Source organism: Sinohyriopsis cumingii, chromosome 15, assembly GCF_028554795.1.
Source record: "Sinohyriopsis cumingii isolate HCF-2022 chromosome 15, ASM2855479v2, whole genome shotgun sequence".
Classification (NCBI taxonomy): Eukaryota; Metazoa; Mollusca; class Bivalvia; order Unionida; family Unionidae; genus Sinohyriopsis; species Sinohyriopsis cumingii.
In genome coordinates this window covers 140,936,787-141,042,311 of record NC_142975.1, presented here as the reverse complement: position 1 = coordinate 141,042,311, position 105,525 = coordinate 140,936,787, and the positions used below count along the sequence as shown (strand labels likewise).

The window sequence follows — 105,525 nt, the reverse complement described above, 5'->3', positions numbered from 1 at the left end:
AGCGGTAGGCAAACACCGATGGCATGCATACGTATCAAGAATACAAAAAGAAACGAATCCACCTCTTGACAGCGATTTACATTTTTCTTTTCACATTCCCCTGTAGTGAAAACAGAAAACAGAAATAGGATATGACATAATCGGTAGAAACGATATATTTTCATTAGGGAAAAATGTTTTACAACAACAAAATCCAAGGATTTGTTGGACAATGAAGCTTCTTCAGCATACAAGTACAAAAAAAGCATCTGGGGATGGACATGTTTAGCAGAACTTGGAGTATTCGAATGCAGAAAAATTTCACTCAAAACAGAAGCAGAAAAGTTGACGATCACTACAGGCTGTGGAACGATATAAACAATGTCATAGCTGGAAAAATTTGGGATTCTCCTCAAGTGACGCTCTGCAATTCCCAAAGTCCCAAATATTTTGCGATAGTATCAGAACTTCCAGAGTACGCACAGGAATACAGCAATGGGAAATGGAACATACGAAGATATAGTATGTACAAGGTTTACCGAGAACGAGTTAGAAAACATTGATGAGAAAATAGTAACAAGAATATATACGAAGTATTCGTCAGTGACGAAGATGCAAAAATATCCAAATCAGTTTTTCGATGTTGCAATTTATAATGTGACATCATCCATAAGCAAAGTTTTCTGCCAATTGATAATTTGTACATTTTACAAAGTGGACCGAAATAATTCTACATGGCATTCAGTGGAGTAGATATTTCACCAGATATTTTAACATTCAAGCAAGGATTCCCTATGTCTGCACTGACTGTTAACTATTAAGCATGTAAATGTCAACAAACAACATAAGGCAAGGTGGTAATAAGAACTGGTGATACATGGTTAACAGTTATAATGTGTACTGGCTCCTTTTGTTGTTCATAAATTTGTCCCTTTAACCATGTTTGTTACAATAGTTGCCATTATAGGTGTAACTGTTTGTTATTAAGTGAAGTTATAAGGAAACACAGATTTGACAACACTGCTCAGGTCTTATAAACAATGAAATTGGCCAGCTAGAATCATTCAACGTTTTTGTTGTAATCTCCATCTACTAGTTATATCGCATTTTAGCATGTGTTTCCTTGTATGTTAATGTTTGTCATAATATATCTCGTAATTGTCCAGTGGAAATATTGTTTTCTGCATTCAAGATCAGAGAGATAAATCTAGATATGACATGCTCCACGTCTAGTTCATCTTCACTGACATTTTCAAGCTTTGTAGAGTTTAGATAATGTAAAAGTCAGCTGATGGAACATACGGTATCTTTAATGTCGTACTTCATTTGAGTACTCATATATTTCATCTTTGATTTTGTTTTGTTGCTTTTTTTCCCCATTTTTTTATCATCTGAATTTTTTTATCGTAGTACCTTTGTTTCATGTGATTTTGCGTTCCTTGCTGTCGTCTCTTTTTCGTTCTATACAATATACTTGAAGTATATTTTGTGTGCTCTAATTTTTTTCTATCCCGGTTTGTTCTTTTAGTCTTTTTGATAACTCTTGTAAATATGGAAACGCTTCGTTAAATGTTGTCATGTCTTTCACTTCAGCACATCTTTCACAACTCTTTAAATCAATTTTTTAGATACCCAGCTACATTTTGAATCAGTTTATTGCACATTGAAAAACGTTGTCAATTCAGCTATTACTTACTCTAGCTTTCTCTTTGAAATCAAATAACTTTCTAATTATAACTGCAATAACTATTACTATTATAGTATCATTAATTGTAGACATAATAGTAATAATAGTAATAATATTATATAACAATCTAAATGCTGTTAAACATTCAGAGAAAGAAACGAGTCGCTAAAATATGTTTTCGACGAAGTCTACAACATATCTGGTGCAAAGCTCTGCGATGATATAGCTGAACATCTTGAAAGTTTGTACTTTTTACTGTGCTCTTTTATATTCTCGTGTTTCCAATTTTAGATATATTTTCATTGGATTGTATGTGTTTTGTATTTGACCAGTGAAAACATTTTCGATATTGATTTGATAAGTCAAAGGATGAACATGGAATACAATGATTTATGTCGAGTACATCTAATATATCCAGATTGTGTAAAGTCTGACCATTTCATGAAAATGTCCAAAGATGGCACATCGAATATTTTTAAAGTCGTATCTGATTTTTATTTTGCTTCATTGCCTTTAAAATTGTAACTTAAATGATTAAGTCTGAAATGTTTGCGTTTAAAAAGTTTGTTTTATATATTCATTGTTGTATTGTTTATTTAACATTTGTCTTTTACATACCATATTTTAGATTGCTTTCCACAGTATGCCTTTTAGCAACGTTTTGCACTTTGTACACTTTTAGATTTTTTAAACAAAACATCATATATAATACTAGCGTCATTTAGCAATATAGATCCATATTAGGTTTAAATGAGTCCAAAAAAAGGTTTAGTCTAAACATGCCGTTGAATAATTTCAATTTAACCAACAAGCCATGTTTATGTGAACTTTTTGTTTTATTGCAAAATAAAATATGGGGTTGAAAGAAAACATTAAGATATTTGTTCAGATTAACAAATCACCAGAGAATGCTACTGTACAAATAACTTCACATAAGAAGAAAGAACCACTTAGATTTTAAATAGGAAAACAATATATAAGAAGCCAAAGTTGGAAGTCTGAAACAGAAGAAGGATAAATTAGCGTTGTCAGATGGTCATGCTGAATGTCAAGGTAACAGAAGTTGAAGTAATATTATTTTGTTGGTGAGATTTTTCATATATGTGTTGCGCTGACATACAACACATTTGTCCTTGTTATAAACTCGGTTAAATTTGTAATTGTTCTATAATAAGAACCAAATCTTATTCAAGAAATGCTCTAGAATTTCACAGCAACTTTCCACATCAATAATATTGAAGTAAGCAACATAATTCACAGTATTTACCAATGCAGCTCTTAATTCAATATTTGCAGTCGCTATACAACCAATGAAAAGATGCGAACGTTACGATCAGGAGTGGCAATTGCCAAAAATATCACTGGAGCACCAATCGGTTTATGGTAGACAGAAAGACTGTACGACTCCTGTAGATGCACATGTGCTAACATAACAGTGTACTTTATCCCTTTATATCCTCCCATATGATTCAAGATTCACAATTACATGGGGTAAAGATAAAGATGTAATATGTAAAAGGTGCTTACCCGGATTGAGAATTAGAACATATTTGCATAGAGTAGAATAATATTATTTCTGAATAAATCACTCAATCAGGCAATGACAAATAAAGAAAAGTAACACTTTAAAAAAAATTAAAACAATTATGTTAGAGAGTGAGAAAATCATCGACAATGCAGCTAATACAACTATATGTTCGCTTTATACTCTATAACTATATGTAATTGACTCACATAAAATGAGTCTGAGAAAGACTCTTTGAACAGTTTAAAATCATGTAGACGAAAGCAGAGAATCAATTTCACCTCCATCTAACATAAAACAATATTCTTCTTTGTTAAAGAAAACAGAAACGGGGTTCCAGATAATTGTAATGACCACAGGATGGAATATAACGGTACAAGTAACAACTGAGTTTGACGTATCATATGTCTGACAGTTTAGTCTAAGTAATCTTTAAGGAACTGAATTGTCGGATTTTTTATCATGTTCAAATATGGTTCTATGTTATGGAAAAGTTCATAAATTTTTTGATGTTTTCATCATCAAATCTTTAATCAGTCAAAAACTGGTGTTATTAATAGTACTCCGTAAGTGTGATATTGGATAGTGATCTAAAAGTGGGGTAATGGACAGTATTCAATAGGAAATCGATGAAAGGGGAGCTTCGGTGTGTTTCGTTTCAAAGATGTCAGTAGAGATAAGGAATGGTCACTATAATTTTTATATCATTCTTTAAAAATCTTTCCTTCCGATATGAGAGTTCATGCGTCTTCCAGTTAATTTTCCAACTTTTCTTCTTCATTCATCATCAGACATTTGTTATGTGGCCTCTGACTAGGATGATCAATTTGACAGCCTTAAAAATGTTCTATGGTTATGCGTCTGACTGTTTCAACCTGGTGACGAATAAAACAAGTGACTAAGTATTATTTTAACTGAGGCAATCTTGACCTCTGGACTGGCTCTTTTTTTTTCCATCACATGTAGTCTATGACTGTTCTTGTTACGAATAGAAACATTCTCATCGCCTATCTCATCTTTATATTGCATAGTATCACCTCTCTCAGACTGTTGTTTTCCAGAGTATTATCGAAGTCTGCATACAAGATTAAGTTCACTGTGTTCGCCAGAGCTAGAGCAAGCTAAATTCCACACGACGTTGGCCTGATTTTATAGGGCGGACATATCTTTTGTCACTACATTGGTCTGGAGAGAAATCAAAGTCACCTAAAGCATATCATTCTTCATAATCGTCATACTAAATGCCGTGACTAATGTGATTCCTAATTGTCCTTTGGCTTCAAACAGAGTAAAGTATGATCTCAAATTTGGTGGTGGTGGGGGTCAAAGTTAGGTTCAAATGATCTGGAAGCCATCTGAGTGAATTATATTTTGGACACACTGAAGTGTTGGAAATCGAAAGGATCGATAGCTCGGTTGAGGGCTGCATTGCTGACGATATCGATGAACAATTGGTTTGGCAGTTGACCTTGGAAAACATGATCTTTGGTTTTGAATAGTAGACCAGAGCAAAATGTTCTCTTTATACTCTATAACAGTGGTCATCAAATGGAACACGGTACTACTTCCTTCGATTCGGTCTCAAGAGCACAAGCACCACATTCAACAAATACTTTGTCTTGCAACTACAAGTCTAAATGCAAACGATCCAATATTTCTAAACTACGCCCTTGCTTGATTTTCTTTTGGCGTTCGTTAAATCAACCATTGTCAGGATTGTTATCTGCAATCAACTCTTTGTCGTTAAACTTGTTCTACATATCAGGTTTCCACACCTGTGAAGCATCCAGACGTGTGTTCTTGGCATCTTTTACGTATGTCAAAAGAGTTTCCATATAAGGGTACGTGTCCTTGTTATTGCTGTTAAACAGTATGTTATTAAAGTACAAATCCACTTTGCTGAACAGTGAATTCTTTAAATTGTTGCAAATGCTGCATCGGCTCATGGGTTGGTGTTGTACATTATAAGAACGTTGACTTTGAGGTACGAGTAACTGTTCCTCAGATCGATATAAACTTCCGCTTGTCCTTTGATTTCAAAATCAATAGGTAATGAGGTGGTCAAAGACGACATGTGATAAAGTATATCCATTTGGATTCTTACATCATCATCATCGTCGTCGTCGTCAGTGGCATGGCAAACATATCAAATTCTGACTTTCAACGTTGACAAAAATCTTGGTGCATCACTTTTCTTTTATTTCTTTAATAACAAAAACTGTCATATTATTTTACTGCTATATATCTCTCCTTCTTTTCTGGACAGCTTCGTTCAAACAACATTCACACACAGTATCTATGATTTCGTCAAGTGTTTTTTTTTTCAAATATTTTTCTGCATCCGGGCATTGTACTTGATATGTACTGACGATGCATTTAATGTTTGTTTAAACGAAGAAGGAGTTCCTTTTATTCCTTTTTCTTTTCTTCCGAATGTCTCTTTTTTGACAGAGACGTTGGTGGCGTGAACTTTGTGGCATTACATCATTCTTTCAGGAAAGGAAAACTGAAGTAAATCTTATTAAACACTTCTTTTTATACTGGAATGTGTCTACACTGACAGTCTGGACGTCATTATGTTTTCGACGGAACTAATCTTTTTAGTTCTTGTTTTGACAAATCTTTGTAACACACCTGCTCCACTTTGCATTTTATTTTAGAAGATGCCACTTTGGTCGCTGAAGAGCAGCGACTAGAGCAGAAGACATTAAAGAGGGGCTTTTTACCAATAAATTTAAATTTTTCCATCAAATGAGGAAACAAAATGTCTTCAATTATGTTCGGCGGGAATTATGATCACCGGAGAATATTAAGAGATCATAGTGTCATGGAATTGTGTGTACTTTAAGGCGTACAATATTGACCGAGGGTGGTTTATTTTCGTCGTTAGTTTTGTTTCAAAATACTGAGTTAAGTTCACCCATTGCTGCACGAGCAATGTGCCCACAGTGAGAAGCCCGACTAACTGATGTTCACTGGCAATGTATTTCACGACAACCAGTCTAAGCTGTCGTCGTTTTATCATAATACAGCTAGTTTGTCAGGAACGTGTCCACTCTAAGGATGGATTCTTAATCAAAACAAAAAGCATGTAAAAATAATATCTTACAGCGGTCCCATTGATTGTTTTGAAAAATACAAACACCAATAACCGTTTTTTCTATCCGTATTATGTTTACTGGATGCTTCAGAACTGATTCGAAATTGTACAGATATTTAGACCTATATCTCATAACGTCATGCCATCGTGTGTGTATGTATATGTATATGTATATATATATATATATATATATATATATATATATATATATATATATATATATATATATATATATATATATATAATAGTCTATTTCAAGGTAGCCATTTTTATAACTGGATAGACAACATGAATTCATTGATACTTTGCATGTATTAAGGGTTGAGTAATGTTGGAGTTCCTATTATTTAGTCGAGTAATTCTTGTCGGGTACAGATTCCTGTGCGAAACTGGCTATTGTAATACTAACTGGGTACATTAGCTCTAATGAAATGATTTAATAGGTAACGAAGCAAATTCATGTCTGCTCATGCGTAATGTATATAATTGTTTTCATACTTAACCTTGTTTAGTGTACTACATGGATATACGTCATTATATTTTTAGCTGATTTTGGATGGGGAGTCGTAGAATTATGTGGGTTTTCATGTAACTCGTACGATGATGTCGACGGTGACGTTGGCTTGGAGGATGGTATTAGCTGACTTACAGTGAGGGACCAAAACTTCGGGACACAAAGGGTCGGCAGGGAAAACGAAGTCTCTCGATGGATACTTCGGCAGGCTAGGAGCGACAGGCCATGACGATTCGAACAAAGCGGAAATAAGTTGTGATCGTTAACTGGACGCCATGATAATCGTGTTATATATACATATACATATATATATATATATATATATATATATATATATATATATATATATATATATATATATATATATATATATATATATATATATATATATATATATATATATATAATAAAATAAACTAGAGACAAACAGTCATACATATAATTATATTGTTTTAAAGGATATACAATATATCAATGTAAATTATACAATTTTATATAGTGCATTAGCATTAAGTCCATTAGGATACAGAGTATCTAACTTATGAATCCAATAAGTTTCTTTTATGAGTCTATTCATGTCACCATGCACAATATCTATTGGCATGAAAGAAAAATCAAGTAGAGAGTGATTATTGGTGTTAAAGTGTGTTGAAACATTAGAGGTAAACTGAGGATCTCTATAATTTTTTATATGAAAGCGATGATTATTCATTGTCTTAGAGACTTGTTGTAGTGTTTGTCCAACATATTGCATGCTACATTTTTTACAGGTTATTAAATAAATCACATCAGTTAATATGCAGTTAGTGTTATCGCGTAGAGAAAATACCTCTTTTGTATTAGCACTACTGAAAGAAGTACTTTCTCTTATGTTTGCACATTGAGAACACCGGTGTCTGTTACATTTAGATGACGAAAAGTGTATTTTTTTTATTTTCTGTCTGTTTAGTTCTGATTAAAAAATCTTGCACATTCTTGGGTCTTCTATAAGCGAGAACTGGTTTAATTTTGAAAAGTGATTTGACGCTAGTTTTATTGGATAAATTTAGGAGACTATAATAATTATTAATTATACGACCTGTATTAGGTAATGAAGGATTATATTGTATTGTGAAAGGAATTACATCTCTCTCTATTTTACATTCTGCTGTGTTTAAAGCCTCATGTTGAATAAGATTAAGGGCTTTGTTCAGTGCAGAATCAATTACGTATGTAGGATAATTTCTATTTTGGAAATAAGTTCGTAATTTATTCAAAGAATTTTGTAATTGACAATCATCTGAAATAATGCGTCGGTATCTTTTGGCCTGGCTATATGGTATGCCGTTTTTACATGACATGGGATGACATGAAGAATATTCTACATATTGGTGGATATTAGTTTCTTTGATATGAATATTTGTAGAGATAGTGTTATCAATATTTTTATTACATTTACATCTAAAAATGAAACTTGCGTACTTGATGCAGTATAAGTAAATTTAATTGTCGGATGAAAATGATTCAGGCGATCAATAAATATTTTTAGTTCTTCAGTTGAATGGTTCCAGATCATAAATATGTCATCTAAAAATCTAAACCAAACAGATGGATTAAACTTTTCGTTTTGACGAAAATCTTTTTCTAATTTACCCATGAAAAGGGAAGCGTATGAAGGAGCCATGGGACTACCCATTGCTGTACCCGTTATTTGTATGTAATTCATATTATTGAATTGAAAATAATTGTTTTCCAAGATAAGTTTTATTATTTTACATATCTTGACTAGATAGTGTGTTATTATTAAGATTGTTATCAATAAAATATTTACATGCTTCAATACCATCTGCATGCGGAATGTTGGTATATAGTGATGTTAAAATAAAAGACGTCATCCGTTATTTTCAAAACATTTCGTGCCTGAAGAAGCATACATTAAATGCGAAACTAGTTGCACAGAATTTTCGGCGTTTGTGTTGTTTTGTTATCACAATATATATATATATATATATATATATATATATATATATATATATATATATATATATATATATATATATATATATATATATATAATCATATTCAATATCACTATACGAGTAAAAATCAGTGATTCAGAAAGTTAATAATACATGTATCCTACTTTGAATGAAATATTATTTATATTTTTTTTACAAATTCTATACTTTGATACCTTAATGGTAGATGCAAGATTATTCACATTTTTATATAAATTTTATACTTTGAAACCCTTGGTGATAGATATATTATAATATCATTCATATTTGTGTACAAATTATATACTTTATACCCTTGGTGATATAACATTATTAATATTTTTGCACAAATTATATACTTGATCCCCTTTGCGATATAACATTATTCATATTTTCTTTTACATATTATGTACTTGAGCCCCTTCGTGATATAACATGTTTCATTTTTTTAAACGAATTATATCCTTTATACCCTTTGTGTCATAATATGAATATTTTATACAAATTTGTACTCGATCCTCTTCGTGATATAACACTATGAATATTTTATACAAATTTATACTCGATCCCCTTCGTGATATAACACTATGAATATTTTATACAAATTTATACTCGATCCCCTTCGTGATATAACACTATGAATATTTTATACAAATTTATACTCGATCCCCTTCGTGATATAACACTATGAATATTTTATACAAATTTATACTCGATCCCCTTCGTGATATAACACTATTAATATTTCTGTACAAATTCTTTACTTTGATCCCCTTCGTAATAGAACATTCTTCATATATATTTTACAAATTATATACTTGATACCACTGGTGATAGATGAAAAAATGGTCATATCTGTGTTTAAATTCTAAACACCTATCATCCATATTGATAGAGCCATATATAAATCATCTTTGTTTATAAGTTCTGTGCGTTAGTTCTTGTTTGATTACTAGTGGAAGTCACTTGATCTGATTAGTTCCAAGTAGGAAAGATTACATTTCCTTCTGAACGGTTTAACTTGGTGTGCTTCATTCTTTTAACGCCATCGTTGGACTTAATGTATGGTGTCAGATTTATTCATCGTTCAATCACATTATAAATAAAGATCTCACTCGCGATAGTGCTTTCAGTGTCTTTGCTAAGTCCAATCCCTTTCCGGCTTCATCTTGTTACAGAGTAATGTTTTCCTGAGTACGTGCGCGTTCTAGCGCCTCTTTCTTGAAGGAATTGTTTGCTTTGGGGTTTTCTTCTACTTCTTAGATCGTGAACGTGCCGTCCCTCTCGTTTTTATCTTTCAGGTTGTGCCTTTTTAGATTTAACATTGGGGTCTACCTTAAAACTGAACGAATAATGACACCCATGGAGATTCACGTCCACCTCGGTTCAAACTGATCTTTTTGGAGGTGTGACTATTAATTCTTGGAGCCAATTTTGACAAAGATACTTTGTTTTGTTTGGGTTTGTTTTCTGTGTGTGTGTTTTTTTTTTTTTAAGACACCACTTTTTTGAGACTTGCTTCTAACAAATGTGAACGTACTTGTGCATTCGTTTTTTTTTCTTTTAGTTACTGACAGCATATAGTTTGGTTGGAAGATAAGACCGAAAGGAAGTCTCGTGGAATATTGTTCATAAGAAAAGCGAATGGTATTTTTACTTATTTCTGTAATACAGACGAAAACGAGAAAGAGCACAGTAAATAACCTAACATTCTCCTTGACACCCAATCGTGAAAAATTCGCACGAAATCTCGTATAATCTGGAGTGGTAGGTTTGAACTCGATGAGTACAAGGGCACATGGCAATTTTGTGGTATCAGCATAATTTAGCCAAAGTGTTCCTAATTGTTTGGCTAACACCTGCACCGTAAATTAATCTCGAGCTATTAAACAACACCCCATAATGGACATTAAGCAGAGACGTCATTTCAACTTTTTTCGCGGGGTGGGTGGGTCAAAACTTGATGGGGGGAACTTGATGGGCTTATTAATTTTCGTATATAGGATACAACAATTTTAAAGCACATGCAAATTCGGGGGGGGGGGGGCATGACATCCCTGACATTAAGATTTAGGGTGTAATTGGGCTTTACTCTGTTGAAATGGATATTGAATAATATAAATAATACTAGCATGCATTACGATGTCTTTTTCTGTAAACCAAAGTTTAATTTCTTTTTTGTCTACTCATAACATGTCATCGAAGACGACCATATTTGACTAAAAGTCAAATGCTTCTATAACAAAAATTATTTTCTTGACTTTCAATCAGTAACGTGTAAGTCGATTCCTAATGTATATATCACCTCGCGGAATGTTGTGATAGACGATGTATGTTTTAATTCGTGTTCGGTTTTGCCTGAACCACTGGATCCAGCAACTAAGAAGTTAAAGAGAAGGCGAAGATAAAGTGCTTCACAACTTTGGGGGGGGGGGGAGGGGGCACCAGACAGATGTCCCCACCCCACTTATCCCAAAAAATAATAAGTGTTTTATGTGTAGGTGTTTTCCCCCAGATATGTTGTTTTTCTTATATATAAAAAAATAGAATTCCGATCAAAAATTTATTTATATTTAATTTTTGACGGGGTATTTATTTAAATCCCTAGTGTTATCTAAGGGTAGTTCTTCCAAGTTGGTTTCTATCACCTAACTCGAAATCCCATCCCTGGTTATTTAGTTGACCTTGGCTAGAAGTCGCCTAAATCCCATGTGTGCTATATGTGTGTAGTTGCTATATTGTATGTATGCTATATATAGTTTCTATGTAGTGATGGCCAGTTATTCCAAATCTTGCCCAGTTATCTTACGATCCACTTTATAAATCATTTATTTATTTAAATTTTGAATTTTGGCGAAGTAATAACGGTGTAATACTGATCGTTTGATATTTAAAAAAAAGACATTCCTATTGTTTTATGTGTGTGATAATCTGTGTCGTTCTTCGTATAATTGATTTATATAGATTAGGTCGGCTGGGCTCGACTTGGGGTCCACACTTTCTTTATTCACTGTATTTCTCCCCGCTCGAGTTAGGTCGCCTCTATTTATTTATGATGATACTGCCTAAGAATCCAAAAGTATTTACTTCCCACTAAGTGGGGAGAGGTGTATTATTTACTTCCCACTAAGTGGGGAGTGGTGTATTGTACAGGAGCTGTACAAAAGAAGCAAAAGGAGACAGACAAGAAGGATATACTATAATTTTGTTTTTATGTTTTGTATGCCAAATTTTTCCACCTGGGGTGATTTTCCAATACTCTTTCACAGGCCTGTTCACTTCGCGTAGCACCGTGTGACATAGCCCCATGACATCATTATCTCGTACTTCCCCCGTTAGGGATCCCTGTTTTTACATAAGTATTTAAAACCCATTTAGAACGAGGAGAGAAGGAACAAAAGAAAGAAAAAAGGAAGAAACGTAAAGATTTTACAAATATTTCCATTTCTTAAGATATTTTCCTTATAAAATTAATTTACACAATTCTAATTTCTACCTGATTTACATTCACATATTTCATTCTTTATTTGCATATATATATTTTTTATTTGGGTTAATATAATGATTGAATTTAGATTTCAAGCTGGGGGGTGAGTATAGACTGAACCAGTTGAAGAAAACTGCATGTCGTTTGTATCTATGGATATTGTATGTAGCTGGCTCATGCTAGATGTTGGGGCCCCGAGTGGCCGAGTGGTCTAAAGCGCTCTCCGTTACGGATCACTGCCATCTCACCTCTGTCTGCGTGGGTTCGAGTCTCGGATTCGGCTAATGTGGGTATGCCAGTAGCTTCTCGTGGGTCGGTGGTTCTTTCTGGGGTTTTCCCGGGTTCTTCGTCCACCATTAATACTGCCCGCCATGTATAGCCTATCTTGTGCTGAAAAATGGCGTTAAACCCTACAACAACAACAACAACAGCCTTCCAATAACGGACCTCGTTCCAATCACGTACATCCTTCCGGTCCCGTACCTCCGTCCAGTGGTAAATTGTTGATTTCTTCTATTTGAAATACGCACTTCTTGGTAAGTATGAAAAGTTCATCAAGTGCGACGAAAGTTTTCTTCACACGGTGATTTACAACTCATATTCATAACAATTTGCAACACTTTTAACACTGAGCGTTTCGTGTACACACAAATTAGAAATATCAGTACCAGTCTCGTGTGAACATTCTGTCAAAAGAGAAAGAAAAAAAAAATCCACACATTTCCTTTTATACCTATTCTGATCGTCATTTAATAGGTGCTCAAGTTCATTGTTATAACTGGGCGGCCTAAGTGGTTAGAGCGTTCTAGGGTTCGAAATCCGGCCGAGTCATATCAAAGACTTATAAAAAATGGTACCAACAATCGCCTTGCTTGCCGCTCAGCATTAACAGTTAGTGTCAGGACTAGTCGGCCTGGGGTCAGGATAATGTGACTGGGTGGAACACGATGCTACATGTCTGTGGCATTATGCCCCAGTGCTAGACATCAATATACACTGTCACACTGCAAACATTGTAGCGATATGATTGACATTCTTAAAGCTACTTAACAATTAACTACAAAACAAATCACAAACACACATTGTCAGAGCTTTAAATATAGTACTGAAGTTTGAAGTCGACGGCTTGGCTACAAAAGAATGACATCTTTTCTTTCCTGGACCAGCGTGGAACTCCACAAACTGTATCTTTAGAAATGACAGCTTTCTGCTAAAGACTTTCTGCTTCATTTTGTTGTTGGGGTTTCTAATGCTCATCCATGCTAACCTCTATTCTGCTCTATCGTTTCTCTCGGCATACGGCTACAACGATAGTGCGGGGCTAAAGCCATCTGCTGGTCTTCATGGATGTTGATCTAGACGATGCTTGTTGGTACTGCGAAGCTTATCCATGGATTAAATTTTGCTTTTCCTGCTATCACATAGAGGTCATACGTGGGTCATGTAAAAAAAAAAAAAAAACGTTGCATTTCTATCCGTAATGTTAAACTCGCCACTGGATTGTTGGACATGTTGAATTTTGTACAAGATTTTGGAAGAAGTTAATTCTGCAGGTGTACTAGATTCGATCCACACAGGATACTTCAAACAGTAGCGAGTGTTAAATAGACTCCAACGATCTTGAAGTTGAGCTTGGCATTGTTGTTTCAATTCATCTAACAATGACTCAAATAAATCCGTAATGAAGAGGGATCTCTAATGGAACTTGAGAATGGGGCTCTTTAAATTTGATCGTTTATGTGTAACCCGTAGTTCTAGATTTTCAGCAAGTCATTTTTTGTAGATTGAATTTAACAAAATCAACGACTCAATTTCTTGGCTGGTTTTGATTCTATCGGTTTTGTAGTGGAGGTAAGTGGTGATGGCTCAGGATCACTCATGTCTTCTTCAAATTCGTCAGTATGAACTAGTGTTATACTTCTGTCAGCTTAAGAGGCAACCCAGAACGCCGTCATCTCTCAGCTTTTGTTTTCTCGTTGTAAAGATTGCATCTTTTCAATATGATTAAAAATTTTACTCGATTTTGGTTCACTTTCTCTTCCAACATATAGAAAAACACTCATTCAGTTTCGATCTGCGAAGATGGAAAAGTCAGAGATTTACAGAAAGTCATTCGAAAGTACATTTCCAACAAGACGTCTGGCTACGCATCTCAGACAAAAGTCAAGACAACTGATATATCTGCAAAGAAAAATGACACTGGGTTCCAGAATGTCCACATCGCCAAAGTAAAGGAACCTCTAAGACAGAAGAAATGAGAGACATGAGCAAATATACCAATTAGCGGTGTCAAGGAAAATAACATTGATCTTCCGAGTCTCAAGAAAAATGAAAACAACTTGAGGATGCGTTCAGAAGCAAAAGAACAATAAAAATAACACATACCAGTAAAGAAATTCAAAAAGGTGAGTCCAGTAAAAGAAACAACAGAAGAGGAACACGTACCGGTGAAGAATTAAATAAAGACAGTAAAGGAATATATTTTTAAAAAAATGACTTCGTGATGTGTTTTGAAATTTCATTGCGATTCTGTTTTAGAGAGCATACCAACAACATAAACGTAAGTGTATCTCTGTCCTGATTTGTCTTTAGTATGGACAAGTAACACGCACACACACACACACACATACACACACACACACTGGATTGGTCTGAGTTTCGTTTTATTTGGTAATCACTGAGTAGTATCTCTGTCCTAACGTATGTGGGTGGCCGTATTTATACACACCGATGTGGACGCCCATGGTGCCACCTATGTTAACTCTCTTTGGTTAGCTACCCAAAACGACCCTTTTGAGGTCAACACAGAAACTGTGGTCTTGAATAGTATGTTAAAATTATGCATTAATCAATTGAACCATGGCCATTTTTATCATTAGCATTCCTGTGGTCTTGAATAGTATGTTAAAATTATGCATTAATCAATTGAACCATGGCCATTTTTATCATTAGCATTCCTATATGGCTCTAAAACGGCCTCATTGTAAACATAAGGCATAATGTTAATTCCCGTTTGTTTCACAAGTATTGAAACAAACAACGTTTCCCATCGTAACATTGCATTAAATAGTAACTGTACAGCGTAAGTGTTAAATTTTCAATGGGCTATATTTCGTCCCCCTGTATAAACATACCGCGTAACGTTAATTCCGCATGGCTCTAGAGTCTAGAGCACCCATTATTACAGCACATAAAACTTGGTACGTGCACATTGCGACAAAATTTTTGTAAGAATTGTGTGATTATCTCCCCTTCAAGACTTGTGAAATGTATTTTCGATCCTCCATGTGACGATTGAGGATAAAACAATTTTAAAAAAAGAAACGTGTATATCCGTTAACTTGTGAATATTCAAAAAATGGGAAAGAAAAATAAGAAAGATAAGAAAGGGAAGGGGATAGAGAAAACCATTGCTAAAACAGAGAAGAAAGCCGAGAAAAAGGCAATGAAGGAATTGGCAGAGAAAGGAGAGGTATACTTGTCACCTCCTAATTTCGATGCTGTATTTTCCAAGACGAAAACTTTACTATCTATAAGCCATTTGGTTCTTATTATACAGTAATTTATGATACAATCATATATTTTTAAAATAAAATAAATGCCATCTCTTCCTTTCGATAATATCATATCATCAATGAAATAAAGCTCTTGTGTACACTTATGCTATGGAATAATCAATGGGTCTCAACATTCCAAACCATGGGTTGTTTGTTTGTTTTTGTCGTTGGATGGGGTGTTTTTTAAAAAAAAAACTATCCATAAAAATGAGATGCAGATGTCATTTTTAAAAAAAATTATGTCCAATCTGAAAATTATAAACTATCTGCCCCCACTGTATATCAATATTTACACTAAGTGAGCATGCACTAAAATTTGCCCCTGCATCTGTTCTTTTCCACATGGACTTGGTGTTAGTGGCACATACTTTGGATATTGGTGTGACAAGGCGAGGAAGAGCTAGCACAAGTATTTTACAAATACTTTAGTTACAAATAATTTATTTTATCAAAGTGATTTAAAATTTTGAAAATGAAAAGAAAAAGAAACACTGATCTTAATCAAAAAGACTGAATAATTCCAAGGAGAATCAACTGTGTACTTTAAATTAATGAAGTAGAATCATAAAGTTTATGATCTTTGCACAACTGTGATTTAAGTCAACTGTCCATCACAAAAACTGAGTTCTATCATGACAAGTTTTCACCAGCAGTGACCATTTCTCTGTGTGTGTATGTGTGTGATTTGGAATTTTAATGTAGCTTTAACAATTTTGCAGTCATATCACTATGATGCCTGCAGTGTGGCAGTTTATAGTTATGTCTAGCACAGGGGCATCATGCAGCAGACATGTAGCATGATGTTCCACCCAGTCACATTATCCTGACACCAGGCCAACCAGTCCTAACATTAAACTCTTAATGCTGTGTGCCTAGAGAGGCAGTTGTTGGTACCATTTTTATAAGTCTTTGGTATGACTGGGTTTGAACCCTGACCTCCTGCACCCAAGGTGGACGATCCAACCACTAGGCCACCAGAGCAGTTGACCATTCCTCCTTACTCTGTTATTCAACCTGGAATCATGGGATTTTTTAAATAAATATTTGATAAAAATCTATTCAAAATCTGACAAAGTGGTGGAACATGCCTCCTGTTCTGTAGCAGCCATGAATAAGTTTAAATTTTACTGGGTAATGAAGAATTGTTTTACTTGCTTAAAACTGAATATGAAGGTAAGGATTTTTTTTTTACATGCTTGTTAAATATCATGAAAATTTTATTCTGAATCCTATTTATGTGACTATATAGCAACTTTTTTTCCCCCACAGTTCTGAAGCATATTTATATGACCATACAGCAACATTTCTAATTAGTATGAAATCAGAATTTATTCAAGTGCATCACATGTGAGTAATATTGACCTGAATTGTTGGTTTCAGTACTGGCCAGCTTCCAGTGCCATTTACTTAGAACAAGTGTGGCTATGATATTTGGATGCTTACAAGCCATAATATATCAACAAGTGTGGCTATGATATTTGGATGCTTACAAACCATAATATATCAACAAGTGTGGCTATGATATTTGGATGCTTACAAGCCATAATATATCAACAGGTGTGGCTATGATATTTGGATGCTTACAAGCCATAATATATCAACAGGTGTGGCTATGATATTTGGATGCTTACAAGCCATAATATATCAACAGATGTGGCTATGAAACGTAGGTATTTTTGTGCCCAATATATAAAAAATTAAAAAAGAAAAGTAGTACAATCATTTATGTCATTATTGTATCTTTTGCAGGAAGATATAGAGAAGCTTTTAGCAGAATTTCAAGAAAGTGACAGGAAGAAGACAGAGATAATAGAGGAAAAGTGCCCACCACCATCACCAAGGTTGGCTTTTTGGTGCCATTTGTTGCAAAATTTAATCTTATTTAATACATATGATATTTAATCTAGGCAGTGGCATACTGCATAATAGACTTCCAACACATAGATACTATAATGTATAATAGACTTCCAGCTCATAGAGCTGCAAAATAATGCACAGTGATTATGAAGCCTGATTATCTTCCCGGTCAGAAATGTTGCTGAATTCTAAGATATGGAGAAATCAGAACTTAGGAGTTTTACCAGACTTTGGGTATCAAGGATGGTTAAATCAGTGATCAGTACATTAGTATGCATGCAGAGCTTACCATGATGTAAAAGGCATGCACCCAGAACTTTTATCAAATAATGTACTGATCAGAGTTTACATTAATTTGTTGTGTTTGATTTGAAGATAACGTAATAAACTCAGATGTGTGTATGCTTATGCCTCATCAGTATGGTTGTAAACTTAGCAGCAGTCTATGTGAATACTCAACAACAGCCTAAGTGTATGCACAATGGTCTTAGTGTATGCTCAACAGAAGCCTGAGTGTGTGCTCAGCAGTGTGGGTATATGCTCAGCAGTCTGAGTGAATGCTTAATATAAGCCTGGATGTATGATTAGCAGTCTGAATGTATGCTCAACACAATTCAGGGTGTATGATCAGCAGTCTGAATGTATACTCAACACAATCCAGGGTGTATGATCAGCAGTCTGAATGTATACTCAACACAATCCAAGATGTATGATCAGCAGTCTGAATGTATGCTCAACACAATCCAGGGTGTATGATCAGCAGTCTGGGTGTACACTCAGTAAGAGCCTGTGTGTATGATCAGCAGTCTTTGTGTATGCTCAGCAGAAGCCTGGGTGTCTCAGGAGGCTGGATTTATGCTCAACATCAATCTATGTTGATGCTAATATCATTCTGGGTCTATATTTGACTCATTGTAGTTGGATATGCATGGGTAAACATGTTATATACCATCTCTTTTGCTGTAGGAACGAAGAAATAAACTTTGATAAAAAAGCAGAAAGAAGTGGAGATAGAATGAAAAGGGTCTGTGATGATTCATTTAAGCTACACTTTGCATGGATTTCATCATATTCAGGTGTCTGTGTTGTCTTTTGTGCTGAGTATCACTTATGTTTTTACACGGAGCTTCAACATTTTGCTAAATCTTACTGACTTATGTACATTTTTACACTGAGTAGTACATGTATTTATTTATACAATATGATTCAGGTGCAATATGACACTGACTGCTCACCCAGACAAAGAGGAACTAATTATGTTTGGAGGAGAATACTTCACTGGTAAAAAGGTAATCTTCTCTAAATGAAGTCTACGAGTTTGTTTTTGCAGTCACCGGCTTTCTAAACATTTAAAGAGTCAGCAAATTTTGATTGTTGCATCAATTCACATATACATCAGGTTCTCTTTTTTTAAAATTAGTCCTCCATCATGCAGCATCATCAATTTGATATCTAAACCATTTCATATTTTTTTATATTTAATGATGCCACACATAGTTTTAAAGAAAAAAAAATATTAAAATCAGTTAAATGTTATAGTTTGACATCATTGAGGGTGTGTTACATAATTCTGCTGCAGTAAATAAATTAAAGTGTAACACTAAATAGAGCTGTTTTTAGGTCCATGCACTTGGAACATAAAACCTCATTTTATGGCTCAAGATAATTTAATGCATTTTACAACCATGTGAGAAGCAAGTAGATGGCAATATCTCCAAGTTATAAGCCAGGGCTACATCTGTTGCAGTAGGGATGGGCCTGAGGGACAATGTGTCCAAGTTATAACCCAGGGCTATGTCCAGTACTATAGGGATGGACCTGAGGGACAATGTCTGTTGTATTTCTACATTTTTAACTTATGCCTAGTAAATATAATTTACAACCAGGGATCTAAGTTCCCAGTAGTAAGAATGATCCCTAGGGTCAACGTCAGTTGTATGTACAAATTTGTCTGATCATGTCTAGTTAGTTTGTATATCGTTTGAAAGCAGAGCTCCCAATAGTTTATATGTTAGGACCTAGGGGCTAAGGTTTTGAGGATAGGGTAAGACCCTGGGGACATAAACCATCCAATATGTGTTGATACATGGGCCATTGCTACAGATATTGATTGCAAGGCATGTAAGGTACAGAATTCGAGGGTTAATTGAATTTATGTAAAAATCACCACCAATTGGGGCCCCGAGTGGCCGAGTGGTCTAAAGCGCTCTTCGTTACGGATCACTGCCATCTCACCTCTGTCTGCGGCGGTTCGAGTCTAAGATTCAGCCAATGTGGGCATGTGAGAAAGCTTGCCAGTAGCTTCTCGTGGGTCGGTGGTTCTTTCCGCGGTTTTTTGGGTTCTTCCTCCACCATTAATACTGGCCGCCATGTATAGCCTATCGTGTGCTGAAAAATGGCGTTAAACCCCACAACAACAACAACAACAACAACACCACCAATTGCATGATGAAAATTCCAAAAGTGTTGACACAGTCTATGCTCATAAAGCTATCACTGACCCAAGTTTCATAAATGTTAGCACAGTCTGTGCTAATAGAGGTATCACTGACCCAAGTTAATAAATGTTGGCACAGTCTGTGCTGATAAAGGTAATATGTCTAGTTCAAATTGTGATGGTGGAGTTCAAGGACATTACATGTACGTAATGTACATCCATACACATGGACTGTATCATAATATATCCCCCCTCCCATTTCTTTAAAGTGCAAGGATGATAAGAAACATAAAATTGAATTTCCAACATTAACTGTGCCATATTTAATAGGTTTTTATTTGTATTATAAGTAGAATTTTTTTAATAGTGTTTCATTCATATGAAATATTTGTGCTTTGTTGATTCGTTCTAATTCTTTGCTTGCATATTCTCTCAAAAAAAAGAAATTATTTAACTTCTTTCATCCATTTCATATTATTATTAGAACATTTTTGTAAGATCCTTTGGTGGTGCCAATTTAAATTTTGTTCTGAGAATGGTATCTCAAGCACAATTCTTTATATCACAAAATTTTAGAAAAGCATAATTCTTTTCATAAATTTATAAAATACCAGTTCAGCTAACTTTACTGCTTGAAGATCATAACATTTCTACTTTTCTAAAATCAGTCCTTACTGTGCAGCCCCAACTGACATGATCATTACATTCTGATCTCACCAATATGACATCGCTTTTTAGCTAGGTGTATCATAGTGATATGAACTCTGGGAAGGATTAAATGCAACATGACTTGGATGTGACTTCGTTCTCTTATTAAATAGGGACAACAAAAAATATTTATTCAGTTTTACTAATCACAATAACAGCCCTTTTGAGAAAAAAAAATGATAAAAGTTAGTATAAGGTATATGGGATCTTGGAAAATATGTACCCATTTACATCCTGCCTTAATTGAGCCAGGCAGAGTTGCAGTTACATAAATACAGTTTTGCACTGCAGCTGGTTCCCTTAGAACCTGACCAACAACCTTGTCCATGAGTGTGCTGAGTGAGTCGATTAGACAGTTTGGAATTGACTAGCTTTTCCATTGCTTCTCTCTCTTCCTCAAATGCTAATGTGAGGCTTTACTCTGTAGCCTTGGTATCTAACTTCCTGTGGCTAGGTCCTGTAATCTGATGACTCCCAAGACATGCTAAAAGATCTGTTTTGCGAAGCCATGACATCCTATTTTTGCTGGTAGATTCCAGGTCTTCCTTCCAGCCTGCTGGCACTCAGAGCCATGAATGAGTGGCTTATACTTATAAAATGGTATGATTTACAACTACAACACACTGCTCCCCCTTCTTTTGAAGTTTTGTTGAAAAGATGATTTCCTGTTAGAAGGGATGACCAGAGTGGACAAAGTGGACGAAAAAGTACAAATTGACCAAAGTGCAAGATGTTGTGAAAGTTAAATTCATCACAATAAACTTTGTCAGACAGTTTTTACTACATATTGCTGTTGATTAATCAGAGGAGTAGAAAGAAGGAATAAACAATAACAGACAAAGGAACTATAAATAGATTAAATGTTGGACTAATCACTTAATAAGGAATATAATAAACATTAATAGAGGGCTTTTAACAGTTATAGAGGGTATTAGACATATTTCATTTGGCTTTCTTTAACTCAGATACATACATTTATATTTTGATACAAGAATACAGACTGGCTGTGTGTATTTATTTTTTATACATAATTATTCATGCCACAGAAATACAGAATGCCTATGTGCACTTATTTTTCATACATACGTATTCATGTCACAGAAATACAGAATGCCTATGTGCACTTATTTTCACACATATGTATTCATGTCACAGAAATACAGAATGCCTATGTGCACTTATTTTCATACATACGTATTCATGTCACAGAAATACAGAATGCCTATGTGCACTTATTTTCATACATATGTATTCATGTCACAGAAATACAGACTGCCTATGTGCACTTATTTTCATACATATGTATTCATGCCATAGAAATACAGAATGTCCAAGTGCACTTATTTTCATACATATGTATTCATGTCACAGAAATACAGAATGCCTATGTACACTTATTTTCATACATATGTATTCATGTCACAGAAATACAGACTGCCTATGTGCACTTATTTTTCATACATACGTATTCATGTCATGGAAATACAGACTGCCTATGTGCACTTATTTTCCATGCATATGTATTCATGTCATGGAAATACAGACTGCCTATGTGCACTTATTTTTCATGCATATGTATTCATGTCACAGAAATACAGAATTTCCATGTGCATTTATTTTTCATGCATACATATTCATGCCAGAGAAATACAAAATGTCCCTGTGCACTTATTTTTCATGCATACATATTCATGCCATAGAAATACAGAATGTCCATGTGCACTTATTTTTCATACATATGTATACATGTCACAGAAATACAGAATGTCCATGTGCACTTATTTTTCATACATACGTATTCATGTCACAGAAATACAGAATGCCTATGTGCACTTATTTTTCATACATATGTATTCATGCCATAGAAATACAGAATGTCCATGTGCACTTATTTTTCAAACATATGTATACATGCCATAGAAATACAGAATGCCTATGTGCACTTATTTTTCATACATACGTATTCATGCCATAGAAATACAGAATGTCCATATGTACTTATTTTTCATACATATGTATTCATGCCATAGAAATACAGAATGTCCATGTGCACTTATTGTTCATACATGCGTATTCATGCCACAGAAATACAGAATTTCCATGTGCATTTATTTTTCTTACATACGTATTCATGCCATAGAAATACAGAATGTCCATGTGCACTTATTTTTCATCCATACATATTCATGCCATAGAAATACAGAATGTCCATGTGCATTTATTTTTCATACATACGTATTCATGCCACAGAAATACAGAATTTCCATGTGCATTTATTTTTCATACATACATATTCATTCCATAGAAATACAGACTGCCTATGTGCACTTATTTTTCATACATACGTATTCATGCCATAGAAATACAGAATGTCCATGTGCACTTATTTTTCATGCATTCGTATTCATGCCATAGAAATACAGAATATCCATGTGTACTTGTTTTTCATACATATGTATTCATGTCACAGAAATACAGAATGTCCATGTGTACTTATTTTTCATACATATGTATACATGCCATAGAAATACAGAATGTCCATGTGCACTTATTTTTCATGCATTCGTATTCATGCCATAGAAATACAGAATGTCCATGTGCACTTATTTTTCATACATATGTATACATGCCATAGAAATACAGAATGTCCATGTGTACTTATTTTTCATACATATGTATTCATGCCACAGAAATACAGAATGTCCATGTGTACTTATTTTTCATACATACATATTCATGCCACAGAAATACAGAATGTCCATGTGTACTTGTTTTTCATACATATGTATTCATGTCACAGAAATACAGAATGTCCATGTGTACTTATTTTTCATACATATGTATTCATATATATTCAAGCGCCCCAATCCTCCAAAATGCCCCATACGGCCTGCGTCTCTTACTGCCTCTGTCAACTAAAATCCAGCTCCTGGCCTTCACGAGTGGCTTAGATTTGAAGCCCGGCAGACCATGTTTTCTACTAACAGGAGAAGGGGTGAAGGCGGCCCACTGGCGCCTTAAAACCAGTTGCTTCGGGTAGATGGGACTCATAAACCTTGGATGGTAGCTCATCTAGGAGAAGGAAAACTCCGATTCCAAACCTCTGCTGCCTTGTGGCTATACCCACTCATGGGAAAGGCTAAGGGAGTAAACCCCGACAGAAAATCCAGAGATGGAGTCCCTAAGGCGGTATGACATTGACTTCAACGTCATTCCGGCAACTCCTGCGACGCCGTTGGTGCCAAGCTGTATCGGCATTCGTCGTTCCCTTGGGCACACCAGCTGCGTGGAGAGGGGGGATCTGCTGCATGGGCAACAGCTGATTCTCCATACCACCCTGCCCAGGCTTCATAGCTCCACTGGAGAGGACACTCCAGCGTCGTCATACGGCGTCGGCACAACACGAGAAGTAGCAGTTTACCGGTTCTAAGTCAAAGCTCGATTGGTGTAGAGCTTGGCGCCAGGGGTTACTTCTAACAGTGGGAGAGATCATCAGGTCTCACTGGACAGCTACCGCCCGCCTCAAGCTGGGCAGCCCCCAGTCAGTAAGGTGCTGCCCGCCATGGCCTGCCTGCTTCACTGGGTGCGTGGAGCTTAGAGAACCATCTCGACAAGTGGGCCACAAAACTCTGCACCAGGAAAGACTAAAAGAAGAAACAAAAAGACTCCAACTCTTCGTTTTGCAACCTGGAACATCAGGACCATGTGTCCTGGATTGACCACTGACCTACAGCAGATCGACGATGCACGGAAGACTGCCGTCATTGACAGAGAACTCTCCCGACTGAACATCGACATTGCCTGCCTCCAGGAGACCCGACTGGCTGACAGCGGCACCATCAGGGAAGCCAATTACACATTCTTTTGGCAGGGGAAGCCCTTGGATGAACCTAGGCAGCATGGTGTAGGCTTTGCCGTCAAGAACACGCTAATCACCTTCATTGAACCTCCATCATCAGGTACTGAGAGAATCCTTGCCCTCCGGCTGTCAACATCCTTAGGCCCGGTCAACATCTTCAGTGTGTACGCCCCAACCCTCAACTCCACCTGCTAGGAGAAAGACAAGTTTTATGAGGCTCTGGATCAGGCAATATCCAGTATCCCCAACAATGAAAGCCTTTACTTACTAGGAGACTTCAATGCTAGAGTGGGAGCTGACCATGAGGCCTGGTCCACCTGTCTCGGCTTTTACGGAAGGGGCAAGATCAACGAGAATGGTCAGCGACTGCTGGAGATGTGCTGCTCCCACAGCCTATGTGTGACAAACACTTTCTTCAAATGCAAGGAGATCCACCAGGTGTCATGGAGACACCCACGTTCACGCCACTGGCACCAGCTAGACCTCGTCATCACCAGGCGTGCAGAACTGGCCAGTGTCCTCCTTACCCGCAGCTACCACAGTGCCGATTGTGACACGGACCATTCCCTCGTGGCCAGCAAGGTGCGAATATTACCCAAGAAGCTGCACCACGCCAAGAAGAAGGGTCACCCATGTATCAACACCTGCTGTGCAAGCAACCCAGAGAAAACACAGCAGTTCATCAGCAAACTGAAGGAAGCCCTCACCAAAGTGACACCTGATGACACCATTGATTCCAAGTGGTCCCATATCCGTGACTCTGTGTACAATTCAGCCATCACAGCTTATGGGAAGAGGGAGCGAAAGAATGTCGACTGGTATGAGGCAAACTGGGAGGAGATGGAGCCCGTGACTGAGGCAAAGAGGAAAGCCCTCCTGGCATACAAGGCTGCACCTAGCCCCAGAACACTACAAGCCCTCAGGGTTGCAAGGAATAACGCCCAGAAGACCGCCCGCCGCTGTGCCAACACCTACTGGCTGAACCTTTGCAACAGTATACAGACAGCTGCTGACACCGGGGATACAAGAGGAATGTATGAGGGTATCAAAAAGGCGACAGGCCCCCCCAGCTACAAGACCGCCCCCCTCAAGTCCAAGACGGGCGAAGTCATCACAGACCAGGGGAAACAACTGCAGTGATGGGTTGAGCACTATCTCGAGCTATATGCAACCCAAAACAATATCACTGGAACTGCCCTGGACGCCATTCCAGACCTGCCTGTCATGGAGGAGCTAGACACACAGCCCACCCTGGAAGAGCTCGGAAAAGCCATCGATTGCCTTGCCTGTGGGAAGGCTCCTGGAAGTAACGGCATTCCGCCTGAAGTCCTCAAGAGCGGAAAACCAGCACTGCTCCAGACCCTACACACACTCCTCTGCCTTTGCTGGGAACAGGGATACATCCCACAGGACATGCGTGACGCCAACATCGTCACTTTGTACAAAAACAAAGGAGACCATAGCGACTGCAACAACTATCGGGGCATCTCCCTCCTCAGCATCGTCGGAAAGGCCTTTGCCCGTGTTGCCTTGGCACGCTTGCAGATCCTAGCCTCCCGCGTTTACCCAGAATCCCAGTGTGGATTTCGAGCCGGCAGGTCAACTGTAGACATGATCTTCTCACTACGTCAGCTGCAGGAGAAGTGTCGCGAGCAGCAGATGCCCCTCTACATTGCCTTCATAGACCTGACCAAGGCGTTTGACATGGTTAGTCAGAGTGGACTCTTCAGACTCCTGCAGAAGATCGGCTGCCCCCCACGTCTGCTTGCTGTCATTATGTCGTTCCACGAGAACATGCACAGCACAGTGTGCTTCAATGGTGCAACATCTGAAGCATTCCCAGTCGTTAGCGGAGTCAAACAAGGCTGTGTCCTTGCACCGATGCTCTTTGCCATCTTCTTCTCCATGCTTCTCCAGTACGCATTCAAGGACTGCAGCGAGGGAGTGTACATCCATACCAGGGCTGACGGCAAGCTGTTCAACATCGCCCGTCTCCGTGCTAAGACTAAAGTCACAGAGGTACTCATCCGTGAATTGCTCTTTGCCGATGATGCAGCCTTGACATCACACACGGAAGATGGACTTCAGCAGCTGGTATGCTGCCTCTCCCATGCATGTAAGGAATTTGGACTGACCATCAGTTTGAAGAAAACAAATGTCATGGCACAGGACACAGACTCCCCTCCCTCTGTCTCCATCGATGGGTACAATTTGGAAGTTGTCGAGAACTTCACATACCTCGGGTCTAACATCTCCAGCTCACTCTCCATTGATTCTGAGGTGGGCGGCAGGATTGCCAAGGCAGCAGCAGTGATGGCCAGACTTAACCAGAGGGTCTGGAACAACCCCAACCTCACAGAGAAGACCAAACTGCGTGTCTACCAAGCGTGCGTACTCAGCTCACTTCTCTACAGCAGCGAAACATGGACCACCTATGCAAGACACGAGAGGAAACTCAACAGCTTCCACCTGAGATGTCTGCGGCGCATTCTGCACATCCAGTGGCAGGACAAAGTACCCAACACAGAGGTTCTAGAACGCGCCAACATGAACAGCATGTTCTCCATACTCAGCGAGAGGCGCCTTCGCTGGCTCGGCCATGTCAAGAGAATGGACCCAGGTCGCATTCCCAAGGACCTGTTATATGGGGAGTTAGCAGAAGGTGCACGACCAACTGGACGACCACATCTGCGCTACAAAGATGTTTGCAAGAAGGATATGAAGACAGCAAACATCAATGTCAACAACTGGGAGAGCTGTGCAAACAACCGTTCCAGCTGGCGTCTAGCTGTCAGGCAGGGAGTTCAAAACGCAGAGGAAAAGAGAAGAATAAAGCAAGCTGAAAAGAGAGCTAAAAAGAAGGATAAGCAAAAGCGTACTTTGGAGCTATGCCATCGTCTCTCGTAGACGGACGGATGCCAAGAGATGTATTCATGCCATAGAAATACAGAATGTCCATGTGCACTTATTTTTCATACATACGTATTCATGCCATAGAAATACAGAATGTCCATGTGCACTTATTTTTCATACATACGTATTCATGTCACAGAAATACAGAATGTCCATGTGTACTTATTTTTCATGCATATGTATTCATGCCATAGAAATACAGAATGTCCATGTGTACTTATTTTTCATACATATGTATTCATGCCATAGAAATACAGAATGTCCATGTGCACTTATTTTTCATACATATGTATACATGCCACAGAAATACAGAATGTCCATGTGTACTTATTTTTCATACATATGTATACATGCCATAGAAATACAGAATGTCCATGTGCACTTATTTTTCATACATATGTATTCATGCCACAGAAATACAGAATGTCCATGTGCACTTATTTTTCATACATATGTATACATGCCATAGAAATACAGAATGTCCATTTGTACTTATTTTTCATACATATGTATTCATGCCATAGAAATACAGAATGTCCATGTGCACTTATTTTTCATGCATATGTATTCATGCCACAGAAATACAGAATGTCCATGTGTACTTATTTTTCATACATATGTATTCATGCCACAGAAATACAGAATGTCCATGTGTACTTATTTTTCATACATACATATTCATGCCATAGAAATACAGAATGTCCATGTGCACTTATTTTTCATACATACGTATTCATGTCACAGAAATACAGAATGTCCATGTGCACTTATTTTTCATACATATGTATTCATGCCACAGAAATACAGAATGTCCATGTGCACTTATTTTTCATACATATGTATTCATGTCACAGAAATACAGAATGTCCATGTGTACTTATTTTTCATACATATGTATACATGCCATAGAAATACAGAATGTCCATGTGTACTTATTTTTCATACATATGTATACATGCCATAGAAATACAGAATGTCCATGTGTACTTATTTTTCATACATATGTATTCATGTCACAGAAATACAGAATGCCTATGTGCACTTATTTTCATACATATGTATTCATGTCACAGAAATACAGAATGTCCATGTGTACTTATTTTTCATACATACATATTCATGCCACAGAAATACAGAATGTCCATGTGTACTTATTTTCATACATACGTATTCGTGCCACAGAAATACAGAATGTCCATGTGTACTTATTTTTCATACATACGTATTCGTGCCACAGACATACAGACTGTCTGTGTCACTTTAAAGATGCTCATTAAGAATTTGTTAAGACATTCTTTCCTAGATTGTTTCCAATAGATTGTTGTTTGCTGTTCATGTGTGGTATATGAGATGTATTTAAAAAAGCTGGCATCCACCATCTGATGCGATTTTGACTTGTGAGCATTTTGTGTTAACACAATTTCACATGAATTTTTCTTAATTTAATTTTTATGCAGACAAAAAAATATACAGTAATTAAATTGTCTACAACAAAAATGGATTTGTCAACAGCTAAAATGAATGGTATTAACATTAAATGAATGACATATTTTTCAAGTTATGTGATTTTGAGTTCCACAAACACTGTTGGGAACAACTTTTGTGTAGGTCAGGGGTTAGCTATATGTTTGCACACAGTACTGGGTACGTTCGTGTTGAAGATTTAGGAAAAAATGTAAAGTTAGCAGCGAATCACAGTAAATTTCATTGTAAGTCATCTTCCGCTATAGAAGTATTTGTATGTTGAATTCTTGTTTCCAATAGTTTTTGTAATTCTGACCTTACTGTGTTTAGTTCTTATTACTTTCAGGACTTAGGGAATTGTGTAGTCAAAGGTTCTCACCTTTACAGATCACTCACATATCACCATAGTCTGGGTTTGAGTCCTAGCTTGACCAGCGAGAATTTTGAAGATCTGAGATGAATTTATATAGGTACCCTAAATCTGTACACAAAAAACACATTTGCAATTGTATCTACTACAGTTTAAGCCAGATGGTTCGGAACCAAACCAAACAAAGCCATTTTGTCAAGTAATCCCCATCTTCATATCAATAATGTTTTTACAGTGACTATTGAAGGTCTTCCAAAATGATCAACACACCTGGAAATTATTTAAGTATAGTGACTTGAAATTTCTGTCAGAATTATGAAGCTTTATATGTGTGAAGACCTAGTAGGACTGCCTTGGCTGTTTCTGCAAAACAAAAATATGCCTCGTATGTATGTTGCTGTAGTAATTTGCAGAAATATCATACATTGTGTTTGACAAAAAATGTATTGCTCAGAATGAAAAAGCAATTTAATTGGATCACCTTGGCTATTTCTGTGATTGGATTAACCATAGGATTAACTGAGGAACTGAAGGAATAATTAAAATGCATTGTTGTTGGTTGTTGTGAGTTTAACACCATTTTTCAGCACATGATCGGCTATCAATGGTGGACAGTATATTTGGTGGAGAAGGAACCTGGGAAAAATCACAAACTAATGGGAAGCTACTTGGAAGCTTTCTCACATGTTTCTCACATGTCTGTGTTGGTAAAGCCTGAGACTTGAACCCATGTGGACAGATGTGAGATGTCAGTGCACTGTAGAGGCAAACACATTAGACAACTCGCCTAGCTAGGGCCCCCTAGTTTGATGCATTTGCAATACTTCAGTCAGTCTTTGTTTTGTGTAAATTGATCCAGATGGCAGCTATCAGCATACATATGAGGTATCATCCATATGACTTGACTGAGGAGGTGCAAATAGGTAAAAATCAAGTAATTTACTGCATTGAATGAGGCAACCCTGGAAGGTGCATATAGGTAGAAATGAAGTCATTTACTGCATTGAATGAGGCAGTCCATGGAGGAGGTGCAAATACGTAAAGACCAAGTCATTTACTGCATTTAATGGGGCAGTCCTAGGAGGTGCAAATAGGTAAAGACCTAAGTCACTTGCTGCATTGAATGGGGCAGTCCTAGGAGTTGCAAATAGGTAAAGACCAAGTCATATACTGCATTTAATGAGGCAGTCCTAGGAGGTGCAAATAGGTAAAGACCAAGTCATGTACTGCATTTAATGAGGCAGTCCTAGGAGGTGGAAATAGGTAAAGACCCAAGTCACTTGCTGCATTTAATGAGGCAGTCCAAGGAGGTGCAGATAGGTAAAGACCCAAGTCACTTGCTGCATTGAATGGGGCAGTCCTAGGAGGTGCAAATAGGTAAAGACCAAGTCATGTACTGCATTTAATGAGGCAGTCCAAGGAGGTGCAAATAGGTAAAGACCCAAGTCACTTGCTGCATTTAATGAGGCAGTACTAGGAGGTGCAAATAGGTAAAGACCCAAGTCACTTGCTGCATTGAATGGGGCAGTCCTAGGAGGTGCTAAAGGGTAACGACCCAAGTCACTTGTTGCATTTAATGAGGCAGTCCTAGGAGGTGCAGATAGGTAAAGACCCAAGTCATGTACTGCATTTAATGAGGCTGTCTTGGAAAGGGAGACAACAAACAATTACTCCTGATGTCATGAAGACACACTTACAGCAGTTTGTGTAAAATGGGATATTCCACTAGCATCATGATTAATATCCAGAAAGATATATAGGCTTAACCTGTGTACCATTAGAGTTACATGTATTATTAAACTTTATTTCCATTAACACACACATCTACAATGTACAACAGTTAACTTTACTATTTATAGGTAATTTGGCATTGCAATGACAAAAACATATTCTTTTGGTGACTCTGCCATGCAAGAACTTGATAATTTTCATCTAATTTGGTACTGGGATGACAAAAAGATATTCTTGTGGCTATGCCACCAACCAAGGACAACATGTGTACAAGACTAGTAGGTATATTTTATTTGTTACTTTGTTATCAAGATTATGGGAGATGCAGTATGATTTAATAACTTAACTAATTATTACATCAAATAACAATTCCAATGTGGATTTTCAAATTAGTCCTGTTTGCTCTCAGTTAATGGGATAGCCAGAGTATCCTTGTTAATAAAAATAGAATGTTACACATCATCACACAGGACAATAATTATGTTAGAGATGTTTGAAATATTGGCCTGAATATATGATTTTTAGAGCACATCAGCAGTTGAGAACTATTGTACTATATCCACTGTCCGTATTTGCATCAACATAGATTAAAGGATATACATAATAGATTAAAAGATATACATATTAGATTAAGTCATATACATTAGATTAAAGGATATACATATTAGATTAAAAGATATACATACAAGATTAAAGGATATACATATTAGATTAAAACATATACATATTAGATTAAGTCATATACATTAGATTAAAGGATATACATATTAGATTAAAGGATATACTTATTAGATTAAGGCATATACATATTAGATTAAAGCACGTACATATTAGATTAAAGCATGTACATATTAGATTAAAGGATATACATATTAGAATAAAGGATATACATATTAGATTAAAGGATATACATATTAGATTAAGGCATGTGCATATTAGATTAAAGCATGTACATGTTAGATTAAAGGATATACATATTAGATTAAAGGATATACATATTAGATTAAGGCATATACATATTAGATTAAAGAATATACATATTAGATTAAGGCATATACATATTAGATAAAAGGATATACATATTAGATTAAAGCATATACATATGTACAGCCTCACTATTTTTTTAAAATCCCAAGTCCTAGACAACAATATTTAGTGGGTTTTATAGCATCTATCACCCTGGGGAGGGGCTTGTTTGCAGACATCTGTACATTCATGTACATTAGTTGTACATTCTTTGTTATGTTTCTACATAAAGGTCATACTTTTTTTTGTACACTAACTCTGGTTATATTCTCTTTTTAAGTATTTTTTTTCCAGCTTCATGTTAGAACCCTTAAACTAGATGCTTGTATGTTGTTGTTGTTGTAGGGTTTAACACCATTTTTCAGCACAAGATAGGCAATACATGGTGGCCATTATAAAAGATGGAGGAAGAACCTGGGAAAACCTCAGAAAGAACCATTGACCCACGAGAAGCTACTGGCATGCTTTTTCACATACCCATATTGGCCGAATGGAGACTCAGACCCAGACAGACAGGCGTGAGATGACAATGATCCATAACGGTGAGTGCTTTAGACCACTCAGCCACATGGGGCTCCAGATGTATTGTTGTAAGCACCCCACCAAAAACAACTAAATAAAATTAACTCGACCAAGATTTCACATTTTATTGGCATCGGTCAAGTTGTATAAATATCAAATGACCAAATAGTTTTTGGTGAGATGGTGTCTTTTATGAATGTTACACCTGTATCACAAAATTAAGTTGCCATGACCCACACTTCACTGACTTTGGTTGTTAGAAGCACTTTTCATGTCAGAGTTATCCAGTTAGATAAATAGATTCATCTCAGTTAATACCAAACCATTAGAACAAAAGGTCACTGTGACATAAGTTTCATGTTTCATTGGCAGTGTTCATATTAGATACTACATATTTTTCTGCATGTTGTGTACATACTAGACACCACTTATATTTTTCTGCATGTCGTGTACATACTAGACACCACTTATATTTTTCTGCATGTTATGTACATGCTAGATACCACATAGATTTTTCTGCATGCTGTGTACATACTAGACACCACATAGATTTTTCTGCATGTTGTGCACATACTAGACACCACATAGATTTTTCTATATGTTGTGTACATACTTGATACCACATAGATTTTTCTGTATGTTGTGTACATACTAGACACCACATATATTTTTCTGTATGTTATGTACATAATAGACACTACATATATTTTTCTGTATGTTATGTACATGCTAGATACCACATATATTTTTCTGCATGTTGTGTACATATTAGACACCACATTGAATTTTCTGCATGTTATGGACATGCTAGATACCACATAGATTTTTCTGCATGTTGTGTACATACTAGACACCACATATATTTTTCTGCATGTTATGCACATGCTAGATACCACATATATTTTTCTGCATGTTATGTACATACTAGACACCACATAGATTTTTCTGTATGTTGTGTACATACTAGACACCACATATATTTTTCTGCATGTTATGTACATGCTAGATACCACATATATTTTTCTGCATGTTGTGTACATACTAGACACCACATATATTTTTCTGCATGGTATGTACATGCTAGATACCACATAGATTTTTCTTCATGTTAGGTATATACTAGATACCACATAGATTTTTCTGCATGTTATGTACATACTGGACACCACATATATTTTTCTGCATGTTATATACATGCTAGATACCACATAGATTTTTCTGCATGTTAGGTATATACCAGATACCAGATAGATTTTTCTGCATGTTAGGTATATACTAGATACCAGATAGATTTTTCTGCATGTTGTGTACATACTAGACACCACATATATTTTTCTGCATCGTATGTACATGCTAGATACCACATAGATTTTTCTGCATGTTAGGTATATACTAGATACCAGATAGATTTTTCTGCATGTTATGTACATACTAGATACCACATAGATTTTTCTGCATGTTATGTACATATTAGATACCACATATATTTTTCTGCATGTTATGTACATCCTAGACACCACATAGATTTTTCTGTATGTTGTGTACATGCTAGATACCACATATATGCATGTTGTGTAGATACTAGACACCACATAGATTTTTCTGTATGTTGTGTACATGCTAGATACCACATATATGCATGTTGTGTAGATACTAGACACCACATAGATTTTTCTGTATGTTGTGTACATGCTAGATACCACATATATGCATGTTGTGTAGATACTAGACACCACATAGATTTTTCTGTATGTTGTGTACATGCTAGATACCACATATATGCATGTTGTGTAGATACTAGACACCACATAGATTTTTCTGTATGTTGTGTACATGCTAGATACCACATATATGCATGTTGTGTAGATACTAGACACCACATAGATTTTTCTGTATGTTGTGTACATGCTAGATACCACATATATGCATGTTGTGTAGATACTAGACACCACATAGATTTTTCTGTATGTTGTGTACATGCTAGATACCACATATATGCATGTTGTGTAGATACTAGACACCACATAGATTCTTCTGCTTGTTATGCACATATTATTCTACCTAGAAACATCAAACTAAAACTTTGTGAGGGGATAAATCTTGATAAGCACTACTCCATCATTTCACTAGCAAGTCATTATGGCCTCTGATTTACTTGGGTTAAATTTTCTGTTTTGTGTTCATTTTATTTTTCAGGCAGCACTCTTTGAAGGCATTTCTTTAAAGTAGAAATAAAAATGTTTATTCATTGGTAAACTATCCCTATTAATGACTTTGGGTTACATAGTAAGTAAACTCTGTATTGTAAATGTTTTGGGGAATTATATGTGAACCACATGCTGCATGCTTTTCTTGTGAGACCATGTTTGCAGTGGTTTTTCAAGATAGTTATTGATGCATAGACTTGGTCCCTAATGCTGGTTGTCACTCAACTGTACCCCATTTGCAGTGGCTATTCAAGATAGTTATTGATGCATAGACTTGGTCCCTAATGCTGGTTGTCACTCAACTGTACCCCATTTGCAGTGGCTACTCAGATAGCTATTGATGCATAGACTTGGTCCCTAATGCTGGCTGTCACTCAGCTGTACTCCATTTGCAGTGGCTATTCGAGATAGTTATTGATGCATGGACTTAGTCTCTAATGCTGGCTGTCACTCAACTGTATTCCATTTGCAGTGGCTATTCAAGATAGTTATTGATGCATAGACTTGGTCCCTAATGCTGGTTGTCACTCAACTGTACCCCATTTGCAGTGGCTACTCAGCTATTGATGCATAGACTTGGTCCCTAATGCTGGCTGTCACTCAGCTGTACCCCATTTGCAGTGGCTATTCAAGATAGTTATTGATGCATAGACTTGGTCCCTAATGCTGGCTGTCACTCAACTGTATCCCATTTGCAGTGGCTATTCAAGATAGTTATTGATGCATAGACTTGGTCCCTAATGCTGGTTGTCACTCAACTGTACCCCATTTGCAGTGGCTATTCAAGATAGTTATTGATGCATAGATTTGGTCCCTAATGCTGGTTGTCACTCAACTGTACCCCATTTGCAGTAGTTATTGATGCATAGACTTGGTCCCTAATGCTGGTTGTCACTCAACTGTACCCCATTTGCAGTGGCTACTCAGATTGCTATTGATGCATAGACTTGGTCCCTAATGCTGGTTGTCACTCAACTGTACCCCATTTGCAGTGGCTATTCAAGATAGCTATTGATGCATAGACTTGGTCCATAATGCTGGCTGTCACTCAACTGTACCCCATTTGCAGTGGCTACTCATATAGCTATTGATGCATGGGCTTGGTCCCTAATGCTGGCTGTCACTCAACTGTATCTCATTTGCAGTGGCTATTCAAGATAGTTGTTGATGTATAGACTTGGTCCCTAATGCTGACTTCACTCAACTGTATCCCATTTGCAGTGACTATTCAAGATAGCAATTGATGCATGGACTTGGTCCCTAATGCTGGCTGTCACTCAACTGTACCCTATTTGCAGTGGCTATTCAAGATAGCTGTTGATGCATAGACTTGGTCCCTAATGTTGGCTGTCACTCAACTATATCTCATTTGCAGTGGCTACTCAGATAGCTATTGATGCATATACTTGGTCCCTAATGCTGGCTGTCACTCAACTGTATCTCATTAGCAGTGGCTATTCAAGATAGTTGTTGATGCATAGACTTGGTCCCTAATGCTGGCTGTCACCCAACTGTATCCCATTTGCAGTGGCTACTCAAGATAGTTGTTGATGCATGGACTTGGTCCCTAATGCTGGCTGTCACTCAACTGTACCCCATTTACAGTGGCTATTCAAGATAGTTATTGAAGCATGGACTTGGTTCCTAATGCTGGCTGTCACTCAACTGTATCTCATTTGCAGTGGCTATTCAAGATAGTTATTGATGCATAGACTTGGTCACTAATGCTGGCTGTCACTCAACTTTACCCCATTTGCAGTGGCTATTCAAGATAGTTATTGATGCATGGACTTGGTCCCTAATGCTGGCTGTCACTCAACTGTATCCCATTTGCAGTGGCTACTCAAGATAGTTGTTGATGCATGGACTTGGTCCCTAATGCTGGCTGTCACTCAACTGTATCTCATTTGCAGTGGCTATTCAAGATAGTTATTCATGAATGAACTTGGTCCCTAATGCTGGCTGTCACTCAACTGTATCCCATTTGCAGTGGCTATTCAAGATAGCAATTGATGCATAGACTTGGTCCCTAATGCTGGCTGTCACTCAACAGCATCCCATTTGCAGTGGCTATTCAAGATAGCAATTGATGCATGGACTTGGTCCCTAATCCTGGCTGTCACTCAGTTGTACCCCATTTGCAGTGGCTATTCAAGATAGTTGTTGATGCATAGACTTGGTCCCTAATGCTGGCTGTCACTCAACTGTATCCCATTTGCAGTGGCTATTCAAGATAGCAATTGATGCATAGACTTGGTCCCTAATGCTGGCTGTCACTCAACTGTATCTCATTTGCAGTGGCTATTCATGATAGTTATTGATGCATAGACTTGGTCCCTAATGCAGGCTGTCACTCAGCTGTACCCTATTTGCAGTGGCTATTCAAGATAGCAATTGATGCATAGACTTGGTCCCTAATGCTGGCTGTCACTCAACTGTATCTCATTTGCAGTGGCTATTCAAGATAGTTATTGATGCATAGACTTGGTCCCTAATGCTGGCTGTCACTCAACTGTATCTCATTTGCAGTGGCTATTCATGATAGTTATTGATGCATAGACTTGGTCCCTAATGCAGGCTGTCACTCAGCTGTACCCTATTTGCAGTGGCTATTCAAGATAGCAATTGATGCATAGACTTGGTCCCTAATGCTGGCTGTCACTCAACTGTGCCCCATTTGCAGTGTCTATTCAAGATAGTTATTGATGCATAGACTTGGTCCCTAATGCTGGCTGTCACTCAACTGTATCCCATTTGCAGTGGCTATTCAGGATAGCAATTGATGCATAGACTTGGTCCCTAATGCTGGCTGTCACTCAACTGTACCCCATTTGCAGTAGTTATTGATGCATAGACTTGGTCCCTAATGCTGGTTGTCACTCAACTGTACCCCATTTGCAGTGGCTACTCAGATTGCTATTGATGCATAGACTTGGTCCCTAATGCTGGTTGTCACTCAACTGTACCCCATTTGCAGTGGCTATTCAAGATAGCTATTGATGCATAGACTTGGTCCATAATGCTGGCTGTCACTCAACTGTACCCCATTTGCAGTGGCTACTCATATAGCTATTGATGCATGGGCTTGGTCCCTAATGCTGGCTGTCACTCAACTGTATCTCATTTGCAGTGGCTATTCAAGATAGTTGTTGATGTATAGACTTGGTCCCTAATGCTGACTTCACTCAACTGTATCCCATTTGCAGTGACTATTCAAGATAGCAATTGATGCATGGACTTGGTCCCTAATGCTGGCTGTCACTCAACTGTACCCTATTTGCAGTGGCTATTCAAGATAGCTGTTGATGCATAGACTTGGTCCCTAATGTTGGCTGTCACTCAACTATATCTCATTTGCAGTGGCTACTCAGATAGCTATTGATGCATATACTTGGTCCCTAATGCTGGCTGTCACTCAACTGTATCTCATTAGCAGTGGCTATTCAAGATAGTTGTTGATGCATAGACTTGGTCCCTAATGCTGGCTGTCACCCAACTGTATCCCATTTGCAGTGGCTACTCAAGATAGTTGTTGATGCATGGACTTGGTCCCTAATGCTGGCTGTCACTCAACTGTACCCCATTTACAGTGGCTATTCAAGATAGTTATTGAAGCATGGACTTGGTTCCTAATGCTGGCTGTCACTCAACTGTATCTCATTTGCAGTGGCTATTCAAGATAGTTATTGATGCATAGACTTGGTCACTAATGCTGGCTGTCACTCAACTTTACCCCATTTGCAGTGGCTATTCAAGATAGTTATTGATGCATGGACTTGGTCCCTAATGCTGGCTGTCACTCAACTGTATCCCATTTGCAGTGGCTACTCAAGATAGTTGTTGATGCATGGACTTGGTCCCTAATGCTGGCTGTCACTCAACTGTATCTCATTTGCAGTGGCTATTCAAGATAGTTATTCATGAATGAACTTGGTCCCTAATGCTGGCTGTCACTCAACTGTATCCCATTTGCAGTGGCTATTCAAGATAGCAATTGATGCATAGACTTGGTCCCTAATGCTGGCTGTCACTCAACAGCATCCCATTTGCAGTGGCTATTCAAGATAGCAATTGATGCATGGACTTGGTCCCTAATCCTGGCTGTCACTCAGTTGTACCCCATTTGCAGTGGCTATTCAAGATAGTTGTTGATGCATAGACTTGGTCCCTAATGCTGGCTGTCACTCAACTGTATCCCATTTGCAGTGGCTATTCAAGATAGCAATTGATGCATAGACTTGGTCCCTAATGCTGGCTGTCACTCAACTGTATCTCATTTGCAGTGGCTATTCATGATAGTTATTGATGCATAGACTTGGTCCCTAATGCAGGCTGTCACTCAGCTGTACCCTATTTGCAGTGGCTATTCAAGATAGCAATTGATGCATAGACTTGGTCCCTAATGCTGGCTGTCACTCAACTGTATCTCATTTGCAGTGGCTATTCAAGATAGTTATTGATGCATAGACTTGGTCCCTAATGCTGGCTGTCACTCAACTGTATCTCATTTGCAGTGGCTATTCATGATAGTTATTGATGCATAGACTTGGTCCCTAATGCAGGCTGTCACTCAGCTGTACCCTATTTGCAGTGGCTATTCAAGATAGCAATTGATGCATAGACTTGGTCCCTAATGCTGGCTGTCACTCAACTGTGCCCCATTTGCAGTGTCTATTCAAGATAGTTATTGATGCATAGACTTGGTCCCTAATGCTGGCTGTCACTCAACTGTATCCCATTTGCAGTGGCTATTCAGGATAGCAATTGATGCATAGACTTGGTCCCTAATGCTGGCTGTCACTCAACTGTATCTCATAGCCTGAGAGTTTCACCCAATAAAATTGGACTTCAGGGGGTGATAAAGCAAATTTGAATTAGAGTGAAGATAAAATACAATATAAATAAAACAAAAACATCATTAATCTCTGGTTGTATCGGCTTGTTATTTTACATGTACCTTGATCTCAATGAAGAGAATGTTCCTTTTTTGATGTTTTTGTATTTATGCCCTGTTGGTAGGTAGGTACTGCTAGGTAGGTAGTTACTTTATAGTGTGGATTTAAAGTAAACAAGCTACAGTAATACCTTGTACATTCGTGTTTCTGGATTCGCAAATTCACGGAGTCGCAAAATTTTCATTGGTACCCTCTGCGTACATGTTTTCTTTATTTTATTGAATTGTACCTTCGTTATATGACTTCTGTGACATATGAAGTTTACCTAGTTTACCTTCCTGACAATAACAAAGAAAACGTCAGTCATTAAGTTTACAGTCCCATTCGTTACTTGGTTTTACCTTACTGTGAGTGCAAAAGAAAACGGCAGCCAATGAATTAGTATAGGGGTAATATTAGTATACATGTACCGTACTGTAAATGTGCTAGTGTGGCAAATACCCATTAGGCGATACTGTACTCTATTTTTATGTCAACCATTTATTTCTCTTTTTAAGGGTAATGTATTAAGCTAACTTTTAAATGAAATTAAAGTGCTTTGGGAGCATGATTTGGGTCATATTTAGGGTTTAAACCTAGAAATAAGCATTTATTAGCATTTTTAGTGACTCGTACCAAACATTCCTGATTCCTCCTGATCCGCGACTGGTTCTGGAACCTAACCTCGCGAATGTTCGAGGTATTACTGTATACAATTTTTAAAAAAAATCCCAAACAAATTTGCAAATAGAACCACTCTAGAAAGTAGTCAGCATTTCATTGGCACGATCATTTCAGTCATCGTATTTTCCGTTTAATAATAAATGTTTACATTGCTTACTGAAGACTACTTTAGGCTTTGTAGAGGTGAGATTTCTAATCATTGATTACACTGGTTGTCTCAAGAACTGAGCAGATAGGCATGCAACTATCGAACTTGATTTTTTGTTTGCATATAACATCCCACACTATGCAGAAAATCTCACTGAAAATTTTGCTATTTCACAGTCTCAATTCATGACTTCAATTTCTCAGAAAAATAACAAATTTCTTAAGCCAATATTTTTTGTGTCATATTTTTTCTTTGTTCTTTTCATCCCAGTGATTCCCTTGACCTCAGTTCACATCATATCATGGAGAACCCTGAAATCCCTGTGATTCCCTTGATCTCTGGTCACATCATATCATGGAAAACCCTGAAATCCCTGTGATTCCCTTATCTCAGTTCACATCATATCATGAAGAACCCTGAAATCCATGTGATTCTCTTGATCTCTGGTCACATGATATCATGGAAAACCCTGAAATCCCTGTGATTCCCTTGATCTCAGGTCACATCATATCATGGAAAACCCTGAAATCCCTGTGATTCCCTTGATCTCAGGTCACATCATATCATGGAAAACCCTGAAATCCCTGTGATTCCCTTGATCTCAGGTCACGTCATATCATGAAAAACTCTGATTATATTGTATCCCTGAAAATCCAGAAATCCCTGTGATTCCTTTGGTCTCCGGTAATATGTCTCCACATCTGTATATCAAAAGGGATAATATTTTGGTGACAAGTCCCCACATCAAAGGGAATGAATAATATTTGGTGGGGTACGAATTTCCAGTCCCATTGTGTGTTAGTATTTAATAGTACATGCAGTTTAGATGAAAAACAATTTTTTGATTAAATGTAATAAGGATTTTTTTAAATAGCCTACCTTTTGATATCTGATATCTGATAGCAGAAAATTATTTTATTCAGTTTTCACTCAGACAGTAGAAAAATTGTTTTATTATATTTGTTGTCACTCAGACAGTAGAAAAAGTATTGTATTACATCAGTTTCCACTCAGACAGTAGAAAAATTGTTTTTATGACCTTTATTTTCACAGTGTTCAGATTAAGAAAAGAAGTTTTTAATTAGGCTAAACTTATTTCTGCCATCAGAAACCCTTATTACCTTTTACAAGTTGTTGAGATATTCTTTGTACTATTTCCAGGTTAACATAATAGCTTTATAAATGAGTAAATCAATTAGCCATTTTGAATTACAACCAATTGTCATTTGTGGAAGAAAACAAATATCATTTATTGATTGCTGCTTGTTATTGTTCTCACTATTTTTAATTACTAACTCTTTTGGTGATACATGTAGCAGTTTTGTGAGTAGTTTTAAATGTCACAGTTGTGTGCATACAGTTAATGAAGTATATTATGCCATATAAGGGTTGTCTTCTATAAACTGATGGGTTAGTTCACCTGTTATTGTAATATTTTTGTGTTTATGTGTGTCCATGTATGTTGTCTAGTAAAAGTTTCCTGTTAATATTAACATTATTGTAATGGATACTATTTGTAATTTTATGGATGTCCTTTTAATTGTTGTTTCATTTCGAGAAGACATACGTTGTATGTTACTATGTGTTGTACAGTTCTGTTGTATTATATACTCTTTAATGCACTTAATGTTATATATATTTTTTGTCTTAATCTGTGATATTTAATTAAAAAGTAACAGAAAAGCAAAAACAAAAAGTTGTGTACATTTCAGCAAATAATTTATTTCTCGAAAATATAAAGTGAACGTTTAAAAGGAATTTACAGCATAAATTAAATTCAAAATGATCCTAAAATTTTATGTCACAAGCCCAAAGGTATAGAGTGTTCAGAACAAATTCCTTTGTAGAATGTGCTGATGTGCCAATAGCCTTTGACAAGTGGATGTGCCAGCAGTCTTCTTGTATCACAATGATATAACCCAGAATGTCCTTGAATGAATTCTCAATAATCCCAAAATAGTGCTTTAATTCTAAATGTCAGTGAGCACTTTGTAATTTCAATGAATATTTTTTTTATATATAAATAATTGATGCCTCACAAATTATATCTCTACACAACTAACCGTGATTGCAGAGCTGAACTTAAAGTAGGAATGAAGAATTTTGTTTACTTCAGAACTATATATAAAAACCTGAGGCACAATAAGTTGACCAGCATGTGGGTAATTTTCATATCAAATGTGTAAACAAGTTCTGTTCTGGAACATTCTAAGGCTAGGCCTTGAACTCAAATATCAGTAAACATCTTACTTATAACTTACAAAAAAGACATGAAGCAGGCATGCCTTCTAGAACCTTCTAAGGTCAGAAGGGCATGTCAACATGTTTAAATCATCGTAAAGTGCAATCTGCAATCATGGAAAAAGTTAGCTATGCAATATGTTGATTACAAATGAGCCTTACTATCTACAGTCATTAACTAAAGTGAAAACACACGATATGTACATAACACTTGATATGACTGACAACATAAATTGAATTGTTGTGTTCATTTTCTAGTTTGTTAATGTATAGTGAAATTGAACCTGCAGGACAGTTTTTCACATCTGTACACATCGGTGACCTCAGGAAAATCTGATTTCACATAATTTACTTAAATCTCATGGAATATTCTCATTTAAAATAGATTGGATTTAAACTAAATGTTCGATCCGTGAGGAAAAAGAAAATTCTTAAAATGTAATTTCGTTATCATAAGAAAAGAAGCTTTTAGTCAAACAGGGTGTTAAACAACCATAACTGTATACCAGAGAGTATCTCCTTTCTGACACAAATAATCTTACCAATTAGGTGCCAAGAAAACAGTTATTAAACATTTTGGTTGACATAATGAATCATGAAATATTGTGTAATAAATTAGAGTTAGATTCATTGAATGGCTTGAACCAAATGGACAACAGACTGTTTGTATTAACAATACAGAATCCAGACCTTCAGCAATATCATGTGTACTTCAAAGTAGTTTTTTTAGGACCTATCTTGTTTATGTTATATGAATGATATGATAACTAGCACAGGCACGAGTTGTAGGCTTTTATTATGTGCAGATGACAGTGATATCTTGTTTTCACGTCAGGATCCTGATTGCATATAGTAAAAGCTAGAATTCAGCAAACTTTGAATACTTACAACAAACTATCATTTGATTTTGGTAAGAGAGAATGCATCCTATTTGGCTTGAAATGAAGCCATTTTTTAAAAAAAATATCAGAATTAAAGATAACCAGTAATGGCCAATCAATTCTTTCAAGTATATTAAATAGGTTACTCTGTAGAGAACTAAATTTCGGGTTAATGTATTAAAAAGAAGTTACATTTTCTGTTGTGATAAAGTCAATGTTTATCACTGAAAAAGAAAAACATTATGCTTTGTTCTAAAACATGTAATTTAGACTATTCCTGTTCTTCATAGTATGGCATAAAACTAAGATTTATAAGTAACCTTGATTCCAGGTCAAGCATGAGACTCTGAAAGTGTAGGTATGCAAAAAGTGTATGACAGAGTATAAAAGTAAGACTAAATTTGAGAATATTCCATATTAAATTATCTCAAGATTTGTAAGAATTATTAATTGTCACCATTTTGCCACTAAGTGCAGTAAATTTAATTATGTTAGACCATGTGTTTCTCCATTGATTTCTTCATTGATGCCATAAATGTATGGAACTTATCCCATTATATCAAAAACATAAAATATAGATAATATCAAACCAGCCATGAAGTTATATCTTTTTTACAACAATGCACATCAGTAAAACAAAGTTTAATGAAATTTTACTACAATGAATTTTAAAATCAGATTTACACTTGTGAGATGTAAACGTAATCTCTTACCGACATCCAATACATAATTTTACTTTGGAAAATATACATGCCGCAAAATCTTGATCTTCATCATAATTTAAATTATAGACGTTTTCGCCATGTACGTCTGTAATCTTAATCTGCTACAGGACCTGAATAGAAATGAAATTTTTAAAACTTCTATGGGGTCATCCTGAGTTTTCTTTTGTTAAATGTATGTATTACAACTGTTTATTATGCTTGTATAACAATGTATCATGTCATTTAATTGTTTATTTATTAATGTATTACAATGTACTATTTGATATTTGCTGATCCTATCCAACGAAAGTTATTATTGCAATTTCTGTTAGCAGTGGTGTAAGGGAGGTAATTTTTACAAGGGACATAATAATGGGCTGTATATCATTATTATAATCTTTTAATCAAGTAATTCGTTACTTTTGCTTTATTTTGGTGTTAAGTAATTTATTTAACCAAAATTAAACCTGTTTTACTATATAAGCATTAAATATTGTGATAAAACTTTATAACTTAATTGATTTAAATTACAGTTATTTATATTCATTAGTATTGTAATTTTTTTACAACCGTATTTAACCGTTTTTTTCTTTATAAAAAGGAATACTGACGCACTGTTAATTTGTCAACAGGTAGAGTAATTCTTACCTGTGGCCGTAAGGCCGCAGACAAAATGATGACCGTGGGAGATGATTACTTGATTAAAATCCCACAGGACTCGGAGAACGTGCAACTTTCCGTGTTCCTAGTCTGATTATCTACCTGTTGACGCAGTGTACAAATCGTGTAATGACGAGATGTATATATAACATTATATATCTATCGAAAGAAATAATCGTTGGTTATTGACAAAGTTACGAAGGAGATATGGAAGGTATGATTTGTCATAAGCTTTTCAGTTTGGGAATGGAGAAATGTCAGCTGAAAGTGAAAGGAATAGTTAATAAGTTTGGTAGGTGAAAAGAGAAGATTGTTGCAAGTAATTCTGGAGAAGAAAAGATGGATATACATTAGAGGTGAAAACCTATTAAGAAAAGGAATAGCGGAGAGAATGGATGTAAAGCAGCTAAGAGGGAACCAAGAATTAGGCATCTGGATGACCTCAGAGATGGACAGCATAGGAACTAATGAAGAATAGAGTGAAGTTAAGAGAAAGATGGACACCTCAGACCTGCAGCATTGCAGAAAATTAATTAATGAACTATACAGGGCCAGCTCGACCATATAGGCAGTGGCAAATTAGAAGTGCAGGGGAGGGGGCCTGTCTCAGTGAAAAGTATTAATTTGCCTGTCAAATGCAAAACTTTAAACAGTTCACTTTGAAACTTGGTACACCTATTAAAGTTAACTAATGGTGTTAACATTAGCTGGTCACAAGTTTTCACTTACAGTATTATTTATATTAACAGTGTTGTAGATTAAAGAAGTCAATACATGATGTTTTTCACCTCTCAGTATACTTTGAAATCTTCCACAATTCCTTCTGTCTTTTAACAGGCATTTTGGCAGGATATAGATGTCACAGGCATTTTTATTTTTTACTTTTTGTTTTTAGAAGGGAACTGTTGTAATACCCTTTTCAATCTTTTCAAGCATATAACACATCTTTGTTCAACTATGCTTATCAGGGAGTGAGTGGCCATTTAATTTTGGGGGTGAAAGGGGCCTGGGCTTTTTGTAAGGAAAAGATGTCCAGCCCTTAAATAGCTTGGAAAAAACTTATATCATTAATATTTTTTTTTGAAAAAATATATTGAGGCAAAAGACAAATATATCCAGGTTCAAAAGAAAATCCCAGCATCCCCCCTTCTGTAATTTAATTGTCAACCACAAATCACCTTCAGACATACTGTTGGCTACAGGGTCAGTCATCAGGTTTGTGTGTGGATTCCTCCACCAAACTTCAGGGTTGTATTGTATGTTCAGAACAGTTCTTTCACATTTTTGGAAGAGGAATCGTGCAAACTTTTTGTCCTTGCCTCTTGGTGTTTGCAAGAGCCTTCCATTGGAGTAGATCAGTGAGACTTTTCATGCTTGAAGTCCTTTGGTTAAGTTATGCAAATGAGGGGAGTGGTTTATTTAGAAAATCAGTAGACATGTGGCTTTCCAAAGTGTATGAAAACTTCAATGATGGTTTATTGATTCTTTTGAATATAAAAGCAGGAATTACATGATCTTGTAGGTCCATTAATGAGTAATATTATACAACTCCTACACCATTCAAGATGGAGTCTTCAAACTTTGTGATGTGATTAAGGATTGCGTGTGGATGGTCATGTTAGGCTGTCAGTGCAGCCCACTGGGATGGGTTAGGTTCTCAGTGCAACCCACTGGGATAGAGCTTGGGGATCTGGTTGATATGCACAAATTTGAAAATATTTTCCACAATATGAGACACAAATGTTTCAGAATTGGTGTGTGTGACCACTGACCCAAATGTCAGCACATGTTCCCAAGAAGGGGCTTGAATGAGGCCCCTGGGTCTTGCCTGGGAGGCATACAGTTTTGACCGCAGATTCACAATAAAGAAACTCAAGATCCCTACCCAATATATGGACAAACTGGGAATGCAAAGACAAATTTATAGATGGAAATAGCCCCTGGGTACATCCCAGTCCCCCAGTGACTTGGCTCATGGGTCATAGGTTGGAAACTATTGAGATCCCCACCTTTTTGCATTTTATATATATATATATATATATATATATATATATATATATATATATATATATATATATATATATATATATATATATATATGGGTCAAGCTAGACTTGAACTTTAGGGAGAAGTGACTTCGCCTTTTGGACAGAACAGTGAGAAGTGAGAGCTGGACACGGAGAAATGGGAGCAAAACAAGACACTATATATATATATATAGAGAGAGAGAGAGACAGAGAGAGAGAGAGAGAGAAAAGAGAGTTTATTTTCTGAGTTGTATCTATATTACAGACACAGCTGGTGCATGTTTTTAAACTTATTCTCATTCATATACAATATGGCTTAAAAAGAGAACAACTGAAGCTATACATTGTAATGGATTTGAACTGTGTAAATAGATTACAGTATTTGCAAGTTAGTACAAATGTTTTATCAGCTACTCTTAATAAAGAATTTTTCTTTTTACTTTCTGAAAAATCACTATGAAATGGCAGTTGAAAAGATTTCTAAACTTGTTTGAAACAACCCTGTGCCATGTACATGAGCACAAATGCATACATCTTTCAAATCATACTGTTCGTCCCAAGTTCTTTGTTGCGGATAAAACTTTTCCGTAACTGTTCATAGACAACACATTGAAGAATTAAAGTCAGTTTATGAATGAACTAAACCCTTTTTTTATTCAACCGAATCAACACAGCAATATGCACTAAATTGACTGCCAGTGATACCAATTAACATTCATACAGCAATGTCCATCATTTTTTCTCCATGGCATGTTCACTTAACGGTTCTAAACTGATTTTTATAATGTATATGCAGCAGAAAATGGTTTGCTATTTACGTAAGTTTAAATTTTGAAACACAAGTTAAATGCTTTTATAATCAAAGGATTACTTGTGGGAATCGGGCAGTGATAGTTGCTATAACTTACTTGGGAAAGGGTTAATGGGGAATCAGCTATCAAAACACATGCCTGTGAATGTGAAAGAGTTTTCTTGTTGGCGTAATTGATACCAACACCTAATATATTTGATGGCTTGAAGCCTACATCTTGCCTTGAGCTATATATAATAAAACACTGGAACTTAACTGGCTAAGTCGAGGGAGCATCTCAAAATGGATGGTCATTAAATTTTCCTCTAAATGATCACAGGGCGAAGTCTTTTTCTCTTTCCTAACAAAAGAAGGCAAAGTTTAAATTTTTTAGGCGACTTAGTCGCCCACTTCGCCTGGTAGCATGACCCCTGATATACTTATGTAGTGTCTACATTTTCATTAAAAGTATTTTGGCAGTGAAATCCACATTTGACACCTTTGTTTAAGAATTACATTTAGATTGTATGCTGTAGTGTCAGTAAATTTAATCCACTTGTTTATTTGCAGATGTTTATGTACAATGATTTACTGTTCTACAACATTAGAAAGAATGAGTGGATGAGGGTGACAGGCCCAAGAACACCCCCACCCAGAAGTGGACACCAGGTATTTAGCTTCATGACATAGTATGCATGCACCGTATTCTGCCTAATAGATACATCCAACACATGAAAATAAGTGAGTAGAGTGTATCTGAGACCCAAGACAGCTTATTTTCACTGAGTGGATTTTTAGGTACTTTACAGCTTTCAGCTGCTAATGTGGTCTATTAAAGATAAAAGTAGAAACTTTATTCTGGCTCTGGGAACTAAACACATCTTTGAAATAAGTTTCATTCCCAGTATAAATGTGCATCAAGTGGAATTCCAAAGGCCTAAGTGACATGGAAATTTCAAAGTTATGATTTGTCTTGAAAATGGATGTAAGTGGATGTCACGTGTCTGATATTGAACACTTCACGGGTTTAAATTTCGTGGTTGATTTTCTGTCTTGGAGGTATTTAAATTTGAGTAGGCACTTGCTAACATTTATAAGAAAGTGGGAGTGATGGTGTTTGAGTAGGCACTTGCTAATATTTATAAGAAAGTGGGAGTGATGGTGTTTGAGTAGGCATTTGCTAATATTTATAAGAAAGTGTGAGTGATGGTGTTTGAGCAGGCACTTGCTAATATTTATAAGAAAGTGTGAGTGATGATGTTTGAGTAGGCACTTGCTAATATTTATAAGAAAGTGTGAGTGATGGTGTTTGAGTAGACACTTGCTAATATTTATAAGAAAGTGTGAGTGATGGTGTTTGAGTAGGCACTTGCTAATATTTATAAGAAAATGTGAGTGATGGTGTTTGAGTAGGCACTTGCTAATATTTATAAGAAAGTGTGAGTGATGGTGTTTGAGTAGGCACTTGCTAATATTTATAAGAAAATGTGAGTGATGGTGTTTGAGTAGGCACTTGCTAATATTTATAAGAAAGTGTGAGTGATGGTGTTTGAGTAGGCACTTGCTAATATTTATAAGAAAGTGTGAGTGATGGTGTTTGAGTAGGCACTTGCTAATATTTATAAGAAAATGTGAGTGATGGTGTTTGAGTAGGCACTACACTACATGTATATCATTCCCAAGCACATACTGTTTTCTTTACAGTATGATCTATCTATCTGTCTATCTGTCTGTCTGTCTGTCTGCCTATCTATCTATCTACCTATCTATCTATCTATCTACGGATCACTACTTATGTAACTACTTGTGCATAGATATATAGATATGCATCCATATAGATTTAAAATCAAACAGAAATCAGTGATTACATTAAGGAAACTACTTTATTTCTTATTCAGATACTTACCCAATCATAATACCATATTAGAACTATTACTACTACCTTGCAATTCCAGCCCTCCCAGGCTAACACTTTTTAGCTAAAAAGTTGATATCTGCCACCTAGGTAGCAGTTAGATAAAGTGATCTCCCCTTGATACAGGGATTGGCACCAAATCTTTTGAATCCTTTTGTGCCAAGTAGCATGCTCGTTACAGACAGAGACCTCACAGTTAACATGCAAACATTTTGGAAGTTTTTTACCTTTTAGCAAGTTGGAGGAGTGTTTTCTTCAAAGGGAAGTTTACTAGATCAGTAAATTTCAAAATGTCTGTTCTTTCTCTCTTTGACAACAAAGTTTCAAGCTTTTTGGTGTCATCACTTTGCTGTCCTCACACACTTAGGTGCCCTTGGTACGTACCTGCACAAGTCAAAATGGTGTACCCTCACATTGCTATAGCTGTATTTAAATAGATATGTGATATAGAAAATTTGTGTAATTTTAATGCATCATTTCTGCCACACTCGGACACATACAAGTTAGTTTTCTATATTAACCTAGTCTTAGCATCCATTTCATAGTTATATATGTGATGCTCTACTTATTTTACCTACTGGTATATAGTCCATTATTTGGTCTTTCCTACAGTTATATTGCCTTAAAACTGATATTATAGCATCCAATTTTGTTAGTATCAGTAATGAAGCTTCAGTGCATTTGTTATGTGCATGTATGGTGTGTACTATAGGAAACTCAAATATATTGCTGTATCATTTCTGCCACTCTTGTATACATACAGGTAAGTTTTCAGTACATTGTTTTGTCATAGCATTTAAATCATGCTTACTGTAATTATCACTTCAGAGATTTTACTTGTATAGGTAGTCATTTTGCCTCTCTTGCAGGTAACATTTATTAGAATCGATGTTTTAGCATCCACCTCATAAGTATTAATAGTGATGCTCCAATATTGCATGTGTTCGGACCACATGTGCTCTTTTACAGATAATTGCTATAGTGTGTAGCTCTACACCTGCACCCAGAAATTCATAAAAAACAGAATCTATGCAGTGCTACACCAGTATATATTGTCTGCACTATTTTGTCATACAGATTTAGACCATGGGCAAGACCAGATTGACAGCCACTCTAGATATGTTGCTTACTCGAGTTGTCAATCAGTAAATCAGACTTGCATATTATGGACAGAAGTTGATGGGTAACAATACTTAGGTACTAAATGGGAACGCACCGAAGCACACCTTGAGGGACGAGAACATCATTAGTTTGCATACTAGGGTTTGAAACCATATCACTTGCTTAGGAGAGATACGGTCTCAGTTACCATCTCATAAATCAATTTAACGTACTGGCTATGTGGATCAATATCCCGTACCCTGTCTCATCCTCAAGAACATAACAATGTCATGCCATCCAAGATGCACCTGTTCTGTCATGACCTGACTCTTTCATATACTTCACAATCGGCCATGAACACGATAATACAGTATCAGCCACCAGAAGAACGAGCTTTGTTCAGGTTTGTGAACCCAGTTTATGCATGCACTCTCAAGGATCAGTCTATCCCTCTTCATGCCACTAGACACTTCCTGAATTCAACACTCAATTTGATGCCTCATTATGCATGAACCCAGCTTCATGAACCTAGTTGATACAGGCACTCTTATGGATAAGTCTAACCCACATAGTGCTGCAAATTTTTTTTCTCCATATGTTTCCCATCTTGGTACCTCAGTATCCAAGATGCGTAAATTCACTTGTTTTCAAGCTTTCACCACTCAAAGAGTGCCTGTACTTAGCAACAGCATGGAAGTCACCATATGGAACTCAGGACATGCTGCAAGTATAGTGAGCAACCATCTTCAGAATTCTTCTCCAGCTACTATGCAGGTAGCACAAGAGATGAGAAAACTTGCTTGTAAGTCCCCTTGTCATTGTTAGATCTTATTATGATGTGAAAAGACTCGGCCTTACAGGCCTGGATTGAGCTACTATGATGTGTAAAGACTTGGCCCTACAGGCCTGGATTGAGTTACTATGATGTGTAAAGACTCAGCCCTACAGGCCTGGATTGAGGAAGTTTTCCACTTACTATGATGTGTAAAGACTTGGCCTTACAGGCCTGAATTGAGGAAGTTTTCCACTTACTATGATGTGTAAGGACTTGGCCTTACAGGCCTGGATTAAGGAAGTTTTCCACTTACTATGATGTGTAAAGACTCAGCCCTACAGGCCTGGATTGAGGAAGTTTTCCACTTACTATGATGTGTAAAGACTTGGCCTTACAGGCCTGAATTGAGGAAGTTTTCCACTTACTATGATGTGTAAGGACTTGGCCTTACAGGCCTGGATTAAGGAAGTTTTCCACTTACTATGATGTGTAAAGACTCAGCCCTACAGGCCTGGATTAAGGCAGTTTTCCATTTACTATGATGTGTAAAGACTCAGCCCTACAGGCCTGGATTGAGGAAGTTTTCCACTTACTATGATGTGTAAAGACTTGGCCGTACAGGCTTGAATTGAGGAAGTTTATCACTTCCTATGATGAGTAAAGACTCAGCCTTACAGACCTGGATTGAGTTACTATGATGTGTAAGGACTGAGTCTTACAGGCCTGAATTGAGGAAGTTTTCCACTTACTATGATGCATAAAGGCTCAGCCTTACAGGTCTGGATTGAGGAAGTTTTCCACTTACTATGATGTGTAGAGACTTGGCTTTACAGGCCTGGATTGAGTTAACTACGATGTGTAAGGACTCAGCCCTACAGGCCTGAATTGAGGAAGTTTTCCACTTACTTTAATAGGAGTTCTGTCCTCCTCCACCCTCTACATCAACAGCCTGGTCTACAGGTCAGTTGATTATTGACTGAAGAAGAATCTTTTTTCAATGACTTACACAGTCCAGCAGAGTTACTGACATTCTGGGCTGCTTACATGATCTGTTTGAAGTCCCAGGTATCAACAAGTTCTTTTTTAACTTAGATGCCTTCTCTTAAACTTTGGTCGGCAGTTCTGTAAGTCCCACACACCAGTTTTCTATTTGGATACCCAGGAGTTGATTGAGATACAGCAATTTTGGGGATGACAAAGCAATACTCTGTTTGCATGGATTGGAAAATCTTTTAATGACACACAGCAATTGTTGTGTAGCATTTTGCTGTGGAGTCTATGCTGGATCAAGTGTCTATGGTAATCTTTCAACAGATGGAATACATGTTATCTTCTCCAACCCTGACTCCCACAAGACATGCGTGGGAATCTGTTTCTAGAATGGCCTGCATCTTAAACATGGCATAATAGCTGCAGACTTAATAACTGGTAGAAATAGACGCAGTAATCTATACCTCCATCTTTCTTAATGACCATCATAAGGCAAGTTATGCTCACAACCTCTGTCATCTAATCTCCTCTGTAATGATTAGGTACAAGCCACCAAGGCTACCGAGGCTGCAGTTCTTCAGTGGATAGATTTGGCATGACAAGTAGTTTCTAATGGATTCATTATCGCTTTCAGTACACCTTCTTTGTCCATGGTTCCATCATGTACAGACACAGCACTCTTGGCCCAGTAATCGACCTAAGCACACTCATTTGTGCTCCTGGGTTCACGATGGAACACCATGACAGATGCATAACTTCATGTCCCCATTCACATGGCTTCTGGGAAGTTCCTGCTGTTCACCTACTACATTCTAAAAAAAGAGTAGGTTGGAGGAGCACATGATACTTTGTTTCTCTCCTTCACAACCTCAGTTTCTTTGTCAGTGTGATCATATCCAGTCTTGTACCATCTCAAGATTTTGGTCATCTAATTATGGAGTTAACACTAATGTAGACAGAGACAAGCATTTAAATCAGCACCATGTTGGCTTTCTTGCTTACAGTGATGACTGTATAACTTGGGACACAAAACAATAATTAATTTGTTCTGTGCCCCAAGATTTATAGACATTTTAAAAAATATATCATTTTTGGTGTCCCAACACTTGGAGACACAAAAAATTTCAAGACAAAATTGGCAAGATCAACAAGTATCACACAACAGTGACCAGTTCTTTCAACAAACACATCAAAAAAACTTAAAAACTACAATGATTGTTTTTGTTATTATTTGGCATGTACATATTTTCCAATTTCTCCAACTTTAGTTTACATGGGAGACCATGCTGTACTAAAATGTACAATACTTACAAATTGCAAATTGTGTTTAGAGCCACTTACATCCTTGTTCATTCCCTAAAATATTGGTAGAGTTTGCTTTGTTCAATGTTTTTATCATATCACATTCTTCCAGATTCCACTTCAGCTAGAAGTACATAAATTCTGAATATAGATTGACTAGGATCATCATTGATCATCATGGATATATTTTATATTATACTAGGATCATCATGGATCATCTTTGATCATCATGGATCTATTTTATATTATACTAGGATCATCATGGATATATTTTATATTATACTAGGATCATCATGGATCATCATTGATCATCATGGATCTATTTTATATTATACTATGATCATCATGGATTATCATGGATATATTTTATATTATACTAGGATCATCATGGATATATTTTATATTATACTAGGATCATCGTGGATCATCATGGATATATTTTATATTATACTAGGATCATCATGTATATATTTTATATTATACTAGGATCATCATGGATATATTTTATATTATACTAGGATCATCATTGATCATCATCGATCTATTTTATATTATACTATGATCATCATGGATTATCATGGATCTATTTTATATTATACTAGGATCATCAAGGATTATCATGGATAGGGCTGTCAAAAATCACGAAAAACCAACCCGGGTACCCGTTGCGAAATTTAACGGGTACCCGTTAGCACATGAATGACATGTACAACCGTAGACCAACTAATTGTTATCCCCATTTCTTTAATATTTTATATGGCGATAGAGGCTAACCGTGTAATGCACTACTCGGTCTGATGCGTCCGCACCGATGTAGCTGCGAATGATCTGACCGCACGCTATTAATTAATAAATTTATTTAGAATGACCTTTGTACACAGATGGTAGGTATAATCCAACTTTTAATGATCACTGTGATCAGCCACGTTAAATCCTTTAGAACACTCACCTTTTTTTAAAGCTTAAGTCCTTGTTAGAACAGACCACGTTTATTCATCGGCTTTTGACCGCAGATTTGAATTACCCACGCATGCGTGTAAAGCAGCTTTACCACATGTCAAGAGTAATGCGTTAAAACCGTCTGTGTGTGTGTGTGTGTGTGTGTGTGTGTGTGTGTGTGTGTGTGTGTGTGTGTGTGTGTGTGTACGAAGATTTCAAGGTGTCTAGGTGATAATTGTTCATAATATAAATTGTGGGATTTCTTCGACATGTGTGTTCAGAAATCAAAGGTATCCATCTGGATTTCATTAAAAGAGCACGCAATGTACCGATCATTTAGCACCCACAATCAATAGTCATCGTCTACAAAGAGGTTTATTACCTGTAGAACAATGCTATGTTTTAACGTTGGTATATAATGCCTCGGGGATAACTGTTTGTCCTGTTGCACAATGCCAATGAATTTTATTAATCCAAACAGACTCTCTGATGTATTGTTTATTTATATTAAGCAGGGATCTGGTTTCTAATTAAAGCCATAGCTGTCACACCTGTTTGAAGTGGTTGGTGAGTGTGGCGATTTTTTTTTACGGGTACCCGCGTTTACGTTTCAATACCCGGGTTTTTCAATACGGTCGGGTACCCGGGTACCCGAGTACCCGTTGACAGCCCTAATCATGGATATATTTTATATTATACTAGGATCATCATGGATATATTTTAGTTTTATGTTTTGAATGAACAAAATTAATTTTCCATACACTGGAATTTGGAAAACTGGTTGTTTCAGCACCTCATTCATTTGTTAATTTGCAGATTGGTCTTTTGTTTTGTGACAAATCAAAGCATGTTAATCATTAAACCCTGAAACTGGCTTGGGTTACGATGGAATTTTGTCTGGCGGCTATGCCTATACATTGATGTGTAACTGCCTTTTGCACCATAATATTAGCACAATTAATGTAGCTGTGTAAACAGGATTTAAGATTGTTTTCATCAAAACAAATTACAGCTTAGTTAAGTTTTTATGGTATTACAATTTTTTTGAAGCATTATTTCTGAAACTTTATTGTATTTTGGAGATATCATTTAAGTTGAATGCAGTGGTGTGTATGAATTTAATCCAAGAGATGTACTCAATGTATGTTCAAACCTTCAGTGTACATGCAGTGGTACCATTATGTAAATATGCTCACTAAATGATAGTGTTGAACCAAGCACTATTGTTGTTCATTGTCGTCATACTGGGATCACATTTTGATGAGTTATGTATTGACATTTTCAAGGCAAAATAAAAATGTATTTACTGGTGCATTGATGCAGAATTCTAAAGCATTAGTGCATAATCAAATAGTAACTAACTAGAGTCAAGAGGGAGAGTTTACTGTTACAACAAATAGTAATTAACCAGAGTCAAGAGGGAGAGTTTACTGTTAAAACAAATAGTAATTAACCAGAGTCAAGAGGGAAAGTTTACTGTTACAACAAATAGTAATTAACTAGAGTCAAGAGGGAGAGTTTACTGTTACAACAATCTTTAAATGCTCACTTCTGGTCATCATCTGATCAAATTATATACAAGTCTGAGTTAGGTAAAAATAATAATAAAACAGAAGAAAATTAAATAATTTATTGAATTTTTCAGTGTAATAGTTCATGATGATGGTTCCTTAACAACCATAAAGCATGTTTTTTGGTGTCATTACAGTTGATAAAATACATCGATTAGTCAAAAAAGATATCAGAGGTGTTCCAAGACTTATACTACATGAAACAATTGCTATAATTTTAAATCCCAACATTTATAGGTCATATAAAATTACTTTTGAAAATAATGGAGGGTGTCCCAAGATGTGTAGTGTCCCAATATTTATAGTCATTACATTATATAGGACAATCCACCTACACAGAATTCCTTTGCCTGCTGGGTTTGCTCAAAGCAGCAGTCCCAGGTTGTCTTTTTGTGTGCCAGTTACAGCTGATTCTGTTATCCAAATGGATGCCAATACTTTTCTCATTGGACCAACTTCTCATAATCTGCACAATATGAGGTTCCATTTTAAAGATGGGGAAACCCCACATGCTTCACTTTGGGGATACCTCTGCAAGTACAATGTCTGGAAATCACTGTCTATACTGATCTGGGCACAGAGGAGTAGGAACATGCTTTCTTCCATCATTCCAAGAAGCCACTGGAGTGTGACCCCCTTATGATTATCATTTGCATGTCAACATTTTTTACATGAAATCCATTTTGAAATCATTTTGTTGGTGGAAGGAGAATCTACATGGGAAGGGTGTTCTCATTTTGTCCAACAGCTGTGGTGATTTGTTTAAAATGGCAAGGTGGAACCAAGTCCCCAGACTTTTGCATTTTTGTTTTGATTTTCTAATGTGCTATATTCAGTGACAAATCCATGCCCATGTTCATCATATTCCTGGTGAGCTAAATGTATTAGCAGAATCATTTTAAAAGAATCAATTAATAAAAATGGATTGGTCTCTTCATCCTTCACTTTTCACTTGCATGTGCCTAATGGGATTGACCTATTCATGATAAGGTAGAATGCCAACTCCACATCTTTGTCTCACTGGTCCCAGATGGCCTTGACATATACTCTTACCCTCCAACACCTCTGCATCTAGTCCCAGATGGCCTTGACATATACTCTTACCCTCCAACACATCTGCATCTAGTCCCAGATGGCCTTGACATATACTCTTACCCTCCAACACATCTGCATCTAGTCCCAGATGGCCTTGACATATACTCTTACCCTCCAACACCTCTGCATCTAGTCCCAGATGGTCTGGACATATAATCTTACCCTCCAACACCTCTGCATCTAGTCCCAGATGGTCTGGACATATAATCTTACCCTCCAACACCTCTGCATCTAGTCCCAGATGGCCTGGACTCTTACCCTCCAACATCTCTGCATCTGAGCAGGATACAGAATGCAAGAGAATCAGTGTTTCACCTCATCCTGATTGTTTCACTCAAATGGAGAAAAAAATCTGGATCAACATCCTCAGAGGTCTCCAGGAAAATTGAGTTATTCCCTCAACTACTCAAGCAACCATGACATCTGGTGTTTGATGCCAAGCCAGAGTAGCCGAACCTGCACATAAGGATCTTATTAAACAAGCCTTCAGGAACAAATGGTTATCAGAACCAATGCTGAAGAAATCACTCAAGCGAGAGGACACTTCACTTTAAAGTCATATAAAGGCAAATGGAAAATCTTCACAGTGGTGTGCACAAGAACACATTATATGACAGGCAGCAAGACATCAAATGGCAGGGCCCCGAGTGGCTGAGTGGTCTAAAGCACTCCCCATTACGGATCACTGCCATCTCACCTCTGTCTGTGTGGGTTCGAGTCTCGGATTCGGCCAATGTGGGTATGTGAGAAAGCTTGCCAGTAGCTTCTCGTGGGTCAATGGTTCTTTCCGGGGGTTTTACCGGGTTCTCCCTCCACCATTAATACTGGCCGCTATGTATAGCCTATCATGTGCTGAAAAATGGCGTTAAACCCCACAACAACATAAAATGGCTAACTTCCTGCCATGGTTCTTGGATGACAAATAGTGATCACCATTCATGATTAATTTAGGCTATTGTACCATAATCACTTGATCCCTACATCATGATGGAAAAGAGGATTGATCTTCTGTCCAGTTTTGATTACGCACATTCAATGACAGGTTGGCTGAACAAGACACCATTTAAAACACTCTCAAGGCAAAGACCTGCTTCCACACTGCATCACTGAACAGCAGGCAGAATCAGTGAAACATCAGTGGACTACATTCAGCTCTGACAAGATGGGTTTGTATTGCTCATGACAGCCCATGCTTTCATGGCTAAGGACAGGCTCCAGTTCATGGGGAATCAGACTTTTGTAATGAATTCCTGTATGCCATGGACACTTTATCTCAAAGGACCAAGCCATCACCTTAGGGGGATCATGCCTCTTTCCCCCCCACCACACACACACACACAGGGAAATGATGACATGTCATCACAGGCACTTTCATGCTGGATAAAGTGGATTATTCATTCCACATATCGGATCATAACCCCGGCCAAATGAATTTGCTGTGCATCTTGGCTCACAAAGTTACGGCAGTCACCACAAACATTGCATTTGAGCGAAACTGTGCTCCATGTCATGAAAGGGAGACCTATAGCCAGGGTGCAACAGGTTACCTTCCCTTCTTCATGACTAACACTAAACTTGCAGGACAGAAAAAATATTCTCTCTCAAATATATGGAGTTCTTTCTCCAGTCAGATTATCTAGAAGTTATCTAAGGGACAGGAGATGGTCTCTCCAAGGTGAGGGAATGTGTCTCTGTCCACTTACTACTTGGTTCTCTTAAGGTATTTTGACTGAGCAAAGTATTTGAAGAACAAACCAATTTTTCTTGAATAATACTTACCCAGTCATAATACACATGCACCCTCCCAGCCTCTCCACAAATACATCCATATAAAAAGCATACCTTCCACACCAGCAGTAACTGAAGAATTCACAAGATTTGACACCAAATCATGTATCATGGGGAGATCATTCAGTCTAACTGCCACATAAGTGGGCAGATAACTTTTAGCTTTTTATCTAAAACATTTTAGCATGGGAGACTGGATTTGTGAGATAGTAGCAATTCGCCTAATGTATTATGATCAGGTAAGTATTACTGAACAAACATATTTTACTAGAAAAAAATTTCTTCTCAATATACTTATGTTGGGTTATTCTTACCCCTGTACTTTCAAAGACAAAGTGATGTTTATGTGATCTTGCCCATCTATGTTCATACAACAAATCGATTGATGCCTTTGGCTGGAGCTGGGAAGGGGGCACACTTTGGCATGAGCTGGGTTGTAAATATACAACCCCTGATACACCACTCAAGATACAGACCTGCAACCTTGGGATATAATTTTAGGGTGATCTGTAAATGTCTTCAATGGTCATAGATTTCAGGTTCATCTGTAGGTGATGGGTCAAGAGTCATGAGAATGGGTGTGCAAAAAAATTAATCTTAAGTTTAAATTCTACAAGTCAAAAGATTTGTTATGTATAATCAGTGATCCATCCATCAGTACATTAGACATGATTGTTAATGAGTTGCCTGGGGCTACTGTAGGGGCATACATATGTGTTTTGAATCAGATGCCTGGGGCTACTATAGGGGCATACATATATGTTTTGATTGAGATACCTGGGGCTACTGTAGGGGCATACATATTTGTTTTGAATGAGATGTATGGGGCTACTGTAGGGGCATACATATGTGTTTTGAATGAGATGCCTGGGGCTACTGTGTGGGGCATATGTTTTGAATGAGATGCCTGGGGCTACTGTAGAGGTATAAATATGTGGCTTCAGGGTTATAACTTAGAAACTATACATATCCTTACCCTATAACTATAATACAGTAATGAAAACACAAATTTAGATATGCAACCGACATTGACTCCTGTGTCTGTCCTTACCGCTGAGTGCTAATGATTTAAGGAATTAGGGAAACCAGGTTAGACCATGTATATGTATTATACAAACACTCTCTAGTTTTTTAAATTAATTTCAGGCTGTGGCCCTAAAACAGGAAGGGGGTCAGCTATGGATATTTGGAGGAGAGTTTGCTAGCCCAACCCAGGCCCAGTTCTACCACTACAAGGATCTTTGGGTGTACCACATCAAAACCAGAAAATGGGAAAAGATTGAGTAAGGCAACAAGAAGATTATGACTAAGGTCTGACAAATTTCAGAATGAAATGGTAGCCATGCTGGATACCAGGATAAGACTATGTCTACCTAGTTGGATGCCCAGATATGAATCAGTCAGCCCAGAAGGATGCCATGAAAATGATGTCAGCCCAGACAAATGCCAGAATAATATTCTGCTTGCCCAGCTTAAATTTTATTGTTCAAAGTAGTCACTTTAAATAGAGAATGTTAGATTTGAAACTTTTCTTTATTTTCCTATTATGAGCCCTGAATAATTTGTTAACATATATTCCAATCATACGACTTCCCTGCAAATGCACAATGAAAGATGACAGAATCTAGTTTCCTATTATTGGATGTTGTCAAGCAATTTTTGGGTAATGTTACGAACATGTTGGACTCAGTACCATTGTTTTCTTATTATTAGCCCATGCTGGATGGTAAGCCTTCACTATTTTCAAAATTTTGGCATTTCCTTAGAATACCATTGTCCGATACTAAGTCCACCCCAGATTATTACATTTATTTCAGACTGACTCTCTGGGCCTATCAGGGGAGAAATACTGTAAATTTGTTGCTTTACAACATGATGTCACAGCAGATCTATCAAGACATAACAGTGAGTCATGTTATACCATTTATGTATGACAACATGATGTCACAGCAGATCTATCAAGACATAACAGTGAGTCATGTTATACCATTTATGTATGACAACATGATGTCACAGCAGATCTATCAAGACATAACAGTGAGTCATGTTATACCATTTATGTATGACAACATGATGTCACAGCAGATCTATCAAGACAACAGTGAGTCATGTTATACCATTTATATATGACAACATGATATCACAGCAGATCTATCAAGACATAACAGTGGATCATGTTATACCATTTATGTATGACAACATGATGTCACAGCAGATCTATCAAGACATAACAGTGGGTCATGTTATACCATTTATGTATGACAACATGATGTCACAACAGATCTATCAAGACATAACAGTGGGTCATGTTATACCATTTATGTATGACAACATGATGTCACAGCATATCTGTCAAGACATAACAGTGGGTCATGTTATACCATTTATGTATGACAAATTCTGTCATAAAAATGATTAAATATTAGTTCTTTTCAATAATATTATGGAAAGCAATTTAAATTGAGTTCATTATTTAACAGATTTTGATTTGTTTTTAATCAATAAGATAAATAATGGCATTGGTATTAATGGTGTGATGATTATTCAAAATAACCAAAGACTGGTCAAATAAAGCAAGTGATGAGTAATTAGGTCATGATTTTCCATCATTGAATATAAACATATACAGTTTTCCATTTGTAAACTATTAAAACTTTAAGGATGAATTTTTCCTGGAAAACTAAAATATGTGAATTAGAGTTTCCAGTTATAAACATTACTGTAAGAATCCAATATTTTGTAGAAACCCAACAACATGATGATGATAAATACAGATGTCAACCTTTTAGCTTTCTGGCATACAAACATTCTCCCCCCCCCCCCACCTATCACTGTCTCATTGAAAAGTTTAGAAAGTACCCTCCATATGATTAAGCCAGATGATTGATCCGTTTTGTTGAACCACTCATCAATTTTTAAATTTCAGTCCGTTCACAACACTAGATGGTACTCTTTTATTTTGTTCTGCCTAACACTAGATTGTACCATTTTATTATGTTCTTGCCCAGAGTACATAGGGTTGGCATGCTGCCCCTATTGCCCTGTATTATACCACACTGCTTGCAGCAGGGGCATCTTAATTTTATCCCATCCATCTGTCCATTCCATCCTGTCAGTCTGTCCGTTCAGTACCATTCATCTGTCAATTTCAACCTATTCATCCGTCCATTGAATCCCATTCATCAGTTCATTTGATCCCTTTCATCTCTCCGTTTTATTATATTTATCCATCCATTTGATCCCATTCATCTGTCCATTTGATCCCCATCTATTTGATCCAGTCCATCTATCCATTTGATCCCCATCTATCTGTCCATTTGATCCCATTCATCTCTCCATTTGATTGCATTCATCAGTCCATTTTATCCCCATCTATCTGTCCATTTGATCTCATTCATCTGTCCATTTGATCCCATTCATCAGTCCATTTGATCGCCATCTGTCTGTCCATTTGATCTCATTCATCTGTCCATTTGATCCCATAAATCTGTCTGTTTGATTCCCATCTATCTGTTCATTTGATCCCATTCTTCCATTTTTGATCCCATCAGTCTGTCCATTTGATCCCATTAGTCTATCCTTTAATTGCATTCATCTGTCCACCATTGACCTATATATAATCATTTGTAACAATGACCTGTTGAATGGTCAAAACTGTTCTGATCAAAAGCAAACATAAAAAGAAGCTCAAAAAAAGGAGTCTGGCTTCCAGTTTGTATATAGTGACAGATGGTACAGTCCATAAACCAGGCTAATGTACATGTCATGAATTCCCATTGTAGTACCAAAATTAAGGTAGTGGTCTTGTATATTGTTTTGTCTTTGAGTTGATTCATATTGCCTGGGGAATCATTTGTGGGACTTGATTGATAGTGTTAGAGGCATGCGATGTTTGTTGTTGTTTTTTTCCTGATGTTACAGTGATTACATCCTAATCACCAAGCTGTCGTCTATTCAAGTTGGTGTGACTGGGTTATACACTTTGTTTATAGAGTGACTCCCTGTATGCCTTCTTTGAATTAAGCCATTGACTTTTGTTTCGGAGTAAATGATTCTGTTTCTGGATGAGATAACTGATTAATTTTATTTCAGTAATTGTTAGATGTGCAGTGCACGTCTAGATTTTTCATATTTTCCCAAAGCCTAGTCAAAACTGTCTTTACAGTCAATATTACTACTGAGCTCTTATAATGTTAACAACTAGCACCTTAACAACAATGGAAAAACCTCCAACTAAAAAGAGAAAAAAAATTAATGCTGGAGAAAATAATTATTGTAATTGAAAGAAGTGGAAAAGAGCAGTTTAGACATTGGTAAAACAAAGTTAGGGTGTTATAAAGAAAAAGGAGTAAATCAGAAATGATTTCCTGTGCTGATAATTGTGCATGTGTTCTTTGAATGTAAATGTGATTTGATGTTTAATGATAGAAGTATATTTTTGTTGCTATATAATTTTGTTTTCAGATGAATGCATACAATATTTTAGCAAGGACTATTAATGAAGAATAGAATATATGTACAGTGATTGTGGTTATTTTTGTTTAATTGTTCTGAAACTGGACCTTGGAAACTGGTCTTTTTGTACAAGCCTGTTATGAGAGACTACCTGTCTTGAGAGACCAGTTTTTGTTGGCCAAAGGGGCAGTCTCTCATAACAGGTTTTACTGTACCATTACCTGGGGATTGATTTTAGATTGATAGGATTTGACACTATGTAAAGATATCAATTTATTAAAAGGCTAAAACTCTAACATTTCACAAGCAAGCAAACTTAAGTTGAAGTTGAACAGACCCTGACTGGCCAACACATTATTGAAAGTGACTGGATGGCTATGATGTATGCTGTTGAGTAGGTGTTAACTCATTAACCTCTGATTTTACATTTGTGTGTCAGGAGTTAGTACCATACTTCCGAGCTCTGTAGCATCAAGGTCATTTAAGATATACCAAAATGGGTGGTATTACATAAAAGTAGACAGATGTAGCTCTACAAGGAGACCAACAAATCTGGGCTTTCTACACGCATTACACAATACAGGGGTAAAAACATTTTTTTAGACCTGATTTTTTTACACCAAAAAATTGCTTTTTGGCTTCAGTTTTAAGGCAGACTGGTATGAACTGCACACAGACAGGCAAACCTTTGCAAAAAAGTTGGATAAGCTATAGATTTAAAGTAAAATGTGTCCAGGACATGAAAATGATGGGTCCAATAAACAAAAAAAAGAAAAGGAATTCCAACTTTTACCCTTCTGCACATGCGCAAGCGAAATATCCAATGAAAAACGAAGTTTCTAACTTAACTAGGCATGAGGCCAAACAGAAATGACTTGAACACAGATTTATTTGGATGTATTCAAAAGCAGCCCCCAAAATGTGTTTCCCATCTCGTATTTCAGGCTAAAACGACAAAAAATCTCCAGGTGTTAATGAGTTAAACAAAAACGCAGTACACTTGTTATACCTCAGAAAAAACAAGTATGATTATAGACTTTTGCATGTTATGGAGAGGTAGGTATAGCCATGAAATATATTTGTTTTTTGCAGTGCCCCAGGGGGGCCATCAGCCAGGAGTGGTCACAGAATGGTTAACTGCAAGAAACAGCTGATAGTGTTTGGAGGATTCCATGACAATATCAGGTATGTGTTTCCTTGACAGTAAAGGGTAGGCATGATGATGATAATGATGACAATCATCGTCATTGTCATCATCATCATCATCATTGTGGTTATACCCCTATATTTTAAGGCAGGGTATATAGTAATCTTTGTGTCTGTCTGTCTTGTTAATGCAAATGGACCCCCAATTTTTGATGAATTGCCATCAAAGTTGGTAAATGTTATGGTCATCTGGTACTCACCTGAAGATGTGGATATGGACAATTAATTTTGCTCCTACAATTTTGTTAGTACAACTAGTCGCACAGGTTTTATTTGTTATGAAACTTGGTAAATTTTATGGACATCACCTGAAGATGTACTTTTCAACAAATCACTTGGTACTTACATGTTTTGAGTTATCACTCTTTTTGTCCTACCTGAAAACAGTATAACATAGACTCCTATGAACACAAAGTGTCTTGTGATTTTTTTATGGATTGTTTTGAAACTTGGAACATATCATTATTATCTTTTGAAGATGCACATACCGACAGATTTTGTTGCTCATTTGAGTTTTGTAAGAGTTATTGCCCTTTTTTACTTGTAGCTCTGATTCAGTGTATGATTTTTGTGAATGTAACTACTCTTGCAGGTTTTAGTGGCTTATTGTGAAACTTAGTACATATTAATGAGAAGACATGGATGTTATACTATTTTCACTGTAGTCATGCAATTCATTTGACTATAAAATCATCTTCGTCACAGGGTGGGGGTGGGATGCCTGAGAGGGGGGTGTAATGTCCCGAGCTTTACTTCATCATGAGGCCAGCTTTGACTTGATGTCAACTTTGAATTTTAATCACAAGACAGGAGAACATTTTAAGTTTCAGCAATTTAATAAATGCTAATAATGATAAATATTAACTGTGCAGTGTGCATGAATAAATCAGGAATAAAATTGTAACGTTCCAGTCCAAACTCTATTGTTATGGAATAGATCTAAATGGCTTGATATTTTATGTGTTCTTTCTCTCATAAATCACACCTAAAATGTTTACATAAATGTAGATGATGTGTGTGGCTCAGTGTAAAGTTAAGAAAGTACATAACAAAATAATCACTGAAAATAGAATAATATATTTCTTAGAAAAGAATATAACCAGAAACAAATTGAATTATAAAACACATGAAAAATGATGCCTCTTGTGTTTCCCAATGAATATTGTATTATAGTCTGGAATGTGCTAATATTTTGAAATATTAATTTAGAATTGTTTTGTTTTGTTCTTCTTCATAAGCTAACTAAAGTTCATTTCAATGTAATATGCAGATAATGAATATTCCCTGTACGAAAACTACAATGGATGCTCCCTTCTGTACATGTTTATCTATTTACTGTAGTAATAGTACTGAAACTTTAATATATTTCTCTACTGGAATTTCCGTATGCAGTAATATATAACAATAGAGTAGATTATGGTTTTGTCACTCGAGTCAGTATAGATATATGCAACCAATTCAGTAGCACTACTGTAGTATAGCAAAGTTATTCTATGGGAGCATCAATCTTCAACACTGAAGAATATATTGTAGGTTTATTTTATATCATTTGGAATATTATATAATCTGGAATGCTTTATTTCATTGTACTATATTGTGATCTCTATTGTAAGAATACCAAGGTCGTATTTGCTGTCCTACTTTTTACGATTGATGAGAAAAACCTTGATTGTAAGCATGTGAGGGAAATACGTGAGCAGTTTGAATGATGCTTAACAACTCAATGTAATGCTCAAAAGTATGATGGCGGGTGACTTCGCACTTACATACGTAATTTTGTCAGTGAAATTGCTCTATATTTGGAGACTTGACGTGGAGATATTCACATCAGAACTTAACTCTATATCTCGTAAAATGAATATACTTCACTACATAGTTTATGAGGACTTAAAAGAGGCCAGAACACAACAACCAAAAATACCAATTTGGACCAACATTGACAATGGGCGACAAACCCGTACGTCGTGGGTTATGACTGAAAAATTAAAGCTGCGTTAAAAATCCACATCACACACACACACACAAACCTGTACGAAGTAAGTGCCAATCACAATCACCCAAAATAACAGTATATTGATCATCTAAAATAAGTCAGTGTGATATTAAAATATTTTTAAAGTTATTTATTGTGCCTAGCGACCCTAAAAGTCTTATATCTTCATATATGTAATAAAATATCCCATATTGTTTACCATTAATACAGACATAAAACATTGAAAGTTAATATTTAATGCTGAGACTGAGAATTATTTTTAAATGAACCACACACTATTTATATTTTATAACACCAGAATTTATTACAGGGAGTATATTTATATTAGCAAATTGCTCACTCCTGCCCTCACAGAGAAAAAAATAAAAAGTATAGAAATTTAGAATTGTATGCATATATCATTCCAGCTTGTAGAAGCAAATATATCATTCCAGCTTGTAGAAGCAAGCTTTTCTTTAAAATGTTTGTTAAATATGAGGTTTTGAATTTTATTATTGGAATGATTTGATGTTTGATATTCTTTTATTAAGGATTTATGTAAGACATTTTGTGATTTGGTCGTAGATGTTTTGGACAGGTGTGTACTTTTCTATGATCTGTGTTTTATTCTTCTGAATGCCAGATTTTGATGGCATAAAAAATACTCTATGGATATGTTCTTAAACTTCAAATTAATCAGCAGTTTAATCATATATGTATTATGTTCTAATATATTGATGGGCCTAGAAACAGCAGATGAAATTTTGTTTGTGGTCTCATGGCCATTGAATTTCGTGTTTTTGTTATCAACAGTATAAATATACTTCAAGTGCACTGGTCCCTGAAAACCCCCCACAGTATGCTGGTTATCCCCCCATAATGCGTATATGGTCATAAATCACATTATGTTGGTCCTTGTTTGTTTTCTTATTGTTATTTATTTCAGTTTATTATAGTACATGGCTCATAACCAATCATAATATGATTTCACACAATGATAGACTGTACTCTTGTGTTTTTATGTTCAATCAAGACAATGTTGTTGTAACATCTCTCACTATTAGAAATACATGCACACACACATGTACACACACATATGCACACACACACATGTACACACACTTATAAAACAGGTAACTAATATGGTTCCCATGAACATCATCATAAAAAGTGTGTACTGTAATACTTTCATATTTACCTCGGTATCATGTGAATTGTATAGACTTAGACTTGCCTGGAGATAATATGTCCATAGACTAAGGCCTGGAGATAATGTCCATAGACTGAAGCCTGGACATAAATGTCCATAGACTGAGGCCTGGACATAATATGTCCATAGACTGAGGCCTGGACATAATAGGTCCATAGACTGAGGCCTGGACATAATAGGTCCATAGACTGAGGCCTGGAGATAATATGTCCATAGACTGAGGCCTGGAGATAATAGGTCCATAGACTGAGGCCTGGAGATAATAGGTCCATAGACTGAGGCCTGGACATAATAGGTCCATAGACTGAGGCCTGGAGATGATAGGTCCATAGACTGAGGCCTGGACATAATATGTCCATAGACTGAGGCCTGGAGATAATAGGTCCATAGACTGAGGCCTGGAGATAATAGGTCCATAGACTGAGGCCTGGAGATAATAGGTCCATAGACTGAGGCCTGGAGATAATACATTTTTTGAGTTTAAGCATGGGATTTTGTGTCAACCAGTTACAAAGGACTTTATTTTTAAAATGTCACTTTCTATTGGCTGCAAGAGAAAACTTATTCTCAAGGTCATGTTCAGATCTGTATGATGTCCAGGCTTGAAGTCGTGCATAAAACAGAGTAGTGTATTATCAGATTACAGATCTGTGACTGTTTTTCAGACAAGAATTTAATCAATCAGATATTATATTCCCAGGTTTGGAACTGGTTGCATTTCTGAAACTTTTCAGGATTCATATAGTTTGACAGCAGTACAAAACACAAATTTATGATACCAGACTGAGTCTTAATCATCAAGATGCTAATCATGCTTTTTAGAATGTGTCAAACAGCTTTGTGATAAAAACTAATTCAGTCTGTGTTCAATTATGTCACTTTGTTTTATTGAGTAATCTCAATGACCAACTAGTCATTTCAAACATGCAGGGAACATCTGGAACTTTTCCCAGTGATTTATATTGTGCATATGCACCATTGCAGAACATAGACTTTGCTTTCAGCAGGAGCAGTACAAGAGCAGTTTTTAGGCTAGATACTCAAATTTAAATTATTTTGTGTAATTTTAAGATATTAAAATTATTTTATGGGTTTTTTATTGTCCACTTTATTCGTATAAATATTCAGATATGGTGCTTACCTGAAGTTCCGTTTTCTTGTGCATTATACAAATACTGAACTCATGCTAGTTTTAACTCACCATTTCATGTACTGTATTGGGGCATCTGCGTTTCATGAACACATGTCTACTTTTATTTTTTACTCATCATCACAGGAACTACAAATACTTCAATGATGTTTATGCCTTCAATCTTGAAACATACACATGGACAAAAATTACTCCAAGTGGCAATGGTCCAGCCCCACGGTCAGGCTGTGTCATGGCATGTTTCCAGGATAATCCAAAGATCCTTATTTATGGAGGATACAGCAAGGAGAATGTCAAGCGAGATGTAGAACGGGGAAAAACTCACACAGACATGTTTATTTTGATGCCAGAAGGTAAGTACTACACTATAACACTAGAAATGCACTGAAAAATAAAACTTGCCACTCTGTGTTTATTTTTATTCATCACATTCATATTTAGTTGACTTATATACAGATACAAATTCTTATCAGTTACGCTACTGCTGCAGTCAGATAAATATAGGAGGCAATTGACAACTTTGTCATATGCACCCACAAATATATTCTTAGTTGAAATTTTGTTGTTTTCTTGTATTTTATGTTGAAACAGTCTGCTAGAGCATTCATTGAAATCCTAACCTGGACTTTGTTGGGAAAAGGAATTGAAACACAATTTTTTTCCCCTGTCCCATATCAAGGTTCTGGACATTGTTGGGTGCATTTACAAATGCATATCTTTGACTTAAATGGCCACAAAACCATTGTAGTGGCTGAACATTTACCATGAAATTATTTTTTTATTTACTCGGGTTTGTGTACTGTTGTTCCAGATAAAAAAAAAGATGAATCGATGCCCGAGAAATGGAAATGGCAGCAGATGAAGCAGTCAGGAGTTCAGCCATCCCCAAGAAGTGGAATGCCTATTGCAGTTGCTCCAGGCAACAAGGCCATTTGTTTTGGAGGTGTTTTTGATGAGGTAACATTCACTGCATTAAATTGTGATTTTTGTATTAATTGTAAAATTGTACAGCCCCAGCATATTATATTTTAATGAAATATATTGGAATGTTCTCCATTTTCAGCTCAACTAGTGGAAGATATAGAATGATATTATGTGTTTGACCTGATTTTATATATGGCTTATCAACTATGGGATAAATTAATGTAGTGAGTAGCTCTAACAAAAGAGTATTAGCTCTTTGGGTTTTGCTCATTTTTAACTTAACTCCATCAAATATAAAACTGCTTTTCACCAGCACAAACATATATTTCTCAAAGATGTTGTATATTTTCATTTTCAGTGAGAGGGGGGAAAATATGTGCATCTTTCACTGTTAATGTGGCAACATTTGTATACACTATTTGTGATACCGACAGTAACATATTTATACACTATTTGTGATACAGACAGTAACATATTTATACACTATTTGTGATGCAGACAGTAACATTTGTATACACTGTTTGTGATACAGACAATAACATTAGGCTACACTATTTGTGATACAGACAATAACATTAGACTACACTATTTGTGATACAGACAATAAAGTCTGGATACATCTGTTTACTTGCGGTGATAAACACTATGAGGATGATACAGACAATTAAGTCTGGATACATCTGTTTACTTTCGGTGATAAACACTAGGAGGGTGATACAGACAATTAAGTCTGGATACATCTGTTTACTTGTGGTGATAAACACTATGAGGGTGATACAGACAATTAAGTCTGGATACATCTGTTTACTTTCGGTGATAAACACTAGGAGGGTGATACAGACAATTAAGTCTGGATACATCTGTTTACTTTCGGTGATAAACACTAGGAGGGTGATACAGACAATTAAGTCTGGATACATCTGTTTACTTTCAGTGATAAACACTATGAGGGTGATACAGACAATTAAGTCTGGATACATCTATTTACTTTGGTGATAAAGACTAGGACGGTGATACAGACAATTAAGTCTGGATACATTTGTTTACTTTCAGTGATAAACACTATGAGGGTGATACAGACAATTGAGTGTGGATACATCTGTTTACTTTCGGTGATAAACACTAGGAGGGTGATACAGACAATTAAGTCTGGATACATCTATTTACTTTTGGTGATAAAGACTAGGACGGTGATACAGACAATTAAGTCTGGATACATTTGTTTACTTTCAGTGATAAACACTATGAGGGTGATACAGACAATTAAGTCTGGATACATCTGTTTACTTGCGGTGATAAACACTAGGAGGGTGATACAGACAATTAAGTCTGGATACATCTATTTACTTTTGGTGATAAAGACTAGGACGGTGATACAGACAATTAAGTCTGGATACATTTGTTTACTTTCAGTGATAAACACTGTGAGGGTGATACAGACAATTAAGTCTGGATACATCTGTTTACTTTCAGTGATAAACACTATGAGGGTGATACAGACAATTAAGTCTGGATACATCTGTTTACTTTCAGTGATAAACACTAGGAGGGTGATACAGACAATTAAGTCTGGATACATCTATTTACTTTTGGTGATAAAGACTAGGACGGTGATACAGACAATTAAGTCTGGATACATCTGTTTACTTTCGGTGATAAACACTAGGAGGGTGATACAGACAATTAAGTCTGGATACATCTGTTTACTTACGGTGATAAACACTAGGAGGGTGACTATATTGGTAATGGTTGCATGTGGATATGGAGATGGACTATTGCAGTTTTACATATATTTAATTAAAACTCAAACGTTGTTGTTGTTGTTGGGTTTAACGCCATTTTTCAGCACATGATAGGCTATACATGGCAGCCAGTATTAATGGTGGAGGAAGAACCCGGGAAGACCCTGGAAAGAACCACCGACCCTCAAGAAGCTACTGGCAAGCTTTCTCACATATCCACATTGGCTGAATCCGAGACTCGAACCTACGCAGACAGAGGTGAGATGGCAGTGATCCATAACGGAGAGCACATTAGACCACTCGGCCACTCGGGGCCCCAAACTCAAACGTGCATACTGTGTTATTAGTATTTTACAGACACTTACAAAAAGGTCCAGTGTGCATACTGTGTTATTGGAATTTAACATATACTAAGGTAAAATGCAGACATGCATACTGTGTTGTAATTTAACATATACTAAGGTAAAATGCAGACATGCATACTGTTGTTTTGGAATTTAACATATACTGAGGTAAAATGCAGACATGCATACTGTGTTGTTGTAATTTAACATATACTAAGGTAGAATGCAGACATGCTTACTGTGGTTTTGGAATTTTACCTTTATTAAGGTAAAACTAAGACATGCATACTGTGTTGTTGGAATTTTACAGATACTAAGTTAAAATGCAGACATGCATACTGTGTTGTTGGAATTTTACAGATACTAAAGTAAAACTCATACATACGTATTGTGTTGTTGCAGGATTTCTTGTTGCAAATGTATCATCTCTGCATAAAACTTAGCAATTTTAATTTCATAGAGGATTTTCTACTTTGAGTTCTTTTATTGTATCATGTTATAACAAAGTACTGGGGCGCCCTATTGTAGAGATGGCTGGTATATATAGGTGGAAGCCGTAACAGATTTATCTATATTTCTTGTATAGTTACATATCTCTCATCTGCTGTCTAAATTAGTAATTTAGATTTCAGAGACAATCTTCATTTCTAGGTAATGTGTGATGTATTGAGCTCTTTTAAAATATTCCTTGTGGAATTGTGAAACCAAAATATGAGACAGTGTAACTGTATTAATATCAGGTTTCCTGTAGGTCTGTTTCTGACATTGTGGTATATATTAACAGAGTATTTCCAGTTTAATGCAAGCTGTCTTTCTATTCCATTTTGGTTTTAAATTGTAGTCAGTATTGTTTTTATACATGTTTTGAACATATTTACTGTCAGTTTTAGATTCAGTAGCAACAATTTGTGTGAAACATTGTTGTTCAGAAACAATCCAGGAGAAATATTAAATTTGTTTCTGATGTCATTATAACATGTTTGTTTCATCTTCTCCCCCTACTCTAAACTAACCCCTTGGATTTTGCCCTAGGTCCCTGATCAGTGCTCTTCCTTGGACCTGCATCTCCTCGCACTCAAGGACCTTTGACAGCTCTGAATTTAACTTGTTCAAAGTGAAAGGAAAAACATGAAATGAATATTGGTATAACATTACACAAGTTGTAAGATGTTTGTCTCATTTCTGCAGGTCTCTTTTATGGCTGTTTAATTATTTAAGTCTCATCTTTTATAGGAAGAAGATGATGAGAAGTTGACAGGTATATTCTTCAGTGATATGTTTTGCCTCGAGATGGATAAGGGCAAGTGGTACAGCTATTTGCTGAGGTAAATACTCTCTGTCAGTGTTGTTTGCAGTCATCAACGATACAACCATGATCTTTGCTTGAGTGGCTAGGTACATAAATTTTAGTAATGCACATTTCCTGAAATTATCAAAAACTTTTTAAAATGAAAGTATATTGATTTTTTTTCCCTATACAAATTTGAATATTGATTTTGTTGTTTGTGGCTGTTCACTGTAAGACGGGCCTGAGACTCAAACCACCATAAGGGCCACATGAGGGCATTTTCGTTGGCCCAAGGGCTGCAGCACCTTTGTTATCTCTCATGACACCTTGTGACGCCAATCATTTTGAAGGCCACAGGATATGGCTTGGCAGGCTGCATGTTTGAGACCCTTGCTGTAAGGTATTTTATAAACCCAGTCTTTACAGAGGCAAGAGTATATATTAACACTTGTATCTTGCCAACCCTATCTCTATAGAGGCAAGGGTAGTTCTTGTTCTCGATGAGATTTTCCTTGCAGGAGGAAATTGAATTATTACTTCTGTTTCGAAGATAACATCATAAGCTCTTCCAAGTATAAGTAAGACATGAAACTGGTAATAAAATTTGTTAAGCATTTATGCTGTACAAAACAAGGGGCATAAGGGCCAAAGGAAGTCCTGTATCTGCTCAAATGGAGCAGCCTTATATGGCCTGAAAGGTTGAATTAAAATCACTGACAACTTAAAGTTAGTCTATTTAAAACTATTTTTATTATCTTGTCATATATGAAGATGACATATAGATAGATGATAATTCTATGTCCGTCTGTAATCTGCATACTGGAAATACACCCAGTACAGGGGTGGGCAAACTACAGCCTGCAGGTCGCATGCGGCCTGCCAAGGGCTTTCATGTGGCCCGCCAAGGGTTTTCATGCAGCCTAGGAACAAGTAATCATTCGCACTGACTCTGTTTATGTTACTCTGTTTATCAAATAAATGTGCTTCTTTTGAAGTTTAAGTTTTCAAATATTAAAACATATTAACAACTGACAATTAATTATGATGTTACTTAGAAAAACCTTTTGTTTTTGCTATTTCAAATATTAATTATTTTACTTAATGAACTATGCGGTCCGCGACAAGGTGTAAATTTGTGTATGCGGCACTTGCACTGGAAAGTTTGACCACCTCTGACCCAGTATGTCAATACACATAAAAGGGCACCACCTACCACTGACAGACATGCTAAAGAGGGAAAGATCATCAAGTTCATATTTATATTGACAATATTTAGTGTCATAGGCAGTGTATCGTGAATTGTATTTATACACAGGACAGGTTATCATTTTCAGCTGTAGTTATTGTCCATTGTACTTGGAGGCTGATATAGTATATGACAGAAGTTTGACGATAATTTCATTGAACTTGTAGTACCCTTAGGGATCACTCACCCTCCCTGTTTCTTATCTTGTATCCTGTGACCTTACTAAAGACTGACAATTCAAATGACTTATGCTTCATCTTGTGTCCTGTGACGTTACTAAACACTGACTAGTCACATGACCTAAGCATCCTCTTGTGTGATAACTAAGGGTACTATAGGTTCAATGACATTATCTTGGTATTGTTTAATTGTTAGTATGACTACCACTTGATGAAATGGGGTCCATGACCATACTGGTCGTATTATGAAAGGCATTTTAGCAAGTGACCTTGTAAACAGTGTTCACATTTTTTGTGTCACCTATTCAAATAAAGGTGGGGGACATAGTAGCCACATTCCCATATGTCAATCAGTCATACTTATCTTTAAATTCTATATTTTTAAAACCTTTGATGATTAAGGAATGAAACTTGATGTACTTGTGCGACATCATTAGAAGGTGTATTACATACCACATTGGGAGTCGTATCTTCTAGGTCTGTGGTTCCCAACTCCCATGTCTCAACCACAACGAGGGTTGCCAGGAGGTTCTGGAGGGTCACCAGCATATTTTTTAAGGTGGCAAAACTTATCAAAATCTGGAAATGGGATTGTGAGGCTCTGAAAAAAATATTTCTTAGGGTCGTGGCCAGAAAAGGTTGGGAACCGCTGTTCTAGATCATGGTCATGGCTCAGTGATTTTAGATTTCTGTCACCCTTTTCCTTCTGCTCCATAACTTTAAAGCCATTTGAGATTTAGGGATGTAACTTTATATATCATCACTGGAAGGATCATCAGCACAAAGTGTATTGCATACTACTAGAAGGTGTGTGACATGCCACATTGCATTCAATTGTACATCATACTAGAAGGTATGTGACATGCCTCATTGATTATAATTGTACATCATACTAGAAGGTGTGTGACATGCCACATTGCATTCAATTGTACATCATACTAGAAGGTATGTGACATGCCTCATTGCATTCAGTTGTACATGATACTAGAAGGTATGTGACATGCCTCATTGATTATAATTGTACATCATACTAGAAGGTGTGTGACATGCCACATTGCATTCAACTGTACATCATACTAGAAGGTATGTGACATGCCTCATTGATTATAATTGTACATCATACGAGAAGGTATGTGACATGCCACATTGCATTCAGTTGTACATCATACTAGAAGCTGTGTGACATGCCTCATTGCATTCAGTTGTACATAATACTAGAAGGTATGTGACATGCCTCATTGATTATAATTGTACATCATACTAGAAGGTGTGTGACATGCCACATTGCATTCAATTGTACATCATACTAGAAGGTGTGTGACATGCCACATTGCATTCAGTTGTACATCATACTAGAAGGTATGTGACATGCCTCATTGATTATAATTGTACATCATACTGGAAGGTATGTGACATGCCACATTGCATTCAGTTGTACATCATACTAGAAGGTGTGTGACATGCCTCATTGTATTCAGTTGTACATCATACTAGAAGGTATGTGACATGCCTCATTGATTATAATTGTACATCATACTAGAAGGTGTGTGACATGCCACATTGCATTCAATTGTACATCATACTAGAAGGTATGTGACTTGCCTCATTGATTATAATTGTACATCATACTAGAAGGTGTGTGACATGCCACATTGCATTCAATTGTACATCATACTAGAAGGTATGTGACTTGCCTCATTGATTATAATTGTACATCATACTAGAAGGTGTGTGACATGCCACATTGCATTCAATTGTACATCATACTAGAAGGTATGTGACATGCCACCATGCATACAGTTGTACATAATACTAGAAGTTTTGTGACATGCCCCATTGCAACAATTGTACGTCATGCTAGAAGCTGTGTGACATGCTAGATTGCAATGCAACATCATCATTGCTTGTCTGTTCAGAACTTGACCTATATGTAATAATAAATTTTAAACACAAATGCTAAAGATGGTTAAGTACCCATCTGGATATACATTGAATACTTCAAGCCAAATTTCATATCTTACAACCATCAATGTTGGCACTGTATACATGAAAATTCTGCAACAGCATGATGGGGTTTGTTGATATGTGATATTGGTGACCAAAAAACCAAGATGCCACGATTCATTTGGCAGTATTAAGATTTGACCCAACAATGGTCTTGCTAAACAAGTATGATCTGAGCTCGCACACATTCAGCTTGAGACATTTAAGCCTATCAAAGCCATTTTCAAGAAAATGGAAAACAAATAGACCATTTGCTAAGGTTACAACACCAGTTCATTACTCTGATTTGCTTCTTTAGTTAATATTTGGATCGATGTCAAGAACAATCTGGTTGATAAACTCAACCAAATCCACTTTGTTGACAAACCTGGTTAAATTTGCATTATCGTAAATATCAGGAGTCATTTCATATATGTTTCAAGTGTAGCTTGTAATTGGCAGTACATTATCTATAAGATCTTGAGGTATTGTTGAATGAGCTTGTAAGTGACATACAGTATCAATAATCACTTAAGGTATTGTTGAATGTGCTTGTAAGTGACATACAGTATCAATAATCACTTAAGGTATTGTTGAATGTGCTTGTAAGTGACATAAAGTATCAATAATCACTTGAGGTATTGTTGAATGAGCTTGTAAGTGACATACAGTATCAATAAGCACTTGACTTGAGGGATTGTTGAATGAGCTTGTAAGTGACATACAGTATCAATAAGCGCTTGAGGGATTGTTGAATGAGCTTGTAAGTGACATACAGCCCTTGAGGGATTGTTGAATGAGCTTGTAAGTGACATACAGTATCAAAAAGCACTTGAGGTATTGTTGAGTGAGCTTGTAAGTGACATACAGTATGAATAAGCACTTGAGGGATTGTTGAATGAGCTTGTAAGTGACATACAGTATGAATAAGCGCTTGAGGGATTGTTGAATGAGCTTGTAAGCATTTGAGGGATTGTTGAATGAGCTTGTAAGTAACATACATTATTAATAAGCACTTGGGGGATTGTTGAATGAGCTTGTAAGTGACATACAGTATCAATAAGCACTTGAGGGATTGTTGAATTAGCTTGTAAGCATTTGAGGGATTGCTGAATGAGCTTGTAGTAACATACATTATTAATAAGCACTTGAGGGATTGTTGAATGAGCTTGTAAGTGACATACAGTATCAATAAGCACTTGAGGGATTGTTGACTGAGCTTTGCTTCCTGTAAGTGTTTCAGTAACAAGATGTCCATATATTGCACCATCTAAGTTTGCAATGGGAGTGTTGAATTTAACAATGGTGCCATGCAGGCACCTCTGACGTGACTGTGCAAATAATCAACAATTTCACATGGCAGTGCAAGCCTAATTGAGTCAAAATACACAGTATTTTGAGGTGTTATCTTATATGCAACCCAATGACTTCTCGATCAGATGTCAAATTCAGGTTAACAATGCTGGCTTCCAGTATGCGTGGAATAATGGATGCAAGTTCATCCTGCACAAAGAAATTTCAGAGATATTTTACTGACTTTGTGAGTAAATTGGTCTATGGTGAAGCCACAGCCAAAGCCCTTTTGGAGTTGTCCTGGATAGTCGAAGACCTGAGGTAATTTTGGAAATTGTTCTGGGTAATCAAAGACTTCTTTCTATTTTTGTCAATAAGACAAAATGCAGACCACCAATCACCTTTTCTTAGAGTCATCCTGGATGCAGTTCCAATGGCTGCTAATACAGCTGCTTTTGAAACGGGGGGGGGGGGGGGGGAGCTGCAGCTGCCAACAGTGCTAGAATTGCTGCAAGGAATGAAAATATTCTATCAGTCATTTACATTTGTGTCACATCTTACTTTTATAACTTTAATGTCACTGGGGTGTTCTTTTATTTGGCTTCCAAAGCGTGGTTAAGAAGTATTTGGATTAGCCACAAGGAGTCATTAACAGTCAACTTTGTAAAATGAAATTTTCGGTGTGACCCACGCTCATTTCTTATTGCACTCTTTATTTTTGCATACTGGTTTTAACTAAGACCAACCTTAACTTCATATTATGATTTTGAAAACATAACGGGTTAAGCTACTTGTTTGAGAAAATTTGCTAGTTTTCCATAGGTATGTAAGTAACCCTTATCTGGCCACATATAATCTCCACCAACATCATCTTCCCAGAGAGAATCAGAGCAGTGCATCTGTAACTAATGGTGGAGACCTGACTTACACATGCATAAACATGCATGTCCACCATGAATTGCTTTACCAGGTCCAGGTGTTCCAATGAAAAGTAATAAATCTGGAACAACCTGGTGAAGTCTTTCTGGGAAATATGCATACCGATGTTAATATTTCGGTCTCAGCACCACGTACAACCACAGCATGTGATATGTACATGCAACATAACTATTTTAAGAATCAATAAAAATTTCTTTGGAGGGTTAGGGTTCTTGATGACCATTTACCTGCAAGAAAACCTCAGACACTTTTAACTGGTCAGATAACATTCTACCGGTAAGACACTCACCTAAGCTGTGGATTGAAATGATGCAAATACAAGTCTTGGTGCTCTGGCACTTTGCTGGGTAGTTGTTTTCCTGGAAGTGTGGTTAAGTTTCTGAATAAAAATATCCATGAAGTTTAAAGTCCTTATTATGTTTACATCATTTGCCATGTAACAGAGTGCATCCTACTTTGGGTATATGTGATTTCCTGAAGATTGTATTGAAAACATTCACATAATAAGTATAGATTCAACTATTCAACCATGCCTGTAATAAATATATAATCTTGTAGCACTAATTTGCTTCATGGCATTGATAAAATACAGCAGGTGAAAATGGTTTCAAAAACATAGTACACTTATTTCATTGTAGAGGGAAGAAAACTTTAGAGAAAAAGAGAAGGCGGAGGAACAAGGATGCTGCCGAATCAAAAGGAGATGATGATGAGGAGGGCAGTGAAGATGAGCCTATGGAAATCCCAGATGAGGAAGTAAAAAATTTATCTCTGAAGGATCAAGGAGAGGTAACTGGAGAAGCTAATACTGGTGCCATGGAAACTGTTGTTATTGATGGGGTATTTAAAGTGACAATTGGTCAGCAAGGGAGTTCCTCAGCTGAGCATGCTAAAATGGGCTCTTCTGAAATGGAGGTGGATATTTTCATGCCCAGTCCCAGGATGAATGCTTTGTTAGCAATCAAGAGTGGGGTTCTATTTCTTTATGGAGGGATTGTGGAGGAAGGTGATAAGCAGTTGACATTAACAGATTTTTATTCCTTGGACATAAATAGGCAGGATGAATGGAATACGCTGATTGAACAGGATGCGAAAAGTCAGGTAAACAATCAGCTGAGTTCACTCATCCATACAGATTACCAATATTTCCAAAGTATTTGCTTATCAAATGAGAATTAGCTTCATAATTATAAACATTTTTCAGGAAATGGTGTGTGTGTAGTGTACTGTAAGATATCTCTCTGTTCGTTTTGGGAGTTTTATTTTTTTAAATTGTTTATAATTAGGTAAAGCAGTTTGACTCTATAATCATAACCCTGGATACTTTTTATTTTCTTGAGCATCAGAAGAAATTTTGTTTAATTATTAGGTATTATTATGATACCATTGAATAGGAATGAGTGCTGATATCATAGTAAGTAATTTAAATGTGTATCTAATAATTTTGATTGACAGCTTTAAATATAATTTAGATTTTCAGATAGGTAAGGGAGCTTCTTATAACAAGACTGGAATTTCTAGGTTTGACATTCCATGTACTGAAATGACATTAAATACTAGGTATCAGCAGCCTATTAGAACTGTTGTGTCAACTCTGCTCAATTGCAGAGTGCTGAACGTGAAGTCATATTCATCCCTTTAATTTCATTTTCATTTTTAATACATGCAATACAAAATCACAACTTCTACCATGTTCCTTTCCAAAGAATCCAGCATGACACCCATAACACGCATGCCATGGGTTGCCGACAACTATACTATACTATCTGGAGCTTTGAGTCATTAAACAGGATGTGTGATGTTTATCAAGAGCACTGAATCAGTATGCAGTCTGTTCATGGATGTGTGATATTATACTAGAGGACTGAATCAGTACGCAGTCTGTTCTAGAATGTGTGATGTTTATCAAGAGCACTGAATCAGTACACAGTCTGTTCTAGGATGTGTGATATTATACTAGAGGATTGAATCAGTACGCAGTCTGTTCTAGGATGTGTGATATTATACTAGAGGATTGAATCAGTACGCAGTCTGTTCATGGATGTGTGATATTATACTAGAGGATTGAATCAGTATGCAGTCTGTTCATGGATGTGTGATATTATACTAGAGGACTGAATCAGTATGCAGTCTGTTCTAGGATATGTGATATTATACTAGAGGACTGAATCAGTATGCAGTGTTCTAGGATGTGTGATATTATACTAGAGGACTCAATTAGTATGCAGTCTGTTCTAGGATGTGTGATATTATACTAGAGGACTGAATCAGTCCGCAGTCTGTTCATGGATGTGTGATATTATACTAGAGGATTGAATCAGTATGCAGTCTGTTCATGGATGTGTGATATTATACTAGAGGATTGAATCAGTACGCAGTCTGTTCATGGATGTGTGATATTATACTAGAGGACTGAATCAGTATGCAGTCTGTTCTAGGATGTGTGATATTATACTAGAGGACTGAATCAGTATACAGTCTGTTCTAGGATGTGTGATATTATACTAGGGGACTGAATCAGTCTGCAGTCTTTTCATGGATGTGTTGATGTTTATCTAGGGCACTGAATCAGTACACTGTCTGTTCTAGGATGTGATGTTTATCTAGGGCACTGAATCAGTACACAGTCTGTTCTAGGATGTGATATTTATCTAGGGCACTGAATCAGTGCACAGTCTGTTCATGGATGCGTGATGTTTAGCTAGGGCACTGAATCAGTACACAGTATGTTCTAGGATGTGATATTTATCTAGAGCACTGAATCAGTACACAGTCTGTTCTAGGATGTGTGATGTTTATCTAGGGCAACTAGCCAACTAGATATAATCAATATGAACACCGAGAATGTCAAAGAAAACTGGGCATCCTTTGATGAAGAACTTTGTAGCCAACTAGATATAATCAATATGAACACCCAGAATGTCAAAGAAAACTGGGACTTTGTATACTTAACTGCATCTGAATCCCTTATTCCCACCACACATAAACATCAAGATTGGTTTGATGAGAATGATCCTGCTATATAGAGACTTATGGATGAGAAACATCAGCTACAGAAGACATGTTTAGAAGACAGAACTCCATCATCTGAGAAGGCAGCCTTCAATAACACCAAGAGATCTGTCCAGTGCAGACTCAGAGATGCAAGACTTATGGCTGAGCAATAAGGCAGATGATATTCAGTCCTTCACAGAGAGGATTACATGAAGAAATTCTATAATGCCTTGAAGACAATCTAAGGGCCATATTCATCAGGAATTTCTCCAATATGGAGTACTGACAGTGCCACAGTGCTGACTGACAAAGAAAGGATACTTCAAAGATGGGCAGAACACTTTAACAACATCCTCAATCAACAGTCATCTATCAGTTAGGATGCAAGTGATCAACTGTCCCAGTTGAAAATCAACGTATCACTTTCTGATCCTCCAACACTGACTGAAACTGTGAAAGCAATTGGTGAAGAAGTCTACAAAGCTGGAGACTGAATGGCACAAAGACTGACTGAACTATTTCAGTTAGTGAGGACTAGATGAACTATACCCCAGAAGTACAAGGATGCATCTATCATCCACTTGTACCAGCAGAAAGTTATAGGTTTGCAGCAACTATCATGACATATCATTGCTGTCAGTAGCCAGCAACTATCATGACATTTCATTGCTGTCAATAGCCAGCAAAATCCTCACCAGAACTCTGCTGAATCATCTTTGGCATCACATCAGTCAAGGGCTTTGCCTGAGAGTCAGTGCAGCTTTTGAAAATGGTGATGGACCATAGACATGGTGTTTACAACTGATCAACTTGAGGAAAAATGACAGAATTCTAACCTGTACATGACATTCATTGACCTGACAAAATCCTTTGACACAGTCAGCCATAAACTTAAGAATGAACATATTGTTACTTTTAATACAATACCTAGTATTTGTATGGTATTTTTGCCAAAATACATGAAAAACTTGCATGATGATCATAATACTTTATGGACTTATTATTTAATACTTGCATGATAATCATAATACTTTATGGACTTATTATTTAATACTTGCATGATAATCATAATACTTTATGGACTTATTATTTAATACTTGCATGATAATCATAATACTTTATGGACTTATTATTTAATACTTGCATGATAATCATAATACTTTATGGACTTATTATTTAATACTTACATGATAATCATAATACTTTATGGACTTATTATTTAATATTTCATGTTTTCATTCATTATTTATTTGTTTATATTAATTATGTCTACATCTTCATTATGTCTCTGAACCTGAACATTCTCTGTGTGTGTGTGTGTGTGTGTGTGTGTGTGATTTGGATTTTTAACGTAGCTTTAACAATTTTTCAGTCATATCTCTACGATGTCTGCAGTGTGGCAGTTTATAGTGATGTCTAGCACTGGGGCATCATGCCGCAGACATGTAGCATGATGTCCCACCCAGTCACATTATCCTGACACCAGGCCGACTAGTCCTAACACTAACCTCTTAATACTGAGTGTTAGTACCATTTTTGTAAGTTAATATTAAAAGACCAAGGGGTATTTAAGCAGGCAAAATAATTCCTGAACTTTCAAACTTTAATTAATGTTAAAAGACCAAGGGGTATTTAAGCAGGCAAAATAATTCCGAAACTTCCAAACTTTAATTAATGTTAAAAGACCAAGGGGTACATTAAGCAGTAAAATAAATCCACATCAAGCAAACTTTAATTAATGTTAAAAGACCAAGGGGTACATTAAGCAGTTAAAATAAATCCATATCAAACTTTAACTAATGTTAATAGACCAAGGGGTATTTAAGCGTGCAAAATAATTCCTAAACTTCAAAACTTTAATTTATGCTGAAAGACCAAGGGGTACATTAAGCAGTTGAAATAAATCCACATCAAGCAAACTTTAATTAATTTCAAAAGACCACGGGGTACATTAAGCAGTTGAAATATATCCACATCAAACAAACTTTAATTAATGTTGAAAGACCAAGAGGTAAATTAACTTTATTTCTGATGGTGCTTTTATGACTTATTTTCTGCAGGTTTGGGAGGATTCTGAGAGTTCATCAGGTGAGGAGGGGGAACAGGAGGGAGCATGTGGTGGGGAAGAAGAAGAGGAAGAGGACAGTGGTAAGTGGATGCATTCACCATTATACATATACATGTATAAATTTTGTTTTGAATGATGGTAGTTTATATGAAGCTGGAGATGGAATTTGTCATCTTCAGACTATTTTTATGCATTTGATACAGAATAAGACATTTGTATGCACTCAAATATGCAGATTTTTAGAAAAAGGAGTGTCATGTTCTGTAATATTATTAGAGTAAATGATTCTGTATACCATGGTGATCTTGTGGTCTAAGGTTGACATTGCCCGGGGTGGGAGTGGGAGACAAGCGCCCCAATCCTCCAAAAATGCCCCATACGGCTTGCGTCTCTGATTGCCTCTGTCAACTAAAATCCAGCTCCTGGTCTTCACGAGTGGCTTAGATTTGAAGTCCGGCAGACCACGTTTTCCACTAACAGGAGAAGGTTTGAAAGCCGACCACTGGCACCTTAAAACCAGTTGCTTCGGGTAGATGGGACTCGTAAACCTTGGATGGTAGCTCATCTAGGAGAAGGAAAACTCCGATTCCAAACCTCTGCTGCCTTGTTGCTATACCCACTCATGGGAAAGGCTAAGATAGTAAACCCCGACAGAAAATCCGGAGATGGAGTCCCTAAGGCGGTCTGACATTGACTTCAACGTCATTCCGGCAACTCCTGTGACACCATTGGTGCCAAGCTGTATTGGCATTCGTCGTTCCCTTGGGCCCACCAGCTGCATGGAGATGGGGGATCTGCTGCATGGACAACAGCTGATTCTCCATACCACCCTGCCCAGGCTTCATACCTCCACTGGAGAGGACACTCCAGCGTTGTTGTACGGCGTCGGCACAACATGAGAAGTAGCAGTTTACCGGTTCTAAGTCAAAGCTCGATTGGCGTAGAGCTTGGCGCCAGGGGTTACTTCTAATGATGGGAGAGATCACCAGGTCTCAATGGACAGCTACCGCCCACCTCAAGCTGGGCAGCCCCCAGTCAGTAAGGTGCTGCCCACCATGGCCTGCCTGCTTCACTGGGTGCGTGGAGCTTAGAGAACCATCTCGACAAGTGGGCCACAAAACTCCGCACCAGGAAAGACTAAAAGAAGAAATAAGAAGACTCAACTCTTCGTTTTGCAACCTGGAACATCAGGACCATGTGTCCTGGATTGACCGCTGACCTACAGCAGATCGACGATGCACGGAAGACTGCCGTCATTGACAGAGAACTCTCCCGACTGAACATCGACATTGCCTACCTTCAGGAGACCCGACTGGCTGACAGTGGCACCATCAGGGAAGCCAATTACTCATTCTTTTGGCAAGGGAAACCCTCGGATGAACCTAGGCAGCATGGTGTAGGCTTTGCTGTAAAGAACACGCTAATCGCCTTCATTTCCATCATAAGGTACTGAGAGAATCCTTGCCCTCCGGCTGTCAACATCCTTAGGCCTGGTCAACATCTTCAGCGTGTACGCCCCAACCCTCTGCTCTGAGGAGAAAGACAAGTTTTATGAGGCTCTGGATCAGGCAGTATCCAGTATCCCCAACAATGAAAGCCTTTACTTACTAGGAGACTTCAATGCTAGAGTGGGAGCTGACCATGAGGCCTGGTCCACCTGTCTCGGCTTTTACGGAAGGGGCAAGATCAACGAGAATGGTCAGCGACTGCTGGAGATGTGCTGCTCCCACAGCCTATGTGTGACCAACACTTTCTTCAAATGCAAGGAGATCCACCAGGTGTCGTGGAGACACCCACATTCACACCACTGGCACCAGCTAGACCTCGTCATCACCAGGCGTGCAGAACTGGCCAGTGTCCTCCTCACCCGCAGCTACCACAGTGCTGATTGCGACACGGACCATTACCTCGTGGCCAGCAAGGTGCGAATATTACCCAAGAAGCTGCACCACACCAAGAAGAAGGGTCACCCATGCATCAACACCTGCTGTGCAAGCAACCCAGAGAAAACAAAGCAGTTCATCAGCAAACTGAAGGAAGCCCTCACCAAAGTGACACCTGATGACACCATTGACTCCAAGTGGTCCCATATCCGTGACTCTGTGTACAATTCAGCCATCACAGCTTACAGGAAGAGGGAGCGACTGGTATGAGGCAAACTGGGAGGAGATGGAGTTTTGACTGAGGCAAAGAGGAAAGCCCTTCTGGCATACAAGGCTGCACCTAGCCCCAGAACACTACAAGCCCTCAGGATTGCAAGGAACAACGCCCAGAAGACCGCCCGCCGCTGTGCCAACACCTACTGGCTGAACCTTTGTAACAGTATACAGACAGCTGCCAACACCGGGGATACAAGAGGAATATATGAGGGTATCAAAAAGGCAACAGGCCCCCCAGCTACAAGACTGCCCCCTTCAAGTCCAAGACGGGCGAAGTCATCACAGACCAGGGGAAACAACTGCAGCAATGGGTTGAGCACTATCTCGAGCTATATGCAACCCAAAACAATGTCACTGGAACTGCCCTGGACGCCATTCCAGACCTGCCTGTCATGGAGGAGCTAAACACACAGCCCACCCTGGAAGAGCTTGGAAAAGCCATCGATTGCCTTGCCTGTGGGAAGGCTCCTGGAAGCAACGGCATTCCGCCTGAAGTCCTCAAGAGGAGAAAACCAGCACTGCTCCAGCCCCTACACATACTCCTCTGCCTTTGCTGGGAACAGGGATACATCCCACAGGACTTGCGTGACATCAACATCGTCACTTTGTAAAACAACAAAGGAGACCGTAGCAACTGCAACAACTATCGGGGCATCTCCCTCCTCAGCATCGTCGGAAAGGCTTTCGCCCGTGTTGCCTTAGTGCACTTGCAGTTCCTAGCCTCCCGCATCTACCCAGAGTCCCAGTGTGGATTTCGAGCTGGCAGGTCAACTGTAGACATGATCTTCTCACTACGTCAGCTGCAGGAGAAGTGTTGCGAGCAGCAGATGCCCATCTACATTGCCTTCATAGACGTGAAGAAGGCGTTTGACCTGGTTAGTCGGAGTGGACTCTTCAGACTCCTTCAGAAGATCGGCTGCCCGCCACGTCTGCTTGCTGTCATCATGTTGTTCCACGAGAACATGCACAGCACAGTGTGCTTCAGTGGCGCAATATCTGAAGCATTCCCAGTCATCAGCAGAGTCAAACATGGCTGTGTCCTTGTGCCGATGCTGTTTGCCATCTTCTTCTCCATGCTTCTCCAGTACGCATTCAAGGACTGCAGCGAGGGAGTGTACATCCATACCAGGACTGACAGCAAGCTGTTCAACATCGCCCGTCTCCGTGCTAAGACTAAAGTCACAGAGGTACTCATCCATGAATTGCTCTTTGCCGATGATGCAGCCTTGACATCACACACGGAAGATGGACTTCAGCAGCTGGTGTGCCGCCTCTCCCATGCTTGTAAGGAATTTGGACTGACCATCAGTTTGAAGAAAACGAACGTCATGGCGCAGGATGCAGACTCCCCTCCCTCTGTCACCATCGATGGGTACAACTTGGAAGTTGTCAAGAACTTCACATACCTCGGGTCTAACATCTCCAGCTCACTCTCCATTGATTCTGAGGTGAACGGCAGGATTGCCAAGGCAGTAGCAGTGATGGCCAGACTTAACCAGAGGGTCTGGAACAACCCCAATCTCACAGAGAAGACCAAACTGCGTGTCTACCAAGCCTGCGTGCTCAGCTCACTTCTCTACAGCAGCGAAACATGGACCACCTATGCAAGACATGAGAGGAAACTCATCAGCTTCCACCTGAGATGTCTGCGGTGCATTCTGCACATCCAGTGGTAGGACAAAGTACCCAACACAGAGGTTCTAGAACGTGCCAACATGAACAGCATGTTCTCCTTTCTCAGCGAGAGGCACCTTCGCTGGCTTGGCCATGTCAAGAGAATGGACCCAGGCCGCATTCCCAAGGACCTGTTATATGGGGAGTTAGCAGAAGGTGCACGACCAACTGGACAACCACATCTGCGCTACAAAGATGTTTGCAAGAAGGATATGAAGATGGCAAACATCAATGTCAGCGACTGGGAGAGCTGTGCAAACAGCCATTCCAGCTGGCGTCTAGCTGTCAGGCAGGGAGTTCAAAATGCAGAGGAAGAGAGAAATATAAAACAAGCTGAAAAGAGAGCTAGAAAGAAGGATAAACAAAAGCTTACTTTGGAGCTACGCCATCGTCTCCCGTAGATGGACGGATGCCAAGAGAATACCATGGCGAATAGTGTAATATTATTATAGTAAATGATACTTTATACCATGGTGATAAATGTAATATTATTAGAGTAGATGATTCTGTATACCATGTGGAATAATGTAATATTATTAGAGTAAGTGATTCTGTATACCATGGGGAATAGTGTAATATTATTTGAGTAAATGATTCTTTATACCATGTTGATAAATGTAATATAATTTGAGTAAATGGTTCTTTACACCACAGTGATAAGTGTAATATTAGAGTAAATGATTCTTTATACCACCATGAATAGTGTAATATTATTAGAGTAAATGATTCTTTACACCACAGTGATAAGTATATTATTTGAGTAAATGATTCTTTATACCATCGTGATAAGTGTAATATTATTTGAGTAAATAATTCTTTACACCACAGTGATAAGTGTAATATTATTTGAGTAAATGATTCTTTATATCACAGTGATAAGTGTAGTATTATTAGAGTAAATGATTCTTTATACCAGCATGAATAGTGTAATATTGTTAGAGTAAATGATTCTTTATATCACAGTGATAAGTGTAGTATTATTAGAGTAAATGATTCTTTATACCACCTTGAATAGTGTAATATTGTTAGAGTAAATGATTCTTTATACCACGGTGATAAGTGTAATATTATTTGAGTAAATAATTCTTTACACCACAGTGATAAGTGTAATATTATTTGAGTAAATCATTCTTTATACCACAGTGATAAGTGTAATATTATTTGAGTAAATAATTCTTTACACCACAGTGATAAGTGTAATATTATTTGAGTAAATGATTCTTTACACCACCGTGATAAGTGTAATATTATTTGAGTAAATAATTCTTTACACCACAGTGATAAGTGTAATATTAGAGTAAATGATTCTTTATACCACCATGAATAGTGTAATATTATTTGAGTAAATGATTCTTTATACCACGGTGATAAGTGTAATATTATTTGAGTAAATGATTCTTTATACCACAGTGATAAGTGTAATATTATTTGAGTAAATGATTCTTTACACCACAGTGATAAGTGTAATATTGTTAGAGTAAATGATTCTTTATCCCACCATGAATAGTGTAATATTATTTGAGTAAATGATTCTCTATATCACAGTGATAAGTGTAGTATTATTAGGGTATTTGATTCTTTATACCACAGTGATAAGTGTAATATTATTTGAGTAAATGATTCTTCATACCACAGTGATAAGTGTAATATTATTTGAGTAAATGATTCTTCATACCACAGTGATAAGTGTAATATTATTTGAGTAAATGATTCTTCATACCACAGTGATAAGTGTATTATTATTCGAGTAAATGATTCTTTATCCTACCATGAATAGTGTAATATTATTTGAGTAAATGATTCTTTATACCACAGTGATAAGTGTAATATTATTTGAGTAAATGATTCTTTATATCACGTTGATAAGTGTAATATTAGAGAAAATGGTTCTTTATACCACAGTGATAAGTGTAATAGTATTCAAGTAAATGATTCTTTATACCATGGTGATAAGTGTAATATTATTAGAGCATAATTTTTTTCAAAACCAGTATGCTGTGACTCCTTTTACAATAAAGGGAGCCATCTTAGCTTAGTTTGTAGAGCATCAGAATTGCAATGAAAGTGTTACAGATTTGATACCTGCTCAGGCCAGCAATGGTATGCGCTCAGAAAAGACACTTTGCTTACGCTGCATGATAAGGCCAATATTGTGTTGAAATAAACCAACCAGCTTGATATAATAATATGTTTTAAGGAATTGGAAAGCTGCATATGTGCAACAGTCTCCTGCAGTGGCCATCAGAAGGGACAGAACCCTTTTGTAATGTGATGTCCTAGTACTGTTAGGAGTGTCTTCCCCTTGCCTGGTTGTGATGTCCTAGTACTGTTAGGAGTTAAAAGTGTCTTCCCTGGTTGTGATGAAGGTTCCAATACTGTAGTCCTTTCAGGGAATAGTGTCTTTGGTATTGTTTGATTTCATGTTAGTCAGAACAATCTGCAAAATTATGGAAAAGTCTTATATTTTATGTCATTAGCCTTAAATCAAATATAGCAGCCAAAGTTCCTATCAGTATTATATTACATAGTGTGGAGCACTTCCTTATTATAAAGTATAAAGTGAAATTGCTTTATAATGAAGTACATTATACATATAATTTTACTGCTACAAATAAATTGAGATCCATTACATGACATTCATCAGCCTGACAAAGATCTTTGACACAGTCAGCAGTGGAAGATGGGTCACTTTATGAGTAGCTTTGTCCATTTTCTTCTATTTGTATGAGAACGTTTGTGCAATTTCTGATTCACGGAATATTATTTTGACTAGAGTTGAAAAATGATCTGCTACAGTAAACAGGAGATTAAGATTGACTACAAAGTTGGCAAACAATGTCTTGACCTGTATATCATAATTTACATTTGATACCGAGTCCATAAACATGGGGATTTGATTGATGGCATATCTGTCTGTTGTCACATTTAATATGCTTTCATGAGATGGGGTTATAGCATCATGTATATTGTCATTCTTGCCTCCGTAGCAAGTACTTAAATTGGCTTTATTGGAAGGGCAAATGCATATTCATGTCCTTGGAACTTGATTCCAACCTGTGAAATTTCTGTTACCATCCAATATTGAGTTTCATGTGATATTTCAGTTGCTTAGATTTTGCCATTTTAGCATTGGAAGGATAACACATGCTCAGACATTTCAACAAACTATCCATTGTTTTCACGTGATGTCACAAAAAGTGTACTTCCATTTCTGCCATTTTAAGACCCTAGCCCTGCAAACCAGCACCTAATAACATTGTTCTTCCTGCATAATTATGAAGGCATGTCCCATTTTGTGCGTAAGAATAAAATAATACATTGCATTCTGTTGTGCATGTCAACTGCACAAGACCGAATGCATGACTTTTCTACGTTTTTTTTTTCAAGTAAAACATTTAAATTTCAACCATTTTTGTTATTCTTTCATAAACAAATAGATCACTTAATCAACAAATGCATAAACAAATGGATACACAAACAAGTAGAAACATGTAATGATTTTCAGTTTTCATGGGCTGAAATCAATCATTTGGTTATCGTTCAAGTTAAAAAGCTAATTGTTAATATATAACTTCATATTTCTAAAAGCATTTGAGGAATACTTCGTTTTGACATTCGACACAAAGTCATATTCCATTAGGCACGTATTTCATTTGAAAACACCGAAGATGAAACTTGTTTGAACAGTTATCACTTTCATTCAGTATCATCCTACATCCTCCACCACAAATACAATATTTTACTATATTAATTAAATTGATTTGTCAATTGTCTTTGACACAGACACCTGGTGTCGCGAAAAGTATTTGTACATAAATGTTCTGGCATAAAACACATGCTATGAAATTTTAATTTGTAACTGATATTGTATCCCAAAAATCATTGTCCAGAAATACTCTTTCAAGGTGACAAGCTTAGGGATATGATACGAAACACTTTTTAAAAATGTCAATATTGTCTGTTTGCAAAAAAAAAATAACTTCATCATTCTGTCTTTCGATATAAACAAGGGAACATCCTGCTTTATTTTTATTTTCGTGCTATAGAGCACTTAATTTCAAGTATAATCTATGAATCGTTTCATTGATGTAACTGTCCTTATCAACAGTTAAATCCGATTATTATCTTGAATATACATGATGACTAATGTTGACAAAGGCTTGTTAGGGACTCAAATAGTGGCACAAGGTGCATGCATGTTGCATTATGGGTATTTGTGTACTCAATTGTGACATCTGTGAAAACAACCCATAAACACCAAAGTCAATCGGGGCCCCAAGTGGCCGAGTGGTCTAAAGCGCTCACCGTTCTGGATCACTGCCGTCTCACCTCTATCTGCGTGGCTTCGAGTCCAAGGCTCAGCTAGCGTGGGTACATGGGAAAGCCTACAAGTAGCTTCTCGTGGGTTGGTGGTTCTTCCCTGGGTTTTCCAGGGTTCTTCCTCCACCAGCTATACTGGCCGCCATGTATAGCCTATCTTGTACTGAAAAATGGCGTTAAACCCTAGAACAACAACAACAAGAACCAAAGTCAATCTGACCCTGTTTTATGCTGATTTAGCTCCTCAGTAATCCAACCATAATTTATGAGTCATTTTTATTATCTGTCCTAACTCTGAATCAGTAACTAGCTTTAATAGGGATGTGGCGATGCTGCACCCTCCACCTGTAACTATTTGCTAGACTGATTGCTATGACTACTGCTTCTGTCCCACCTACAGTGACCTTGCCATCCAATTCTAATTGAGACCTAAAGTCCGGATGAATTTATATCAGCCCAAAAAGCTTTATCAATGAGCGAATTTAATGATTATTCATCTTTGGCTTATAGACAATGGCAGCTCACAGGATGTAAATATATCTTCCCACCCTTATTGGATTTTAGGATCAAAGTGGGCATATGAAAGTATTTTCTGACCATAGTGGCTGAACTGGAACCCGAGATTTTCATCATAAATTGTATGCCATCCTGGCTGCCAGCCAACCATCCAGACACATGGGACATGGTCTGGGTACTTACCATTCAAGTCCTGGCTGCTAGCCAGCCGTTCAATCATCCAGACACATGAGATATGGTCTTGATACTAATTATTGCAGTATACCTGACTGGAGAACTACACAATGCTCAAATATTCCTTCAGCGACAATGTCTATGCAGAATTTACTGCTCAGACCAGCCACTAACCACCCAGGCAGTTGCTCTGACCTCCCCTGCTAGATTTGCATGTGAATCAGACCATACAACCAAACCAGTCATACATATTGATCCATCTTATCGCCAGTGGAATGCCCTCCTCCTCTGACAGTGCATTCAAATCATAAAGTCTCGACTTTGGTAGATGAGGCTGATGATAAAGAGCATCTGTCTTTCAAAATCTGTGACCTCAGCAATAGTAAAGCATTCTTTTCTGCCAGCCAGCTTCCTACCACCTTCTCAATGCACTAGTTTTGGTCTCATGGCAATTTTTATCATTCAGAAATACACATCCTTGACAAAGACTTCACAGCCATGAACATGTCTTCTCAGCCATATAATAATGTGGACAGAAAATTGTTTAGTGCCTTGTTGAATTTGGTAAGTGATGTGATTTCCACTTCCTCCTGATTTGGCTTCCCTTGCAATATACTGCTTAGCAAATAAATCCAGAAACAGCCACTTGTAATAATATTAATGTCATTAATTAAGAGGGTAACTCAATTAGCCAATACAACTAATCTCCTTTTAGTGCCCTCTACAATATATAATGCAGATATTTCTTCTGAAAATAACTATTTACAGGTAAGAGATCTATAAATACATAATACACTTTAAAAGTAGTTTTTAACTGAATATAAAAATGTTTGTGTCATCTCTCCAATAACTGTGTTTTTAAAATGACTTTCGTCAAGCTCTTCATGTATATATAGCAGTTAAAGATCACTGCTCCTTAGATATACCTTAAGGCTATTCTGCATAAATGTGGCATGTAGTAAGCTGACATCAGTATAATGCTTTTTTATAATACAATATTAGGTGCAAAAAGGAGAGAGACCTTCATACACTATATATATATATATATATATATATATATATATATATATATATATATATATATATATATATATATATATATACATACATACATACATACATACATACATACATACATACATATATATAGACATTTTTTTATAAGACATTTTTTTACCTATTTTATAAAGATGCTAATATAAAAGATGCAAAATAAGCAGATGATAAACTGAGGAGTAACACTTTTTGGGATGATGTTAGCCACATTGGCAAAGTCGTTAATTGGGCAGCTCACCACATCATGTCAGATGCATTAACAGCCTTCTGCAATTTTGACCTTTTTGAGAAGGGACACTCATCTGTGGTCATATTTGTTAAAACCACATCATAACAATGAAGTGCATTCCCTCCCTTTTGGCTTTTCCCTCTTGTTCAGGGAATGAAATGAGGAAGTAAGAAAACAGGCAGTTCAGGAGTTACCCCTTCAGAACAGATTTTATCATCCCTTAAGCCTCCCACCAACAAGCACTGATTTACCACTCGTAAGGCACTCTGACAACCCTCCAGTAAGTGGCAGACTCTTTCTGTTTCACGACAGTTGAATCAAGTTATTCCTGCACAGTTATTTGTTGATCCAAGTAGTTTTGGAGGATCTTCAGATGTTGTTTATCTGAACTCCCTCCACTTTATTTGTTCCCCTTCATGGCCAAGACTGCAAGGTGACACCATGAAAATGGACATATTACAGGAGGAAATATATACTTTATTGGCAAAATGAACAGCAGAGGTAGTTCAGAAACCATCGACCCTTGGTTTTTATTCCATGCTATTCTTGTTTACAAATTCCAACAGTAAATTATTAACTCGGGTTCTCCACTATTTACAGCTACTATACATTGTGGATAGCTTGTTCTTGGGGTAAGAAAGAATCCTATGGATTTTGGCTACAAAAGGTCTAAGGTCAAGGTCACTCAAACTGGAAAAGAGAAAACTGGTTTCCATGCAGTAACTTCAGTTTATGTGTATAGTTACTAATCTTTATGGGTGGCTTGCACTTAGTGAACCTTATTGAATTAGGGATCAAAAGGTCAAAATCACTTTGACTGAAAAAAAGAAAGAATAGTTTCTATGCAATAACATTAATTATAGATGACATAACTGAATCAAACTTTGTGGATAGCTTGCACTTAGGGTAAGGAAATGTCTATTGATTTTGGGGTTGTAAAGTGACAGTTCATTGTCATATACTGATAGAAGAATAGATGTGTGTGGATTGGGATCACATTTGTGCAGACATTTATAATATTTCTTATTCAGAAGATGAGATGGAGATAACTTTTGATGATGCACCAGCAAAAGAGGCAAATGAGGAAACCATGGATTACTTTGTGAGAACAAAAGATTACTGGATGGGTAAAGCCCAGACATACTGTGAAACTGAAGGATTGGAGCTCACTGCAAAGAAGTTAGAAAAGCTTGCAACAGAGATGTGTAATGAAAATAATCAATAAAGCTGGAAACTTTCTTTTTGCCTTTAATTAATGTATTAACTCAACGATGGAATTTTGAAAATCATATGGATAGTGCAAAAACATTTTGCTGAAAATAGTGAATACTTTTATGAGTGTATCTTCAAATAATAATTTTACCAGAGCACAAGACATTATTTCTTGGCCTGTTTTGATATCACATTGTTTAATTTGGACATGAAAATCTCCTTTTTAAAATACATTTCACTTCATGTTTGATGTGAATTTTATTAATTTTGTATGTGGGGGATGAAAAGCATTCTTTTGTCAAATATGTTTGCCCAGACACTTTTGCTGACAAGGAATTTTTGAAAGACCAGTCCCTGATAAATGTTTCAAGAGTTTGTGTGTATATATATATATATATATATATATATATATATATATATATATATATATATATATATATATATATATATATATATATATATATATATATAACTTCATGAATAAATGTAGATAAAAAGTATCATTATTATTTTTTATTATGTATAATGTATTATTTTTAATATATTATATCTTGATATAATATTGAAGATTGTTCACTATTCCATCAGAACTCAAATTACATGATAAATATTATGATCTGCACAATACTTATAATAATATAAATAAATAAGTATTCTATAAATAATTAATAATAATGTATCAAAATGTATTTCATAATGCCTCTTATTTTTAAGTAAGTAAAATTATTTATATGATATTAGTTTATAACTTTCATTGTTTAAGTTATTCTATAAATTAGAATAATATAAAAATATTCTTAAATCATTGTAGAAAGGGACGTAATTCAAATTCAAATGCCAATCCTTAACTTAGTTTAAAGAACATAACATGTTATATATATATATATATATATATATATATATATATATATATATATATATATATATATATATATATAGTTTTGGAATTTAGGCCTTTTGGATATACCATATTAAGACGGTGATCCAATAGGTTTCCTTTAACAGACGTTCCATCTCAGAATCAGCTATATCTCAGAATCAGGTATATCATTCATTTATCGTATTTGTGTGTGTGTGTGTGTGTGTGTCTATATATATATATATATATATGTATATATATATATATATATATATATATATATATATATATATATATATATATATATATATATAGATAGATAGATAGATAGATAGATAGATATAGATAGATAGATACACACACAGCGTGACCCCGCTATAACACAGTAGTTGGGAGCCATAGAACCCGACCGTGTTATAGACCAAACCGTGTTATAAGCAACCAGGTCAATTAGCTGAAGAAAATGATACATGTACCCCAAAAAATTTGCGGGGGTGGGTAAGTAATAAATGTGGGTGGTAAAATATGTGCTTCATTGGCACAGTTACCGAATTTTTTTGCATATTAAATGAATAATACACCAGTAGTGAAAACAGATAAGGCATACATAATATTTTTACTTTTTTTAGAGAATCATGGATTGGTACATATACGTAGGCCTGCCTCTAGATCTAAAGCCACTCAAACAGGTCAGCCACTTAAGCTCTGTAGATACCTCTATGATCATTTTGGTCTGCCCCTCAGTAAAATACTCTAGTATGTCAACCATTTCAGCTCTGTCAGTACTTCTGTTATCATCTACCAAATGAATTCTCTAATCCTTCTTGTAATCTGATGCTGTCCATATGTTAATAATAAAAAACAGCGAACAGTAAGTTATCTGATCTATTTGTCACATAAAGCTAGCAACTGAAGCGATCCAGTGCATTCCGAGCTTGCATTATCCAGTCACTAATCAGTGCAGTCCAGATTGCATTATCCAGTCAGCAGTCTAGATTGTATTATCCAGTGTGCAGTCCTGATTGCATTATCCAGTCACCAATCAGTGCAGTCCTGATTGCATTATCCAGTCAGCAGTCTAGATTGTATTATCCAGTGTGCAGTCCTGATTGCATTATCCAGTCACCAATCAGTGCAGTCCAGATTGCATTATCCAGTCTCAAATCAGTGCAGTCCAGATTATATTGTCCTGTCACAAATCAGTGCAGTCCAGATTACATTGTCCAGTCACTAATCAGTGCAGTTCAGATTACATTGTCCAGTCACTAATCAGTGCAGTCCAGACTGCATTATCCAGTCACTAATCAGTGCAGTCCAGACTGCATTATCCAGTCACTAATCAGTGCAGTCCAGACTGCATTATCCAGTCACTAATCAGTGCAGTCCAGACTGCATTATCCAGTCACTAATCAGCAAACAATGGTCAAAGACAGATGCCCATTTGCATAATGTGGTCTTTAATATGGTCTGTTAAACAATTACATGTTGCTTTATTGTGAAGTCAGTTTGATTTAAGAGTGAATTCAAATAGCAAGAACTGTTTCTTTATTATCATCTAATACATTACTTAATTGATTTAGGGGTGCCAAGTGACCAAGTGCTCATTGTTACAGATAACTGCCATCTCACCTATCTGCATGGGGGTTCAAGTCTTGGGTTTAGCCAATGTGATTACATGAGAAAACTTTACATTAGCTTCCAGTGGGTTGGTGGTTCTTCCCAAGGTGTTCTTGGGTTCTTCCTTCACCAGTTATACTGCCCACAATATATAGATTATCTTGTGCTGAAACATGGTTTTAAACCCCATAACAACAACAATAACAACATGGTGTTAAACCCCATAACAACAACAATAACAACATGGTGTTAAACCCCATAGCAACAACAATAACAACATGGATTTATGAGTGAATTATGATATTGAAGCCAAGAATACACATAATACTAGGTGAATCAATGCTTATTCTATTTCTAATAGTACTTTGTATGAACAACTGTACTTTTTAGGGGCCAGTTAGGATTTAACATGGATTACAGTGACCCATTCAACTTTGTAATTTCTGTTACTTTGTGCCTCAGAATTGCCATATCTGTGCTTTGGTTTTATTCAGTCACCAACCGTTATGTGTATCCGATACTTTAAACTGGAGATGAGGTATTTAATTGAAACAATAACTCAGCATTACCATTGCACTTTTATGAAAGATCATTATATATTCACTTATTTCATTGAAAAATGTGTTTAGAATTAGTAAATGTATGATTTTGATTTATGATTTTAAAGTAGAATCATATTCTTAACCTGAATTGCAGCCAGAATTTAATCATATAATTTACTTTTCCACCTTACCTTATTTTAAATCACTTTAAATTTTATGACAGCACAGTGGTGGATAATAATGAGTAACGGTAAGGCTATTTATCAAAGACAGGTGTTGCATCGTTATTTTCATCTTACTGTTAAGGTCTAATTTGTCAAATGTATTACAATATGGATTGAAGATGTATATAGAAACATCAACTATTACCTTATAGCCAGATAGAGCTGGCTATGGACCCCAACTACCACCTTATTGTCGGGGAGAGTTGGCTATGGACCCCAACTACCACCTTATTGTCAGGAAGAGCTGGCTATGGACCCCAACTACCACCTTATAGCCAGGGAGAGCTGGCTATGAACCCCAACCACCATCTTATAGCCAGGGAGAGTTGGCTATGGACCCCAACTACCACCTTATTGTCAGGGAGAGTTGGCTATGGACCCCAACTACCACCTTATTGCCAGGGAGAGCTGGCTATGGACCCCAACTACCACATTATAGCTAGGGAGAGCTGTCTATGGACCCCAACCACCACCTTATTGCCAGGGAGAGCTGGCTATGGACCCCAACCACCACCTTATTGCCAGGGAGAGCTGGCTATGAACCCCAACCACCACCTTATTGTCAGGGAGAGTTGGCTATGGACCCCAACTACCACATTATAGCTAGGGAGAGCTGTCTATGGACCCCAACCACCATCTTATAGCCAGGGAGAGTTGGCTATGGACCCCAACTACCACCTTATTGTCAGGGAGAGTTGGCTATGGACCCCAACTACCACCTTATTGCCAGGGAGAGCTGGCTATGGACCCCAACTACCACATTATAGCCAGGGAGAGCTGGCTATGGACCCCAACTACCATCTTATAGCCAGGGAGAGCTAGCTGTGGACCCCAACCACCACCTTATTGGCAGGGAGAGCTGGCTATGGACCCCAACTACCACCTTATTGGCAGGAGAGCTGGCTATGGACCCCAACCACCACCTTATTGGCAGGGAGAGCTGACTATGGACCCAACTACCACCTTATTGGCAGGGAGAGCTGACTATGGACCCAACTACCACCTTATTGCCAGGGAGAGCTGGCTATGGACCCCAACTACCACCTTATTGCCAGGGAGGGCTGTCTATGAACCCCAACCACCATCTTATAGCCAGGGAGAGCTGGCTATGAACCCCAACCACCATCTTATAGCCAGGGAGAGTTGGCTATGGACCCCAACTACCACCTTATTGTCAGGGAGAGCTGGCTATGGAACCCAACTACCACCTTATTGTCAGGGAGAGCTGGCTATGGACCCCAACCACCACGTTATTGGCAGGGAGAGCTGGCTATGGACCCCAACCACCACCTTATAGCCAGGGAGAGCTGGCTATGAACCCCAACTACCACCTTATTGCCAGGGAGAGCTGGCTATGGACCCCAACTACCACCTTATTGCCAGGGAGAGCTGGCTATGAACCCCAACCACCACCTTATTGGCAGGGAGAGCTGGCTATGAACCCCAACTACCACCTTATTGTCAGGGAGAGCTGGCTATGGACCCCAACCACCACCTTATTGGCAGGGAGAGCTGGCTATGGACCCCAACTACCACCTTATTGCCAGGGAGAGCTGGCTATGAACCCCAACCACCATCTTATAGCCAGGGAGAGCTGGCTGTGGACCCCAACCACCACCTTATTGGCAGGGAGAGCTGGCTATGGACCCCAACTACCACCTTATTGCCAGGGAGAGCTGGCTATGGACCCCAACTACCACCATATAGCTAGTGAGAGCTGTCTGTGGACCCTAGCCACCACCTTATTGCCAGGGAGAGCTGGCTATGGACCCCAACCACCACCTTATTGCCAGGGAGAGCTGGCTATGAACCCCAACCACCATCTTATAGCCAGGGAGAGCTGGCTGTGGACCCCAACCACCACCTTATTGGCAGGGAGAGCTGGCTATGGACCCCAACTACCACCTTATTGCCAGGGAGAGCTGGCTATGGACCCCAACTACCACCTTATAGCTAGGGAGAGCTGTCAATGGACCCCAACCACCACCTTATTGCCAGGGAGAGCTGGCTATGGAACCCAACCGCCATCTTATAGCCAGGGAGAGCTAGCTATGGACCCCAACCACCACCTTATTGCCAGGGAGAGTTGGCTATGGACCCCAACTACCACCTTATAGCTAGGGAGAGCTGTCTATGGACCCCAACTACCACTTTATAGCCAGGGAGAGTTGGCCATGGACCCCATGTACCACCTTATAGCTAGGGAGAGCTGTCTATGGACCCCAGCCACCACCTTATTGGCAGGAGAGCTGGCTATGGACCCCAACCACCACCTTATTGCCAGGGAGAGCTGGCTATGGACCCCAACTACCACCTTATAGCTAGGGAGAGCTGTCTATGGACCCCAACCACCACCTTATTGCCAGGGAGAGTTGGCTATGAACCCCAACCACCATCTTATAGCCAGGGAGAGCTGACTATGGACCCCAACTACCACCTTATTGTCAGGGAGATTTAGTTATGGACCCCAACTACCACTTTATAGCCAGGGAGAGCTGTCAATGGACCCCAACTACCACCTTATTGCCAGGGAGAGCTGGTTATGGAACCCAACCACCATCTTACAGCCAGGGAGAGCTAGCTATGGACCCCAACTACCACCTTATAGCTAGGGAGAGCTGTCTGTGGACCCCAACTACCACTTTATAGCCAGGGAGAGTTGGCTATGGACCCCAACTACCACCTTATAGCTAGTGAGAGCTGTCTGTGGACCCTAGCCACCACCTTATTGCCAGGGAGAGCTGTCAATGGACCCCAACTACCACCTTATTGCCAGGGAGAGCTGGTTATGGAACCCAACCACCATCTTACAGCCAGGGAGAGCTAGCTATGGACCCCAACTACCACCTTATAGCTAGGGAGAGCTGTCTGTGGACCCCAACTACCACTTTATAGCCAGGGAGAGCTGGCTATGGACCCCAACTACCACCTTATAGCTAGTGAGAGCTGTCTGTGGACCCTAGCCACCACCTTATTGCCAGGGAGAGCTGGCTATGGACCCCAACTACCACCTTATTGCCAGGGAGAACCTGGCTATGGAACCCAACTAACACCTTATTGTCAGGGAGAGTTGGTTATGGAACCCAAGTACCACCTTATAGCTAGGGAGAGCTGGCTATGGACCCCAACTACCACCTTATTGCCAGGGAGAGTTGGCTATGAACCCCAACTACCACCTTGTAGCTAGGGAGAGCTGTCTGTGGACCCCAACTACCACTTTATAGCCAGAGAGAGTTGGCTATGGACCCCAAGTACCACCTTGTAGCTAGGGAGAGCTGGCTATGGACCCCAACTACCACCTTATAGCTAGGGAGAGCTGGCTATGAACCCCAGCTACCACTTTATTGCCAAGGACAGCTGGCTATGGAACCCAACTACCACCTTATTGTCAGGGAGAGTTGGCTATGGATCCCAACTATCACCTTATAGCCAGGTAGAGCTGGCTATGGACCCCAACTACCACTTTATAGCTAGGGAGAGCTGGCTATGGACCCCGACCACCATCTTATAGCTAGGGAGAGCTGGCTATGAACCCCAGCTGCCACTTTATAGCTAGGGAGAGCTGGCTACACATTCCAACTGCTGCCATGTAGCCAAGGAGATCTGTATAGAACTGAGTGCTGGACTGTCAGGTACTTTCAGTAGGTAATTTTGTTACATAAACATTGAACGGGGGTATATGTCATCTATGAGGACACTTTGTAGATTAGGGGCCAGAGTAACTGGGAATTAAATTAAATGGATTAATATAGTTGAACTTTAACTATATTTTGTCACAAAATGGTGGAATCATTATTGGCGTTCTGCATCCAATCAGATTAAAATCTGATCTCCACTGTCCTACATGAACATTTGGCAGCAACTGCTGTGGGGTCATGTTCTGGTGACCTTAGAATTAGCAAATGGAAATGCAGCTTTCAGAAATGTGAAAGTGAATCAAATCGTTCAGCATATATTGATGCTCTTAGCCATAGTGCTCAGTCTCCCAAACATGAAAATATAAGACTTTATCTGATTGGCTCATAAAATTAGTGATTATGGTAATAACATAGGTCACCATGACACAACCACTAACCTAAGCAGTCACTGTCACGTAAGACAATGGAGCTCTGATTTTAATCAGATGGCAGCATCCTCAGATAAAAACCAATAAACTCTTATTCAGAAAACCTGGATGGTAAACAAATTAGTCATCCAGAATTTTACATCAATCCAGAAACGGGGTTTTTTAAGACAGAAGCCTATGCTTTAAATGGATCTCTTCCTCTTCAGAACAAAAGTTAATTAACTGAAAATGTTAAGTTATTGGAAGTAGGACATCTCCACTCAGACCCATTAAGTGTTTGGTAAGTTAAAATTCTTAGCGCAGTATTTCCGTTTTTCCTTGTGAATAATAATTAGGCATTGTACGCAAAAATAGAAGAGAGGCTGAAGTGGTATGACAGTATGGTGACAGAGGTCATTTTTTACATATATCAAAGGTACAAGTTTTGTTATCTACCAGCCGATACTGCTACCATTGTTATTAGACATTTCAAAAACGTTTCCCTTTGATTAAAACTACCTTTTTAATCTTAAAGTGTCAGATGTCAAGGCCACGACAGGAAGAAAATTCTGATCAAATGACTTTCTGTCCCTGGAAAGATATCATAATCTGAACCAAATTCATCCACTGTATATGGGGTATTTTAAGTGGAAACTATACCAAAAGTTTAAAGTTAAAAATTGAAAAATTAATCTCTCTCCATTAGGACAGTTGTTTTTTGTTAATGTAGTCTTAGTCGATGTGTATTCATTTATAATGCCTCACCAAGAATGTTGAGCTGATATATGGTCACAGAAAATTAATTTTTGACCCATGATATAATTCAGTTTGTGTTGGAATGTTACATACTCTACGATAAAGAATGATGATTGCAGATTGGCTGAAAATAATTACTGGAAAGATTTACTTATGGGTAAAATGTATACAATATTTGGTTTAAACGTAAAACCACTTAATTTGATCTCAATCGTTTCACGTGTACTATCGAATGCATACAGGGAGATCTGATCGGCACTGATTTTCATAGTCATCGTTCTGTACTATCGAATGCATACAGTGAGATCTGATCGGGACTGATTTTCATAGCCATCATTCTGTACTATCGAATGCATACAATGAGATCTGATCAGGCCTGATTTTCATAGTCATCATTCTGTACTATCGAATGTATACAGTGAGATCTGATCGGGACTGATTTTCATAGTCATCGTTCTGTACTATCGAATGTATACAGGGAGATCTGATCGGGACTGATTTTCATAGTCATCGTTCTGTACTATCGAATGTATACAGGGAGATCTGATCGGGACTGATTGTCATAGTCATCGTTCTGTACTATCGAATGCATACAGGGAGATCTGATCGGGACTGATTTTCATAGTCATCATTCTGTACTATCGAATGCATACAGGAAGATCTGATCGGGACTGATTTTTATAGTCACCATTCTGTACTATCGAATTTATTATGGGATTTAATTTTGTGTATCATTTCAACATCTTATGGGCATGGGGTTTAATGTCGTGTATCATTTCAGTATCTTATGGGCATGGGATTTAATTTTGTGTCAGATTTAAACATCTTATGGGCATGGGATTTAATTTTGTGTCAGATTTAAACATCTTATGGGCATGGGATTTAATTTTGTGTCAGATTTAAACATCTTATGGGCATGGGATTTAATTTTGTGTATCATTTCATCTTTTGAGGATATGTTTTAATTCCCATACAAGTTGGTTGAAGTCGTCATATCCCTTATTCTACGGAGTTTTGAAACCTTAATAAATTTAGTATGCATTCCATTTTGAAAAAAAAAGAATTGATGGTCTGCCTACCATTATTTAATAGCAGGAAATATAAGCTTAATCTCGCACGCTAATTTATTGCACGTGTTAATTGTTACCTTGTTTCCATTCACTTTATGTTTTTGCATATGTTTGTCAACAAACAAGATGGTTTATTTTGAGTCAGCCGGATTAAAATCAGTCTCCACTGTAGTGCGTGAAGATCTGACGGCGACCGCCGAGGGATCATGTTCTGGTGAACTATATTATTACCATAATCGCTAATTTTATCATCCGATCAGATTAAGAGTTACATCTTCACATTTGTGAAACTGCAGTATGGAATCAGGTCACAGTTAGTACTTCCGGTTCAGTACCCACGAATGTAGTTCTAGTATATTTTTAGAACATTTTTCCCCTCTCATTTTGGTGGTGATAGAAGTGTTATATTTATGCAGGTGTAAGCGACCCACGGTCCACTTTGTAGAAAACTTACACAAAGTCCCCTCTTCTTGCAAGAGGTTTATGGTTTGGCGGATTGTACCTTTTTTCAAGGTGTTCGCTTAATTTGGTTCTCGTTATCTAGAGGTTGACCACCCTGATGTATTTGCCTGGTTCGAGTAAATATAAATATAAGTGGTGAAACTTATAGGTGGA

General features: G+C 37.3%; 1 protein-coding gene and 1 non-coding gene across 3 annotated transcripts; both read left to right on the top strand.

The window, feature by feature from the left end:
* Positions 1-15,512: 15,512 nt before the first annotated feature.
* On the top strand, positions 15,513-95,824 carry LOC149782924 (kelch domain-containing protein 4-like). Of its 2 annotated transcripts, XM_089934479.1 has the most exons (12): positions 15,513-15,740; positions 17,575-17,666; positions 18,893-18,971; positions 48,559-48,657; positions 60,611-60,747; positions 65,012-65,104; positions 69,584-69,810; positions 70,269-70,414; positions 73,701-73,792; positions 80,034-80,496; positions 84,450-84,537; positions 95,617-95,824. In XM_089934479.1, the coding sequence occupies exons 1-12, from the start codon at positions 15,627-15,629 to the stop codon at positions 95,808-95,810; spliced, it is 1,824 nt and encodes a 607-aa protein (XP_089790605.1). In that variant the 5' UTR covers positions 15,513-15,626; the 3' UTR covers positions 95,811-95,824. The 2 variants fall into 2 exon arrangements, with proteins under 2 accessions (XP_089790605.1, XP_089790607.1); XM_089934481.1 differs by lacking the exons at positions 15,513-15,740; positions 17,575-17,666; positions 18,893-18,971 and adding an exon at positions 45,149-45,385.
* On the top strand, positions 45,137-45,266 carry LOC149782925 (U8 small nucleolar RNA). The gene has a single exon (XR_016414843.1). It is a non-coding gene; the product is annotated as a U8 small nucleolar RNA (small nucleolar RNA).
* Positions 95,825-105,525: the final 9,701 nt, after the last annotated feature.

What these genes read in the sequence shown, in the direction of transcription:
- LOC149782924 (XM_089934479.1), top strand. Translation starts at nt 15,627, where the DNA reads ATGGGAAAGAAAAATAAGAAAGATAAGAAAGGGAAGGGGATAGAGAAA. An exon ending in TTGGAGGTGTTTTTGATGAG is followed by an intron (nt 70,415 to 73,700) that starts GTAACATTCACT and finishes CATCTTTTATAG; the next exon opens with GAAGAAGATGATGAGAAGTT. An exon ending in AGAAGAGGAAGAGGACAGTG is followed by an intron (nt 84,538 to 95,616) that starts GTAAGTGGATGC and finishes TTTCTTATTCAG; the next exon opens with AAGATGAGATGGAGATAACT.